We start from the raw sequence: 144,179 nt of genomic DNA, 5'->3' as shown, positions 1-144,179 counted from the left end.
AGGTAATTTCGAATCTTGTGTCATAAAAACCAATTTGTTGGTAACTTCTGTGTCCTGGTGTATTGACTCCGAGGCTTCAACTCATGCATGTAACTCATTGCAGGGGTTCAAGGTAAGCAAAAGGCTGAGTGAAGGAGATGTGACATTTTACTTGGGGACTTCTGCAAGTGTTGCAGCTGCGGCCATAGAGACCGTAGAATTAAATTTTAGAGAATGATTTATTGTACTTAAAGATTGTCTTTTTGTATAGAATTTAAGAAAAATTTGATTTCTGTCTCAAAACTGTGTGCGGATGGATATTGTCTTATTTAGTAATACGATTACTATTAAAAGAAACAACAAATTCATCGCATACGGGAAACTGGAGAACGGTTTCTATGTTCTATATCTTTTTTTAGAAACTAACATAGTCGAAACTACGCCGGTTGATATCCCCAAGAAAAGAATCTGTGATACAATTAATCCCACGTGCATGTGGCATTACCGACTTGACCATATCAGTATTGATCGTATCACAAGGTTGGTAAAGGATGGTCCTTTGGATTTTCTAACTGTAGAAGATCTTCCCACTTGTGATCCTTGCCTTCAGGGTAAGATGACAAAACGACCATTTAACGGTAAGCCTGAAAGATGTACAAGCACGCTTGACCTAATACATACTGATGTATATGGTCCCCTAAGTGTTAGGACTTGTAACTAGCACGTGTATTTCATTACATTTACTGATGATTATTCTCGGCATGGTTATGTGTATTTAACGAGACATAAGTCCAAATCCTTTGAAAAGTTTAAGGAGTTCAAACAAGAGGTCGAGAAACAGTTAGGGAGAGAAATTAAGACCATTCGATCAGATCGAGGTGGCGAGTATTTCTCTGACGAATTTAGGGACTACTTGAAGGTTAACGGGATAGTATCACAGTTGGCTCCTCCTGCTACACTACAACTTAACGGTGTTTCAGAGAGGAAGAATAAGACATTATTGGATATGGTCCGGTCACTTCTCATACCCTTAGAGTTACCCACATCCTTTTGGGGATACGCATTAGAGACTGCGATATACGTGCTGAATCGGGTTCTAACCAAATCGGTTCTGAATACTCCATACAAACTTTGGATCAGAAAGAAACCAAGTGTTAGACACTTGAAGATTTGGGGTTGTCCAATGCATGTTAAAAGAACGAGTGCGGACAAGTTGGAATATAAAACAAGTCGATGCTTATTCATAGGCTACCCAAAAGGCTTTGTAGGTTACCTATTCTATGACCCAAGTGAGAAGAAGGTGTTCTACAGTCGAAATGCACAGTTCTTGGAAAATGATTATATCCTAGACACCCATCGTTAGGAAATAGTTCTTGATGATGAGAGCACAGGAGTAATGGGAGATGTCCCACAAGTTCCAAGTAGTGACCAACCTAGAAGATCTACCCGGGTTTCCAAGCCACCAGTCTGTTTTGGCTATGATTAGGATAGTTACATGTTGGAAACCTTGACTAGTGAGGAGGATCCCGTGACTTATGCGGAATCTATGTTGGTCATAGATTCGTTGAAGTGGGTAGATGCCATGAGAGCTGAGATGGACTCAATGGAGACTAATAGAGTTTGGACTCTAGTAGATCTGCTCCCCGGGGTAAAAGCAATTGGTTGCAAATGGATCTGTAAGAGGAAGAAGGGCCCCGATGGTAAGGTTCAGACCTACAAGGCTCGTTTGGTGGCAAAAGGGCATATTCAAAAAGAGGGCATCGATTATGAGGAAACCTTTTCGCCCGTGGCCATGCTTAAATCCATTCAGATCCTATTAGCTGTAGCAACATACCATGACTACAAGATTTGACAAATGGATGTCAAAACTGTGTTCCTGAATAGAGATCTTACTGAAGATATATATATGCAACAACCACAAGGTTTCATAGTTGCGTGTCAGGAACACATGGTATGTAAATTAAATAGATCCATATATGGACTTAAGCAAGTTTCTAGGAGTTGGAACATACAGTTTGATTCTATTGTCAAAAAGTTTGACTTTGAGCAGAATTCGGATGAGCCATGTGTTTACAGGAAGTCCAGTGGGGACAAAATTACGTTTCTGGTTCTATATGTAGACGACATTCTACTCATTGGGAATGATGTAGGAATGTTGACTACGGTGAAAGTATGGCTTTCACATCTATTCTCCATGAAAGATCTTGGAGAAGCCTCCTATATATTGGGTCTTCGGCTTTATATAGATAGATCGAAGCGGATAATAGGATTATCCCAATCTGCTTACATTGACAAAATTGTCAAGAGGTACAACATGGAGAACTCCAAGAAGGGAAATGTTCCTTTCAGGCACGGAGTCAATCTCTCCAAGAGGATGTCTCCCAAGACTCTCGAGGAGATTGAGGGCATGAAGGACATTCCCTATGCCTTAGCCGTAGGGAGCATCATGTATGCCATGCTGTGCACTCGTCCTGACATTGCTTAGGCAGTGAGTGTGGTAAGCAGATTCCAAGCCAACCTAGGGTAGGAGCACTGAACAACTGTGAAAAATATACTTAAGTACCTTCGAAGGAAAAAAGAGTTTTGTCTGGTATTCGATGGTAGCTCACTACAGATCCAGGGGTATACTGATGCCGATTTCCAGTCGGATCCAGTTGATAGAAAGTCTACATCTGGGCATGTTTTCACGATAGGATCGTGTGTTGTTTCCTGAAAGTCACTAAACAGGGGTCCTAAGTAGCAAAAATAACAGTCCACAACCTAAGCCGATCACATTGCCGTAAGTGAGGCTGCCTTATGAACGAAGGTGTTCATTTTGGAATTTGGAATTCCGCACATCACCCATTCCACTATTGTGTGACAACACTAGATCTATGGGAGATTGATGTTAAAAGGTAGCATCAACGGAAAATGCGACAAACCCTTTGACTAAGCCACTGACACAGAAAGTGTTTGAGAAACACGTGAAAAATCTGGGACTCCGGCTTGTACCAGATTTGACCTAAGTGCAAGTGGGAGCTATTAGACAGTGTATGCCCTTAGCTCCAATCAGAATGATGTATCTTATGACATTTAATTAATAAAGTACATATTTTATTCATGTTATTGTGATGTGTTTCTGTGTAATACCCTTAAATTGGACATTTATGAGACTCGTGTTAGTTTAGAATGTTTACAACTGTTGGATAAGTCTGGGGTGATTTATCCTGCTAAGGCTGACATTGATGTGTCGCTAAGTTGGTTGGGGTGGCCTGTCTTAACCGCTAGGGTGAGACTCAAGGTACATGTAGTGTAGGTTTAACTTGAAACCTTGAACCGAACCAGAATTCCAGTGTTGCCCTGGACCTTAGTGATAAGTGGGCAAAACTGGAATGTTACACCTGACACCTAGACTTGATTATGATACTACACTAGGTGTCAGATTGGGTTGTCTTTGATGTGCCAATCAGTGAGATCCTTAGAGGGGGTCAAAACCTAGGTATGTTGGGATAGTCTGACAATTAATCTGAGTGGGTGATCATAGTGATAGGATCAACCCCTTTGTCGGACAAAGTTAATGATCGGGGATACACTCTCTGATGGAAACCAAAACTACTGGTAGTTGATTTCAATTGTTGAAATTTGTTTTTGCAAAATATATTTATATATATATATATATATATTATAGTTTCAAAATGTTTGTAAAAGGTTTTAATTCCCTGGATCCATGTGAGTAGAGATTGCAACACTGTTCCTTGCAGTCGAGGGAGAGGTCATCTCTTGTAAGGCAGTGTATGATCATTATGGGTTGAGAGGTTAAGTGTAAGACCATTGAGGGTTATACCTGATGGGCTAATCTTGCATCTGCCCATAGTCCTTGGGTTTTTTTTAAGGTGGCTTGGCCCAAAGACCACTTAGTCTAAGTGTTGGGCCCATTAGGAGTCCATGTGATGGGCTTCAGGGGGTTTACTGTCTTTTTAGCGAATTCGGCTAGGCCTTGTAACAGAGGCTGGGTTGAACCCGTGTGGCTGATGTGTAGATCAATGTTTGGGTTCCACGTCATACAAAGAAGCCCAATTGGGCAACAGTTTGGAAGCATTCTGAGCACTTAGACTTATTGGGCCTAAAGCCCATTTCGAACTGGCCTAATTTGATTAGTTAAATAAGGGGACGGATATGGGATTAAATCAGTAGATATGATAGGGTCTTATCCCTATCCACTCAGAGAGTCTAGATTCAAATAAGGATTTGGATCTAGAAACTTCTAAATGAGATTATGAGAGAGCTAATCTAATCTACAGATAAGATAAGGTCTTATCCTTATCACTTAAAGAGAACTCATTATCCAAATACAAATTTGGATTAGGAAACTCCTAATGAGATTAGGAGTTCTCTTTAAGCCTATAAAAGGAGGAGGGGCGAACCATTTAGCCCATCCCAGAATTAAGAGATCATATCTCAAATAACACAGAGAGAAGACAACAACAGTGTGACTGCGCCATCTTCTCTTTGCGTCCTCTTCCAGTTTCCGCCATATTGCCAGTTCGATCTCCATTGTAGAAGCGATCAAGAAGAGTCTTGATATCAATCTTTGGAGAAAGGCTGATCAGAAGTCGTGCTCACTGTCTCCATCGAATTCTTGCTGAAGAATTTGGTTCGTTGGACGGACCCTGCTGATTCTGCTCCACCATTCGCGGTGCCATCTTTAGTGGGAGCAGTCTTTGGAGTTTTTTCTTTGGGCGTGAACTCCTTCGTTGGGAGATACTGCAGATTTGGTTCGATTCTTGGTTCAAGATTGATCCTTGAAAAGCAGTTTTCTAAAACAGGGAATGTGATTCTCAGATGGGAGAGAGAAAATTTTTGAAATTTCTCCCTACCTTTCTATAGGGTTCGGCCATCCATATGATGGATCTCTCATCCCTTCACTTTTAAGATTGAAGGAGTAGTTGTCAAAGTTGTAAGTCTCTTTTCAACAAAAGAAAGTGAATAAAGTTAAGAATAGATGATGCCTAGCCTTGTTCAGGCATGTTTTCTTCTCAATTCTCCAGAACTTAACCAGTAAGCACTAAGCAGTGGTGTCTGTCAAACCCTCTTCTCATGTAAGTGAATACTAGAAAGAAATGTGGAGAAGTGGATTTTTCTTGCCTTAGGAAAAGTGTTTTTTAAAAGATGAAAATAGATTTGACTTTGCACTCTACATATATATATATATATATATATATATATATATATATATATATATATATATATTTGTACTCTTAAACTGAGCCTTGGAAGGAGTACAAATACATATATGTGCAGTTAAAATACATACAAAATACAAGGCTTTGCATTCTATCTTTATCTGTAAGTTTTGAAAGAGCTGGTTGGAAGTGCAAGCATCTTTCCTTGGTACCAAAGCTACTGTTATAAAGAATGTATTGGCAATAATGCCCACCATTACCTATCTCTGCTTAAAGTTCTAGTCTCCATGGATGATATGACTAGAAAAGATTCAATTCTGTAATGTCAAATAAAAGAGAAGGTAAGATTCGATAGTGTTTAGAAGAATTAGGGTTGAGTAAAGCTATTTTGCGAAAGTGGCATTGGAAGTTTGGGTCGAAATGGGAAGCTTTATGTATAAAGGTATTGATCCGCAAGTATAGGTTGGCCTGATTTGAATGGGATTCTTGGACTCTTGCATGTAGTTGTGTGTTTCATGTTTTGAAAGTTGTAATAAGCTTTTATTTTCCATTAGTTGAATGAACTATTTTATATTTGCAGATTTTCTATATTTAGATTTGTTCAAGACTTTATTGTCTTAATTCCAAGGATATTTCTGTTAGCAAACACTTCCATATTGGAAATGAGCAGGTATTTTTCTGATGCAACAGGCTTCATATAGTTCCTTTGTTTATTTATTGAAGCTATTTCTGATGCAACAGGCTTCATATAGTTCCTTTGTTTATTTATTGAAGCTATGTAGTTCTGATGCCGTCTATTGGACATTTTGGTTCAGGTTATAATTTATGCAGTGTTGTATTTAAAGCTGTGCAGAGTTTGGATGTCTGTTGGAATTAATCAGGAGAATAAAGCACAGAGATTATTAGATATCTTAAATTATGATAGAAGTGGAAAGAAAGGAAGATGCGTTATATTATTTGACAAATTGATTTTTTTTTGAAGTCCTTGTATTTTTTATGTCAATTGGATATTGTATTTGAATAATTCTTTTAGAAATAATAATAATTAGTTTTTTAATTTAATACATTAATTTTGTTTGAAATTACATTTTTTATTTAAGTTATTTTTAATTATCATGAGATTTTCACTAAGCAAGTATTAAAGTGGTGAATTAGTAAAAGTGCTAGTGCAAAAAAAAAAAACAAAATTGGAATAAATCTAATATAAAAATGTGAAAAAAAAACACCTAAGTCAACAGCCATCCAACCGTTGGCTTTTATCTAAATCGGCAGTCATATAAAATCTAACTCGGTGGTCTGAACCGCCACCTAAAGATGGCGGGGTTGTTTGAAAAGAGCTAAGGCGGCGGTCTTTTTGGACCTAAGCCGGCGGTCAAAACCGCCGCCTTATTAAGGCTAATCGGGCGGCTCCAGTAGACCATCGCTTTAGAGCAACTTGAACCACCTTTGCCCAGTCATCAAAGGTGGCGGTCATGTTAACCTAAGCTAGCGGTCCTGATCTAAGGCGGCAGCTTTTTAGAGGGTTGACACATGACCGCTGCCTTAGACCTAAGTCGGCAGTCTTGACCATTTTTCTTGTAGTGCGCGTACAAAGGAACTTGTGGAGTCCGTGCTCCACATATTTCTCTCCTTCCTCAGTGTTCTTGTAATCAAGTGTGGGTGAGTACGGATTCTAGTTGGTCGTTGGGTGAGACATCAATTCCTGTGTTTACTCAATGCAGGAAAATCAAAAAAGTGCAAAGAGAAATAGGGTAGTATGGATGTGGTAGAGGAAACAAGGATGTAGATTTGTTCTCTCGGCAATGGAGTTCAAGAGGAAGCTTGCAGTCATTGATGGCATTTATAATGGTGGAGAGGCAACATGTGAGCTTTCACTTGTTGGGCTTGGACAAGACGACAAGGAAGTGGTTGGGTTTTTCGGCTGGTCCAACGAGGAAGAAACATACGTAAGTCTTTGTTTGGGATGGCCAATGCATGAGAAGGAATAATGCAAAGGCCTGCCTTGATCTCGGCAGAAGAGATGGCGCCAATGTCGTTGCCGCACGGGCGGTTAGTGATGTTTTCCATTTGGATCAGTAACAAAAGGGTAAAATCAGTATTTAAAAAATAAATTATGCATCAGTTAACGTTTTCTGTCTAGGTCAATGACGGAAGAGAGGTTTTTTTGAGTTTCTTAAAAGTTCAAGGGAGGTATTTGTTACAATGAAACTATAGGGAGGTTTTTATGATTATAAAAAATTTCAAGGGAAGCTTTTGTATTTTACCCAAAAAATTTCAAATCATACCTTGGAAATCAAAAAAGATGTGGTCTCAATTTTTATTTTATACCGTTTCTAGCAATGATTTGCTAAATGTGGCATTGAAAAACATATAGATGGCACAAGGATGTAAGTCAAGCCGGGTTAGGTTGGGTTGAGGCCAACCCCAAGTTTTAAACCCTCTACCCTAATCCTTAACCCAAGTAGAGGTGTAAAACTGGTCGTGCCGTGTTGGGGGCGGCCTGCACAAAGTGTAGGCCATCCAGTGCCAGCCCACGGGCCGTGCCACCTTCCCTAGGGATAACTTGGGGGTCGACTCGACACAGCCCATGGCCCAAGCCCGTGCGGGCTCAGGTCGTGCCAAGCCTAGGCTGTACTGTTGGCCTAGGTCATGCCTTGTGCGTGGGTCGGGCCTCGGCCATGCCTTGGGCGTGGGTAGGCTTGGGTCGTGCCACAAGCCGGGCCTTGGGCATGGGCCGAACCGGGCCAGACTGGTTTTTTACCTTTTTTTTGTTTTTTCTTGATTTTTTTTATATTTTTATTTCTTTGCTAAGTAAAAGTGTAAAACTAAAATATTTAACTTTCCTTTGGGCTTTGGGAACTATTTGAAAAAATAAGAAATGAGAAATCTAAAAAATAATGAAAAAATTACTTAACCAAATAAGAATGGAATAACAAATTGGAAGAAAGATAGGAATTTTATTTCATTTAAATTTGAATGATACATCATACAAATTACAAAGCATACAATGGTTGAATAGTTGGATGAATGAAATATGAAAATTGGAAAATGGAATAAATTAATAAAATATAAAAAAATACAATATAATTACAAATTGAAAATACAAAATTACATTGTTAAAAAATAGCAAATAAATTAAAACAAAATTTACAATAATTTGAAAAAATACTATACAACTATTATTAATGAATCATGACTTTCATCATCTGCTTCAGGTGAAATATCGAGTGCAGTGTCATGCCTTCCTTTGTCTTGTAATCTGTCTTCAGCATCCAGCCAATCTTTAAAGCAAATGCGCATCTCTATACTTTCACCAATCGTACAGCTTTTCTTGTCGTCCAACACCCCTGTACCTACACTCAAACAAGACTCTGATGGAACAGTAGACACCAGAGGGGTTAGTAGATCACGTGCCATGGCGACGAGAACTGGATATCAAAATTTTTTGAATGTTCCCTCACCTAAAGAAGAAAAATTTGCTTGCAAATAAAAATTAAGTTCAGTAAATTAACTTGTTGTTGAGGTAGCAGATTTCTGCCTTCTACTTATTAAATAATTTTTTTTCTCTTCTACTACTGGGCTCAAGTTCAGATTCAGAAGTAGATGATCCAACCATACAACTTGTAGAATTATTTCCTATTACTTTAGATTCATATAAACTGTACATTTCAAATAATAATCTGTTAATTTCTTCCTATTTATTTCTAATTTCAATATTCATATTTTCACAATATGTTTTAAGTAAAATATCTGAACCATCTTTCCTAATCCTAGGATCTAATATTGTAGCTAAGCAATAAAGAAGAGAAATGTTCTCCCAATATTTTTTAAAATTTATTTTCCATTATTTCAACAATACTTTTAAATTGTGGATTATTTCTATATTTTGCGAAACAATCACTAATCACCATTAATTGATAAGATAAATTACAACTAGATGGATAATAAATACCCAATAATTCATTAGTTGCATCATAAAAATGTTTTAAAAAATCTCTTATACAAATTGTCATTTCCTAGTCTTCCTTAAATATAATATCATTAGGCATTTTTGCATTATAAAATTCACTAAGAATTTGTTTATAAGAAGTAAACTTTCTAACATAGCATAGGTAGAACTCCATCTATGTTTAACATCTAATATAAAACTTTTATATTTTAAACCATAATTTTGACATAAATATTTAAATTCTTGTTTTCTTGCTCCTGAACTTTTAATATATATATATATATATATATTTCAATTTCTAATTTTAGAAATATGAGTAGAAATAATATTTAAAGCATCATGAATACATAAATTTAAGATGTGACATGCACATCTGATATGAAATAATTTATCATTTAAATATGGTTTTAATTGAGATTTTAAAATATTTATTGTGGAATCATTATTACTAGCATTATCAAAACTAATAGAAAATAATTTATTCTCAATTCCATAAGCATGTAACGTATTTAAAATGCTTGCAGCAATAACTGGGCTAGTATGTGCCTATTCAAGTCTAGTAAAACTTAAAATTATTTTATTTAAAATCCATTTCTCATCAATAAAATGACTGGCAACACGGATATAACTTATGTTAAATTTAGAAGTCCAATCATCAAAAGTAATTGCAACTTTAGAGTTAAGATTTGATAACATATAAATTAAATTTTGTTTATATGAATAGAAAAATTTAAAGCATATGATCTAATAGTATTCCTATAAACTTTTTTATATTGTGGATTTATAGAATTATGTAACCATTTTTCAAGTTTAGTATCTTCAGCTAACAAAAATGGTTGTTCAGCATGTACAGTGTATTTTGCTAATTCTTGTCTCATTTTTTTCTTGAAAATATTTAAATATACCAACCCCCCTCCGGCCAATTTGTGTTTGTGTTGTTTCTCTCCCTTCTTCTTCTTCTTCTTCTTCTTTCTTATGGTTGAGCAAATGTCTTCTCAAATGGATAGTGCCACTCTTGCTACAATAGCTAAAGTCTTTCTTACATTTTTGGCAAACAACTCTTTTTCCCTTTCCCCTCAACATCTTATACTTTAAATGTTTTCTAAACTGGGCTAACCAACTTAGTGGCCTTCTTTTTCTTTCCCCTAGTATCAGTACTAGGGGTGGAAGTTCCATCAATATCAATAGCATTCATATCAATGCTAGTACTATCATGATACAACTGAATATCATCAACATTGAACATGTTAGGGAATCAGTTTTAGGAGGAGCCATCCATTTTTTTTAATTCTAAAAGAATAAACATTAATTTAATTAGAGTTACCTGAATTGCCAGTTTGAAATCCCAACTTGATTTCAATGGTTGAAGTCATTCAACTCGAAGAGTCCAAGCCTCCCAAATTGCTAATTAACTTGAGGTACGTAAGCTGGTTGAGCGGAGCAAGCCTTTTTCTTGTTGAAACTTTAATAAAGTTGAGAATTGGAAAATCAATCCATCAGAGTTTAGATCACTTCAGACTTCAAGGATTGTATGAGATAAGAGATTAAGAGAATTGTTGAATTGGTGTGATGAGAATGGTGGATGATAGTCCTATTTATAGGAATTGAAAATAATTCAATTGCCCAAAATACCCTAAAAACTAGTCATTTTTAGTTGTTGGGAGGGGTATTCTGGTTATTGTAAAGTTATTTATCATTTTACTCAAAATGCCCCCCTAAACTAGCTATTATATAGTTGTTGGGGGGTATTTGTGTCATTTTTCTCTGGGTGGCACAACACGCACAGTCGTGTCGTGCCGGCCCATGGACTCTGAACCCTAGGCCCAGCATGGCCCACACAGTCATGTCGGGCCTGGCACGGCCTACGTGCCATCGTGTCAGGTTGGTCCAAAGTCGGGCATGACCCAATTTACACCTCTAAACCCAACCCTAAACTCTAACTTGAACTAAATTCCTTCAACCCTAACCCAACCCAACCCAACCCGAGCTAGGCCCAAACCAACCTTCTTCCCATCCCTTAAAACCTTGTAGAACTTCTAAATTTCATATATTAACTCAACTCTCACTACATATATTAATTCTATGTTTCATTAGTATTTGTTTGTTGATAAAATTCAGAAAATTAAGTGTTTGAAATGATTATAGTTTATTATATGAGTAATGACTTATAATAGATCATTTATGTGCAACAATAAAATATTTAAAAAATATAAAATATGTTATTAAGATTTTAGTCTTTTTTATTATGATCAAGTGAAGTGGTTATCTTAAAAAAAATACATGATACAATGTGATGGGGGCTATACAACTATCATGCAGCTAAACAAATCAATCAATGTATGATATATAACATATATTTATATGTTATATTACATATAATATATATTTCCATATAACACATAAAATCCCAAATGGTTGTGCATTGGGCAAGCAGATTGCCAACGTGAACCTGTTATCTGATTTTGTCCCTCATAATAGGGTGTTCATTATATAGTCCAGAGTCCAGACTATCAATCTGAAATTGGCAATCTGGCCTGGTTTGGACTTAGAAAAGGTCTGGTTCAGGTTGGGATATTTCAATTTTCAATCTATGATTTCAGTTCAATTTTTTGAACTTTAAAAACCAAATTAAACTGTAAACTTATAGAATGGCCCAAACTGTATTAAAAACCGGATGAAGTTATAATAAAATAGTTTGAATTGATTTGGTTTCTATACTGAACCAAACCAGACCTTGAACACCCTACTCCCTGAGACAAAAATCCCCACCATTGTATAATATTACACAAACTATGCAATAAACTACTACAGTGCAAGCCTAAATTGTAGCTATATATAGCCCTTACAGCTTGGATCCTTGATTGTGAATCTCTGGACCTGGATTATCTTTAACCCTAAGATTTTAGAATAAATGACAAAGCAGCCAGCCTGCTCAAAAATCAAATGGTCAATTCCAGAAGTGCCTAAGCCCAGTGGAGAAGCTGTTGACAATGGCGTCGGGTGCCAAGTGGCAAGAGATAGGTAGTAAAATGGTACAAGTCATATGGTGATGAATAGTCTCACACCTCAATAGCATCTTCGTGATGCATGGTTGACGGTGACCGCCGGTAGTGCCGGATTGCCACTCCTTTGTATATGCGGCTCATATCTAACCTATGTTCGTTTTTTATATTAATGAAATAGCGAAACTGAAAGAAAATTGCACCTACTACCTCGCGTGGTTGATTAGTCTTGACACTGGCTTGTCTGAAAAAACCCAAAAACAAGTAATTTTGTATGTGCAGTTGTCGCTGCCGATAAGTCAATCCACTTCGCTCGCTTTCACATTTGCATTGTCCCCCTTGCCAAAATCTGAAAATAAAATATTTCTTCATCACATTTTTCCATTAGTGTGCCTGTGGCTGTGGATGTATGTGGTTGTTCATATTGTTGGGCCACACCTGACACCCCTTTTCAACTTGCTTTTTACTATAGAATGATCCGAGAGGAAGCTGTTCTTTGAAGAAAAAAGGGGATTTCCATCATTCAATTTGTTTTTTTCCAAATGGGAAATAAAATCTCGAGAATTGACTTCCATTTTTAAGCGCAAGTTTTGTTTTCCTGTGCCTATGAAGAGCATGAAATTCTTATTTTTCTGTTCCCAGAGAATTGAAAATAGTTACGCGTTGTGTTGTCTTCCATATATATGTGTGCGTTTGTTTGTGTTCTCTCTCATTTTGGTGATTTTGTGTGCATTTTGTCTTGTATAATTGTATTTTGCTTCAGTAAATTGGCTCTTCACCTGTCAATGTACATTGGAGTTCTGTCTCTATAATTCCGCACTTTTCGGTAGAAGAAAGGAAAATGAGGTCTATTTGATCAACTGGTCATCAGTCACATCGATTTCTTTTTCTCCTCCTGTGTATTTTATAGTTGACATAAGTTTCTGGCTAAAATTATCATAAAAAAAGTTGTGTTAGAATTTAATATCTACGAAAAAAAAGAGTGCAATCAATATCGTAATCAACAGAAGAAAACAGTAGGCCGTTGATGTGAGAAAATATTTGCTGCTATTTATTAGGGGTACCCCAACTGGAGAAAACATTTCCAGAAAAACTCAACGACCGGTTGTAGAAAACGAAAAAAAGAAGGAAACAGCATACCAGGAAGGAAATTTTTTCTTCCAGAAAATAGGCGTGTATAACATGGCTCGTTGGTGTGTTAGCTGGTTGTGAAATCGAATATTAATGGTGTATGGCATCAAATGTCCAAAAATAAAAGTTCAATATCACAAGCAAATCGACACACTTACCAGAGATGTACTTGTAATCGACATGTTCAGTTGTTTCAGATGTGTCTTACGTACCCACTATATATGGTCGGCATTCTTCCCTTGGATCAATCTTAAACCCTCGAGCTAACCACCCCTTCAGTGAGATCAGCTTCAGTTAGTACAAGGCCCATTCGAATACTGCTTGAATAGTCTTTATAGCCTTGCATAGGGAACATCTCCATACTTCTATGTTTTATTTCATGGGAAGATATTCCCAATGCAAGGCTATGATGACTGTTCGTTCGAACGGGATTTGCATTGACTGAATCCGGTTTCCCCTTCAGTACTCTTGCCACAATCCTAAACTGCAAGAAAAACCCAACCCCTAAACCTCATCCCCTTACCTTTTCTCTTATTCGTTTCCTATTTGCTTACCTGCTACTTGTATGTCCTACCTACTGATGAGCATATATGTAACTTAGGTTGGTACTCCCCAAGAGCCATATCTCAGCATGATATTCGTAAGAGAACTAAAACCAATCTAGATCAAACACTAATCACAAAAAAGGTGGTCAAATATAGCATGAAGAGCTTAACATCAAACAACATTAATCACAGTCATGAATATGCGGGAATGATAATCACAATCATAAATACAGCCATGTATACATAAGAATGATAGTCATAAACTGACAAGGAACAATGAATCGAGCTATAAATCTTATAAAATTTTGGCAGCCTAACCTCTAGAACAGTTAGAGTAAGGTTGGGAACAAAACTGAGCTTAAAGGGAAAGGGGTGGTCTCCCCTTTCGCCAAATGGCAGTACAGCCATAATCCTACTTTGTTGTAGGGGTGAGCAAAAAGAAGCAAAAAGTCGAACTGATCGAAACCGAACTAAAAAAATGGTTAACTGAATCAGTCTGTTCGGTTTCGGTTAACTTATTTAAAAAACCGGCAGTTAATCCAATCAAGTATATACTAATAAATAATAATATATTATATAATATATAGTATTTTTAAAATATAAAATCGAATCCGGAATCCCTAAACTCCGTCGCACCTTTCCCTTTCCCCTTTCTTTCCCTCTCGGCTCTCTATGCTCTGCTCTCTCTCTTGGACTCTCACTCTCTTAGACAGTTCTCTTCTTCTTCCCTGACGGTTGTCGGCGCTACTCCCTCCAACCGAATCACTAACGGCCGCCGACCAACTGTCTCACCTCACTCTCTTAGACAGTTCTCTTCTTCTTCCCTAACGATTGTCAGCGCTCTGCCCTCCAACCGAATCACCGACGGCCGCCAACCAACTGTCTCACCTCACTCTCTATTGATCTGTTCCAGTGTTCTGTGTTCTGTGTTCTACTGTTATCTCTCTAATATTCATCTTCTTCTTCCCCAACGTCTAGACCTACCGACTGGCGAGCCTCCGAAGTCCGACCGACGGTGTCTCTCTCTCAGTGAGTGACAGTGTCTCTCATCAATCAACAGATCTCTTTATCTCTCTCACTCTCAAACTCAGCCTTCACTCTCTTGCATCTCCTCTCAAATCTCAATCTCTCATCTCTCAATTATAGTCTCTCTCTCTCACTCGAATACTCAGTGTTCACTCAAATCTCAAGTGTTCAATGTACTCTCTCTTAGAAGTTAGACCATCGGCTAGACGACTACTCAATCTCTTCTCTCTCCACAACAAGCCAGCAACCACCAAGTCACCAACCGGAATCCGGCAAATCGACAACCAGCCCGACACTGTCAAATTAACACCTCTCATTACTCCTCTTTTAGTTTTTTTTTTTGTATTTTTAGAATGAATGTTGTTTGTATTCCTTCCACTTGCTATTTTTATTCCTTCCAAGAATGAATGAATGCAATGTTTCCAATAGAATGTTAATAGGTATTCTAAATGAATGTTGTCTTGTTTGTATTCCTTCCACATGCATCAGATTCTGATATTTTGATTCACATGTTAGTGACTCAGTGTCCATGCAACACTGCTTGCACATCTCATTAAACAATAGAAATATGGGTACTTCATGATTATGAATGTATGTGAGTATAGATAGATGAAGGGATGAGAGATCCATCGTATGGACACCCAAATCTTGCGGAATAAGGGGGCGAATTTCATAAATTTTTCTCTCCCTTCAATTGGGAATCGCATTCCCAATTTAGAAAATCATATTTTCAAGGATCAATATTGAACCATAAACTGAACTAGATCTGAACCAAAAGGAGTAGGAGAGGATTATACCTGATACGGAGAAATAGTATCCCCAACGAAGGTGTTCACGCCCAAGGAAGGATCCAAAGACTGCTCCCACTGAAGATGGCACAGTGCAGGATGGAGCAGAATCAACAGTGTTCTTCTCCAAGAACTCTGTCCTTCGCAACAATCAGCAGGATGGCAATGATGACACGTGAGCACAACTTCCTATCAATTCTTTCTCAAAAAACTAATGTCAAGATCGAATCTTGACTTCTCCCACAATTGGAGATCGAACTGGCAAACAGGGCAGCAAGAACAGGGAGGCGGCAAAAAAGAATTCTACAGGGTTGCTTAATTCTTTCTTCTCTGTAATTTCAGCTTTGAAGAGGATCTGATTGTGTGTTTTCTAAAAGCTGGCGCCCCTACCTTTTTTTAATCTAAAAGATCAGCTCCTAATCCAAATAGGAGCTGCTTATCCAAATCATATTTGGATCAGACCTCTCTTTAGGAGATAGGTATAAACCCTTATCTTATTTGTAGATTAGATTAGTTTTCTCCTAATTTCATTAGGATGTTTCTAGATCTGAATCACATTCAAATCTGGACTCTCTGAGTGGATAGGGTCAAATCCCTATCTTATCTGCTAATCCATCTCAGAATTCGCCCCATTATTAACTAATTAAATAGCCCAGTTCGAAATGGGCTTTAGGCCCATTAAGCTTATGTGCTCATTTAACCTTCCTAACTGCTGCCCAGTTGGATTTCCTTGTATGGCATGGGACCCAAGCATTGATCTACACATCAGCCACATGGGTTCGGCCCAGCCTTTGTTACAAGGTCTGGCCGAATACATTGTTATAGACAGTGCACCCCCTAAAACCCATCAAATGGGCTCTATGGGCCCAACACTTACCCTAAGTGGTCCCTGGGCCAAGCCACCTTGTAACACCCAGGGACTGTGGGCAGATGCAAGATTAACCCATAAGGTATTACCCTCAATGGTCTTACACATAACCTCTCAGCCCATAATGATCATACACTGCCCGACAAGAGAGGACCTCTCCCTCGGCTGCAAGGAATAGTGTTGCACTCTTTACTTATATGGATCCTGTGAATTAAAACCTTTTGGCAAACATTTTAGAAACCATAATGTATATACTTTTATATCTCATATAAAATATACTTTGCAAAATCAACGATTGATATCGGCTACCGGCAGTCTTGGTTTCCATCAGTGAGAGTGCATCCTCGATCATTACCTTGGTCCGACAAAGGGGCTGATCATGTCTTTATGATCACCCACTCAGATGAATTCTCAGGCTGTCCCAACATACCCAGGTTTTGACCCCCGCTAAGGATCTCACTGATTGGTACATCAAAGACAGCCCAATCCAACACCTAGTGCAGTATCATAATCGAGTCTAGGGGTTGGGTGTAAATTTCCAGTTTTGCCCATCAATCTCCAAAGTCCAGGGCAATACTGGAAATCTGGTCCAGTTCATAGATTCAATTAATCCTACACTGTATGTGCCTAGGGTCTCACCGACTTGGTGGCACCACAGTGTCAGCCTTATCTGGATAGGTCTCCCCAGACCAACCCATCGGCTGTGAACATTCTAAACTAACATGAGTCTCATTAAGTGTCTAGTTTAAGGGTATTACACAGAAATATACCAAGGGAACATGAATCAAATATGCACTTTTATTCATTTACAATAAACTCATAAAGTACATCATTCTGATTGAAGCTAAGGGCATACAAAATTGTCTAACAGCTCCCACTTGCACTTAGGTCCAATCAGGTACAAGCCGGAGCTCCATGCTCTCCACGAGTTTCTCTAACACTTTCTGTGATAGTGGCTTCGTCAATGGGTTTGCTACATTTTCCGTTGACTCTACCTTCTGAATCAGGACGTTCCCTCTACCAACAATCTCCCGCAGTACGTGGTACTTCCTCTCGATGTGCTTCGACTTCGAGTGGGCTCGTGGCTCCTTAGCCTGAGCAATGGCTCCATTGTTGTCACACAACAATGGGATGGGTGATGTGCTGGACGGAACTACTCCCAACTCGTGAACGAACGTCTTCATCCACACGACTTCTTTGGCAGCCTCACTTGCGGCAATGTACTCGGCCTCAATCGTGGAGTCTGCAGTGGACCCCTGTTTGCTGCACTATCCTATTGTGAAAACATATCCAGATGTAGACTTTCTATCATCTGGATCCGACTGGAAATTAGCATATGTATACCCTTGGATCTGTAGTGAGTTACTGTCGAATACTAGACAAAATTCTTTTGTCCTTCGAAGGTACTTAAGTATGTTTTTCACAGCAGTCCAGTGCTCCTACCTTGGGTTGGCCTGAAATCTGCTTACTACACTCATTACCTGAGCAATGTTAGGACGAGTGCACAACATGGCATACATGATGCTCCCTACGGCAAAGGCATAGGGAACGTCTTTCATGCCATCAATCTCATCAGAAGTCTTGGGAGACATCTTCTTGGAGAGAGTGACTCCGTGCCTAAAAGTAACATTTCCTTTCTTGGAGTTTTTCATGCTGTATCTTTTAACTATTTTGTCAATGTAAGCAGATTGGGATAATCCTATTATCCGCTTTGATCTATCTCTATAGAGTCGAAGACTTAGTAGATAGGAGGCTTCTCCAAGATCTTTCATGGAGAATTGCTGTGAAAACCAGACTTTCACTGTAGTTAACATTCCTACATCATTCCCAATGAGTAGAATGTCATCTATATACAAAACCAAGAAGGTAACCTTATCTCCACTGTACTTCCTGTAGACACAGGGTTCATCTGGATTCTGCTTGAAGTCAAACGATTTAACAACAGAGTCAAAACGGATGTTCCAACTTCTAGAAACTTGCTTAAGTCCATAAATGGATCTATTAAGTTTACATACCATGTTTTCCTGACCTGCTGCAATGAAGCCTTGCGGCTGCTGCATATAGATATCTTTAGTAAGATCTCCATTTAGGAATGCAATTTTAACATCCATCTGTCAAATCTCATAATCATGGTATGCTGCTACAGCTAGCAGGATCCTAATGGATTTAAGAATGGCCACAAGCGAAAAGGTTTCCTCATAATCGATGCCCTCTTTCTGAGTGTACCCTTTCGCCACCAGACGATCTTTGAAGGTCTCAACCCTACCATCGGGGCCCTTCTTCCTCTTGTAAATCCATTTGCAACCGATTGCTTTTACCCCGGAGGGCGGATCTACTAGAGTCCAAACTCCATTGGTTTCCATTGAGTCCATCTCTGCTCTCATGGCCTCCACCCACTTCTGGGAATCTATGTACAACATAGCTTCCGCGTAAGTCACGGGATCTTCCTCACTAGTCAAGGTTTCCACCAGGTAACTATCCTGGTCATAACCATAACGGACTGGTGGCCTGGATACCCGAGTGGATCTTCTCGGTTGGTCACTACCTGGAACTTGTGGGACATCTCCCACTTCTCCTGAGCTCTTCTCATCAAGAACAACTTCCTGATGATGGGTGTCCAGAATGTAATCGGTTTCCAAGAATTGCGCATTTCGACTGTAGAACACTTTCTGCTCACTTGGGTCATAGAATAGGTAACCTACAAAGCCTTTTGGGTAGCCTATAAATAGGCAACGGCTGATCTTGGAATCCAATTTGTCTGCACTCGTTCTTTTAACGTGTGCTGGACAACCCGAAATCTTCAAGTGTCTGACACTTGATTTCTTTCCGGTCCAAAGTTCATATTGAGTATTCGGAACCGATTTGGTTGGAACTCGATTCAGCACGTAAATCGCAGTCTCTAATGCATAACCCCAAAAGGCAACTCTGAGTGTATGAGAAGCGACCAGACCATATCCAATAAGGTCCTATTCCTACTCTCTGAAACACCGTTAAGTTCTGGTGTAGCAGGGGGAGGTAATTGTGATACTATCCCATTGTCCTTTAAGTAGTCCCTGAATTCGTCAGAGAGATACTTGCCACCTCGATCTGATCGAAGGGCTTTAATTTCTCTCCCTAATTGTTTCTCAACCTCTTGTCTAAACTCTTTGAACTTTTCAAAGGATTCAGACTTGCGTCTCATTAGGTACACGTAATCAGATCATGAAAAATCATCTGTGAAGGTGATGAAATACACGGGTTGATTCCGTGTCCTAACACTCAGGGGACCACATACATCAGTATGTATTAGGTCAAGTGTGAATGTACATCTTTCAGGCTTACTGTTAAATGGTTGTTTCGTCATCTTGCCTTGTAGGCAAGGCTCACAGGTGGGAAGATCTTCTACAGTTAGAAAATCCAAAGGACCATCCTTTACCAACCTTGTGATTCGATCAACACTGATGTGGCCAAGTCCGTAATGCCATAGTCACGTGGGATTAACAGTATCACGGGCTCTCTTCTTGGGCATTTCAGCCGACGTAGTTTCGGTTATGTTAGTTTGTAGAGATGGATGTAGAACATAGAGACCGTTCTCTAGTTCCCCGTATGGGATGAATCTGTTATTTCTTTTGATAGTGATCGTGCTACTAAAGAAGACAGAATAACCATCTACACACAGTTTTGAGACAGAAATCAAATTTCTCCTTAAATTTTGTACATAAAGACAATCTTTCAGTACAATTGTTCCTTCTCTAAAAAGTAACTCCATGGTTCCTATGGCCACGACTGCAACAGTTGCAGTAGTCCCCAAGTAGAGTGTGACTTCTCCTTCACTCAGCCTTCTGCTTACCTTGAACCCCTGTAGTGAGTTACACGCATGAGTTGAAGCCCCGGAGTCAATACACCAGGATGCAGAAGCTACCAATAAATTGGTTTCTATAACACAAGTTTCGAAATTACCTTTCTTGGATTCCAGGTAGGCAGGACAGTTCATTTTCCAGTGGTCGGTCTTCTTGCAGAAGTGGCAGGCATCCAATGCTTTGTCTTTCTCCTGCTTCTTGCCCTTAGTGGCTTTCTTCTGAGGCTTCTTTGCCTTCCTCTTTCTCTTGCATGTCTTGCTAGCTTCAACAAGCATAGCTACAGGCTCATCCTTTCTAATCAGTTCTTCAGCTCTTTGCAACATATTGCTGAGCTCTTGCAAGTTGGCATTCAGCTTGTTCATATTATAGTTCATAATGAACGAATTAAAGGAATGAGGCAAAGAATTAAGGATAGCATCTATCTGGGTTGCAAGGTCCAGCCCGGATCCAAGAGCCTCCAGTTCGTTGATATATCCCATCTTCCGAAGACAATGGTCGTGAACTTGTTGGCCCTTGGACATTTGTGCGGTCATGAAATGTTTCAAGACCTTTTGTCGAGTAGAACGATTCTGCTGTTCATACATCGTCCTGAGACTGTCCAATATGTCCTTGGCAAGTTCGATCTGATCGAATTGCCTCTGTATTGGGTTGTCCAAGGAGGCAATGATGTAACACCGGGCAAGGGAGTTTTTCTCCTCCCACTCCTGATAGTCTCTCCTTCGGACCTCAGAAGCCCTATCACCCGGACGCTCCGGGGCAGGATTCTTTGCCACTTTGTCTAGCTTTTCAGAAGCTAGGACCAGCATAAGGTTCCTGTACCAGTCAGCATAGTTTGGGCCCTTCAGCTTGTTGTCATCAAGCAATTTTGCAAATGATTCGTTTGCCATTTTCTAATAAAAGAGCAAACATCAGTCCACTACCTTATTTGATTCATGTTCATTACATAGAAATGGATTTTAATCTACGTTCCATTTCCATTTATTCATCTCTGAGATTTCCCTCCTTTCTCAATGACGGAGACTACGGGTTGTCTCTGGAAATGTGGGAAATCACATAGGGTGCATGGAGCCAAGTGTTTCAGCTGCATAACCCCACCATCTTTCAGTGAAGGATTATATCCACTCATCATATGAGTATTCCCTTTGGCCTCTGTCAGACAAGGTTCATAGCCATTTTCAGGTAAACCTTTCTGTCCAGTGAGTGCTTACCCATCATATTCGTGAACGCCAAGGTATCGTGAGAGAGTTCCCATTTTCTGGTGAAGCCCCCTCCCACATCGGTCTATGACGCCCCTATCATCTTATGAAACACTTAGACAAGCCCAACAGCAAATGGATAACCCATTTTCTAGTGTGTTTCCTCATTACTGAATGACCCATCCTCATGCTAATGATGGAAGGCCTTTAGAGAGTTCATCATATGAATCTCCCTATCACATGCACTCATATTAGCTAGAGGGAATAGTTAATTATGCCCTAGTTTGATCTAGGTCAAACCAAAGTGGCTCCCATTGACTTTCATAATGTCAGATTTTGGTGGGCCTAAATCGGCTAGGGTTCCGCACGTAACCTCTTGATGAGGTGTGGGGCCCACCACTGAGGGGGGTCTTCCAATGACCTAAAGGGACACCATGGCAATGATGTGCATTTAACCATGGTGTACGCAAGAGCCACTGTCGATTAAGCATGGGCCAAGCACTTATGGCCCATGTACGTAGCACATCACACATCCATACATCTCATGTAGGGATAAATTGATCCAATCAATTAATTATCTGTAAAGCCCATTTGAAGCCCATTTTGAATCCATAATATTAACCATTAATATTATCTAGGTATATGGGACGAATTAGGTTGATTGGTTCGGCCCATATAGTTTTATGAGTTAAGTGGGCTTTTAGCAATTTTAACTATTTAAAACTGGGCCTTTACAGGTTGGGCCGAATTAACCATTTAATTAAACATCAATCCTCAGGCCCATTAGTGGGAAAATTAGGGTTGACTTTCAGCCTTGATTAAACCCTAGATTCGGTCCAAACAATTTGAACCAATCTTGGTTCGAATGGGTCTAGGGTTTGATCTTTAATTAAATCTTTAATTCAAGAAAATAATCTAAAATTAAATATTGATAAAAGAAAATCAAGAATCAGTCAAACAGGGCTGTTCGCACAATCCATCCTGCAAAACAGAGGTTAGATCACAGTTTGTAGTTTCATAAACTACAAATCGCAGATTGTAATTCTCCCATCTGCGAAATCTCCTTTTCTGCGCCACCATCTTCGATCCAAAAATAAAATAAATAGAAATCATATTTCTATTAATAACTACATCAGATCGAATACCTATACATTCAGTCTAAAAATAAAAATAAAAAAATTATTTTACAGACCAAATGTAATAAAGCAATCCAAAAACTGCAAAATCGCAGGTTCCCTGCGCAAATCAAGATTTCGATCTCCTCTCGTACGAACAACCCATAAATCAAGAAAATCATAAAGAACAGTTCTAAATAATAATCAGATTTATATAAAATTAATTTCAGATTATTCGTCCATTAATTTTGGGAACAAATTTCCCAAAACCCATATCTGCGCAAATCAGGTAGAACGCCTTCTGCCCATTTGCGCAGGTTCAGATCTGAAACAAATTGGTTCAAGATTTGAACCATGGCTCTGATACCACTGAAGGAATGAGAGATCCATCGTATGGACACCCAAATCTTGCGGAATAAGGGGGCGAATTTCAAAAATTTTTCTCTCCCTTCAATTGGGAATCGTATTCCGTATTTAGAAAATCATATTTTCAAGGATCAATCTTGAACCATAAACTGAACCAGATCTGAACCAAAGACTGCTCCCACTGAAGATGGCGCAGTGCAGGATGGAGCAGAATCAGTAGTGTTCTTCTCCAAGAACTCTGTCATTCGCAAGAATCAGCAGGATGGCACGTGAGCACAACTTCCTATCAATTCTTTCTCAAAGAACTGATGTCAAGATCGAATCTTGACTTCTCCCACAATTGAAGATCGAACTGGCAAACAGGGCGGCAAGAAAGAATTCTGTAGGGTTGCTTAATTCTTTCTTCTCTGTGATTTCAGCTCTGAAGAGGATCTGATTGTGTGTTTTCTAAAGGTTGCCGCCCCCTCCTTTTTTTAACCTAAAAGATCAGCTCCTAATCCAATTAGGAGCTGCTTATCCAAATCATATTTGGATCAGACCTCTCTATTAAGTGATAGGGATAAACCCTTATCTTATCTGTAGACTAGATTAGCTTTCTCCTAATCTCATTAGGAGGTTTCTAGATCTGAATCACATTCAGATCTGGACTCTCTGAGTGGATAGGGTCAAGTCTCTATCCTATCTGCTAATCCATCTCAGAATTCGCCTCATTATTAACTAATTAAATAGCCCAGTTCGAAATGGGCTTTAGGCCCATTAAGCTTATGTGCTCACTTGACCTTCCTAACTGCTGCCCAGTTAGGTTTCCTTGTATGGCGTGGGACCAAAGCATTGATCTACACATCAGCCACATGGTTTGGCCCAGCCTTTGTTACAAGGCCTGGCCGAATACACTGTTATAGACAGTGCACCCCCTAAAACCCATCAAATGGACTCTATAGGCCCAACACTTACCCTAAGTGGTCCCTGGGCTAAGCCACCTTGTAACACCCAGGGACTGTGGGCAAATGCAAGATTAGCCCATCAGGTTTTACTCTCAATGGTCTTATATATAACCTCTCAGCCCATAATGATCATACACTGCCCGACAAGAGAGGACCTCTCCCTCAGCTGCAAGGAACAGTGTTGCACTCTCTACTTATATGGATCCCGGGAATTAAAACCTTTTTGCAAACATTTTAGAAACCATAACGTATATACTTTTATATCTCTTATAAAATATACTTTGCAAAACAAATCTCAACGATTGAAATCGGTTGCTGGCAGTCTTGGTTTCCATCAGTGAGAGTGCATCCCCGATCATTACCTTTGTCCAACAAAGGGGCTGATCCTGTCACTATGATCACCCACTCAGATGAATTCTCAGAGTGTCCCAACATACCCAGGTTTTGACCCCCGCTAAGGATCTCACTGATTGGTACATCAAAGACAGCCCAATCCGACACCTAGTGCAGTATCATAATCGAGTCTAGGGGTCGGGTGTAACTTTCCAGTTTTTCCCATCAATCTCCAAGGTCCAGGGCAATACTGGAAATCTGGTCCAGTTCATAGATTCAATTAATCCTACACTGTATGTGCCTAGGGTCTCACCCTGGCAGCTGAGACAGGCCACCCCAACCGATTTGGTGGCACCACAGTGTCAGCCTTATCAGGATAGTTCTCCCCAGACCGACCCACCGGCTGTGAACATTCTAAACTAACACGAGTCTCATTAAGTGTCCAGTTTAAGGGTATTACATAGAAACATACAAAGGGAACATGAATCAAATATGCACTTTTATTCATTTACAATAAACTCATAAAGTACATCATTCTGATTGAAGCTAAGGGCATACAAAACTATCTAACAATAGATATATGCATGCATGAATATCAGTGTAAATTGATGTCATGTCTACAATCTTTCCCTTTGTAAACTGCCTGAGGGCCTTTTGTGAGAGTTACTGGCAAGAAAATTAGTCTTGTTGTTGCCCGTAAACTGATGAGAGTTACTAGTGACGAAGATTAGCCATATGCAAACAAAATCAGCAAGTAGAAGGAATAAATCATTGTATGGAGAATCCAGATTTTATGGAGAATTTGGATTAAATCATTGTATATTTTTTTATTTTATGGAGAATTCAGATTAAATCTTGAATGAATGAATGAATTTAGAAATTTTGTATATCTTTCTCACTCCACCTCTTTTAGTTTTTTTTTTTTTGTATTTTTAGAATGAATGAATGTTGGCTTAAATCATTGTCTTTTTTTTTATTTTGTGGAGAATGCAGATTTTTGGGTTAAATCATATGTTTATTTTTTTCTAGTTACATGTATTTTTTATTTATAAAATATATGGCAAGTACGGGTGATAACAATACAATGCAGAGAGTCAAACTCAAAGTGTTTGCAATCATCTACTTAGAACCACAAGCATAAACCCATCTCCCTCTCCTGCACATTCAAGTAATGTTGGTGATTCATCTCACCCAACTAGTTCAGAGATTGATTCAAAAGTTTGTACCACTTCTTCTAGAAAAAATCTTGGGTGTGGGATCATTTTACTAAACTTGACTGTAAGGACAAAAGTGAACAAAAGGCAGAGTGTAATTATTGTGGTAAAGACCTACCTTGTCCATCTTCAAGTGGTACTAATTTCTTAAGTAATCACTTGTCTAGATGTAAACATCATCCCCTAAATAATATAGACAAGCATCAAAAGACTTTGAAGCTTCATTTCAAAATTCTAAAGAGGAGAGCACCACACCATCACTTGTGCCTTACAAGTTTGATGAAGATGAATGTAGAAAGAAACTTGCTAGGATGATTATTATAGATGAATTACCTTTTAAGCATGTGGAATGAGAGGGGTTTCGTGGCTTTTATGGTAAGGTGCAACTAAGATTTGTAATTCCTTCATGTCACACAGTAGCTAGAGATTGTTATAGTCTTTATGTGGAGGAGAAGAAAATGTTGAAACAATTTTTTAAAAAACTATCATCAAGGTTTTGCCTCACTACAGACACATGGACATCATCTCAAAACCTTAGTTACTTGTGTTTCACTACTCATTAATTGATGATGAGTGGAAATTGCACACAAAAAACTAAATTTTTGTCCAATTTTTGGTCATTCAGGAGAGATAATTGGCAAGGCCATTGAGAGGTGTTTACTTGATTGGGGCATTGAGAGAGTGTTCACTGTAACGGTGGACAATGCAAGTTCAAATGATGTAGGGATTCAATATCTAAAGAAAAGACTTAATTGTCAAAGGTAGATGATTCTATTTTTAGGATTCATTCTGTAGTGAAATATGTAAGATCTTCACCAACAAGGTTGCAAAGATTTAAGGATTGTTTGGAAAAAAGAAAAGGTAGTGAGTAGGGGTCTTGTTTGCCTAGATGTTGAAACTAGGTGGAATTCTACTTACTTAATGCTGAAATCTACTTTGAAATTTTAAAAGGCATTTGATTTGTTGGAGAGTGTTGATAGTAGGTATGTAGATGATCTTACTCATGGTAAAAATAAGGGTTTGCTTACTTATGGAGATTGAGAATATGCTTGTGATTTGCTACCTTTCTTAAAATTTTTTATGAAGCTACATTGAAATTGTCTGGCTCACTTTATGTAACTGGAAATGAATACATGAAAGAAATTTATGGTATTGGAATTGTTCATTCTCGAAGGTGTAACAGTGATGATTCTTTTATTAGTTTTATGGCTTACAAGATGAAGAGGAAGTATGAAAGTATTGGGAAAATGTCAATAATATCAACACCATGTTATTCATTGTAGTTATTCTTGGCCCCTGATGTAAAGTGGAGTATGTGGATTGGGTTATTAGTGAGTCATATGATGTTGATACTGCTAAAGTGCTAAAAGAAAAGGTGAGACAAGTTTTGACTTCTATGTATAGGTTTTATGGTTCAAGCCAGTCATCTCCTAATATTCCCTCAAATAATCAATCTCAGGATCCAAATGATATAGAAGTTAAGAATGTGGAGGATGTTGCTGATTTCACGAATTCATTATTTAACAAGCAAAAAGCAGGCCAACAAACTATAGAGAATAAAACGGAATTGGATAAATATTTAGGGGGGGGATGTGAAGATCCTAAAAGTAAATCATTTGACATATTGGCTTGGTGGAAAACTAATTCCTCAAAATATCGAGTGCTTTCTTTGATGGCTCGGGATTTATTAGTTATGCATGTGTATACAGTTGCATCTGAATCGGCTTTTAGCACCAGAGGTCATGTGCTTGATTCATTTCGTAGTTATATAACTTTGAGAATGGTAGAAGCTATCATTTGTGGACAAGATTGATTGCGAATGTCACACTGTTATCTTTATATAGAGGAGAGCTTAAATGAACTTGAAAATATGGAATCAATTTAAGTTTATGTTTTTCAATTTTGTTTTTATTGATCATGTTTATTTTGTTATATTAATTCTAATTTGCATTTGTCTTTTTATTGCAGAAACGGTATCCTTGAGGAGCATCCTCTTGTCAACATTGATGATTAAGTGGTTGTGGAACTTATATTTGTGGTTGTGAACCTTGTTTTTTTTTTAATTTTTTTATGGTTATGAACTTGTATTTGTAGTTTTTATGGATTATGATTATAGACTTTTATGGCTATGGATTTCAAGACTTGTAGTTGTGGTTTTTATGGTTATGTACTTATTGTATTGATTATCTATGCTGCTCCATGGAATAATTAAGTTGCTTTTTGCTTTTAATTAGTGAGAACATGACAGATTGACAAATGAAGAAATTAGTATCACTTAAGCTTTGGTTTTTAGAACAGCTTTGGTTGGAACAGGTGAAGAAATTAGTATTCAATTTCATTACTTGGGTATCCTGCCTTTTGTAACAGCTTTGGTTTTTGGAACAGGTGAGAAAGGAGATACTGTTGGAACCCTCAGATCTCATGTTTTTCCAGAACCACTCATCCCAGATGGCGGCGTTGGATTATCTGGTATCGCTTGAGAGTGACATCTTTATTCCTACATATGATGAAACATGGCTAAAGTTGTTGAAGGCCGTACTGTATTGCTGGTATTTTGGTCCAGAAGCCTATTTCAATAGACTTTGGATAGGTTAATAAACCAGCAAATGGTTTGGCTGATTCCCTAGCCAAACAAGGGGTATCAAAAGAGCAACTATTTTGGATTCTTTGCTTGTTTAATGGGGTTAGGGGTTTAACTCAGTGGGAGCTGAAAATTGTATATTTCTTTGTATAGGTTTTGATTTAATAAAAGTTATTTCTGTTATTAATAAAAAAACACTCAAAATCACTTGGACATGGATCATTTTCATTATTGGTAATTTTGAATGTGGAGATCTATGTCTCCTTTGTTTCGATTTGCTTGCAACCTACAATAGATTATTTAACCCAAATTCTTACATTCCAATGAATTGTAGAAATTTGAGAGGCTTCATGTTATCATATTGTTATCTCCTTTTTTCCTTAATCATCGACTCCATCGATTTTACAAGTTTAAAATAATGCTTTATTTTTATTCTTTTTGTTTCAGCTGTCATTGGATAAAGCGCATAGGAAAACCAGCTCCAAGGGAGATTGCTCCAATTGTTGTATCTAATCATGTAACATACATTGAACCAATTTTCTTTTTCTATGAACTTTTTCCAACCATTGTTGCTTCTGAGTCCCATGATGCCATACCCTTTGTTGGAACAATTATCAGAGAAATGCAGTTATGCAGGTAATGTAATAATGCCTCTATTTCCTTTGTGGTTGATTAGAGTATTCTTCTAATGGTTGCAATTTTTATTTTATTATCAAAAAAAAAATCTTTTGATGGTTGTTGGTGATGCGACGCAATCCGGCTGTTCCTAGCTGGAGATGATTTGGCTTTCAGTAGACGATGGAATTGGCTAATCTGCACAGAGAGAATCAGATAATTCGAGAGTGTTTACCCACAGGCGCACCCTAGCGACCTCGCAACTTGCAAGACATGCTCGCCAACGAATTCGGCATGCATATCCACACTCCCACGATCCTTGAAAGTTGGCCCACGTGCCGAACGATTTGGAAGGTGGTCAACGTGCATGACGGTTACCTCCAAGAATATCGGACCAATTAGACACGACCTCCTAGAGATCTCGGAAGTGGTACATGAGCAAGGCCTATATAAAGGCACCAACCCCAATGACAAGAGGCAAGTGAGCAAGCAAGCAAGTAAGCAAGTTGTAGCTCTCACACTGTGATTTTTAGCTCACAGTCTACTATGAGAGTATTGACTTAAGCATCGGAGCGACCTCACCGTGTTAATCACCCTGGGTCCTCTGACATTTAGTTCTTTGCAGGTCTCTAAAGAGCAACGAAGCTCATCGATCCAACTCGGCCCTACACCTGGTCAGCTCGACACCTAATAGGCAGCTTGGAACTCTGGTCAGCTTGGCATCTAAGTCCCCATCCCACAAAAGTTCACATCGGCCACTTGGAAGCAGACCAAATAACGAGGTACTTAGCACAAAAAATTGGCCATAACCATAAAATCGATTCATCAGCTGGTATTTAAAAATGCATGTAATCTGTAGTTGTTTGTTCTATGACATGGTTAAGGACTGATTTATGTTTTCCCTCTGTTGCATTTTCTTAGGTTATTTATGTTAATAGGTTCTCAGCGCCTTCAAGGAAGCATGCCATTAACGAAATAAAGGTAGAAAAGGCTCTACTTCTCAAATGAACTATTAACATTAAGCTTTCATCTTTTCTTTTCTTTCTCTGATCAAGTAATAAGTTCAGGAAAGATACACTAAATTCATTATATGACATAATCCCCTAACTGCAATTAACTATAATTCTTTGATCTGTTTGGAAATGTCAAGGAAAGTGGCTAAATGGGATTGGATATTGGTGCTTTCACCAATGCTGAATTTTATAAACCTGGAACCCCATTGCTGCACTTTCAGAACCATATATTGGAAAAAACCAAATGCTACTTTTATTTTCTTATTTGTATGTTTAACAGGATGGACAGCATTGTTTTGTTGACTGAGGCTTAAATCCCAGCCAAAAATTGCTTTGGTCATTGGATTTAATGGTCCAAAATGTAACCTTGACATTTATCCATTAAAAAAGTTGACTTGGTTTGTCATGAATCTTAGGTGACTTTCTGAAATGAGAGGATTCTCAGTTATAGGTGGAAGTTAACTGATTAGTTTACCGGCTTTTTCCTCCTGTTACCAATATTGTTATCACTTCATAATTATCGTTGGTTTTTAGAATTCAGATTTATTTTTTTTATTAAGGTTAAAAGTCTGACCTTTTCCTAATTCTTTTCAGATTCCTAGGGTTCAAGAAGACAATTCTATTAGACAAAAAGCTTCTGGTTGATCTGATTGACCAATATGAAGATGGATTACTGGACTAGAATGAGTTCTCATCTTCAGTGAAGGAAGCACACCAAAATCGAATATTGGGAAGCCCAAGTAGAAGAGTGGTGATTCCCGACCGACCCAAAGAGTGTTTGCAATTGCCAGATGAACCATTAAGTAGCACATAAGCTTTATCAATTATCACTTGTTGTGCCTTGCGGATTTTTTTAACATATATTAGGTTTTTTGTTTAAAAAGAATAAACTAATATGAATTTCCATAAGTTCAAATGTGATTGACAACATAACTCACAAATTGTGATGTTTTTCCCTTTTTTTTAATTTTGAGGGCATAAAAAAAACCGAAAAACTGAATTGCAGTTAACCGATTGCATCGGTTTGATTAAATGCAAAAAATCGAACAAATTGGTTCAGTCCAGAAAAACACCCCAACGGAACCGTGAGCACCCCGACTTCGTTGCAGTGTATTGTGATTTGAATTTTCGTTTTGCCATTTTCACCCTTCGTGCTTTTACTATTTTACCCTTTTCATATAACAACTAATAGTTGTTTTTTTCGGTTAAAACTTTTATTAATTTATTTTCCGCATAATAGTTGTTTTCATATAACAGCTCTATCTTAGAATTAACCACTCATCCATATCTAACGCTTGAAACTTAAAAGCTCATTTTGTGGGACATCTTAGTGTGAACGGTTGAATTACAACTCAACGTATCTTTTATATATATATATATATATATATATATATTAATAGGATAGGGTGCTCTCTCCGTGCAGGAAATGGAACTGGAATAGATTCCCACGTGAGAGTAACCCAATAATTACTGCCATATAAATAACAGTAATTAATGATTATTACAGTAATTTAATAAATATATAATTAGTGATTATAATTAATAATTACTGTTATTATAAATATCGTTAATAACTAGATATTTACTTTAAAATTATAAATACTGTTAATAAATTACTGATTATTACATTAATTTAATAAATATATAATTAGTGATTATAATTAATAATTACTGTTATTATAAATATTGTTAATAAATAGATATTTACTTTAATTTTACTTTAAATTAAAATTATAAATAATATTATTAATAAATTTAGTAATTATTGTTATATTAAATGTAATTAAAAATGTTATTAAAACTATTGTTATTGATTATTTAATAAAATATTATAATTACTGACTATTACTAATAAATACTGTTAATTTAATTTAATTTTGGTAATTATTAATTTAATGAATATTGTTAATAAATCCTATTCATAAATTTAATATTTACTGTTATATTAAAAATAACTAAATGATATTATTAAAACTATCATTAATGATTATTTAATTAAATAGTATAATTACTTACTATTATTGATAAATGTTGTTAATAACGTTCTGACAACCGATGGTTCGAACGGATGGCATGTTCTAACAACAAAAATTACAAGCAAAAATTATGGAAGCATTATCGCCACCGGTTTTCGAGTCAACGGTTCGATCATCCGGTTCGAATGGACAGTCCATTTTGACAACAAAAATTATAGGCAAAAAATTGACTTTGTGAGGTCCATTAAATAGTATCACATGTGTTATGTCATTCGAGTGTGTGACTCATACAACCCAAAAATGAAACCATTCTGACCACCGGTTTTTGGGTCAATGGTTCGACCGTTCGATTCGAAAGGACGACCCGTTCTGACAACAAAAAATTACGAAACCATTCTGGCCACCGGTTTTCGGGTCGACAGTTCGATCATCCAGTTTAAATGGACGACCCATTCTGACAACAAAAATTACAAGAAAAGAATTGAGTGTGTGAGGTCCATTGAGCAGTATCATACGTGTTATGTCATTTGAGCGTGTGACTCATACAATTCGAAAATGGAACCATTCTTGCTACTGGTTTTTGGTTTGATGGTTCGACCATCCGGTTTGAACAAACGGCCCGTTCTGACAAAAAAAAATTAGAAATTAAAAAAATGGCCAAAAACCATTGGACGGGTCAATGGGTTAACAGTTTAACCACTCGAGTCAATGGGTCGTTAACCGATTCAATGATTTTTTGCCAGGGACTAAGATTGGGATAACACGGAACTAGTTGCCTGGATGGTTTCCAATTAAAAAAATAAAAAAAAATGGATGACCCATTCTGACAAAAAAAAGTACAGGCAAAAAATTGGGTTTGTGAGGTCCATTGAGCAGTACCATACGTGTTATGTCATTCGAGCGTGTGACTCATACGACCTGAAAACAAAACCGTTCTAGCCACCAGTTTTCGGGTCGACGGTTCGACTATTCAATTCAAACGGATGGCCTATTCTGACAACAAAAATTAAAAAATAAAAAAATGACCAAAAACAATTGAACGGGTCAATGGGTCGTTGACCGATTCAACAATTTTTGGCCAGGGACCAAGATTAGGATAAAACAAAACCAGTTGCCTAGATGGTTCCCAATTAAAAAAGTAAAAAAACGGCCAAAAACCATTGAACAGGTCAATGGGTCGACAATTCGACCACTCGGGTCAATGGGTCATTGACCAATTCAATGATTTTTGGCCAGGGATTGGGTCAATGGGTCAACGGGTCGATGGTTCCATCCCAGCCCCTACGAAGCAGGGCCCCTCCGCTAGTATATATTAAAGGGAAAGGGGTGGTCTCCCCTTTTGCCAAATGGCAATAGATTTTCCTTTAATATATATATATATATATATATATATATATATATAGAAGAAGAAAAAGAAATAAGAAAGAAATAGATACATACTTGTGCTCCAATCCCTTGCAAATCGAACCTGAAGAAAGCAAGGTTTTTAAAACCGAACCAGACAATGAACCAGTCAGGGGTTCGGTTCCTGGATCGAACAATCCGACCGTTTGAACCAAATAGACAGCTCGTTCTAGCAAAAAATAAAAAAAAATAAAAACCAGCCAAACCGTTGAATGGTTTGAATGGTTTGACTACTCGGACCAACAGTTTTAGGGGAAATAACGGTTCTGGGGTAAAACAGAACTAATCACCTAACTGATTCCTAATTTTTCCGTTTGAACCAAATAGACAGCTCGTTCTAGCAAAAAATAAAAAAATAAAAACCAGCCAAACCGTTGAATGGTTCGAATGGTTCGACTACTCGGACCAACGGTTTTAGGGGAAATAACGGTTCTGGGGTAAAACGGAACTAATCACCTAACTGATTCCTAATTTTTCCGGTCCAACCGTCCAATCTGGTCTGGTGTGAATGAGAATGGGTAAAGGTAAACTTGTCTGAACATGGTGCCCTTTAATCCTGAGTTTTGGTCTCAATAACGCATCGCATACCTGAAGCCTAACATGGATTAGAAGATTAAACACCTCCCTAAAAAAAGAAAAAATTTTATAGGTAAACGCAACATGCTACCAACACTTTAAAATAGTCAATGAAAGTTTACATTCCTTTTTTTTCTGTTTCTCATGGACCATCTACACAGGCATAAGTGCACGAATACATTTTGAATTCTTACCAGGTGATATTTGAAGCTAGAATTTGGGTTTCAAAACCATTAAAATATCAATTTCAGGTTATTAATCAAGAAAAATAGGAGGACCAATTCCAGAATATATAGTTTGTAGAAAGAGGAGTAACATTGTTTATTGCATTTATCCATTTATTGTATTTTCATGGCATGCATGGAATATAAATGGCATTAGTGGGTAATTTCTCTATTTCTTCTTTTTCTTCATTATTCACTCTCCCAATTACTCGGTATTAATCACCCGTGTTGAGCACGGGCACCCCTCGCTAGTAATCAATAGTATTCAACATGAGAGAGTTGATCTTCAAAAGTAAAACACAAAAAAGGTAAAGAAAAGGAGAAGAATAATAAAACCCAATCACTATCGATGCTACATTCAAATCTAACTACGCATGAGGACAGACATCGGATTTCAGGTCGTATTAGGTTGAGGATATTTACATGAATGAGTCCGATGGAACCTACTCCATCGATCTGTTCCCCAACCTCAAACCCTCACTACCAAAGCAAACAAAGAAAGAGTTCAGTTCATATTACCTAAGTGATATCCTGGTTGTGAACAGGAAATCCAGAAGAGTTTGATGTGCTCAACGTATATTAATCAGGATCTATGATGTGCAAGGGAAAAATGATCGAATCTGCTTCCACCTTCTGTGCGTAAACAAATAGATGATGGTTTCTGCAAATTGTTTGACTCAATGAAAAGTTCATGAAATGGGGGGATCTCAGTTAGCTGCTAGAATGATAAGAGCAAAAGGTACTGTGGAGAACTAGAGAAGAGAGGGGAAACGATGCTAAAGATGATGAAACTCTCACCAAATCTAATAGAAAATGGGAGTTCCACCACCAACTAGATGTTATGTTCTCATAAAGAGAGCAGCGACGAATAGAGCAAGAGGGAGTGAATAATGATAGGAAAAGGTAAAGAAGATGAAGCAAAAAGAAAAAGAAAGAGAGTGGGGGAGGCCAAGATGGAGAGATGTTGTTGGAAGACACGAAGAAACGTTGCTGCAGCTCAACGAAGAAGACGATGAACAGTGGCGGTGAAAGCTGTGAGTGCGGTTGGAAAGGGAACTATAGGTCGGCTCACTATGCATTCTTCTTCTAAATTTTCATTTCCTTTTTCTCCCCCCCCCCCCCCCTTATGGTCTTCTTGCTCATTTTCTTTTTCATTAATGTACCTGGTGGTTGATTTCTAGGATTCGCAACCGGTTGACTCGGTAATTGTCCTACTTCTCTCCTCGCATTGGCTTCAACTAACTGTCCTATTTGGCTCTCTAATTTAGCGATGGACAACTACTGAGCTAAGATCAGCTGTTGGAACTATATATCATCAAGCAAATCGGTTTGATAGGGCTGAGGGTAGGTTTGACATGGCTGAGCCGGTTGAGTCTCAAGGTAATCATTATACTCACGGTGAGTCTGGGCTTCAAACCATTGAGGGTGCACATCTGGCAGGGTGGTTTCTTGGGCTTGGGCCCAATAAGCAAAGTTGGGCTGATTTTCCCACACAGGGTCATATGGGCGAAAGAATGGGTTAGCATTGGTTCGAAAAATCCGTCAGCTGCATGTACTTGCTCTGGAATGGCTGGTTAACATGAGCCCGTCGTAGGGCACTGGCTAACATGATGGGTCGGGCTTGCACAGATGGAACATGTTGGGTAGGATGACAAGGTTGGGTATGGGCCAATTTGTTGACGAAATGCAAGGACTTTATCAATACTTTGGCCCATCCCATTAATCTTATCCAGTTTGAGACACATGATTCCAATCTATCCATGTCTTAGGTTGGAAGTAGTTTTTCATTCCACAAACTCCGACCATTGTATTCATTTTATTTTGTTTTAATTTTTTTTTATTAAGCACAAACAAGTAAAACACACGACCTAGGGGCTAAACTAAGGTTTCCTAAACTAGTGGTTCAACCAATGTGAATCCTCTTACATTCACTTGGAATTACACCACTTCTTTTGGTTAGCTAGGTAAGAGGTGGGGGATATGGGAGGCTCCCCCTGCTCTCGCAAGGACCTTATTAAGTAACCACAAAACCCACTTAGGCTTAGCCAGTTAACCTCTTTCCTTAAACACCAACCGCCGGTTAAAGAAAGTAATTACAAGTTTCCCTAAAATTCAACACACTTTTGAACCAAATGTGTGGGGCCTTCTAAAGGATCTTGCTATCCAAATTTTAAATTAAGGTTTAAGGTGAACCGTACATGAAAGGGTGGTGGTTTTTGGGCCAAGGAAGGGTGATGAAACCCCCGCCTTATCTTATTTAAATTGGATTACCCTTAAATGGATTAACGGAAAAACACAATAAACAAAATAAATGCAACTAATTACAATGTATGAACAATTATCTCTAATATGCAACTTCAGCAATAAAATAATAAAACAAATTAATTCAGCAAAGAGAGCAATTAAAAAATGAAGAACCCTAACACATTAACAACTAACAAAATGGTTTCAGCAATTAAATAATCCTATATAATGCATGCTCATGAACATATCAAACCCTAAATGTTGGAATGCAAATGCAAAAAAATTTAAAATATTAAATTTTTTTTTGAAATTCGAAATTTGAAATTTAAATTTTGAAATTTAAACTCAAATTCGAAATTTTGAATAATTTCCTAATTAACAATTAATTACTCAACTAAATAACTAATTAATTAAAGGGGTAATTAAGTAAAGCAACAATTAATTACAGTAAACAGAATGATGATTTTAATCCCATGAAATTTATACAAATAAAATATTAATAATAGAATAATTATCTTAGTACTTAAAACTTATAAATTTGTGCGTGATATCGGGTATCGGATACCCTAAACTCAAAACCCAAACCCGTCCCAAACCCTTTAGGGTTTTAATCTTAAATCCCAAACCCTATAGGGTTTTGATAAACATATCCTATTAAGGTTGAGACAGGTCAAATACCCAAAAATTCTCGTGATATTGCCATCCCTAAACACTTACCTGGGTAAGTGCATTTACCCATGTTCTTTTATTTCTCAAATAAATAAGGTAATGACCATTTTAGTCATAAAAATCCATTATTAAAAGGGTCACTTTTGTCCCATTCAAGTGTTAGCAACTTTCCTCCTAGGTGGGAAAGTTATTTACCCACCTAAGAGTTGATACACAGGAAAATAAACTTTCCCTAATCCTCACATTAATCTGAAAAATGAACATGAGATTCTTGGTCCATGAAAACTAAAATCCCATTGACCAACTTTCCCCCTCTCAAAATCCAAAAAACAAAGAATTCCCCCTAGATGGTTTCTCCCAAAGAGAAGGGAGATTAAAAATAATATCAATTGATATACTACATATTGAGTTCGCACCTATGCCTCACAAAATGTACCCCATATGCACATCTTAGCATACATTGGGAATATCTTCCAATTTACAAAGTTGTCATTGGAAGGTGTTCTTAATACACGTTGGGATGTATTGTGAGGCACAGATGTAAATTCCTATATATTATATTTTACATAATAAAATTGTATCGATTGATTAAAACTCTTGATAGATTTTGTATCAAATATATTGATACTTTGAATTGTCTTCAGGTCACGAAACTCATAACCAACCAATGTACCCAGCTCGTGGTATCAAAAAAGGCAAAAAGCAATGTCAAATAAAAAAAAATCTTATTATATGTGGATACGTATATACGCATCTCTTTTTCGGTAAAGGCGTTACATACACCTGTTGCTTACTAGTTACGAATCATGTCCCAGTTAAACAAAACATGCACAGTTGCACACTATCAGCTTATCAGCTCTAGCCGATCTTTAATTTATTAATTGGAAAAACAAGATAAATTACAAAGACCGTAGTACTATGGTATCCGTGACATTTATCTCTTGAACTTGCCATAAAAGTCCTCCTAAACTTTCACTTTGTCATAAATACTTTTTTCATTAGAGTTTCATTAGTTAATTTCGAAAAAGGTTTTTCATTCAGTTGTTTAAATTTTTTAAATCTCTAAATTATTCCTTTTAATTTATATGAACAATTTATGATTTGATTAATTTTCTGAATATAATATTAGAGTATTCTTGGTTATTCTAATAGATCCTTGTAGATCTGTGATTGGATTTAATGTTCAAATGAAATGGTGGAGGTTTTATTTGATAGAAATAATTTTAAGGTTTTGTTTGATTTTAAATCTTGTATCTATATCTATAGACATTCATATCATTGAAATGAAACAAAAATTTAAAGAAACTTGTATTTATGTCAATGAAATGATTTTTGTTTTTTTAATTGATTTCATTTTATGAAAATGAAGGTATCTTTATGAAAAGGAAAAGAAAATAAGAAGGTTTAAGTGGGTATTTTGGCATTTTAATGCCTTATCATCTACTTAGTAGACTAGAGGTATTTGCCCCAAGGTGAAATCTCAAGGGGTCATTATCGCAAATGAAAGTTCAAGGAAGTAATTGTCACTAACCTCATAATACAAGGACTTTTATAAATTACCCAAAAAAACATGTAAATGCATCTCTCTCTCTCCAACACTGAGAAAGTGGATTAGGATTTAAAAAGAGTTTCTTTTACCATCTTCCTCCAACAATCAACAACTATGTTGCTGCCAAATTTGGAGCCGAGGGCAGCGAGGTAATCTCTGAGGTCCAAGGATTGTGGGTCCCACCTACTGAGAGTAAAAAGACGTCAAGTCCCTAGGAGTGTTCCTAGGGGCTAGGACTTTGACAGTCAAGTTAGTCGAGGGTTCAGAGTAAGCTGAGGTCATCACAATAGAGTAAGTAATAACTCAAGTATGCCTCTCGTACTTTTAGCTATAGTGTCCCTTTTATAGTCAAAGTCGCCCAAGAGAGGAGTAATGAACAATGAGTAACCGCCCCATATATTGCGGTCACGTAGGGAGAGTTTGAAAGGCGTTAGCCGACATGACCCCTTTATCAGTGACCCAGGAGTAAATACGCCAAGATCATGTGTTTACATTAAATGCTCCACAACTGTTCAAGGCGGGAGTTACCCCCCGTTTCCCTTTAGGGAATTATTAACTGGCGAAAGCACCCCTGGCCAATGCCATGTGTGCGAGTCTGATAAGTCAACTAAATATACCTACATCACTTGCCCCACTCTTGAGACTAAGGCCGAGGCCATTGGGTGGTCTGTGTTGAGGGCTCAACCTCGGCTGCCAATGGAAGTAGTCATCATCTTTGGCAGTACTTTTTGCACTTGTTCACAAGTGAGTGTCCCACGAGCAACATTGTCATGCCTATACGTAGTTCGACGTTTGTGATCGGGATGGATTCGTGTTGCTGTGGCCAAGTTACCATGGCCTGCACGGGTTCTTGCTACCATTTCTTGGTAGTCGTGTCCGGGACGAGAACTGACTTCGGTTGCCAAGGAGCCGTATCTGAGACAAATGGTTGGATGGACACACTGGTTCAGCGTATCTTGAGTCGGAGACGATGGGCAAGCCAACTTTAGGCCTCAGCATCATTCCGTCTTTAGAGGTTGTTGCCACGTTGATGCCATCGACATGGATGGTTGACGCGGTCTGATTACAACCGTTGGATGAAATGAATCTTATCCTTCATTTTCCTTTAAAAAGGAGAGGCAACGGGAGAGAATCCACCATTTGCTTGCTATGCTTTTGCTTGGAGTTCCTCAAACCCAGATTCGATTGCCGAGAGGATCGTGACATATAGTAGTGATGAGGAGAATGCCATATTGAATTGGATTTGATTGGATGGGATGATTCATGTCGGACCCTTGGTGAAAGAGGAAGCCTTGGTGATGGCCGGCCTTAGTCTTGCCCCCCTTGGTATGGACATTCTTATTACTTGATGATTATGGCTTTAGTCAAGCCTTGTTTTTCTGATAAATTGTTGGTTCATTCTTGCAAAGATGGAGGGTGACATGAAGGCGATATTGCTGGTGGAGGCTTCTGCTTCCAAAAAGACAACAAAGAAACATGTGGCCAAGGGGATGCCTCGGAGGCAACCAAAGGAAGGCATGGCCAGGACGAGAGCCGAGGGCAAGGCTGCCAAGAAGAAAGCGGCTGCTCATAAGCACCCAGTTGAAGGCGTTCGGGACCCAAGGGCTGCCAAGAAGCAGATAGTGAGGGACTGCCAGGCCAAGGGGCCTTCTAGTGGATCTTGACAGATTGCCCCTTGCACTTATAATGCTTTGGACAATGAGCCTTTGGTCAATCGACGGGTGTAAAGGCCAACTTGGAATGTGAGAGATGGGGACAACTTGTCCATCGCTGGCATCGGTTGCCAGCTCGCTGTGGGGATGGTTCTTTTGGGAGACCATTAGTCCTAGACTCAACACTCCATCAATTTGGTCCAAGATTCTTTGCTTGATAACACGACCAAGGTATGTCCCATTGCTCCATGAAATCCCTAAATACTATGACTAAGTTAAGTCTAGACTTTTGAAAATCTGAATTTTATTTTCCCTGTAGATGGTTTATTACTTTGTTGGCCGCTACGACAAGGTGGAGGTCTTGATTTAGCAACTACGAAAAGCATAGGAGGAGGTTGACCGGACCAAGCGTTTGGCCACCGAGGCCCAAGTAGGGTGAGAAGCGGCCAAGACCAAGGCTCGAGAGGAGTACAAATGCCGCAAGAAAGCTGAGTCAAGGTCACAACCAAGAGGGAGATGGTGAAGGATTTGAAGTTTGCCCTCGAGTCATGGCACATAAACTCGAGGAGTCATCTACCAGTGTTGTGTCTAACTACAAGGCCTCGGAGGAGAATAAGAAAAAATTGGTCCGCTTCACCTCTCATGCATACCTGGAAGGGTATGAGAATTGTAAAGTCCATGTGTCGAAGTTTTTCTTGAACTTTGATGTCAACCAGTTGGACCCCTTCCCAAAGGGCCAGCAGTTGATCGAGGTTGTGGAGATGACTAAGGACCAAGGTGGCGATGTTGTTCAACATGTTGGCAGGCAAGAAGTGGCTGTCAAGGGGAACACTAGGGTTGATGGACAAGCTAAGGATGCCCAGTAAAACTTTGTCTTAATGATTTCTTAGGCTTGTGTGCCTTTTTCTTGAAAATCTTTTCTCTATTTTTTTGTAAGTAGAGGGGTGTCAATCTCCCTCCTTTGGAGCACTTTTTGTAAAAAAGAAACAAGTATCAATAATAGAACACTTCTTTTTTGAAAAAAAAATGCATTTGCTTTGCTTAAGTGTATGCTTATTCTTGTACTTAGTTAAGTGAATAATTAGCTTAGGCTCATATCCTTCAGCCAAGGTGTCTTAACCTCTGGCTGGAGTTTGACATCAAGGCCTTGATGGAGGGTGATTTGACCCCACCTATGAAACAGTGACACATGGACACTGAATCAGCACGAGTGACAGCTCAGCGTTGTAACCTGGTACGACCAAGTGACGGGCCTGCAAAGCAGCTCGCTACGTTGTAGCTCACGAAAGGATTCCTCCGCAACGCGAACCCCAGGCTCCTCGAGCTACCTTTGAAGAGATACTCCGAGGCAACTTTAGCTCGCAAGCTAAAGTTATTAGCTCATCTGAGTTCCCAAGCAGACAAGTCATTCCTAGGACCAATTCCACTAAGGGTAATCCTGGAGTGTTCCAAGCTCGTTACAAAATAGCTCACGAATGAGCCGCACGAGCGCTCTTCAGGAAGCTTCTGACTGAAAGACCGTACCGATCAGACTGCGCCATATCCCTTACTGACGGCGCAGTCTCAGTCCTTTCGGCAGTCTGCGTCCACGTTTCTCAGGAGGCAAAGGCATGCTAGCCACTTTGGAAACATGTCACTCACCCGGGCGAGACGTACGGCACAACAGCCACATGCGCAGCCCTGGCAGGTAACGGCTGTGGCAGGAGCCCAGTGGTGGTTATGCCCGACCTGATGTGAGTGTCCCTATAAAAGCCCTCAGGGCAGAAGAGAAACTTCTTCTTGAGACCTCTAATCTCTTAAGTATAGTGAGAACACGCTATCTGCACTCTTAGCCTTCGTCTTCTTCTTGCTTCTCCTTCATAGTACTAACTTAAGCGTCAGAGTATCCCCACCGGGTAAACTCCCTGGGGATTCTTCTTCTTCTTCTTCTTAGGTACCTTCCAGGAGCCACGTGAGTGCCATCTAGGAATGACTGGATCGTGCTACATCATTTGGCGCTGTCTGTGGGAAACGCTTCAAAAAGCCTTTCTCTAAACTTTCACATTTTCTTACCCTCCAAAAACTCAACACTCATGGCTTTCTCTAGCAACATTGGATGAAGCACGGAGATGAATAACTCCATGGAACAGCCCCAGCTCCCTACTATTTGTATTAGACAGTTCACCGTCCCCCTCTCAGCGGACGGGATCCCTATTTTGAACGTGCTTCTTGCAGGGGCACCTGTCATTGCTCCACTCCCTACCGCAGTCGGAACAACCTTCACTGAACCCTTGGTTGTGCCCCCAGCGACCAGCCCGAACCAGCTGGAAGATTTGGTGCAGTGCATGCGGGCCATGCAGGCTCAAATGCAGTAGTTTCAGCAGTTTCAAATCTATCAACAGCACGTGTTGCACCAAGACTCTCAGCACCAGTTTCCCCTGCTACCGCAACCGCAGCTTCAGCAATCGCAACTCCCTCCTCGGCACCCAGCCTCACAGCAGGCTAGGTCCCATTGTCAAGAGGAGCACCTTTCCCGCCAAGGAAAGGCTCCCCTGAACTCTCCAAGGAGTCGGGCCTCCTCTCGTAGCAGGCAGGAAAGGCCGGCCACTCCGGCCTCGCCACGGGAGGTCAGGTCGAAAGGACCCCAGCTCGCCAAGCTTGCATCGTCTCAGCCCTCCAAGCTCGATACCCCATTCTTACAGAACCGGTTCGAGATCCTGGCCGTAGGCTCCAAGCAGGAGCCCTCTGTCCATAGCCGTCACCAGTGGCTTGAGCTGCTTCCTGCACACACCATTCCTGACATTACAGAAGTGAGCAGCACGAATGCCGAGCCCGCCAAGAAGCAGAGACGTCGCCGCCGAGCTCGTTGGTCTGCCACCCACGACCTACCCGAGCTCGGAGGCAAAGAAGAGGTAAGATCGGGCGAAGTCAAGGCACCCCTCCTTTCCGTTCAATCCCCCTATCTCCCGAGCTCCTAGCAGTCCCAATGCCTAAAGATTTCAAGCTCCCCCCTCTTGACAAGTACAACGGGTCGTTCGACCCAAATGATCACGTAGATGCCTTCCAATTGCAGATGCACCTGGCGAGAGCCAGTGAGTTGTGCATGTGCGTGGCCTTCTCTACCACTTTTAGAGGGGCAACCCGCACGTGGTACCGAAACTTGGCACCTGGGTCGATAAGAAGTTGGGCGTAGTTCTTACAAGCCTTCGTGTCCCACTTCGTCACTAGTAAGCGGTGTCCGAGAACTGAAGAGAGTCTCCTCAACAAAGTACAAAGAGAAGGAGAGTCCATCCGGAGCTACATCAAGCGGTTCAACGATGCTTGTATGCAAATACCGCGCTTGGACCCCGTCGTGCGCCTAGCAGCAGCCAAGAAAGGCGTGATGCATAAGGAGTTCAAGTGGCACATGGTCATCAACCAACCAACGACCATAACCGAATTTCTTAAGCTCGCGGACAGGTTTATGGCCACCGAGGAAGATATCAACTAGAAGGGCGAGGGCGCGCCTGAAAAGAGGAAGAGGGAAGAAGAGCCTTCCAATCAAGGGGACAACCGAAAGAAAAATGATGCAGGTTGGGGGGCCAAGCTAGGACAGTCATTCCGAGCTCCCGCGGTGGACCGAACCGATTACACTCCACTGAACGCGAAGCAAGCCGAGATCCTGATGGCGAACAAGGATGCCCCTATGTGAAATGGGCACCTCGTTTGAAGGGGAATCCCAATGAAAGAAACAAGAATCTATACTACAGTTTTCATAGAGATCATGGTCATAGTACCGAAATTTGTAAAAACCTCCGCGACGAGATTGAGAAGCTCATCCGTCACGGGTATTTAAGAAATTTTGTACACAATAATAGTAATAGTAATAATAAAGTAGGTCAGCAAGGAGAGCACGGTAAGGATGCCCCCGAGTCCAGCAGTAGGCCGGCCGAACAGCCATAGAGGCAGCCTCCGGAAGAGAGGCCGGTTTGGGGGACCATCCACATGATAGTGGGAGGCTCGATTGTTGCGGGTTGTACTTCAGCAGCGGCTCAAACGTCAGTTCGTGAGGCCGCACGAGAAGAGCAGAACCCTCCAAAGCGGTCGAGGATAGAAGAGCCAATTTTCTTCACAAAAGATGACACACGAGGGGTTCACTACTCCCACGATGACGCACTTGTGATAAAGCTGAGGGTCAACGACTTCGAGGTCAGACGCGTACTTGTCGACTCAGGCAGTTCAGCCGACATCCTCTTTAAAGCTGCATTCGACCAACTTCAGCTACAGAGAGGCGACTTGAAGCCTACAAACACTCCTTTGGTGGGCTTCAGCGGAGAAGAAGTCTGGATCCTTGGGAAAATAACAGTACCTGTGGAAATCGGCGCATGGCCTTGCATAGTCAGATTCAAACATGACTTCCTAGTGGTCATGACCCCCTCCCCCTACAATGCCATAATAGGTCAGCCGATCACCCATGTCCTACGGATGGTGGTCTCCACTTACCATTTGGCTATGAAATACCCAACAGACTTCGTTGTGGGGGTAGTGCGGGGTGACTAGCTCGAGTCTCGCAAGTGCTACGTCGCCGCCCTGAAGGGAAAGACCAAGGTGGCTGACAACCTCGAACTGGAGCGGCCTACGGAGCAAGGCAAAGAACGAGCCGCTTCCACGGAAGAAACAGTCACAGTCCCGACTTCAGCGGCAGACCCAGCTCGGACGCTTCAGATCGGCGCTTCCGTCCAGGAGCCTCTACGATCCGAACTAGTAAGGTTCTTACATCAAAATCTAGAAATTTTTGCATGGTCCGCGGCAGAGATGCCCGGTATAGACCCCAAACTCATAACTCACAAGCGGAATATTGATCCTGTAGTTAGGCCCGTTAGACAGAAGAAACGCAACCTAGCCCCAGAGCGGTGGAAAGCGGTCGACGAGGAGGTCGAGAAGCTCCTCGCAGCTGACATCATAAGAGAAGTCCACTACCCTATCTGGGTGCCCAACCCCATCCTAGTAAAGAAGGCCAACGGCAAGTGGCGCATGTGCGTCGACTACACCGACCTAAACCGGGCTTGCCCAAAAGACTGCTTCCCACTCCCCAGAATTGACCGCTTGGTGGACGCGACCTCAGGGCACGAGTTGCTAAGTTTCTTGGATGCCTATTCGGGCTATAACCAAATCAAGATGGACCCGGCAGATGAAGAAAAGACTGCCTTCATCACGAAGTTCGATCTATACTGTTACAAGGTTATGCCCTTTGGGTTGAAAAACACAGGGGCAACCTTTCAAAGGCTTGTAAATAAGTTGTTTGCGCCACTAATTGGCAGAAAAGTAGAATGCTATGTAGACGACATGGTCGTCAAAACCCAATTCTCGCATGAATTAATACAAGACATGCATTCTATTTTTGAAATTTTGCGTAAGTTTAATATGAGGTTGAACCCAAATAAGTGTGCATTCGGTGTGACCTCGGGCAAGTTCTTGGGGTACATCGCTAACCGGCATGGCAGTGAGGCCAACCCAGACAAAATTAAGGCCATCTTAGATATGAGACCACCCCAGAAGTTGAAGGAGGTTTAGAGGTTGAATGGCCGCATAGCCGCCCTGAGCCGCTTCATGTCCAAATCGGCAGACTGCTGCCTATCGTTCTTTAAGGCAATCAAGAGTAAAGGTTTCGAATGGACCCAAGACTATCAGCTCGCATTTGACGAGCTCAAGAAATACCTTGCTAGTGTGCCAATCTTAACCTGGCCCAAGGAGGGTGATATTCTAGAACTATACCTCTCAGCAAGCGACGAAGTGGTCAGTTCGGTACTAATAAAAGAAGTAGATCGGGTTCAGCGACCCATCTATTATGTTAGTAAAGTATTGCAAGGAGCAGAGACGAGATACCCCGAGATAGAAAAGCTGGCTTACGCACTGGTAATTGCAGCCCAGAAGCTTCGCCCGTACTTCCAGGCTCATACTGTTATCGTTCTCACTGACAAGCCTTTAAGGCAAGTCTTACTTAAGCCCGAGGTCTCTGGTCGGTTGATAAAGTGGGCCGTTGAGCTCAGCGAGTATGACCTCCAGTACAAGCCGCGAACTGCCATTAAGGCCCAAGCCTTAGCAGATTTCATAGCCGAATGAACATTCAGCTCCGAAGTCCCCAAGCCGGTTGAGCACGAGGCTCCCAGCTCGGGTGAGCCCGAAGCTCCCAGGCCGGTCGAGTCCGAACCTCGTGAGGTAGCAGCCAGTGTGGCATCTCTCCTAGTTCGGCCAGACACGAGCTGGGATGAGGAGCCATGGATCCTTCACGTAGATGGCTCCTCGAACTAACAGGGCAATGGAACCGGAATAGTTCTGCACAGCCCAAGTGGCACGAAACTGGAGTACGTGTTATGCTTCGAGTTCACGACATCTAACAATGAAGCAGAGTACAAGGCATTGATAGTTAGACTAGCCTTAGCCAGAGAAGTAAAAGCCAAGAACATCGTTATCTGCACCGACTCCCAGCTCGTGGTCAACCAGGTCACTGGCGAGTACGAAGCTCGCGAGCCGACCATGGTCACCTACTTAGCCAAAGTCAGAGAGGCCCTGCTCAACTTCCAGTCACACTTCATCAGACAAATCCCTAGGTCGGAGAACGCTGAGGCCGACGCCCTGTCCAGGTTAGCCAGCACTAGTGATATCACCATGAGAACTGTGTACATAGAGGACCTACCTCGGCCTAGCATTCTTGGGGGGTAGAGGAGGTCGCTCTCATCGTTCAAGCGGAGCCGAGTTGGATTGACCCGCTCACGAGCTTCTTGCTACACGGCACCCTCCCTGCAGATCGCAATGCAGCCAAAAGGGTGCAGCGCCAGGCAACCAAATACGTCATGATAGACGAACGGCTATACCGGAGATCCTACACGCTCCCCTACTTGCGTTGCTTGCGACCTACCGAAGCCGAAATCGTACTCCGCGACACTCATGAGGGTCTGTGCAGCGGACACTTGGGAGCAGGGCCCTCGCCCAAATGGCACTTCGACAAGGGTATTATTGGCCAACAATGAAGGCAGATGCTATTGAGCTCGTCAAAAAATGTGACAAATGCCAATATTCACCACCAACCCGCTACCTACCTCAAGTATCTCACCAGCCTGTGGCCCTTTGCACAGTGGGGCATCGATCTACTCGGGCCATTCCCGCTAGCAACGGGTGGAAGGAAGTTTTTAGTAGTAGCAGTGGACTACTTTACCAAGTGGGTAGAAGCCGAACCCCTCGTAATGATCACAGCCCGAAATGTTCAAAACTTCTTTTGGAAGAACATCGTGTGCCGCTTTGGATTACCTCGGGTATTGATTTCTGACAACGGCAAGCAGTTCGAGGACATTAAATTTCAAGACTGGTGCCAAGACATGGAATCCGATAGAATTTTACTTCAGTCGTGCATCCTCAAGCAAACGGTCAGGCAAAAGTCACGAACAGAGCCATCCTTCGCGGGCTGAAAGCATGGCTGGACCAGGCTAAAGGGTTGTGGGCAGATGAGTTACCCAGCGTCTTATGGGCTTACCGGACCATGGAGAAGACCGCCATGGGAGAAACACCCTTCAATCTCACCTACGGCACCGAAGTAGTGATCCCTGCAGAGATCGAGGTGTCTACGCTGCGACTAGAAGCATACAGTGATCAGACAAATGAAGACGAGCTCCGTACCAACCTCGATCTACTCGATGAAGTAAAGAACCTCGCGTATATCAGGACTGTAGCCTACCAGCAGAGAGTAGCTCGGTACTATAACGCCAGGGTCAAGAAGCGGAACCTCCGCGTCGGTGACCTGGATCTTCGAAAGGTTATGGTACTTGAGCCCGGCACTGGCAAGCTTGGGTCTAACTGGGAAGGACGTGAAACGAGTACTCGGGGAAGGAACATATGAGCTTGAGACCCTCGAAGGGAAACAAGTACCTCGGGCATGGAATATTGTCAACTTAAGACAATACTATCTATGACAATCGAGCAGGCCACGAGCCACTCCCAAAGCCTAAGGGCCGAAATGCCGAGCTAACACGATCTCGACGCAATCAGACCCAGTTATCTTCATGACATGGGCGAATTTCAAGTGAGGAGTGTAAGCAGCTCGGGCTTAAACCCCGCCAAGCATAGCTTGTTCTAGTATGATGATCGAACTAGAGAATAACCAACTAGCATATAGTTCGGGCACACGTGGTAATCACTTTGTTGTGCACCATAAAGATGCCTTTAACGGTTTAAGGAACAGTTCGAGGTAACAATTATCGAGGAGTTTTACTTCGGGTACGTAGCTCTAATAGCTCGGGTGTTGAGATCGCCTTAGCAAAGATAAAGAGCACATCATACTTGGAAGAAAAAAGGGAGAACTTTCATTGTCACTAAAAAAAGAGAGAAGAAAAATAACAATGCGGTAATTGAGCTAAACAGCTTGGGAAAGTCTGACTATCACAGGGCACAACCGCCCAACCAAAGACTTGTGAAAGACCGGGTTTACGGCAACCGGAAGCCACCAGAAGTCCAGAGAAACACCGCCTCAGGGATCCGCCTCCTCATCCTCTGGGGAGTCAGGCTCCTCTTCCTCCGCTTGGTCCGCCGTCTCATGAGGCAGACCCTTCATAGTAATTCCGTCGAGGTTGAGTCCGGAGAACTTCTTCCGAACCAGCCACCGGCAAAGCTTAAACCCAGAGTGGTACGAATCCGAACCATACTCTGCCTGGAGGTCATGGAATTCCTGGGAGTCTTTAAAATCCCAGACCGCATTCTCTCGTTCAGCCTCCACCATCTGATCAAAGTTTCGAGTCCGATTTAGAAGAGGGGACTCCAAGTCCCACACCTGATGCCTGAAGAACTCCCTCTCTGCCGCCATCCTCGACGATTCCTCCTTGTAACGCACACTCTCTTCAGAAAGTCGGGCGATTTGAGCCTCCTGGTCGTGGATGAGCAACTCCTGAGACTCGCTCCCCTTGCGGGTGTGATGGAGCTCGCCTCGGATCCTGTCGAGCTCGCCCTGGAGCTTCTTGTTAGCAGACCGTTGGTCGAGGGTATCGACGCGATGGACGTGCGTCTAGAGAGCCATGGCATGGATGGCGGAATTCACCTGCCAACGGAAGAGAAGATCAGAGGACAGCGGAGAGGAGAAAAACAAGAGAGGAAAAGGGTCACTTACCACCATGCAGTGGGCATAGGCGAACGCGGCAAGGTCCCCGGGCTCCATATTCCTTCACTGAGCAACCTCATCGTTAGCAATCGCCTTCCGGCTCCTTCGGCGAGCCACAAGGTAATCGTTCACCCCTTCCCATTTCCTCACTGGGAACTGGGGGTAAGGGTGTGGCTGGAGGGGGTTACAGTGAGCCTCTCCTATTGAGGGAGCTCATCCCCCCCAAAGCCGACCCCACTAGTTCCCTCGGGAGGGGTGCCAGAATCTCAGGCGGAGGGGAGGATAAAACCGGCTCGACAGACCCGAACTCAGTACCTCTTGAGGGGGGAGTCCGGTCGGGGTGCGACCTTTTCGCATAGCGCCTTTGGCTGCTCGAGAGATGGCGGCGTGAATCGGCACTAGACATGATGGCTGCCAAGAAGAGCATCAGTGTTAGTCCAACAAGAATATAATATATGCATGCGAATGTGAGTACAACATCCTTACAGAGACCACGCGACCTAAAGAGACAACCTACCCGGGCTCAAGCCGGCCTACACGAGCCTCTCCTCGGCCAAGTAGTCCAAGAAAAGGAAGCCTACCGATGCCCAGGACAACATCATTTTTCGAGTTTCGGGGTCTTGGATGGCGCCCCTCCAAGCAATTGGGAAGGGCCACCCCTCAGGGTTGCGAACCACAAAGTAATCCCGCTTCCAGGCGGGAATCTTATTCGATAGCTCGTGCAAGAGCTTATAGCCGCGACGGGGAGAGAGGTAGTAAAAGCGCCTCTCCAGAGGAACCCCAGGAGCAGCTTTTTTATACAAAGGATAGAGGCAAAAAATATCAAGGGCCAAAGGAAGACAATACTCGTAACACAAAGATATAGTCCCAACCATGTTTCGAATGGCGTTGGGATGAAGCTGGTCAATGGTGACATTAAAGTGATTTAGCACCTCCACTATCAAGGGGTGCAGGGGGAGACGCAAGCCAGCCATGAGCTGTTCCTTGAAGATTACTATGTCATTGGGACCATGCTCCCAGGGGAAGTTGCCGGTAGGGAGGTTGTAGACCAGGTCCCCAGGGAGGCGAAAGTAGCGGATTAGAGATCTAAGTCTCTCCACTGTCATGGAGGAAGGGCCGAAAGTGTCAGGCTCCCTCCCCCCTAGAAGTAGATGCTACATCGCCGGAGACCTCCCGAGCCTCCTGGATCTGCTCCCAGGCTCCCCCCGAGCTCAAGGGAGCATCGTCGTCCTGGCTATCGCCCCGGTGGTAGGTGTGGTATGGGTACCCAGACATGGCTGACAGCGATTGGGACTCACTAGAGGAGACGGAACGAAGCAAATTGAGGAATTCGAGTAGAAAAGATGAAGTGTGCAACACCAGAATCCGAAGACAGCAAGATGGCGTGGGAGAAAATGAGGCCCGGGAGGCCCCCCTATTTATAGTCTGCACCCTTTTAAATTGACAGCCCAAATCAACGCAGATCCAATGGCCCGTTGGTGCCCTGACCGCACGCCTTCTGAAAACCGAAGGTGATTGGAGGCACGTCTTCCATAATTAAGGTAATCATGGCCGCATGACGTTCGGAGGTAAAAGCCACTTCAACACGTTTTCGAAATTCGAAAAGTTAGGAAAGTCGAAAAATCTCTTGATTCCCGCAAATGCATTAATGTGGGCAGTCAATCAAGTTTGAATTTCGGTCAAATCAGTCCATCGCGCTTCACAAACTCCCTGCGCTAAGGCAGTGCTTTTAGCCCAAGGAGTGGGGGGCAATGGATGGAGGGTGATTTGACCCCACCTATGAAACAGTGACACATGGACACTAAATCAGCACGAGCGATAGCTCAGCGTTGTAACCTGGTACGACCAAGTGACGGGCCTGCAAAGCAGCTCGCTACATTGTAGCTCACGAAAGGATTCCGCTGCGATGCGAACCCCAGGCTCCCCGAGCTACCATTGAAGAGATACTCCGAGGCAACTTTAGCTCGCAAGCTAAAGTTATTAGCTCATCTGAGCTCCCAAGCAGACAAGTCATTTCGAGGACCAATTCCACTAAAGGTAATCCTGGAGTGTTCCAAGCTCGTTACAAAATAGCTCGCGAATGAGCCGCACGAGCGCTCTTCAGGAAGCTTCTGATTGACAGACCGTACCGATCAGACTGCGCCATATCCCTTACTGACGGCACAGTCCCAGTAAGGTGACTAGAGGGAATGTAATCCCTGCGGTCATCTAGAGCACCACGGACGTGGCAGTAGGGTGACTCACACCTCGGCTAGGGGGAAGCCAAGAGGTATTGGAATAGTGTTTTCTTGCCCAACGACTATTGTTGTTGCCTGTCGAGGCAGCTGCCTATTGTTCCTAGCCCTTGATGGGGCAGCTGCCTTGCGGGAGGCCTCTTGCCAGTGCCACAACTCATCCAATTGTTGGGCGAAATTGTCCATTGCTCATGTGCGACCAAGTTTTGAGCATTTGGGACATTGTCTTGGTTATCATCCAACGTTGGAAAATAAAGTTTGTTAAGGGGAAGATGTTAAGTATTTCCCACAGATGGTGCCAATTGTTTTTGCCAAATTTTGAGTCGAGGGCAGTGAGGAAATCTCCAAGGTATGAGGGCTACGGGTCCCACCTGTTGAGAGTAAAAAGATGTTAGAGGCCCTAGGAATGTTCTCATGGGCGAGGACTTTGATGATCAATTTAGCCGAGGGCTTAGAGTAAGCTAAGGTCACCACAAGAGAGTAAGTATTAACTTAAGTATGCCTGTTATACTTTTAGATGTAGTGTCCCTTTTATAGTGGGAGTCGCCCAAGAGAGGAGTAATGAACGGCAAGTAACCATCTCGTAGATTGCAATCACATAGGGGGAGTTAGAGAGAGTCAAACGACACGACCCCTTTATCAGTGACGTAGGAGTAAATGTGCCAGGATCATGTGTTTGCATTAAATGCTCCACAACCGTTCAGGGCAGGAGTTATCTCAATGCCCTTTTGGGAATTGTCAACTGGCGAAAGTACCGCTGGCTGATGCCAAGTGGTCTAATAATTCAACTACATATACCTACACCAAACTAAAATATTGTACTAATTTATTTATTTATTTTATCTTGGTGGTGTAGTAAGTAAAGCACCTTCCAAGTAGGGTTGTCAACAAAGTCAAATATAGTACCATCTTGCCTGATTTTTTCTTTTTTTGTCCCTGAAATCCGATATGATATGAATACATGCATGTAATTATGTATACATGGTCAACATTTATAATTATATAAAATATATGATTAATAAATTTAATTTTTTATATTTATACACATCTATTTTATATATAAATTAAAAAATACTTATTATTTAGTTTTTTTATTTCCTTCAATTTAAAGTTTAAAACAATGAAATGTATTAAGGTTAAATCCAATTTCGTTACAAAAAATGATCAAATTGATTTGAGTTTTTTAAATAATTGGATTGGATTCAGATCTGGTTGGATCTCTTTAGACTCCAACCCAGAGTTTATGCCATAGGAGAAATCTGAGCTTGCAATTTCATAGGACCCAATGTTATAAAATGACACATGCCAATATAAGAAGTGATTATAGTGGTTCCACACAGATGCTCACAACATATTCTAACTAGGGGTGCAACTCAGATTAGTCTTAAGACACTTAGTTAACATTTTACACAATTTAGTCTTTTGCTTTGAGTTAGATTCATTCGAATTCTAATAAAGTCCCAACTAGACCTGTCCATGGGCCAGGTAGCCTGATGGGTTGCCCCGGCCTAACCCGATCTAAGTTAGGCTTGGACAAGATTTCATGCTTGCGGGTTCAAGCTCGGGTCGGGCTCAGGCTTAGGCCTGAATATATTCTGTGAATGTAGAGGCAAAGCCCGACCTGTGAATAGGTCTAGTCCCAACCCTAATCCACCCAAGGTGCAATTCTAATTTTGACTATGTGTGGGGAACATCTCTCCATAATACAGGTTCTCCCAATGCATCGTAGGGATTGTTGTGGGGCATGTGTGGAGTGCGCTCTGTTGGGAGCAAATTCGAACTCAAAGTCTCAAATAAAAGGGGTTGTGTGGTCAGTAAAGATTTTTGAGTCTGTGTTCTGCCCAGTGCACCCACTAATGAGAGGTGAACATGTCATCTGATTAGTGGTTCGGCTGGTTGAATTGGCCACAAAACACAATTTGGCCTTTCCTCTCATGTTAGCACTTGACTCAAACCCCCTCTGTCTTCCGAACCTAGCCCTATTACTAGATCATCAACAACCAACACCAACCAATGCTGACGGCAAAGGATCAACCGGTGATCAATGGTAAGTTGTTGCGCTTCCTCCTCTTCCTTCCCTACAAATTCAGTGGTGAAGAGTGACTTATGATGCAACATATGAACTCTCGGTTGCAAACGAGTAGCTCCGATGGCATCCCCACAATTGGTTCCTCCACCATGAAGTCCACGTGATTTAAACCACTCTCTCCCATTGCAATGGTGATTCCCTGTGTCTGGCAAAGGGCCAATGGCTATGGGTGCAAGAGTAAGCCGTTGTCAAACCCACACTATGCCTAGGAGTAGAGATAGGAAAGTTGCCAACGGCTTCAGCGTTGGCGACCACCGGAGCCACAACAACAGAGACAACTAATAACTCTGTATTTTGATGCCTTGAGGGCATCATTTCAAGGGTATTTTCGGCCTTAGAATACTCAAAGTATGCCATTTTCCCTAGTTAAATTCAATGTTGTGACCTCTGAGAGTTTCTATGCAAATTCTGGGGAAAACTAGGAAGTTTTCATGGCTGAAATGTAGATTTTGGGAAGCTGGTGTGAAGCCCAGCTGAGAGAGGGGTGTTTTTCTAAAAAAATGAAAACAGGAGGGCGCCTCCTACATGCTAAACCCAGTTTGGCGCCCCTCCTACTGTATTAGCATGCTCCCCACGCCTTAGCAAACCCTATGGCGCCTTTTAACCCATTCTTTTCACTCTTAACAAACCCTAGCCGCCCCTAACTGCTAAATCCTCACCTTCCATCCCTTCTAATCTCCACCATTCATTCTAGGGCACTCTCCTTTTAGCATTCTAACCCTAGGAGCCACCTAACTTCTAATCTTCACCATTCAGCCTTTAGTCGTTAAATCTCAGCCTTACATAATATTGGGTGCCTTCTCATTTTCTTCTCAGCCCTAGGATCACCCTAGAACCATCCTAACCCTTCATTCTAAACCCTAGGGCACCCATATTTTTGCTAAAACCCAGTTGCCGCCCCCCTCTTTCTCTCTAATTCTAGTTATATCCACCATTCTCTATAAAAAGGACCCTAGGGGCCCTGGAGAAGGGGTTGATCAATTCATCCAGTTACAAGGCTAAGGTTTCTTGAGGAGTTCAAGGGTTGTAGAAGGGGTTCCTGCAAGCTATTTAACAATTCTACAACTATTGCCACTGGATCTGATCAACCATTCTTTTCTTTTCCGTTATTTTTATTTCTGCAATCTTTTAGATTTAATTCTTGTTCGTTTCTCTGTTTTGCAGATCTGAATTCGTTCAGTTCAAGGCTAAGGTGTCTCGAGGGGTTCGAGGGTTGTAGAAAGGACGGACGCCTGTTTCTTGTTAGGAGGGGTTTTTGCAAGCTGTCTAGCCGATCTGTAGCTACCGCCACCGGATCCAGATTCTTGATCGTTTTTTTTTTTTATTTATTTTTTTTATTTCCTTTGTTGATTCTCATACTTTATTAAATTTTGATTTTTTTATTTATTGTCTTGTTTAAATTCAAAACATTTAATTTCAACAATAATAGATTTTATTTTCGTATTTTCTGCCATTCCCGATTGCATTCTCTTGTCTGGATCTAAGTATATATTAATTTTTCACTTGCTTCCCTATGGATATGACCCGTACTCACCCAATTACTACGTTAGTAGTTATTTGAGAATCGGAAAAAATTTATAAATATTAAATTGGTGTTCCGAAGTGGTTAACGACACGCTTCCGCCATCATCAACAACAAGACGACGAAAACGTCTTCTTGGGTTCACAGGTGGATTTCTTTGTTGCCACAACAACAAGATTCTTGTGTTTAGGGGGGGATTTTCTGGTGGGAAACGTCTCATTCTTCTTATTCGTCTCTGGTCATGTAGTCGGATTTGTGATTGCTTCGCTGGATATGTGAAGAATGCAACAATGGGAGTTGTCTTTGTTGTTCGACACCTTGAACGTGTTACAAGTGGTGAGATTGTTAAGGACCAGGGGTCACTACATGATTGACTTGGCCACTGGGGTCGATGCAGGCTTGTTGTTTGATTCTTTAGTCGACAAGTATGAAGAGGACAGAAAGAGGAGAAGAGCAGCAACAACTCATTAGATCTTACTTTAATTTATTTAACCGATTCTTTTGTAGTAGAAAACTGTAAAGTGAAGAAGGAGGGGGTTCATATGCAACCTATGTTGTATCAGGTCTGGGCATGCAGAGCATATGAAAAGGAGGGAGAGGAAGAAGACGTTTAGATGATTTGTCCTTCACAGCCGATGGCTTCGTCATTCACGATGGTGCTGGTTGGAGTGAAGGCGTCGATGAGCTTGGAGGTCCTAGGGTTTCGAAATGAAAAGAGGGAGGGGGAGTTCGAACTCGTGAAGACAGGTGAATGAGTTTTGCCTCTTTGCATTCGGTTGAACCGAAGGGAATTGATTAACAGACTTCCAAACTCGACCGTTACACATTTAATGCCGAACATGATTGGTAGGTGCAGTGACAAGTGCATAGAATGCGGACTCAAAATTTCTCTTAAATGCGATTGGATGAAAATGTTTCTTTAAATGGATTTAAATTAAATATAATAAAATAAAAATTATAACATTTATTAGGAAACAAGGGTTCCACTATGATATAGAAAAAATATGATATGGGAAAAACAATTGACCAATAAATTGGAATCATAAACATGGTTACAAATAAGGTATTATTTTATCAAAATTCATGAGTGGTTTTTGATTGCTCAAAACTCTTTCCATATCATATCTTTTCTGTTTCATAGATTTCCTTAGGAAACAAACAAAATAATATGTATAAGTAAATATTAATTATATATGAAATATGATATTTGAAATCAATCAATTGAGAAGTGGATCGTTGGTGTATTAATGGGTTTGTTTCAGTATTGATGCCGAATCAAATCCCGTAACCACCGCTTTGGGGAGAAAATGGGTAAGGGGTGATTATTAGTGGTGCATGGTACCGAATTTAAAATAATGGTATTGAAAATTAAATCTGCACGGAATTATTATCTGCTTTATACTAAATAGTATCAATAATAAATAATTATAAATTTAAATATTTAAATTATATTACAACCATAGATATTATCTCTGTTTTAGCTTTTAAAAATAAAAGGGAAATTGTCTAGAACTTACCATGAGTTTTCAACATTTCTCTTAAATTCACCACAACTTTTCAAAATGTTTAAAACTCACCATGTCACTAACTTGAAGTTAAACAGGCTAACGGGTGTTAATATATTACTATTTTAACCTTCATAGAAAAATATAAAATATATACAAAATAAATTAACGGGTGTTAATATATTACCATTTTAATATTTAGACATGAAATAAGGAAAAAGTTCAAAATAATACTTTCAAATATAAAATACATAAAAACATAGAAATTACAAAAAATATAAAAATATAGAAATGGAAAACATAATAAAAAATTATTTTCAAATTATAAAAACTATAGAAATTGAAAAAAAAATCAGAAAATAAAAATTGTAGAAAAAACATAAAAAATTATAGAAAAACACATAAATTGCAAATAAATAACAAAAAATACAGGAAAGTTTATAAATTGTAGAAAATAGAAAAATGTAAAAAAACGGAAATTATAAAAAGCATTAGAAATTATAAAAAAACATTAAAATGCAAAAAAAAAAGAAGATTGAAAACTAAAAAAGACATTTTTTCCTCTAACTCTCACCATTCAAGGGTAATTTGGTCATGAAAATTGTTATTTATGCTGACATGAACACTTTTATTAAAAAGCATTAACAGTTCACTAACGAAAAACGGAAAGTGAGTTTTGGAAAATAAGATTATTGATATAGTGAGTTTTAGATATTTCGAAAAATTGAATTTAAAAGAAATATTGAAAAGTGACGGTGAGTTTTAGACAATTTCTCAAAATAAAAAAATATAAAAAATGTAAATTAATTCCCACTAATTTCTATATACTCATATGCGAGTTTTCCTAAATACTCTCCGCCTCTCTGGAATTCTCCTCTCCGCGTCGATCTCCTTCAAAGGGAAGGAAGCATTTCCGTAGCAAACAACCCGACAAAAAAAGAAATAAATAATAAGCAACTCGCTTTCTTGAGCTGCTTTTCTCTTCGAAACATCGTTGAAGAAGGGAATTTCTAACATATCAACTTTCTGGTCAATTCCGCCTTTACGGATTCAATTTACCAGCATTGTTTTGCAGCTTCCTTGTCAGTGTGGATCCAGTCAGAGAAGCACAGCTGATATGTCGGAACGAGTGACGGCATAATCCCTGCTTGCCTTCATATTTCTGATTTTTCCCCATTATTTTGATCGGAAGAAGGCCAAGGTTGATTTCAGGCGTCGGATTATAGTCCATCTCAGCTCAGTTTGATTGTTTTTGACGGAGAAAACTGCCGTCTTTCATTTGAATCAGCCTCATTCTTTCCAAGTGTACCCTTAATTTTATTCATAGGGCGGCAGAGAAGTTAGAACCGCATCCAACATCTTGAGATTTTGCTGGAATAGCAACTTCGTTGAATCTGTTGTAAATGATCGAAGTTTGATTCGCTTCCAGAGACTTTAGGTAACGAAAGCGTTGAGGGGGCATATGGGTATATTCTTTTTCCCTTGTCAGTGACTGAGAATCAATATTCTTTAGCCATCGATGAAATGAAAAAGGCAATAGGCGTTTGTAACGCTGATTTTTTTGATGAATGAGAACGGATGGATGCGAGAAGTGCAAGTTCTGTTATTACTTTTGTCATTCTGTTTTTTGCATTGGCCACGGGAAGTTCAGAAGGAACCAGGAGGGCAGGGAAATTCTACTGGGCCAATGGGATTGCTGTGGCGTCTTCTCCAGAGATAGAAATAGACGAAGATATGGTAGGAGTCTTTTTGTCGTTCATTTGTTGCTGTTACTTTGTGCATCTTTTTTTCCCCTTTCTCGATGAAACGATAGTTGCTATTATCTATTTTGACTCCCGATTTCCCGTTAGTATGAACTTTTAAGCGGGCCTTTATTGTTTGGTGGCAGCTTAAATATATCAACTTATTTTTTCTATTTCAAGGTTTGAATGTTAATCAGAGATTTAAACTAGAATATCTGGTTGTATTGCCAGTGATTTTGCAGTTGAAGCTCTGCAACCATTTCCTATCATTAGACAAAGAATATAAGTTCCATATGATCCTGCTTTTGAGGAAAGGGTATCCACTGTTATATCTTTCCGGGGATGAAGTCTACATAAAGAAGCGTACTTCGGATGAGACCTTTGGTAACCAAATGAGTCCTCATGGAATCTCAATACTCTCATTACTCATTAGGGATTGATTGAAATGCTTTACCAACATGCCAGTAGAGGCCATCTTCAAATCCTTAAGCCTCTACTTTATTGGGAAAGTTTTTGCTTTCAATTATAAAAGGATGAAACAAGAGCCGATTAGCCTTCCAGTCATGCATGTCCCACCTGAATAATGGTGTTCACACCCTATTTCATTGCATCTTTTTTTGGTCAACCATTTCATTGCATCTACCCCTGTTAGGCTGTTACATACCTGACCAATAAGCCAAATGCCTTAGCCCTAGGGCTGTTAGAGTGCATCAATCCAAGCAATTTAATCTTCAGGGTCATAACATATCTACACATTCTATAGCCGACATCTCAGATGCTCTCTCTGGGCAGCTCTCTCTGACAGTATGTAGTCCTATCCATGATGGCTCTTACTTTAGTGGCAGATGGTCCTTTCATTTAGTGGCTCTCATTCTACTATAGGTATCCCTTTTTGTGATTCAAATACAAGAGTGGGGGCAGGCTCTGATACCAATTGTTACATACCTAATTGATACACCAAAAGCCCTAGGGCTGTTCAAACATGTCAAGTCAAGCTCTTTAATCATTAGGACTGTAGAAATCTCCAACTCATGACAACCACTTACAGCACCATTCTCAATAACCAGCCTCTAAGAAATAGGGAAATTCTCATGCAAAGGATACTTAACAAATTACTTGTCCTCCGGAAGAGTTATCCATCATTCTTTTTTACCCCTACCCCCATTCTCCTTTTTTCAAATTTTTATTGTTAAATTTGGCAAAAAATAGCTAAGTTCTATAAGATGGCATTCAGACATTAAAAAAGTTCTGAGAAGAGGGTGGTGTGAGTAGTTATTGAATGGGCTGGCAATCAATAAGATACAGCAGAAAGTCAAATGCTTGTTTGTAGAACAACTGTGAGTTTGTGAGACTTGTTCTTGCCCATACCTGTCCTTTAAATGATGTGGAGGATAGGAGGGCACGAAAGGCTGAAATATTCCACCAGCTTTACAATCTTTTTTGTTTTTGATAAATTTCCAACTTTACAATCTTACCCACCATATTGTAATGCTAAGAGAGGATTGTTCCATTAGAAGGATGATGTTGATCACCTTCGGCCTGTACTGAGGTTCAGTTTTCTGCAAGAAAACACAGAAAGAAAGGGATAAAACAGAAGAGAGAAGAGAGGAAGAGAAGAAGAGAAAAGGAGAGAAGAAGAATGAAAAGAAGGGAGCAGTTCTCACTATTCTGCTGCCCGGATTTTGTATTTATAGGTCTCTATCGTAAAGTAACTTAACAAAGACACCCCTGTTGACTAAGACACTACTTAACAGAATATAACAATAACTAATGTAGGCCCAACTAGTAAGCCTATGACAAGGCCTGAACTGATAAAACAAAGAAATAATTACTATACTGTTTCTCTACACTCCCCCTCAAGTTGGAATTGATATTTGTCATTCCCAACTTGCGTAAATCTGTCTCTAACTTGACCCTTATAACTGCTTTGGTGAAGACATCAACAAGTTGCATATTAGAGGCAACATACAGAAGGAAAACTTCTTGGGAGGCAACTCTTTCTCTAATAAAATGTCGATCCACCTCAATATGTTTGGTTCTACCATGCTGCATGGGATTATGAGCAATATTAATGGCGGCCTGGATATCACAATACAACATCAGTGGGCTTTCATATTCAACCTCTAACTCCTCAAGTAGTGATCTGTTGAGACCCAAACACCCCCTCCAGAACCCACTAGGGGAGTGGAGCAGGCCGCCACCTATCAGCCATTCACAAGAAGACAGAGGAGCCAGGTGGCAGAGCCCCAGAATTAGTTACACTCAGAGTTGGTTACTCTGCCACCTGAAGATTTTCCACCCATGTTATCTGCCAGAGTTAGTTATTCAGAAATCAGAGGATATTCCCTATGATATTACACCTGTAGGCCATCTATATAAGGCCATCATCACATAATGAAAGCAATGAATGATTCTCCCTTAGTTTTCCTCTCCTTGATTCCAGTTTCTTCCTTCCCTCCCTTCTCTCTTTTCTCTACATTTTCTGTTTCAGGAGGTCAAGCCTCCCTCGAAGAGGTTTCCGAGGTGAGCGGAAACTCACCAAGTTGGTATCAGAGCAAGGTTGCAGACCAGCTATGCCGCAGACAAGATCCTCTACCATGGAAGATAGAGTCGACCAACTTGAGATTGGGTTCTATCAGGTACTGAACAAACTCAGGGATCTCAAGGTGGTCATCTCTAACCTCGCCTCCCAACAACAATCCGGCGAGACCAGTCATCCAACAGGGGCCGATGCCTCTGTTTCCGGTAGCCAGGGAACTAGGGGTTACCCCACCAGAAAGGTTACTAAAATCAATTTTCCCAACTATTTCGGTGGAGATCCCATTCCTTGGATTTTCAGAGCAGAGAGATTCTTCGATTATCATGAAACCCCTGCACACCAGCGCGTCGCCATCGCTTCCATTCACCTAGAAGGCGATGCTATTCTCTGGCTTCAGTGGTATCGACAAACCCATCCTCAGGTAACTTGGGCGGAGTTCACAGAAGCCCTGTGCATCCGTTTTGGGCCGACGACGTTCGTGGATTACGACGAACTCCTCACTTGACTAAAATAGACCGGGACAGTAGCAGACTACCAGCTCGAGTTCGAAAGAATGGCGACCAGGGTACATGGATGGCCGGAGAAGGCTTTGGTAGGGTGTTTCGTGGGAGGTCTCAGAGAAGACATCCACCTGGAAGTGGGAGCTCTTCGACCAGCGACAGTCATGGCGGCGGTGGGTATGGCTCGCCTGTAAGAAGAGAAGATGGATAGCAGGCGCAGAACCAGCAAGCCTTCCTACCCGAATGTGAGGGCTCCCCAGCGGACCGAACAACAACCCATGAAACAAATTGGGGATTCTCAGAAGCCCATTCTGTCCAGGCCCACTGTGCCCTTCAAGCGCCTCTCATGGGCTGAGATGCAGGCCCGACGCGAGAAGGGCCTCTGCTACAATTGTGATGACAAGTTTGGACCAGGCCATAAGTGCCGAGTCCAGCGAGTGTTTCTCCTTCAGACAGAGGAAGAACCGGAAGAAAACATAGAAGACTGTGAACTGATCTCAGTTGAACCAGAACCGGGGGGAGCCGAGATCTCCTTACACGACCTCATGGACCTCAACCCTCTTCAGTCCATGCGAGTAGAAGGAAGGTTGGTGGGCCGATCTGTGATGATCTTGATTGACAGTGGCTCAACCCTGAATTTCATCACTTGTCGATTAGCAAGGCAACTAGGTATGTCTATACAACCCACTCCACTCTTTTCAATCTATGTGGCTAATGGAAGTCAGTTGACATGTGATGGTGTGTGCAAGAAGGAAAGGATCCTTATACAAGGCCACTATTTTGTGGTGGATCTCCACCAATTGGATTTCTTAGGGGCTGATATTATTCTAGGAATTCATTGGTTACGTGGCCTAGGGCCGGCACTGTGTGATTGGGCCAAAATGACAATGGACTTTTATCAAGATGGTCAAACTTTCCATCTCCAAGGGGTGCGACCTCCGAGTCCCCAAGGTGATATTGTAACTTCCATATTACGGGCCTCCAAGGATACTGGACAGCCCTTATTTATGCACTTAGGCATGCAGCCACAGTTCCAACTTTAAACAATCAAGGCTGTGACCAGCCCATGGATGCCCAACACGAGGCACTATGATCGATACTCGATCAGTTTGTTGATGTGTTCAAGGAACCAAGCCAATTACCTCCACCCCAGGCCCATGACCATCAGATACCCCTCTTACCAAATTCTAAACCGGCCAATGTGAGGCCATATAGATACCCCTATTTCCAGAAGCTAGAAATTGAGAAGGCGGTAAGAGAGCTAATGAACAAAGGGCATATACAAACCAGCACCAGCCCATTTTCATCCCCTATACTCCTAGTAAAAAAGAAGGATGGTAGTTGGCGGTTTTGTGTAAATTACCGAGCCCTTAATCAGATTACAGTGAAGGACAAGTTCCCGATACCCCTCATTGATGAACTGTTGGATGAGTTAGGAGAAGCACAGGTGTTCTCCAAACTAGATCTGCGATCCGGGTACCATCAGATCCGGGTTCGCTAGGCCGACATCCACAAGACCGCTTTCCGAACCCATGATGGCCATTATGAGTTCCTGGTTATGCTGTTTGGGCTCACCAACGCCCCCTCCACCTTCCAGGCCCTTATGAATGACATTTTCAGGCCTTTCTTAAGGCAATTTGTTTTAGTATTCTTCGATGACATTCTGGTTTACAGCAGGGACTGGGGCACCCATATGGAACATCTGAGACTTACCCTCACCACTCTAAAGGAGCATCAATTACATGCCAAAATGACCAAGTGTTCTTTTGGACAAAAACAAATACAATACTTAGGCCATGTGGTTGCAGCAGGGCGGGTCATGGCAGACTACTGTTAAGTCTCTCAGGGTTTCCTTGGGCTTACAAGGTATTATAGGCGTTTCATTAAGGGGTATGGGCTCATGGACGCTCCTCTAACGCACCTGTTGAAGAAGGATTCTTTCAGATGGGCTGATGAAGCCCCACGGGCCTTTGAAGACTTGAAGACAGTAGTTTCGAGCCCTCCAGTCCTTACTCTTCCAGATTTCACTCAGCCCTTTGAGATTGAGTGTGATGCCTCAGGTGCAAGGGTGGGGGTTGTCCTGATGCGGAAGGGACAGCCCATTGCTTACTTCAGCAAGGCCTTATCAGCCGCCCACCAGAACCAGTCCACTTATGTCAAGGAGATGATGGCAGTGGTAATGGCAGTCCATAAATGGCGTACCTATCTATTGGGGCGCCAATTTATCATAAGGTTAGACCAACGAAGTCTGAAATTTATAGCATAACAAAGAGTGCACACTCCAGGGCAGCAAAAGTGGCTTAGTAAACTGATGGGCTTCAACTACCGAATAGAGTATAAACCTGGGCCTGCTAACAGGGTAGCTGATGCCTTATCACGGGTAGAAGAGCTGGCCCAACTAACCTACTCTCAACCCAGTTTTCCCTTGTTTGAAACCATAAGGCAAGAAGCAAGGACTGATCCGCAGCTGCAGGACATTAGGGAAAAATTAAGGCAGAACCCTTCCCAGGTTGCAGGGTACCAAATTGTGGGACCAGACCTCTTCTTCGAGGGACGGTTCGTGATTGCTCCAAATTCCAGCCACAAAACTGAACTATTGAAGTTGTTTCATGATTCCTCCTTGGGAGGACATTCAGGAGTGCTAAGGACTCTAAAGAGGCTCAACAGCCACTACCATTGGGTAGGTATGCGCAAGGATGTTTACACTATGTATCTGAATGCCAGACCTGTCAACGGCAGAAATACTCCTCACAGTCTCCCGCAGGCCTCCTACAGCCCCTCAAGATTCCAGAGCAAGTATGGGAAGACCTCTCCATGGACTTCATCACCGGACTTCCCCGTTCTTTAGGGAAGGAAGTTATCATGGTAGTAGTTGACCGTCTCACCAAGTATAGCCATTTCTCTGCCCTGCCTCACCCTTACATTGCAGCAACGGTGGTTGACATCTTCATACGGGACGTCGCCAAATTGCATGGGACACCAAGATCCATTGTGTCGGACCGTGACCCTGCCTTCTTGAGTTCATTCTGGAAGGAATACTTCCGATTGCAAGGAACCCAACTGCACCCGTCCACAAGTTACCACCCCCAGACGGATGGACAGATTGAAGTTCTTAATCGGTGCTTAGAAGCCTACCTGAGGTGCTTCATAGGGGAGAAGCCCAAACAGTGGGCTCACTGGCTTCCGTGGGCAGAATACTGGTACAACACAACTTATCAGCCAGCAGCAGGAATGACACCCTTCAAGGCTCTATATGGTAGAGAACCTCCTCCCATATTACCTTATGAATTTGGGTCGGCTAAAATGGCAGAAGTAGAGACTCGCCTACTAGCTAGAGATGAGATCCTTAGACTGCTCAAGGCCAACTTGACTAAAGCCCAGCAAAAGATGAAGGCCTACTATGACTCTCATCACCGCCCACTAGAGTTTCAGGTAGGTGATTTTGTCTACCTTAAGCTCCAACCTTACCGCCAGGTCTCAGTGATGAGACGGGCTTGGCACAAGCTAGCTCCCAGATATTATGGGCCCTATAAGGTGCTGGAGAGAGTGGGCCTTGTTGCTTACAGATTGGATCTCCCTGCTACCTCGAAGCTACACCCGGTGTTTCACATTTCACTTCTCAGGAAAGCTGTGGGGAATCATACCCCTATCTCACCGAACTTACCCCAATTTACAGATGAAGGGGACATTTACACGGAGCCTGTCAAGATTGTGGATTTCCGATGGGTTCGGCGAGGAGGGCAGGTGGTGCCAAAAGCCAAGGTTGAATGGGCCGGTCTGCTTCCAGAAGAGGCCACATGGGAACCTTATCTAAGGCTGAATGAGAGGTTTCCCAACCTAGACCTTGAGGGCAAGGTCAGTGCTAAGGGGGGAGGAACTGTTGAGACCCAAACACCCCCTCCAGAACCCACTAGGGGAGTGGAGCAGGCCGCCACCTATCAGCCATTCACAAGAAGATAGAGGAGCCAGGCGGCAGAGCCCCAGAATTAGTTACACTCAGAGTTGGTTACTCTGCCACCTGAAGATTTTCCACCCATGTTATCTGCCAGAGTTAGTTATTCAGAAATCAGAGGATATTCCCTATGATATTACACCTGTAGGCCATCTATATAAGGCCATCATCACATAATGAAAGCAATGAATGATTCTCCCTTAGTTTTCCTCTCCTTGATTCCAGTTTCTTCTTTCCCTCCCTTCTCTCTTTTCTCTCCATTTTCTGTTTCAGGAGGTCAAGCCTCCCTCGAAGAGGTTTCCGAGGTGAGCGGAAACTCACCATGATCTCAGCCATAACACTTCAGCCACCCCATTAGCCATAGATTTGTACTCTGCTTTAGCATTAGAGTGGGCAAAACATTTTGCTTTTTACTTTTCCAAGAAACCAGATTGCCTCCAACAAGAGCACAGAACCCTAAGGTAGATCTCCTATCATCCACACAACCAGCCCAATCTGCATTAATGTACACTTCTATCTTCATGTGACCATTATTCTTGAAGAGTATACCTCTGCCTGGACACCTCTTCAAGTAGGCATGTATCCTTTCATCTGCAAGAAGATGGGATGTTTTGGGAGACTGCATATATTGACTAACTACACTAACAACATCAGAAATATCTAGTCGTGTTAGGCAAAGGAAGAGAAGCTTTCCAGTCAGTCTTTGATACATGGCTTTATCTTCAAGTGGCTCACCTCTTTCTGCATTTATCTTGTGATTCGGCTCAACTGGTGTGTCTACTGATTTAACTCTCAAATTTTCAACTTTTAGGGGATCAAGGGCATATTTCCTCTGAGAGATGAAGATGCCATGCTTAGATATAGCCACTTTAATTCCCAGGAAATATCGCAAATCACTCAGATCTTTCACTTCAAACTCCTTACTAAGCAACTTCTTGAGGGAATCAATCTCATCACTATCATTGCCTGTTACCACAATATCATCAATATATATAGCCAGGAACCTGTTTTGTTAAAAAATAGGGTGTCATTTGATTGAGACTGTACATAGCCAAAATTTTCCAAGGCACGTATAAACTTGTCAAACCATTTCCTTGGGGACTATTTCAAACCATACAAAGCTGTTTTAAGTCAGTAGACTTTCTTTCCATTATCTTTATCATAGAAACCAGGGGGCAACTACATATATACTTCTTCCTGGAGGTCACCATTCAAAAAAGCATTCTTAACATCCATCTGGAACAATGACCATGAGAAGTTTGCAACAAGTGACAACAACACTCTAATCGTGTTCATTTTGGCAACTAGTGCAAAGGTTTCTACATAATCAATACCATAAGCCTGTGTGTATCCCTTAGCAATTAGTCGGGCTCTATATCTTTTAAATGGAGCCATCTGCATTGTACTTCATAGTAAATATCCATCTACGCTCAACCGGTTTCTTCCCTTTTAGTTGATCTACTAGCTCACACGTATCATTTTTGATAAGTGCATCCATCTCTATCTTCATTGTTTCTTTCCACTCAGGTACTACTAGGGTTTCATGCACTATTTTGGGAATGGGTACAACAACAATGGGCACCAAAAAGGACTTGTATGAAGGTGAGAGGTGGTCATAAGAAGGAAACTGAGAGATGCAATGGGTAGTCGATGAGGTGCAACAACGTTTCCCTTTGCGTATTGCAATAGGAAGGTCAAGATCATCTATGGGTGGTTGAGGTTCAATGGTGGTGGTAGGCATATCTTCTATAGCAATTGTGTGTATAGATGGTGTAATACTTGAATATGGAGCTTCAAAAGTGATTGGAAGTGGCCTGGACTGCTCAATCATTGGAACTAACTTGATTCCACCATCGTCTATGAAACATCCTCAACTCCTTGCACTTCTGACAGGCCCTCACTACTCTCCCCCTTAGTGATAGGAATAGGCAAAGGGACTTCTTGAGCAAAAACACCCTACTCACCACTTTTCCTCTGAGAAGAAATCCTAGAATAATAAGGGATATCTTCAAAGAAAGTAATATTCATAGACACAAAACAAGTCCTAGTGACAAGATCATAATAGCAATACCCTTTTTGATTTTGTGCATACCTAAGAAAAATACACTTGGCTGCCTTAGGATCAAATTTGGAACGGTGAGGTCCAAGGATTTGAACAAAACAAGTTCATCCAAAGGTCTTAAGGGGAATGGTGAATTGGTCCTTATCGGAGTACAACAGGTTAAAAGGAACTTTTGTGTCTAAAACCTGTGAATGAACTCTATTAATAAGATAAACAACAGTGTGGATGGCATCCCCCCCAAAAAAACAAATAGGGACATTAGAATTCAACATGATGCTCCTAGCAACTTCCAAATGTGTCTATTCTTTCTCTCAGCTACTCCATTTTGATGGGGTGTATGAGTACAAGTACTCTGATGAATAACCCCATACTCATGGAGATATGAGGCCAAGGGCTTTGCAAAATACTCTTTGGCATTATCAGATCTAAGATTTTTTATTCTGATTCCAAATTGGGTCAAAACCATCTAGTGGAATGCATGGGTTAAGGTGGGTACCTCATCTCGAGAACGCATAAGATAAACCCAAGAAAAATGGGAGTAATCATCCACAAATAGAAGGAAATATCTGTACCCATCCATTGTAATAATGTGATATGGTCCCCAAACATCGGTATGCACAATTTCAAAAGTAACAATGCATCTTTTATTTTATTTTTTGATAATTAACAATGCTTCTTTTGTTACTCAAGGAATAAGTTGATCTACAATGCTTTGCAAGTTCACAACTCTCACACATCAAACTAGACACTTGGATTGACTTAAACAAAGTAGGAAAAAGACTCTTTAAAGACTCTTTAAAGACTCAAAAGACAAATGACCCAACCGATTATGCTAGAGCATAATTTGACTCACAGACTGAGACATAAAAGACTTTGCAACCTCTTTCATCTACCTAGGTGGATACTCAAGTAAGTAGATTCCATTTGCCTCATGTCTAGTCCCAATCACCTCGTCACCAGATCTTGAAAGACATAATGATCAAGGAAGAAGATTATTAAGCAATTTTGGTTTTTAGTAATGCTACTCACTAAAATCAGGTTATTGTTGAATTTGGGGACATGGAGGACAGAAGACAAGGAGATGGAATCAAACACTCTGATATCTCCCTTGCCAGAAATAGGTATAAGGGAGCCACCAGCAATAGAAACCTTGTCTTTGCCCGAAGATAATGAGTAGAAAGTAAATACAGAAGATAAACTAGTCATGTGGTCAGAAGCTCCTGAATCAATAATCCACAGGGGGCTAAAGTTACTTGGGGCTAAAGCATTATAGACAGTAGCTCTTGTACTTGAGTGAGCAAAAGCTAGGGTGGGAGTAGTAGCAGTAGCTGATCCTAATGACTAGGCTGATTCTGAGGCTCTAACTTCACACTCTAATTGAGTTAAGGCAGGTCTGACTACAGCTAAGGAATCTAGGGATGTGGATTTTGTAGTAGAGGAAGATGCACCATTAGAAGTTGTTAGCGTAGGGGTATTTCTGTCTTTATACCTAGATTAATGTTGCTGATCTGTAATGTTGTGTTGTAACCAGTGCTCCTAACTTAAGTAAGGGTACATAGGTCTTTTCAATTATTTTTAATAATATAAATACTGCCTGGCCGACTGGGAGATGTCATATTGAGTCTTCTAGTTCGAACCAGAATTTCTCTCTTCTCTCTTTCTCTCTTTCTCTCTTTCTTCCACCTTTCTCCTTCTACATAACTGATCTCAGACAGACAGAACACTAAGGCAGAACTGAATTATAACATGGTATCAGAGCCAGGTTGAATATGCCTAGATTTCTGCTTGCCTAGGTTTCTATTCTCTGCGCACCCTATCTAGGGTTTTCCCTCTTTTTTCTGCATTCGATTGGAGATAAGGGAAAGGGCTGAAAAGGAGTGATCGCCCTCTTCCCTTGGAGGTTTCTATGCCTCCAGTCAGGTTGTATGTGGTCGGTGGCTGTGTGTGCAGTGACTGTCGTGTGTGGACTGATTTCCTGCCCGTATGGTTGTTACTTCAGTGATAAGGTAAGAGATCTCAGTGCATAATATCTGTTATGGATTAAATAGGAAGTGTGTTTCAGACCATGTGCTAGGGTTTCGGACAGTAATGTGCTAGGGTTTATGCTGGTTTCTTTATGCATTTCGAAGGAAGAGATATGATCATATAGTGGTGAGATTTCAGGTAGTTGTAGGAGTAGGGTTTGTGGTGTAAAGAGCACACTTTTCAGCAACAACAAGTGCTGAAATCAGTGTGACAGGTGTGATTTAGGGTTTGTGGTGTAAAGAGCACACATTCCAGCAACAATAAGTGCTGCAATCAGTGTGACAGGTGTGACCTAGTGGTGTGTAGTGTGCAGATCTCAGTGATAATAGAATTCAGCAAGTGTGCAGAATTGGTGATAACATAATGGGAGATAATAGTGAGTATAAACCTAGTGTGATGGTGCCTACAGACTACCTGAATGTTCAGATGACCTCCATTAAATTAAATGGAGAGAATTATGTGCCTTGGGCTAAATCCGTCGAAGTCTTTCTGAAGGCAAAGAAGAAGGTAAAACACATCAGAGAGGAGAAACCCTCCTCTGACTCTCACGAGTATGAAGACTGGGAGCAAGAGGATGCTCAGATCATCACATGGTTGTGGAACAGTATGGAACTCAAGATTAGTGTGAACTTCATGTTTCTTGATACTGCCAAAGATGTGTGGGGCCATGCGAAGAAATTGTATTCGGGGTAGGACAATACAACCAGAGTTTATCAGCTGTATCAAGAGTACTTTAACCTGCAACAGGGCAATCAGAGTCTTGAGGAGTACTATGCCAACATGAGAAACATACGTAATGAGTTGAATGTTTATCATCCTCTCACTTCTGATGTCAAGATTCAACAACAACAGAGAGAGCAGCTTGATGTGACCAGATTTTTGGTGGGACTAAAGTCTGAATATGAACCAGTACGGGCTTAGATATTAGGAGGATAAGCTCTTCCCTCCTTAAAAGAGGTATTTGCTCGACTCCGGAGGATTTCTATCGGATCTACTGAGAACTCTAATATCTCAGATAGATTTGCCTTTGCTGTATCGAGAGGCCGTGGTGTTAGAGGTGGAGCTAGGGGAGCTCAGTCTGGTCGTGGTGGTGGTAGTGGTTCTGCGTATGGCCAAAGTGGCAATGGTGGGTCTACTCATAATCGTGGTGGTGGTCGTACTGGGGGCAGAGATTCAGGGGGAGCCTGTGGTAGAGGACGTGGCTCAGGCCCGAGGAATTGCACTCATTGTGGTATGGATGGACATACCATCAACTATTGTTATGATCTACATGGTCCTCCCTCAACCTGGGCCAATCATGCCGCGACCGGTGACTCAAGTTCCAGCTTTAGACAGGAGAATCATTCATCTGATCAGATGCCTCCTACATCCACAGATGGTCCCGTGAAGGAGATGGTGAGTGTTCCCCGTGATGAATATGAGAGGTTTATCCAATCACAGCAGAACACGGCGACTTTCGCTCACTCAGGTATGGCTTGTCTGGCATCCATACCCAATCCCTGGATCATTGACTCTGGAGCCTCCGATCACATGACTAGAACTCCAGGTGTTTTTTTCCTCCTTATCTCATTGCTCAACATCACAATCTGTCACCCTTGCTAATGGTTCCACATCCTCAATTTGTGGTGTGGGTAATGTTGACCTAGATCCTGTATCCCTCTCCTCAGTTCTGTATGTTCCTAAATTGCCTTTTAACTTTATGTCTGTTAGTAAGTTGACCAAATCACTTAACTGCTCCATTATCTTTTATCCTTCTATGTGTGTTTTTCAGGATCTCAAGACGGGGATGAAGATTGGTGGAGGGCATGAAGCAGGTGGACTGTATTATCTTGACGGTGGTGGCGGTAGAACTTCAACAGCTCTCCAATCATCTCTTTCTCCTCTCCAGTGGCACTGCCAATTTGGTCATCCGTCGCTAAAAGTCTTGAAGTCCTTGGTTCCGTCCTTGAGTCAGCTTTCTGTTTTGGATTGTGAGTCGTGTCAGTTTGGGAAACACCATTGTGTTCGCTTTAGTTCTAGGGTTGATAACTGTGTGTCGAGTCATTTTTCTTTAGTTCATTCAGATGTTTGGGGTCCTTATAAAGTGATGTCATATAATGGATACAGATATTTTGTCATTTTTGTGGATGATTTTTCAAGGATGACGTGGCTCTATTTAATGAAAGAAAGAAGTGAATTGTTTACCATTTTTTAGAAATTTTATGCTGAGATTCGTAACCAATTTGGTACCCACATCAAAGTTTTCCGTTCTGATAATGGCCACGAATATTTATCCTCATCATTTCAGGAATACCTGGACCAACACGACATTATACATCAGACCTCGTGTACCTACACCCTACAACAAAACGGGGTGGCTGAGAGAAAGAATCGCCATCTCCTTGAAACAGCAAGATCCCTCATGCATCACATGCATGTTCCCAAACCTTTTTGGAGTGATGCAGTGCTTACTTCTTGCTTTCTGATTAATCGGATGCCCACGTTCATCCTTGATGGTCATTCTCCGTTTCAGGTCTTGTTTCCCACTTTGTCTCCGTTTCCTCTTACGCCGAGAGTTTTTGGGTGTGTCTGCTTCGTCCATAATCTGGGTCCCGGGAATGACAAGTTCGATGCCCGTTCTCTCAAGTGCATCTTCCTTGGCTATTCTCGGACCTAGAAAGGGTATAGGTGTTACCATCCTGGTTCTCGACGGTCATTTGTGTGTGCTGATGTCACCTTCTTTGAGTCTACTCTGTTCTTTTTGGGGTCCGGTGATTCTTCTTCCTCCTTATCACCTCCTTCTCTTCCACTTCCCGTTGTCGACCCTCCTTCCTTTGTTCCAGCCATGACCAAACCCTTGCCTCTGGTGCCACCACTTGTTGAACGCCCACCTATCCGTCATGTGTATACACATTGCCCACGCGCACCAGCTACTACTCCTCCGGCTACATCTCCGTCGACGGATCCAGCACCAGGCCCGCACTTAGCATCTGAGCTTGATCTACCCATTGCTTTGCGGAAAGGTAAACGTACTTGCACGCTTCATCCCATTTCTAATTATGTTTTCTTACTCACCTTTCCGCTTCCCATCGCCAGTTTGTCACCCTGTTATCATCAGTTGTTGTCCCTAAAGATGTCCAGGAAGCCTTTGCCTCTTCAGGGTGGTGCCGAGCCATGGAAGAACTCTCAGCCTTTCATCATAATCATACTTGGGACCTCACTGCTCTTCCTCCTAGGAAGCAAGCTGTTGGTTGTAAATGGGTTTATACGGTTAAGTATTTGCCTGATGGTAGTGTTGAACGCCTGAAAGCGCGATTGGTTGCAAAAGGGTACTCCCAAACCTATGGTATTGACTACACAGAGACCTTCTCACCGGTTGCTAAGATAGGGTCAGTTCGTGTTGTGATCTCTCTTGCAGCCATGTATGAGTGGCCACTATATCAGCTTGATATCAAGAATGCTTTTTTGCATGGTGACTTACTCGAGGAGGTCTATATGGAGCAACCTCTAGGGTTTGTTGCTCAGGGGGAGGATGGTAAGGTGTGCAGACTAAGGAAGGCTATATATGGGCTTAAACAGTCTCCTCGAGCATGGTTTGGTAGGTTCAGGGAGGTGGTAAAGAAGTTTGGTATGAAACAGTGCAAAGTTGACCATTCTGTATTTAGTCATGACTCTCCGGGAGGAAAAATACTATTGGTGGTGTATGTAGATGATATTGTTATTACTGGGAATGATAACATTGGTATTGACAGGCTGAAGACTTATCTGCAGGATCACTTTCAGACAAAGGATCTAGGTAAGCTGAAATACTTCTTGGGGATAGAGGTAGCAAGATCCAAGTATGGTATTAACCTGTGCCAGAGAAAATATGTGCTTGATTTGCTGGAAGAAACAGGCTTGTTGGGTGCCAAACCAGCTGAAACACCCATAGACACAAATACCAAGCTAAGCAGTGATATGAGTGAAGTGTTTGAAGACCCTGGCAAATACCGACGACTTGTGGGCAAACTGAACTACCTAACCATTTTTAGACCAGACATCTCATTTGCGGTTAGTGTGGTAAGCCAGTTCATGCAAAAACCTCTGATTCCTCATTGGAATGCAGTTTTGAGAATTGTGAAGTATCTAAAAGGGGCTCCGGGTCGTGGTCTGATATACAAGAGTGGCGGAAAACTTGAAATAGAAGGGTATTTTGATGCTAACTGGGCCGGTTCTATGTCTGATAGGCGGTCTACTACAGGCTATTGTACGTTTCTGGGAGGTAACCTGGTGACATGGAAAAGTAAGAAGCAGACGGTTGTGGCAAGAAGCAGTGCAGAAGCAGAATATAGGGCTATGGCGCACACCGCTTGTGAATTAGTGTGGCTAAGGAACCTTCTACAGGAAGTAGGATACAACATTAACACTCCAATGAAGCTCTATTGTGATAATCAGGCTGCAGTTCATATCTCCTCTAATCTAGTGTTTCATGAAAGAACCAAGCACATTGAGGTTGACTGTCACTTTGTGAGGGAGAAGGTGCTGAATGGAGAGCTAGACACTACACATGTTAATACAGGAAATCAGTGGGCTGACTTATTTACAAAAGGCTTGAGTCGGGGAAGAGTGGACTACATATGTAACAAGCTGGTGAGTATATACACCAGCTTGAGGGGGAGTGTTAGCGTAGGGGTATTTCTGTCTTTATACCTAGATTAATGTTGCTGATCTGTAATGTTGTGTTGGAACCAGTGCTCCTAACTTAAGTAAGGGCACATAGGTCTTTTCAGTTATTTTTAATAATATAAATACTGCCTGGACGACTGGAGATGTCATATTGAGTCTTCCAGTTCGAACCAGAATTTCTCTCTTCTCTCTTTCTCTCTTTCTTCCACCTTTCTCCTTCTACATAACTGATCTCAGACAGATAGAACTCTAAGGCAGAACCGAATTATAACAGAAGTAACAACTGCATTGGCACTACCTCTTATTTTTGAGTTTTGCTGGGATAAGATAGGGGTACAACTTCCAACAGGAGTCCCTAGTGTGCTTTGGCTTCGTACAATAATCACAAACCATCTCCCTCTTGTCTTCCTTCTTTATTTCTTTCTCCTTATTACCAATAGGCTTAGGTTTCATTGCTGCCAAGGCTGATTCTATGGGTGAGATCTGTAACATAACATTCCTTCTACTCTCTTTACTAAGTACTAGTGAATAGGCCTGAGAAAAGTGACACTGTCCCTAGTAAGTAACTGCTGCCTCACAATGTCATATTCTGACTTTAGTCCAACAAGGAATTCAAACACTCTATTTGTTTCAACAAGCTTCCTATATGTTGCTGCTTCTTTTTGGCTTTTCCATTGAATGGTCTCCAAGTGATTAATCTCATGCCATAGAGATTTCAGAGTGGAGAAATATATAGATACAGGTTTCCTTAGGCCTTGGCAACATTCAGGGGCTGTGAGTAGGTTTCATTCATATTCTCTCAAGCTTCCTTAGCAGTTTTCACACATAAGTAATTTCTACTGATGTGAGACTGCATAGAGTTGTACAACCAAGTCATCACTAGATAGTTTTCCTGAACCCACTTAGGATAAGTTGGATCTTCCTTTGCTGTTTGCTTTGCATCTCCAGTTACATATCCTAGTTTCCCCTTCCTCCTATGATCATCATGGTTGATTGGGCCCATTCTACGTAATTTGTCCCATCAAACTTAACAGTAGTGATCTGAAAAGTGTTGTCTGACATACTTCCAGACCCCATAGATACTTCCCCAAATGATTTTGGTTCCTTCCCAACTGCCTCCATGCTAACCACACCACCAAGATTCACAGTTATTCAAAAAGAGGCTGAAAAAGAGTTTGTATAGCAGTTCAGCCCAACAAAAAGGAACAGTTCTGGAATGCCTAGAACCCTAGAGCTGATATGTTCTCAGTAGGTTATATCAATTCAGCACAAAGAAACGGTTCTGAAATACTCGGAACCCTAAATTAGATATGATTTCAGTGAAGTCTGGCCCTATCCCTAGAGGTTGTCAAGGGAAAAAATTCTGCTGCACTCAAAAAACTGATATTTTTCATACCAAGATCCTAGAGATAATCAAGAAAGTTCAGCCGCACCTTTTTCAGTAAAAACTGGAACCAGCCCTAGAAATAACCAAAGAAATAATCAACCACACCTTCCAGGAGAGCCCAGTTTCCTTCTAGCTGTTGATCTCAAAAAAGATTGATTTCTGCTCTGAAAACCCAAGCCGCATCTTCCAGGAGAGCCCAGTCTCCTTCTAGCTGCTGATCTAAAAAAAGCTATTTTTTCTCAAAAAATCCTATGTGCCAGCACCTACTGAAGGTTTAACTCCTAAACCCTAGTCTGATCCAAGACAACCCTGATCCTTCCTGGTTTGTTGATGATCTTGGGCAGCACAAACTCCTCCAACAAACCTCCAAGAATCAGGTAAATCTGACTGAAAAATCCAGCCCTAGTCTTTCTTCTTGTAGCCGGCTGGAACAGGACTACATGAGAACCCTAGTAGGCCTTACACTTTGCTCTGATACCAAGAAGGCTGATGTTGATCACCTTCGGCCTGTACTGAGGTTCAGTTTTCTGCAAGGAAACACAGAAAGAAAGGGAAAAAACAGAAGAGAGAAGAGAGGAAGAGAAAAGAAGAGGAGAGAAGAAGAATGAAAAGAAGGGAGCAGTTCTCACTATTCTGCCGCCCAGATTTTGTATTTATAGGTTTCTATCATAAAGTAACTTACAAAGACTACCATACCCCTGCTGACTAAGACACTACTTAACAGAATATAACAGTAACTAATGTAGGCGCAACTAACAGGCCCATGACAAGGCCTAAACTGATAAAATAAAGAAATAACTTAAAGAAATAACTACTATATTGTTTCTCTACAATGGACTGAGGTGTTATTGTATTACTTGGGTAACCTAGGGTCCTTGGAGATTGGAGGTTTTGTGGAAGATAGAGGTGGGAAACATCAATTTGGCCTTTAGTGGGCCAATTGAGGATGTTGACTCAACTAAGAATAATGTGATAAATCTTCTCTTTGAACTAAGGCATGATGTCATAGAAGGTTCAATTGCAAGTGTGTTGGAAGAAGAGAAGAGAAGAGAAGAGGAAGAAGAAGAGGGAAGAAGAAAGTTACGGGAGAAGAGGGTTTTTTTACTGTTCACACCCCAAAAATTCCTTTTGTATCAAGAAAGAAAAAATACATTTATGCCCATATATGGCAGTCCAAATAGAAATAGGATGGAAAGACAATAATGCCCTCTTTTTTGAGAAAAGTTAAATGATTTCATTAAGAAAAGATAAGAGTAAAGGTCCTTCCCTCCTGAGTAAAAGTAACAGTCCTGATCCTCTGCAACTTGGACCTAGACTCTGTTCTGGTTGCAGAGTCCAAGTTCCTTCCCTCCTGAGTAAAGGGCCCCTGTGGATGGGGGGAGGGGGGAGGGGGAGGAGAAAAGGAAAAAACCAACATCCCTGTTTAGGTCATTTATAGAGATTCCTTTGAACTTATCTGAGCTGGAAGCCCACTGATTACAGAGATATGTAATGTGAGAGATCGGATCAGTCTTTGATTTGGCCTTATTCTCAAACAGGTGGTTGTTCTTTTCTTCCCAAATTCCCCAAAGTACAGCATGCAATACTATTTGCCAATACACCTTGCCTCTTTTACTCGATCTTTTGCCTTCCCATTGATGGAGAAAGTCCTGGAGGTGCATTGGAGCAATCCATCTATACCCAGATAGCTGTAGAAAATGGTTCCAAAGGTCCCTAGTTTCCTGACAGTGGATGAAAAGGTGATCAGTTGACTCCCCTTCTCGCAGGCAAAGGATGCAGACATGAGGGGAGATGAAAAGTCTGCCAAAATTATTCTTTTGCTACAGTTCACAGGTGTTTATCCTATGCTGGCAGGCCTCCCAAACAAAGAAACACACTCTAGAGGGGATGTAGTTGCACCAGACCTTGAAAAGGAAGTAACAGTCCTGATCCTCTGCAACCAGAACCTTGAAAGATTTGGAAGAGAACTCGCCTACAGGGTGGGGTTTCCAGACACGAGAGTCTAGGGAGTTGGGGGAGATGTAGACTTCTCTAATGGAGAGGAGGAGTTCAGTTAACTCACTGATCTCCGAATTCCTTAAAGGTCTTCTGAGGCTCAAGTTTATGTTGTTCTCAGTGGGAGAAGAGGGGAGGCATTGGGAGATGGTTGCTTCTTTGTTTAGGGTAAGGTTAAAGAGTCTAAGGTAGGAAACTGCTAAGGTAGAGCTACCCCACCAGAGATCAGTCTAGAATTTTATTCTAGTACCATTGCCCACTTTAAACCTTATGAGATGAGAGAAGTTGTTATAAGTTGAGATGATACCTTTCCAAGGGCTTGATGAAGTAACATGGTTTGAATGAAGGTTGCAGTCCCAACCAGTGGTGTCCAACCCATACTTGCTGGTCATGGCTGCAGCCCAAAGAGGGTTTATCTCTGTAGGGAATCTCCATAGACATTTTCCAAGTAGTGAAGTGTTCTTTTCTTTCAGGTGACTGATCTCCAGTTCTCCAGCCTCTTTAGATTTACAGATCTGAGCCCAACTCACTAGATGGCTTCTTTTCTCCCCTCCACCTTCCCAAAGGAAGTCTCTTTGAAGCTTCTCAATCTGTGTTCTGATTTTGGCAGGAATCTGGAACACCGAGAAGAAATAGATGGGCAGGTCTGCAAGGGATGCCTTAATGAGTGTTAGTCTCCCTCCTTTTGATAGATAACAACGTTTCCAAGTGGCTAGCTTCTTTTCACATTTTTCCAACACCAGCTCCTAGAAACTTGGACTTTTTGGGTTCCCACCCAAAGGCAAGCCTAGATAGGTTAGGGGAAGGTTTTCCACTCTGCAGTTGAGAATTTCCTTGAAACTTTCCAAGAGAGCTTCTTCACTGAATTGATTGTCACTATACTACTCTTTGTGTAGTTAGCCCTCAACCTGGTGACTAGTTCAAAACAGTTCAGAACCCTTTTCACATTAGTTATGTTCTCCAGGTTAGCTTCCAGGAATAGTATAATATCATTTGCAAATTGGAGGTGGGAAATGTTGAGGGCACCTCTTCCTACTTCAAAACCTTCTATTAAATTTAGATTTTTTGCCTTATCTACAAGCTGGCTAAAAACATCCATCACGAAAGTAAAGAGAAAAGGGGAGAGAGGGCATCCCTTTCGAAGACCTCTGCTTGCCTTGAAGTAGCCTTTGGATTCTCCGTTCAAGAGGATTGAAAACCAGGTTGAGCTAATGCATCTTTTCATCCACTATAACCATTTAGCACCATAGCCCCTTAGGTTCAGAACTTGAAGGAGGCAGTCCCAATCAACTTTGTCATATGCCTTTTCAAGGTCTAGTTTGACAAGAATGCCTGACTTGCCACTCTTCCTTCTCTCTTCTACACTTTAGTTTACTATTAGGATGCTGTCCACAATTTGTCTACCTTTCAGAAAGGCAAACTGATTAGGGGAGACCAAATCTCCTAGGACTTCTGATCCTTTTTGTCAACACCTTTGCCAAGATTTTGTACACACTCCCTACTAAGCTTATTAGCCTGAAATCCTTTACTTCCAAGACACCTCCTTTCTTCGGGATGAGACAAATAAAGGTCGAGTTATTACCATTGTTTACAACATCTGATGAGTGAAACTCCTTAAAAACCTCCAAGAGATCGTCTTTTACTATGTCCCAACATATCTGAAAGAAGATAGGAAAACCATCTGGCCCGGGGGCTCTATCTCCATCCATGTCAAATATTGCTTCCCTTATTTCTTGCTCCTGAAATTCTCTTTCAAGCCAGTTCCTCTTTTCTTTTGTTAAGGTTGGCCCATCCCAGCTTCTTAGTGCCAGTTTTCTGAAACTTTCCTTAGAATAGAGCTCTTTAAAATGGGTGAGAAAAGTGTTTGTTATCTCATCTGCATCTTCCACCTCCCTTTGGTCCATTTTAATTTTTGAGATATGGTTTTTCCTGCACCTTCCTGAAGCACAGTTGTGGAAGAATTTTGAATTATTGTCACCTTCCTTTAACCATTTGATCCTAGACCTTTGTCTCCAAAAAATTTCTTCCCTCCTAACAATGTTCTCCTAGGAATTTCTCAAGACTTCTCTCTTCTTCTTTCCTTCTCCATCCAAGATACCTGCCTGTTCCTTTTGATCTAGATCCTCAAGCTTTGAGAAGATAACACCTTTTTCCTCTACAAAGGATTTGAACTCTTCTTTCCCCTAGGATCTCAGTTTTCTTTTTAGGTATTTCAGCTTCTGTAGAAATCTGTGACCAGCCCATCCTTCTACTGTATATTCCTCCCACCAAGAGGTCACTTTCTTGTGGAAGTCCTTGTGCAAGGTCCACATTTTTTCCAACCTGAATGGCGATTTTATTTTCAGAGCCTTATCTGTCCGCAATACTAGTGGCCAGTTGTCTGAGGTACAACGAGGTTTGATTTCTTGAATGAGTTCTGGGAACTGTTCTGCCCAATCTGGAGACACCAGAAATCTGTCAAGTCTGCACCTTATCAGATTTTCTTGCATGTTTTACCATGTGAATTGGCCGTTGTTGAGGGGGAGGTCACAAAGGTTGTGTCTGGATATGAATCTGGAGAATTCCCTCATGCTTCTAGTCATTGTTCTTCTGTTGGAGTTTTCTTATGAGAATCTTGTGGCATTGAAGTCACCCCCTAAAACCCAAGGAATATTGTCTTACTCATGCAGAGAATCCAGCTCTTCCCAAAAGTTTTGCCTATCTGAAGGGTTGTTTGGTCTTATACTCCTGTCAGAATCCAACTGAAACCATCAGATTTATTAGTGAATAAAACTGAGACTATAAACTCTCTTTCATCTATCTCGATGCCTATAACATCCTCTTCGTTCCAAGCCAGGATGATTCCCTCTAAAGAGCCAACAGATGAGAGAATTGCCCATTTCTTTCCTTGGATTCCCCAAATTGCTCTTAGCAATTTTCTGTCAACCACTTTTTCTTGGTTTCTTGCAAAATTGTGAGCAGAACTGAGAGCAAAAGAGAGCAGATTTAGGGGTGTTCAGAAAAAATAGCCAACCCCACCCTAAAGAGCCCCTTTTATATTAAAAGATATGTACAGTTACAAGAATGCCCTTATAGGGCTGAAATATAAAAAGAACAAATAAAACAATAAGAGTACTGTACAACAAGGACTATACTAATAATATACATCAAGATATATCTCCACACTCCCCCTCAAATTGATGCATAGACATCAGCATCAGTTTGCCCATAAGAATGAGGTGTCGACTCTTAGTCATGGCCTTGGTGAAGATGTTGGCAATCTGCATGTCAAAGGCTACATGAGGAAGGGATATAGAGCCAACAATGAAAATATCTCTAATAAAGTGACAGTCTACCTCGATATGTTTAGTCCTCTCATGGAAGACAAGATTAGATGCAATCTTGGTAGCACTTGTATTGTTTGCATATAGAGGGATCGGAGTAGGAAGTTGAGTACCAAGATCCATGAAGAGAGATTTCAACCAAACAATCTCACTATAGGTAGATTTGGAAATGGTTGGCTATTTCTTACACTTCTAGGAGATGAGAGAATCACCCATGAAGACGCACCACCCAGTAGTGGATTGGCGAGTGTCAGGACAATCGGCCCAATCTGCACAACATAAACTCTCAATTGTATGGGTGATGAGGAGGAGAAAAACAGTCCCTAAGTAGTTGTGTTTCTAGCATAACGAATGATGCGAAAAACAACAGTCATATGTGGTTGATGAGGGGCAGAAACAAACTGACTAACGACCTGAACAACGTGAAATATCAAGCGAGTCATAGTGAGATAGCTTAGAGATCCAACATGTTGACAATACAAAGTAGCTTCAGGAAGAACTAGGCCTTCAGATTTAGACAACTTGATGCTCAGCTCTGGAGGGGTATCAATGTGTTTCTCATTAGTAATTCCAACTAATTTGATGAGATCAGAGGCATATTTCTGTTGACAAATGAAATACCCCCGACTGCTACGATGGACTTCCAAACCCAAGAAATAAGTAAGGTGGCCCAAGTCCTTCATATGAAAGGAGTTATGTAGTAAGGACTTCAACTCACAAATGCCAGCATAATCATTAGGGGTGAGCAAAAAAAATTGAAAAACCAAACCAATTGAAACCAAACTTGTCGGTTAAGTGTTTCTAAAAAATCGAAGGTTCCGGTTCGGTTTCGGTTAACCAATATAAAAAATCGGCGGTTAACCGAACCGACCGGTATACATATATTTCTATATATTATATATATATTTATGTATATATATATATTTTATATATTATAAATTAATAAATATGTATTATATATAAATATATATTTATAATATATTATATATTATTCATTATTTAAAAATAATATTTGATATATATTTATAAATTTTATTATATATATATTTTTATAATAAATATTGTAAAAATTAAAAAACTGAAAAACCAACGAACTGAACCGACGGTTAACCGACTGGCTTCGATTTGGTTTTGGTTACCGGTTTTCCGAAAACCGGTAGTACCGGTTCGGTTTAAAAAAACACCCCAACCGAACCGTAAGCACCCCTAATAATCATCCCCAGTTAAAAGCATGTCATCAACATACAATAGTAGAATAGTAATACCCTGGGGCCTTATCCTAACAAAGAGAAAGTAATAAGAGGAACTCTAGCTATTCCCAACCACAACAACATCTCAAAAACGTTCAAACCAAGCCTAGGGTGCCTGCTTTAGACTACATAGGGATTTCTTTTGGTGACAGACACGTGATGAATCACTACAATATCCAGGATGAGGCTTCATGTAGATTGTCTCCTTCAGTTGACCATGAAGAAAAGCATTCTTCACGTCTAATTGGTAGATAGTCCTGGAATGGACGGTAGATAAGGCTAGAAGAACATGAACTGTGGTGATCTTAGCAATTGGAGCAAATGTTTCTTCATAATCAATCCCATATTCTTGATTGTATCCTTGGGGAACTAAGCGAGCCTCATATCAAGGGAACCACCTGATTTTAGTTTGATCGTGTAGACCCAACGACTCCTAACAATGGAAGCATCTAGAGGAGCAGACACAAGATCCCAAGTACCATTCTCATGGAGGTCTTGAATTTTGGCATCCATGGCTTCTTTCCAATGAGGACTCCTAATGGCTTGCTGATAAGAACGAGGATTATCTGTTGAAGAAAGTACAATAGAAAAAGAGCTATGGCTTGAAGGAAAACCATAGTGGTCAGGAGGCCGAAAAATACAAGTAGAATGATGAAGCAGAATATGAGAACTACCATCTGACACAGAAGGGTCTTGGGGCAAAATGTCACTTACAGGAGGTGCATGAGGATGCTCTGGACCTAGTGGAAGGGGGGTTGTAGGTGCAGGATCTAGGACACGTGGCCTCTTGCGATTGAAGATGAGAAGATCTTTCTCAGTAAAGGAAGTAGGAATGTAATTTGCATCAAAGTCCTGCAAAATAGAGATAGGAGCAAATAATCTAGCAATTCCAGCAAAGAAGGAAATATGTTCAAGAAACACAACATTACGTGAAATCCATACGACGAATAGCAGGGTCATAACACAAGAATCCTTTGTGGTCAGGACTATATCCCACAAAGGCACACATAGCAGACTGAGCAGTTAATTTAGAACGTTCATGAACAGGAAGATGTACAAAACAAAGACAACCAAAAACATGAAGATTGGAGAAGTTTGGGGAACGACCAAAATGTTTTTGAAAGGGAGAAGTGTTACCAAGAACAGAAGAAGGAAGATAGTTGATCAAATACACAACTGTACTGGCTGCTTCTACCCAAAACGAAGTCGGAGTGTGAGATTCTTGTAGTAATGTCTGCACAACACTAAGGATATGTTCCATTCTTACGTTCAGCTACACCATTCTGTTGAGGAGTGTTTGGACAACTGCATTGAGGCTGAATTCCATAACCCCTCAGGTAGGCCTGGAAGTCTTCGTCTCTATATTCTCCCCCTGAATTTGAATGGAGGATGCTCACATTACACTTGAAGCGAGTTCGCACCATAGCATGGAATAACTTAAATCTTGCAAAGACATCTGATTTGTGCCATAGAAAATAAGTCCAAGTGTATCTGGTACAATCATCTATAAACAATACAAAGTATTTGTATCCCAATCGTGAAGTAATAGAAGCAGACCAAACATCACTATGTATTATCTCAAAAGATGTAGTGGCATGCTTAGATGTGTGAAGAAAAGGTAAAATGTGACTTTTACTCAAGCAATAGGCAGTGCAAGAAACATCAAAAGTATGAACAAGAGGAATTTTATTCTTAATTAAACCAAAATCAAACAACTTCAATTGGAAGGATTATTCAACTCTCATCTTGTTAGTTGCTCTAAAAGAGGCAGGGTTTTGGGGAGATGCGCCAGAGCAGTAGTGATATGGACAATTTGGGAAGAAAGGAACTTAAGAATCTTTGAAGAGAAAGAAAGGAGTAAGGAAGCTGTGTTAGAGATCATAAACTAAGGGTGGCACATTGGGTGAAAACTTCTTCAAATTTGAAGATTTTTTCAGTTCATGGGGATCAATAGTCACTCATCCTCTAGAAGACAAAAATAATTGAGGCCTGGTTACCTCCATGTGCTAGATGGAAGAAATCAAATTTTAATGTCAGTTGCATGGGCAATCCTGGACTTTCGGGTATTGGTTGGGTAATTAGGGAGGAAAATGGAAATATTCTGGCCATGTTTTCAGGTTCTATTCAGCATGGAGATGTGGTGAGATCAGAATTGATGGCAGTTGTGTATGGAGTGGAGAAAGCTAAAGAATTGGGGATTGATAGATTGATTGTTGAAGGTGATTCAAAAATTGTTCTGGGCTGGCTGAAAAAGGGGGAAGGAGTAATTTGGCAATTAAAGAATGAATTCAAGCGCTTCAAGCAGGTTTCTAAAGAAATGATAATCTAAATAATGTGGATTAGGAGATCTGCAAATAGCATGGCGGATGGGTTAGCTAAACAAGGAATTCAGAGACAATCCATGTTTTGGGCTGTTTTGTAAATATTGGAAGTTATTTTGGGCTTGTTTTTTGCCCATAACTCCTTGTGGTACTCCTTTTCATAATTAATAAATCCTTTTTTGTGTTGCTGATATAGACATTTCTAGAAGATCTCCATTGAGGAAGGAATTCTTCATATCCATCTAGTATAGAAGCCATGAATAATGAGCAACAAGAGGCATAATGACTCAAATAAAGTTCATTTTGGCTACAGAAGCAAAGTTCTCCTAATAGTCAAATCCCATATGCTTGGGTGTACCCTTTTGCCACCAACCTAGCTTTGTGTTTTTCAATTGATCTATCAAGCCAATGTTTAACAGTATACACCCACTAGAAGCCCACTGGAACTTTACCCTCAGGAAGAGGAATGATCTCTTAGGTGTGGTTCTTTATAAGGGCCTCCATCTCTTAGTTCATAGCATCCTTCCACTTAGGGGACTGCACTGCATTTGACGCATTACTAGGAATAGAAACAAAAGAGGTAATAGAAATATATGCATAATAGGAAGGCGAAAGAGCATCATAAGAGACATAGTGATGGGATAGGTAATGCATTTTCTTTTTCCCTTTTGAACTACAATGGGAAGAGCAAGGTTAAATTGTAAAATATCAGGCTCAAAAATAGTAGGAAGGGAAAGTTCAAGGTTGCTTTCAGAATTACCTGGAGGTGGGTGCTTTAGATTATTGTGGACATTCAACTTCAGGAGTAATCTTCCTTTTGCGCCTTATTGAACCACTGTTGCTAGGACCGTTGCCGAGGAAAAGGAGGAGGACAACGAGGAGCAGGAATATTGTTACTACAAGTGGGAAGGGAGGAAAATGGACCAGGAATGTCCACAGAGGTAGGAACAAGAAAACAAAAGGTGGTCTGATCTTCAGTTGGAAATACAGAGTGGACTCAAGAATGTAACATCCTTAGATACATACCATCGGCTAGAGTGGAGATCAAAGCACTTGTTTATGGACTGAAGAGTAGCCCAAAAAAATGCACTTGATAGATTTAGGGTCAAGTTTGAGAGGATTCATGTCATGAACAAAGCAGCTACAACCAAAGACTCTAAGAGGTAGATAGAAAATAGGATCTTTAAGGAAAAGAAGTTAACGAGGAGATTGAAGGCAAAGGGCTTGCAAAGGAAGTCTATTAATGAGATACAAAACTACTTCAATTACATCTCCGCAAAAGCAAGTTGGCACATGCATCTGGAAGAGTAGCCCTTTCGCTACTTCAACATGTCTATTTTTTTCTCTCTATTGCACCATTCTACTACAGAGTATAGGAACATGAACTCTGATGAATTTCAAAGATGTTTTGCAAAATACTCCTTAGCACTGCCCAACCTTATTACTTGATGTTGTCAAATTGTGTTTCCACCATTTTAAAGAATTTTTAAGCAATGGTAGGAACTTCATCTTTGCTCTTCATTAGGTATAGCTAAGTATATCTAGAGTAATCGTCAATGAATAATATAAATAGCCACCCATACAAGGAATAGCGTATGGGCCCAAACATTGCAGGATATGTCGTTCTACATTGTTTTAAGAGATGATAAACTTCACTTTGCATACTCAAATTGGACATAGACTGACAGAAGTTTGGAAACAAAAACTTAATGGACTTAAAAGACACATGACAAAGGTGACAATGCCACTCCTTAAAAAGACTTAGATTTTTCTTTTTGACATGACTTGATCTGGCACAATAATCCTTGCTTCGAGACTTGATCAAAAAGGTAAACTCCATTTGCTTCATGTCCAGTTCCAATTGTCCTCCATGTTTTTAGATCCTAAAAAACACAATGAGAAGGGGAAACGGTCATTAAACAATAATGAGGTTTGGTAGAGAGCTAATAGATAAAAGGTTTTTGTACAATTGGGGAACATGAATAGCAAAGCTCATGGAAAGATCATGGATAAGCTTGACTTCACCCAAACCAAAAATTGGAGAGTTTGAGATCCATCAACTACAATGATTTTTCCTTCCCTTAGCGCCAATTTATAAGAGGTGATCACAATCCAAGAGCTAGTAGAAGAAGATTGACAAGCAAGTGTAGTATCTATTTTCACAAAAGCACTGGAAGGATTACTATAAATGGTAGAGGTAGAGAACCTAGAGTTCTCAAGTTGAGTCAGTAAGATCTTGAACTTCTCCATCATATCAAAGGGATCATGTGTAGAAGTCTGTACACTACGAGGACAATTAACTCCAACAATAACTAGATGAACATTTCCCTTCTTTGTTTAAAATTTTTTTAGGCTTCAAATGTGGATTTCAGTTTTCAACACCTGCCCTTGATGTTTTTCGGCTTTTTACAGTATTCACATACTACTTCATTAGGCTTTTTATTAACACCCTATCTCTTTACACTCTGCTTGGGTTTGGAGGACATATAAGCAGCATGGTCCACTACTAAAGTCAGCATCATGGCAACCCTTCTACTCTTCTCTCCTTGAACCAAGGAATATGTAGTAACAAGAAAAACAATATCTGCACTCAAGATATGTTGTCGAGTAAAATCATACTCAACATTCCATTTATAAAAAAAAAAAGAAATCATACTCAACATTCAATCCTATCAAGAAATCAAACACTCGATTCTTCTCAACATACTTCCGGTATTGTTCACCATCCTCAAGGTTCTTCCATTCCAAGGCCTTTAGATGGTCCATTTATTCCCATGGAGACTGAAAGGAAGAGAAGTACATGGCTATAGTCCTCTTCCTGTGACACATATTACAAGCATGGTTTAAAGTATTGATACACGCCAGTGTCATGGGGGTAGATCTGCAGCGGAAGAAACCCGTGTGGCGTCCAGGCCAAGGCAGGCTAGGACAAGTCTTATGTGTGCTTGGGGCTAGGAGTTGCCCGATGAGATGGCTCCACCAAGGTTAGTAGCATTGGATCATGACCTCAAGGCTCATGGCCGGGGCACTCTGTTGGCTCTTGCCGGTCCATGGGAGGCGCCTCTTACGTGCTAAAGGGGGACGGCCATGATCAGAGGCGACTGGGTGCCGATGAGAGGGACTCCTGTATGCCAATGATGTAGGCACCTGATGTGCCGATTATGATAGGCAACCGCTGGGCCGGAACACACCCGTGCGCTATGGGCAACGGGATAGCTCATTCAGCTTAGGCAAGGGGCTGGCATGGTGAAGGGTCATGCTTAGGCCAGGCCCGCATGCCAAGCCTCCCTTGAGTGTCGGTGGCGCAGTGCCGGTCCATGCACTGTCCCCATGAGCATGTGTGCGCCCATGAGGAACCTTGGTAGCCATGCTAACCATTAACCAGGGCCACCCTGCAAGGGATGTTGGTCTAGGAGTGCCAAGGTTAGGCACCCAAGGAGGTTGACCACCCCTCCTCAAAGAGTACGTTAAGCTTTTGGTAGTCTGCCTGAAGATAACATCAATTCTCCCAAAAATCTTACAGGCGAAAATGATGGTGATGTCCCTTAACGTAAGCCCGCCAAGCGTAGGCAAGGCTAAACCTGTGTCAGATTGTGACACCAGTGTATCAACAGAGGTGTATCGGTACTAAAAACCATGCGTGGTTATATGTTTTTTTTTTCAAAACTTGGTTTTTGGGGGTGTTTTTAAGTGTATTTTTTATTAAAAAAAGGGGGTTCCCGAAACACCTATAAACAGGTGTATCAAGATCCATTGATATGATACCATACGCCCGATACGGGGTGTACCATATCGAAATTTTGATCCTTGATTATAGGATTCTCTCCGAAGTTGATAGACTCAAGCTGTATTTTTTACCTGGGAGTATGTGGTTGTATCACGATCCCAAATATCATTGGCAATGAAGAGGAACATGTAGTTATGAGCAATACGAAGCTGCATCAAACACACCAGCCATGACATAACCAAAGAATTATCCTATTCCCACTTGGAAAACTTGGGGTCATTAGGTGTCGGCTTCCCCTCCTTACCAGTAATGAATCCCAACTTACTCTTTTTTTGATAAATGAATCCCAGCTTACCCTTACCTCCTTTGATAGTTATCTTGGCTGATTGATGCCACTCTAGGAAGTTGGTTCCATCAAGTTTCGCTGTAGTTATCACTTGAGACATCAACATTACTCGGTAGGGATTGCAATAGGACAGGTTCGAGGAGGGTTTTTGTAAATTCTAGATCCTACCTGCCTCCCTAAACCTCGCAACTTGTACACACCCCAAAACCTGTAGCGGGATGGATTTTGAGAATCTAAACCCTCCCTGCACATGAAAATGCAAAACCCTCCTTGACCCTAGCCTCCTCTCATTCAAGGGTAGGGTGGGCTGGGTTTAGAACCTGCATCTAATTTCCTATTATTTCTTATTATATATAAGCAATAAATAAGTAAAATAACACAAACAAGCAGCAAAAATTTCAATTATTTGATTAAAACATGTAAAAAACACAAACTATCAATTATCCTTCACATAAAATTCAAAATATTATTAAATTCAACACTCAATACATAAAATTTATATGTTTTCCAACAAGTGTGGGTCGGGCTTAGCCTAACACCGTACCTTGCTCGTACCCATACGGGTTGTAGAATCCCAAAACCTGTCCTTCAAGGAAAAAAACCCGCCTTGAGGCAGGTACCCATCGGGTAGGGTAGAAATTGCCATCCCTACCCGGGAGCACTCCAAAAACAATATGTACTTCCTAGGCAATTCCATTTGGCTTGGATAGGTTTCTTGACAGCTCTACAGCACTCCAGCAACCAACCAACACAAATTAGACCCACCAAAACAGGGCAACAGACACTCAATTGGACTTTGGAGTCCCAAAAATACCTAGGGCTTATAAAAATGTGAAACCACTTCCCATAGCTCCAGAAGAGTCAAACAACTCAAGAATAACAGGTTTTAAACAAGAACCAACTTCAGATGGAAGTGAAAAAATCCAAACATTGAAACAGTATTTCTGTAATTTCTGATTGTAAGATCCAAAAAATATCATAGTGAATCATATGAAGGTGAGAATCATACCAAAAAAATCCCTAAAATCAGGGTATACCAAACTGAACCAGCTTCAAGAGTTGCCACCTGCATCTATACTGACTGCTGACATCATCTGGCGGCAGTCTGACATCAGCAGGTCTTCCTGAGTCCGGGAGTTGACAAAGAAGTCTCTTCCAAGATCCTTCCTGCTCTGATACCAAGTTGCAAGAGTGTGGGAAGAAGGGAAGGAAGAAGAGAAGAGGAAGGAGAGTTACAGGAGAAGAGGTTCTGTTACTATTCACACCCCAAAAATACATTTATGCCCCTACATTGACACCCAAATACAAATAGGATAGAAAGACAATAATGCCCCTATTCCAAATACATATTCTCAACAGGTTCATATAGCTATTGATGAAAAACAGGTTCATAGAGCTGTATTGCTTGCACAGATTTGAATGACTGACAGGGTCTTGTAGGGGTGTCATTTACTGCTAAATTTATTTGAAGCCCCAATATCCCTATGAAATTTCCATTTTTACAAGGACAACATACTCGGATAATGCAGTGATGGTTGACTACTTGATTATGTGAGGAGAGTTCTAAGTCAGCCTCATGCTTCTTTTTCTATCACTCACTTGGTTGGTATGCACTTTTCGGAGTTTTGGTATGAACTAGGCCATGCCAAGGTGAAAGGGTTCAATTAGCACCCTTGAAGATTTATTCTAGAAAGAAGGTCTTACAACAGGTCCTAATATGGGATCATGATAGTACTTGAGGTTTGGGCTGAATTTGACACCAGTGTTCATGTCATAAATTATGTGATCTTTGATTTTATTAGGATTTATATTATTCTATAGTATATAATTTTGCATTGAATATTTTAAATATCAATGGATTTGATGCAGGACCTACCCAAACAGTAGCAAATTAGGTGGTTAGGGTGGGTCTATGCAAGCTGGAACTAGGCTGCAAAGCCCTAGTAGGGATGGAAATGGGGTGGGTTCGGGGAGGGTTTTATAAATTATAGACCCTACCCGCCTCCTTAGACCTCCCAACCCGTACCAGCCCCAAAACCCGTAGCGGGTTGGATTTTGAGAATCCAAACCCTCCTCGCATTCAAGGATAGAAGTGGCTTGGGTTTAGAATCCGCATCTAATTTCCTATTGTTTCTTGTTATATATAAGCAATAAATAAGTAAAGTAACACAAACAAACAACAAAATATACAATTATTTGATAAAAACATGTAAAATACATATAAACTATCAATTATCTTTCACATAAAATTCAACACATGATACTAAAGTTTATATGCTGTCCAACAATATGTGGGTCGGGGGACGAGGAGGGTTGGGTTTAGCCTAATACCGTACTTTTCCCATATCCGTACGGGTTGTAGAATTCCAAAATCCATCCCCACCCTAAAACCTGTCCTTCAAGCAAAAACACCCACCCCATTAGGGTGGGTAGGGATAGGTATGTTTGATAGTGTATGCCCTTAGCTCCAATCATATTGATGTACTTTTGATATTTATTGTAAATGAATAATAATACATAATTGATTCATATTATTATGATGTGTTTCTGTGTAATACCCTTAAACTGGACACTTATGAGACTCGTGTTAGTTTAGAATCTTCACAACCGTTGGATAGACCTGGGGAGGTTTATCCTGCCAAGGCTGACACTAATGTGCTGCCAAATCGGTTGGGGTGGCTTGTCTCAGCTGCTAGGGTGAGACCTAAAGCACATGTAGTGTGGGTTTGTTTGAAACTCTGAATCGGACCATTTTTCAGTTATGCCTTGGACCTTGGAGACAGATGGGCAAAACTGGAAAGTTACACCTAACCCCTAGACTCGATTATGGTACTGCACTAGGTGTTGGATTATGTTGTCTTTGATATGCCAATCGATGAGATCCTTAGCGGGGGTCAAAACCTGGGTATGTTGGGGTAGTCTGAGAATTTACCTGAGTGGGTGATCATAGTGACAAAATCAACCCTTTTGTCTGAGAATTTACAAGGTGTCAATGCAGGTTATTGAGCAGTAGATCTGCAGATGAAGTCATCTTATTTCTTATTTTTAACTTTTGTTTTTTCCCTTTTTGATTAAAACATAAATGATATAAGAGTAAACAAAAAATAATGAACTTTATCAGCCTACATTTAAGGGGCCAGGTTTATTTTGAACCTAACAAACCAATGAACTAGGGAATTATGAGAAAAATTTAGTTGTCATTCCATTTTATTTGCCCTCCCTTTCTTTACCAAGTCTGTAGTTCTGCTATAGTGCTATTTCAGTTGACAATTTTCTGCCCCATATTTTTGTGAATTTCATTTCTTGCATCACCGAAAAGATTTCTAACACCAATGTGATGGTTTTTTCTGCATGTCATGGAATAACTACTTTAAGGTGGTTGATAATGATTATCTGCCTTAGATGTGATTCATCATGGTAGCTATTCATGATTGGCTCTGTTGATATTCACCGTATGGCTCAATTTTGTTGAGGTTGTGTGCTGCTTTGATGCAAATTTAAATGACCCTCCATGTTAAATATTCATTTCTTGTCAAACTTTTTCCTTTTAAGCTAGTATTATTTACTGATTTATTTATATAATTAGAAATTACTTATATAGATAAAAATTATATAATTTATTTATGTAGCTGGGGCCAACATTGGGCAATGACCTTTAATTAATAATTTCACAATAACTTTTAACTGCAGGCAGAGGAGTTGTGGATCAAGTGCAGACTAGATTTGGTGCAAATGAAAGAATCTGATAAAAATATTGACTTAAATTTTCCAGAGCAAATAGCCATTGGCTCCAATGGTATTAATTCTGAAGTGCAGTCATTGGAGAACGGAAACCTACAGAAAGCTATTAGTGCCCTGCCTTCCCAAACAATAGAGATTCTTTTGGATTGTTTAAGAAAGAAAGATCATTTTTACATTTCTGGAGAAGAGGGTGGTTCTAAGAATTGGTACACCAAGTATATGGAGTTCCTTTTTGGTTGGCCTGAATACTCCAGACGATTTTTGGGTGGAGTGTTGCTTCAAAATGTAGTAAGCCCTGCACAAGCCCCTGCAGTTGAACCACCTACTTATGGTCCAAGACCATCTTCCGCCCCAGCACCTGCCACCTCTTATATCCACCCACCTGTGGAGGCTCCGAAACTGCCATTTTTCCCCCGAGATTTTTCTGATTCCAGTCCACAACCTTCAACTTCACATTCTTCTGTTGATCCAATTGTTGCACCAGGTACACCGTCAAGAAAGCACAATAATAGGAAACCAGTTGTTATTGCTGTTGTTGTAACTGCTGTTGGGACACTTGTATTTGCTTCAATGCTCTTCTTTTTCTACCTTAAGTGTTATAGAAGTAGAACCAATACTGGCTCTGGAGATGGGCAAAAGGATGACAGGCCCCTGCTTAGCCTGGGCTTAAGCGATTATTCTGTTGGTATGTATATGCTATAAGTCTTGCTTTATCATTTGTTAAGCATGGTGCTAAGTTATTTTTATAGACCATTTGATAAATTCTTTTTTCTATAGACTATCAACTTTCAGGTTCTTCACAGAGGTATTCCACCCATGGAAGTTCAATTAACAAGGACAAGTATGGAACTCAGTTATTTAATACTAATATAAATCAAAATGGAAGAGCATCATCTTTGAACAGCAATTTGTCTGTAAAGCCTGATGTACACAACTCCTCCCCATCTGAAGCTCCATTATCAGGACGAATTACTGGTGCTGCCAAAACCCCAGTAGAGCCATCTACATCATCCAGCAATATTCATGCAACAGTTCCATCTCTTCCTCTAAAGTTGCCTCCTGGCAGGGCTAGACCTGCCCCACATCTACCACCTATACCTTCTGAGCTACAGCCATCGCCACCACCAATTGTACCTTCTAACCCACCACCTCCACCTTCTGGCCCACCACGACCTCCACCATCCATACCTTCTGGGCTACGACCACCACCACCTGTACCTTCTGGGCCACCACCTCCACCACCTATACCTTCTGGACCACGACCTCAACCACCTGTACGTTCTGGTCTACGACCTCCATCACCCATATCTTCTGGACCACCACCACCTCCACCACCTATACCTTCTGCCAGGCCTCGACCTCCCCTTCCTCCAGGTCCTCCCCCACCAAAGAATGTTTTTTTCCCTACACCAGGGAATGCTGTCAATGAAGGAACTAGTTTAAAGGCTCATGCTGAAGCTCCAAAAGCCAAGCTGAAGCCATTCTTCTGGGATAAGGTTCTTGCGAACCCTGATCATTCAATGGTTTGGCATCAGATTAGTTCAGGGTCATTTCAGTAAGTCTCTAAGGTTATCCCAAATTTTGTGCCTATGAAGTATTGATTTTTAGTTGCTGCATGGGCTAAAGCTGGTTATACTACATGTAACAGGTTCAATGAGGAGATGATAGAGACTCTCTTTGGGTATGCTGCTGCTGATAAAAATAAAAATGAGCGTAAGAAAGAGTCATTATCTCAAGATCCTTCTTCCCAGTACGTTCAACTCATTGATTCTAAGAAGTCACAAAATTTATCCATTCTTTTACGGGCATTGAATGTGACAACGGAAGAAGTCTGTGATGCACTGCAGGAAGGTAAATTCTACTCTTGCTTATGTTAAAAGAAGTAATATGCAGCAAAAAGTACTGTTATTAGTTTCTGGAGGACAAACCTTCTTCCCGGTGGCCAGTGAATGATCAACTACTTTGGGAGTATTGAAATATTAAGAATTGATAAATTTGATATCCTTGAGTAGTAGAAACATGAAAGTTTCACTATATCTGGCATTCCTAGACCAAGCCTCATGAAAAAGAAGAAATGCACAATCATGTTTTTTTTTTTTCTTTTTTTTTAAATTTGTTCTTATACTCAGAAGTTGAAGAGTGTTTTTTTTTTTTTTTTGATTGGTGAAGTTGAAGACTTGGGGGCCATTTGATAACAGTTGAAGTGGCTGAACTGAATGACTTCTTGCTTTGTCTTTTAGAAAAAGAAGTTACAAGCTCCTTAATGGCTGAAGATGAAGTTGGGTTGATTACTAGTCTGATGCAGGAGCTGAAGAGTCAAAATTGAAAATTTCTGAATTTTTTATGCATTTCTGTATTTTTGGACAGTAGGGTATTTTTGTCATTTTATAAATTTTCTATGGGGTCCAATGATAAGGTCTGGTTTTTCTAGTTATGGTTGGTTTAAGTTTAAAGTTTGAAAGTCATTAAATAAGTAGTTTAGGAGTTATTAAGTCTTCTTTTAATTGAAATAGAATGGTAGCATTTTAGTATGGGAGGGGTGGACTGGATACAGCCCTAACCTTTGGCATTTTTTCACAGAGTGGTCACTTTCAGATTTGAACCTGCATTCTCATATTTGATAGCCCAAGATTTTACCATTACACCAAGTAATGGACCCTATTTATTTTAGTCATCTGCAGCCTATAAATATTAAGGGAAAATCTATGATGTGGAAAAGATATGGTATGGGAAGAGTTTTGACCAATCAAAACCCACCCATGAATTTTTATAAATAACACCTGATTGGCTACCATGTTTATGATTCCAATTGACTGGTGAGAAGTTTTTCAGATATCATATCTTTTCCATATCATAGTCGAATGGACATTTTACAGTCTATAAATGAATCCAAGATTCTTTTAGTCATCCTACAGTCTATAAATGTGAATGGATGTTTTGCACTAGGACCAATTAAGTTCATTTGAGTTCATACAATTTATGATACTTATGGTGAGTGATTTCCATGGCCTAGAGTAATTTTAGGTACCTCGTGAGTGATATCAGGTTTCTGTTTTTTTTTTTTTTTGAGAAAAATTAACAATTTTATTAAGAAAAGATCAATGGGTACATGAGGAGATGTACCGCTGCAGAAAAGACTTCGCCAAAGAAATTAGAAAGGTAACATACGGTCACTAAACAAAGAGTTCCTATGGATCCCTGATTTAGCTAGACTGTCAACCATTGAGTTTAGGTCCCTAAGGATCCATCTTAGTTTTACAATTAACCGAGCCATAATATCTCTTGCTTCATTCAGGTACTGCATTAGATGCCAAGGGCCACTATCCTTATCCCCTAACTATTTTAAGGTATTTGCTGAGTCTCCTATAATGTTATGGGGGGAAGTTCCATACTCTTTGCAATTCGAAGAGGAAGACCTATGAAGGCAGCCACAATCTCGACTTTTGTAGAGTCCACAATCCCTAAGGGTCCACTGAAAGCCCATCGAATATTCCCATATTCCTCCCTGAACATACCACTAATCCCAGCTTCCCATGGATTGCCTACTTTACTTCCATCGAAGTTCAATCTTAAGCCCACCTCCTCCCTCGTTTGGGGATTCAAACAGCAGTAGGAGTCAAGGGAGAGGAGAACAAAAATTCCACCAAGGTCCTTTGTAGGTCTGATAGGGTAACTCTGTTAAAAGTCTTGGAACCTGCCATCCAACTGTTGCATAAAAAGGTTATGTAGGATATGAGATCTTCTGTGGTTCTTTTCTTGTTATGTGGGAAGAAAGATACCAGTTTTATCTCTCTTCTATCTCTCTATTCTCTTCCTTTGTCCTTCAAGAGGCCATTACAGTCCACTAAAAGATGAGGTAATAAGTCATAGGGTTCAGTCATTGAAGCTGTTATCAAACAACACCTTAAAGTGTAACCTGTGGAGCATGCGAAGTAAATGAGTACTCTGAGATTTGTAACGTTTTTTGATATGTATAATTTGTGTATGTAACGGTGAATGTTATGCTCCGGCTATTGTGATAAAAGGGGGCAGGTGGCACCTCACTTTTGAAAATAACGTTCTTGCCTTAATGACCCAAAAAATAATTTATCAGGGTTCTTGTGGGCCAATAGGCTTGGGGTATTTTTAAGTTTTTTTATAGGTAGGGTATTTTTAAATCTATGCAAGGGTTGTTGATTTATCAAAATAAGGGGTGCTAAGATCACTCATGATATGTATGTATTTTACCTACATGAAGATATATGTAGAAGTTTTAGTTATTTATTCATTTATTCAATAACAAGCTAATAACTGGTAAGAAAAGTCAAGAAGATTAAGAAGCTACTAGTCCCCAATTGTCAACCAAAAATCACAAATAAAAACAAAAGAAAGTAAGAGGATGCATCTGATCCATTAGAGGTTCCCATAGGGATTGTCAAGGTAGTTTGAGAGGTTTGGCAATTGGAAGCCTAAAGCAAATTTCTAGGGTGTGGCAGCGCAGGGAGGGGGTTCTTTCAAAGGAACTCATAAAAGAGTCAAGATTGTTGGGGTAGTCATACAAGGAGAATGTTCTCCTTAATCAACCTCTTTGTCAATGTTTTATTTTATGTTTGTTGTTCTTTCTTCTGGTCTCTAAGTGGGAGTGTCATTCATTCCAGATTGTTTTATTTTAATAAATGCTTGATCTCATTACTCAACAAGCTCAGCAACTCAGCCTTAATCTGAACTAGGGGCCATTGTTTGGTTTAATGGTAAAATCCTGGGTTGACAAGTGTGAGAAAAAATGAGAATGACCACTTTGTGTATTAAAAGAAAAAGCCAGATGTTTGGTCTATATCGAGTCCACCCCTCCAAGACCCCAGATATCTGGGACCAACTGATCAACATTGGGTAATAGACTTGTATCCTTTATTTATTTATGGGTTTCCTTCCCTTTATCTTTTTATGGTTAAGGTGCAGACATGGTTCACAATATTAACAAGATTTGGCAAAATCTCCTCATTTCTCTAGGAGGCAATACAAAATATTTCAAGAATCTTTTTCCCTAATATCTCCAACATATTGCTGATATATGAATGATATTTCAAATTTCATTGATCGGCTATACATTCAAGGTTTAAAATTTTAGAATATCAGTGATATCAATGATATTTCAAGTTTTTAAGTTACTGCTAGTAGCTGGTTTACATATATGTTGTACATACAAATTCTTTCTCCTAAGTAACAAAAGCTTTTGTTGCCTATTAGAAAAAAAAATAAAATTCCAGTGTTTTGTTAAAATCATCATTTTTTTTTTGAGAATCATTTCCTAAAAGAATAAAAATGGTGATTCAATGATTGTATGACTTGTACACTATTCTGATATGATTTACTTCTTAAGCCACTATAATTCAAAATAAAAAGAAAAAAGAGACACAAATACAAAAAAGGATTCTTGATTAACCGAACATCTAGTAACAAAGAAACACAAGTCATGATGGAAAGTAAATGACATACGTAAAGAAGAGAAGATGGCTTAAAGACTAGAAGGGAAGGACAAAGATTGAACAAAAGATGGCAAACAAAATTCCAGTTGTTTGCTATGGTTTTTTAATCAGCAATAAAGATTGATTTATTAATAAAAATATGTGAGATTAGTACAAAAGGATGACCAAATTGCCATCCCCAAAGAAATATAACCAGTATTACAAAGAGGCCCAGTACAGATGCTGCCTTGCAGCCCCTTGTTTGGCTAAAGTATCTGCTAGCACATTAACACTCCTTCTAATCCACCTGAATTCAACATTTATATCCTTTGCTAATCTTTCAACTTCCCTATAAATATGTTTAAGTCCATGGAATATGTCTGTTACACTTTGCCGAAGAAATCACTAATTTCCACTTCCACATGTTGAAAATCCAATTGGTTTGCCAAGTGGAGACCCTGCAGTAAAGCCGATAACTTGTGCCTTCACTGAGTTTGTGATGCCAATTGACCCTGAATATAGAGCCACAATCTTACATTCCGAGTTCCTGATTGCTCCACCTATTCTTGTCAAACCCAGGTTTCCCAAAGAGATGCAAGTAAAGTTCAATTTTACTTTATTAACCTCTAGTGGCTTCCACTCTACTCTTAGTTTTTCCTTTTCTCTAGATGATTGAGCTATTTCCTTCCATGCCATTAGAATGTCAGTAATTGAGAAAAGCTGAAAACTATCTAATGTTTTTTTCCACATGGCAACCCTCATTTTTATATTGTCAATTACCTCCTCCAAGGTTCCACTTTTTCTAGCGAAAATTCTTTTGTTCATTTCCTTCCACACCACCCAAGCGACAACTGCCTTAGTAGCTCTCCAAATTATGCTCCCTCTCTTCTTTTGTTGCCTTCAGAAGTTTGGATTGATGTCACCTCTTGGGGAGGGTCCCACCTTCAACCAAAGAGAACAGAAAAAGTGAAAAGCTCCTGAATGAGAAGTACAAAGGGACGAGAATAATAAATGGGATAGGGTTTTTCCACTATCCCTAAATAAAAAGCACATATGAGGAGAGAGGCAAGAAAAAGGCCTCCTTTTCTACAACAAATCACAAGTATTTACCTTGCCAAGGAAAAGTGCCCAACAGAAAGCTTGAATTTTTGGTGGGACAGGCTTACTCCAAATTTCTTTCATCATGAGGACCATCTCTTAGGAGCTAACAGGGGCAAGATATCTGAAAAAAAAAGTAGGAGAAGGGTCCATCTGGGGAAATTACCCAGAATCTAGAATTTTCCAGGTTTGGGTCTGTGAATAAACCCTAGTTGATTCTAGGTCAAAGTAGAGAAGAAGGAAGAAGAAAGAAAAGAGAAAGAAGAAGAAGAGTGTTCGGCCAAACTAGAAGAGAGAATGTGAAAAATCACTCTCCTAGCCGACCCACTTGAATTTTATTCATAAAACTTAGAGTTACAAGAAAGACAGTTTGGTCCCTCATATAAGATGGGACACATAACTTAAACTCAGATACAATAGACCTTTCACTTTCAAGAAGATAAACCAGAATGACCAAAATACCCCTGACTCGAGCATTCTAACATTCCCCCTCAAGTTGGAGAGTATATATCATATAGTCCCAGCTTGTTACAAATGTAATCTATTCTTCCCCGAGACAATCCCTTTGTGAAGAGATCTGCCCACTGATTTCCTGAGCTCACATGAGATGTAGTTATTACCCCACTTATCACTTTCTCTCTCACAAAGTGACAATCCACCTCAATATGTTTAGTTCTTTCATGGAAGACGGGATTGGATGAGATATGAACAACACCTTGGTTATCACAATATAGTTTCATGGGTTTGTCAATTGAGAACCCCATCTCCTGTAGTAAGTTCTTCAGCCATACTAGTTCACATGTGGTATGGGCCATAGCCCTGTACTCTGCTTCTGCACTACTTCTTGCCACCACTGTTTGCTTCTTGCTCTTCCAAGTTACAAGATTGCCACCCAGGAAGGTACAATACCCTATGGTTGACCTCCTGTTTGATATAGAGCCAGCCCAGTCAGCATCTGTGTACCCTACTATCTCAAGAGTTCCCTCCTTTTGGTATAACAAATCACGACCTGGAGCACCCTTTAGGTACCTAACAATTCTCAGAACAACTTTCCAGTGAGGAACCCGGGGATGTTGCATAAACTGACTCACCACACTCACAGCAAATGATATATCTGGTCGGGTAATGGTCAGATAGTTCAACTTTCCCACCAACCTTCTGTATCTTCCAGGATCATCAAACTCTTCACCTGCATCCACACTTAACTTGGCATTGAGTTCCATAAGAGTCTTTGCTGGTTTAGCACCTAACAACCCGATTTCTTCAAATAGATCAAGAACATATTTTCTCTGACATAGGTTGATCCCCTGTTTTGACCTCGCAACCTCAATTCCTAGGAAATACTTGAGCTTCCCCAGATCTTTCGTATTGAAGTGGTCCTATAAGAATTTTTTCAGCCTGTCAATGCCATTGCTATCACTTCCAGTTATGACAATATCATCCACATACACGACTAGCAAGATTGTCCCATCCTTTGAGTTATAGCTGAAAACAGAATGATCAACCTGACACTGTTTCATCCCAAAGGCCTTTACCACTTCACTGAACCTGCCAAACCATGCACGTGGAGATTGTTTCAGTCCATAGATTGCCTTTTTGAGCCTGCACACCTTACTAGCCTCCCCCTGAGCAACAAACCCTGGTGGTTGCTCCATATACACCTCCTCAACAAGATCACCATGTAGGAAGGCATTTTTGATGTCAAGTTGCACGAGAGGCCAATCATACATAGCAGCTAATGAGATCAACACCCGAACTGAACCAATTTTAGCCACAGGAGAGAATGTCTCCATATAGTCCACACCATATAACTGAGAATAGCCCTTGGCCACTAACCGTGCCTTCAATTGTTCCACACTTCCATCAGGAAGATGCTTCACTGTATAGACCCATTTACACCCAACAGTGTGCTTACCAGGAGGAAGGGTGGTGAGTTCCCACGTGTGATTATGCTGTAGAGTAGAGAGTTCTTCTTCCATGGCTTGCCGCCACCCTGGGGAGGTAAGGGCTTCCTGAACAGTCTTGGGAATGGGAACCGATGAGAGTAATGATATAAACTTGCAATGAGAAGTAGAAAGGTGAGCAGTGGAAACATAGTCTGAAATGGGATGAGAAGTACAAGTACGTTTACCTTTCCGCATAGCAATAGGAAGATCAAGATCTGAGGGAGAAGGAGCAGTAGCAGGATCTGTCGATAGGTACTGAAGTGGAGGAGGGGCCGAAGCACTTCTGCGGGTATACACTTGAGTAATTGGCGGCCTCTCTGTAGTAACAGGCATATGATGTGCATCTGCAGTAGGAATGAGAGCTACGGGGAGAGGGTCCATAACCGGTACAAGAAGAGGAACCACAGAGGGATAAGAAGAGACCCCGATCTGAGAAAAAATGAATTGATTCAAAGAAGGTGACATCAGAGCACACAAACGATTTATGAAATTTTGGGTTATAACACTTATACCCTTTCTGAGTCATCGAGTAGCCAAGAAAAATACATTTCGTAGCTCGAGCGTCTAGCTTGTCTACTCCAGGCCCCAAGTGTTGAACAAAACAAACACAACCAAAGACTCTTGGGGTGAGAGGAAATGGAGACAAAGTGGGAAACAACACGGAGAAAGGGGATTGGCTTACAAGGATTGACATGGGCATCCGATTTATCAAAAAACAGGATGTAAGAACAGCATCACTCCAAAAATGCTTTGGGACATGCATATTGATCATCAAGGACCGAGCAGTTTCAAGATGTCTATTTTTCCGTTCCGCTACACCGTTTTGTTGCGAGGTGTAGGCACAAGAAGTTTGATGAATTATTCCATGATGTTCTAGGTATTGCTGAAATGGTGAAGAGATGTATTCTTTGGCATTATCGGAGCGAAGTATTTTCATATGAACACCAAATTGAGTGCGTATTTCAGCATGAAATTTCTGAAAAATAGAGAACAATTCACTACGGTTTTTCATAAGATAGATCCATGTCATCCTTGAAAAGTCATCAACAAAGATTACAAAGTACTTAAACCCATTGTATGACACAACTTTAACTGGACCCCATACATCAGAATGAACTAAAGCAAAAGGACTTGAGACACGACTATCAATTCTTGGACTAAATGAGACTCGATGATGTTTTCCCAACTGACATGACTCACAATCTAATGATGAAAGATGACTCAAAGAAGGAACTAGCAGCTTCAAAGCCTTGAGTGAGGGATGACCGAGTCTGCAGTGCCATTGGAGAGGAGTAAGAGACGACTGAAAAGCCACTGGGGGGCCACCACCATCAAGGTAATACAAACCACCTGCTTCATGCCCTCCACCAATCTTCTTCCCCATCTTGAGATCCTGAAACACACAAGAAGAAGGATAGAAGGTTATAGAACAATTAAGAGATTTGGTTAATCTGCTAATAGACATAAGGTTAAACGGGAACTCAGGAGCATATAAAACAGATGCTAAAGACAAGGAGGAGAAATCAACATCACCAACACCACAAATAGGAGATGTAGAGTCATTAGCAAGAGTAACTGACTGAGATGTGGAGGAGCGAGAAAGGGAAGAAAATACATCAAGAGTCCCAGACATATGGTCCGAGGCTCCGGAATCAATGATCCAGGGTGAGGCTTTGGAAGCTAAGCAAGTCATACCTGAATGGGCAAGTGTAGTTGTGTTCTACTGAGATGTTTGAAGGAACTGCTCATATACTGCCAGTGGTACACTCACCATTTCCTGCCCGGAAGCACAAGCGGGTGTGGAGGGGGTTGAGGCAGTTTGCTGGCTTTCAGTAATTGTGCTACTACTCTTAGATGTAGCATGGTTAGCCCAAGTGTTGGGTGGACCACGCAAATCATAGCAGAAATTAACTATGTGCCCCTCTAAGCCACAATGTGTACATTTTCTCTGAGCATTACTCCTTCCTCTTCCACGGCCTCCCCCTGACTCTCGGCCTCCACTCCGGCCACTAGCCCAGTTAAATATGTGTCCACCACGGTTGCTTGGAGGGCCACTGCTGCCACCACCACTTCTACTTCCACGACCACTCCCTTTAGTCACTACCAAACCAGATCTATCAGAGAAGGAAGAATGTTCCATCGGCTCAATGGATGTCCTTTTAAGACGGGCAAAAACTTCTTCAATTGAAGGGAGAGCTGATCCCCCCAATATCTGTGCTCTGACAGGCTCATACTTAGCCTTCAAGCCCACAAGAAACCTAGTCACATCAAGCTGTTCATGTTGCTTTTGTTGGATCTGGACATTTGATGTTAGAGGGTGATACACATTTAGCTCATTGCGGATGTTCCTCAAACTTGCATAATATTCCTCTAAGCTTTGACTTCCTTGCTTCAAATTGAAGTACTCTTGGTATAGCTGATATACCCTAGTTGTGTTGTCTTGTCCAGAGTACAACTTTTTAGCATGATCCCAGATCTCTTTGGCTGTTTCTAGGAACATGAAGTTCACACTAATCTTTGGTTCCATGCTGTTCCAAAGCCATGTCATTATCTGTGCATCATCTTGTTCCCAATCACTGAACCTAGGGGAATTAGAGGAAGGTTTCTCCTCCCTCACATGTTTTACTTTCCTCTTGGCCTTCAAGAACACCTCCACAGATTTCGCCCATGGTACATAGTTCTCACCATTCAACTTGATGGATGTCATTTGAACACTTATATAATCTGAAGAAAGCATGATGCTGGTTTTGTTGTCATTCCCATCTACAGAAGAAGCCATGTCAATTATTTCACCTTCAAATATACAACACAACCTCACACTCTTTCACAAGGCTTATCTCACTTATAACACCACCAACCCCAGCTTCTTTAAATACACATTACACACCACACACTAAGGCTGAAATCACTCAGTCTTCACATCAAACACCTGGGCTGCACACTGCAGAACCATTCACCATCAACACACTAAGACTGAAATCACTCAGTCTTCACATCAAACACTTGGGCTGCACACTGCAGAACTGATTACACACAAGGTCTAGGACACAACCACCACCACCACCAATCACCACGACACAACCTCCACCTATCTACTGCTGTTGTGAACTTCAGCAGTCGACAACTCTTCTTTCAGCATACATATGAAGAGAAATGCAGAGAAACACGACTGAAATGCATATCAGTCACACCAAGCATCACCACAACCAACTTTTGAAGCAAAAAGAAAACATTCAGTCCCTTATTTGGACAAACAACAATAGTGTTCATACCTGTCCACATTCAGTCCTCTTCGATACTGAATAGAGGGTTTAGTATACCACTTCAACGACCACCACAGCAATGACCGGAGGCATTCTCACCTCCAGGCCCACAAAAAGAAGAAGATGACTGTGAAAGTTGGCGGCGAACCCAGAAAGAGAACAGCAACAAGAAAGAAATAAGGATACGACCTTACAGCTCTGATACCATGTGAATAAACCCTAGTTGATTCTAGGTCAAAGTAGAGAAGAAGGAAGAAGAAAGAAAAGAGAAAGAAGAAGAAGAGTGTTCGGCCAGCCTAGAAGAGAGAATGTGAAAAATCACTCTCCTAGCCGACCCACTTGAATTTTATTCATAAAACTTAGAGTTACAAGAAAGACAGTTTTGTCCCTCATATAAGATGGGACACATAACTTAAACTCAGATACAATAGACCTTTCACTTTCAAGAAGATAAACCAGAATGACCAAAATACCCCTGACTCGAGCATTCTAACAGGGTCCAAGAAAATTGTTTGCAAGGTTCCAAGAAGGTCAACCAAAAAATTACATTCTTTTTCCCTAAGACCTCTTCTGAAGCCAAGGTTCCAGTTGATGCCTGATTGGGATGGCAAAAACCCAAGCTATATATTGTTTCATTCTAAAAATCAGAAAGCACATAGAGATCAGGAAATTGATCTTTTAATGGTGACTCCCCTACCCATAAGTCTTCCCATAAACGGATTCTTTCCCCTCTTCCCACATCATACCATATGGAACTAACGAAAGTAAGGTAAATCTCATGAATAGCTTTCCAAGGAGAGGCTAAAGTTAAGTGAGGAGCCAATTTAGCGTCTCAACCATTACAATGCACACTGTGAATGCTTGTAATTACCTTGTGCCATAATTTGTCTCTTTCAAAAATCTCCACAACCATTTACCCAATAAGGCAGTGTTCCTATGAGAAATGTTTCCTATCACTAGACACCTTTGCCCTTTTGTCTTACTAACCTGTCCCACTTGACCAAGTGACCCTTTCTTATTCCCCTGGTTCCCATAAGAAATCCCTCATGTACTTCTCCTATTGTCTTGCTATCCTTTTTTTTTATCAGTAAAACTATTGTCTTGCTATCCTGATGGGATGGAATGTGAAAAGTGGAAAGGAAGTAAATGGGTAGATTTGGTAGCATTGCCCTAATCAAGGTAATTCTTCCCCTTAAGGAGATATAATTCCTCTTCCAACAGGCTAGTTTCTTTGCAAACCTCTCCACCACCGATTTCCAAAATAGTTTTTGCTATGGTTTTTGAGCCTTTAATGTGCAATTATACTTTTACTAACAATTTCATGAAGTTTTAGCAAATATGTTAGAGAAATTAGCAAGATATCCCCAAAATTTCCCCATCTCTACATGGTGAAATGTCTACTAATATTGAAGTTGCAAGCCATAGGTTTAGCTCACTTTGAACTGAGTCACGGTATTGAAGATATTGTGTCAAAATTCCTCTATACAGCAGATACTTCTCAATGTGGTTTAGCATTTACAGGTCAAATACAAGCATATTGAACACATTGAAATTATCAAAATGTTTGAAGAGTCTGAAAAATGTATTTTCTACCAAATTCTACATTAAAATGGCCAGTTTTTAATACTAAAAAGGCTATAAGAACTGAACCAAATATAACTATATATGGATTTCTATCAAGAAAGAATAAGTAGATTTATGTAACACCTTTGGACATTATTCCATTATCCCTTGCTATAGACACAGGAAACTCATGATCAAAATTTTAAACCACTGTTGTAGTTTATATGAGATATTGTTTCTATCAAGTTTCAAAGCATCAAATAACCTCTTCCAATTACTCTAATCAGGAAATGAGCTTCCCATAGAACTTCTTGAAGCTTTGTTAAAGATGGCACCTACAGCAGAAGAAGAACTGAAGCTTAGGCTCTTCAATGGTGAACTTTCCCAACTTGGGCCTGCAGAAAGGTTCTTAAAAGTCCTGGTTGATATCCCTTTTTCTTTTAAGCGCTTTGATTGTTTGCTTTTCATGGGTTCTCTTCAAGAAGAAGCCTCAGTTATTAAGGAATCCCTTGCAACTTTAGAGGTAAGACCTTCAATGTTTGAATTGAAAATTTTCTTGCATTTCATTTTTCACTAATTACAAGTTTTAAATTGAAATATTGCACTTTGTGAAAATAGTGATGTAACAATAAACTGAATGAAATCCTGTTAAGTATTTGCTGTATGTGACTGAATAAATTTTAGTACATATATCACTAGGCCAATGCTTTGCATACTTCAGAATTTACATATGGCAACCTAAGTTGCAAATGAAGTTCAGATTTCTGTAGAAGATAGTGTTCTAATTCCAGAATAGTGCATATTTTTTTTCATATGTTTTTGACAAGCTCTTGAGCAAATTGCTTGATTGACCATCCTGAAGTAGAAAGCAGAAAAAGTAGATTCTTCTGGTCGATTTAATAGTAACATTGTTGAAAACAATGTCTAAAATGCCATCTTTGTTTGTGGACCAGTAAATGCTTGTTTTATAAAATAATTGCACACATTGTGAGCAAGCAACGGTGCCTTTTATTTGGTAGCTTAATCTAGGGAAGCCCTTTTGAAGAGCCATAACCATCTAATAGCTGTTAATTTGTGTTTGTATATAACACTCTTCTTTTCATAAGAGTTAGCTAAGATGGTCTTGACCTCCTGGATATGAGTATGACTGTCAAGTGATGGGTCCAGTGTTGGAAGGGTTAGAAATCAGATTAGACATGGCCGGATTTTTAAAATTTTTCTAACCCAACTTGGGAACTGATTTCCTGGTAATTTTAAAATTTGAAATTTCAGGATTGATCTTGCACTGAACCTGACCAGATTTGAAACTCAAATTAATTTCTGATTGTACCTAATACGGAGTCCACAAGCGCAGCTCCCAAAGTAGTAGTTGATGCCCAATGTGATTAAAACTGATGTTTTTCTCCAAAAACTCAGTTAGGAACTGAAGGAAATTAGTCCCTACTAGGGCTGAAACGAACTAGGGTTTTATAGGAGAGAGAGAGAGAGCTGGAGATAGTAGTTAATTGCTTGGTTCACCCTTCTCTTCTCTTCCCATATATAGAGCACTCTCCTAGTCCTACTAGGAGCTGAATCCAAATCAGATTTGGATCAGGGTTTATCCTTATTAGATAAACTCTATCTTATTAGAAGAATAGGTGTTCCAAACCCTTAGCCACATGTCACATGACAACTTAAGTTGCCATGTGTCTACTTAACTAATTGTATTAGGCCATGTTTGGGAGTGCTTAAAAATAAGTGCTTATTTGGGTAGAGACCACACCATTAAGCACTTATTGGTGTTCGGGAAATAAGCCCAAAATAAGTGCTTATTTTAAAAATAAGGGTTTATTTTTTAAGCCCAAATTTCCATCTTTTTCTTAAGTCCTTAAACAATAAGCTTGAACGAATCGAAACTCTCCATCAAACATTGTGCCTGCTCCAAGCTCAACTCCAGAGGGACAACGGTTCCCTAGAACCCACTTCCGGCAACATGACCAGACTCGTCATTGGAGCTAAGGTCATTATTGAGAGGGAGGGGGTCGGAGCGTGACTGTTCAACCCACATCGGAGCTAAGGTTAGTGCCTCTGTGTACAATCTCCGGAGCGTGAATGTCAAGCCCGGGGTCCAAGCCCAAAAATCTGGCGGACTAGCGCTATATGAATTTTCCAATTGCCCCACATCAAACTCCATCACACTAGCCTAAATGAACGACAATTCAAGAGTTAAAGGGAAAACGAAGATGTAATAAATTTACATTGTTTTGGCAGAATATTCAAGAGGTTTACAGAGAGAGAGAGAGAGAGAGAGAGAGAGAGAGAGAGAGAGCAGTGCTCCCATCGACCAATTGCCATGTTTAGAGTGATGCTCCCATCAACTGTGTTTTGGCATAGAATCCAAGAGGTTTATAGAGAGAGAGGGAGAGCCCACTACCCATAGGGTATATTTTGAAAAGTTGAAAGAAAAAATAGTCACAAGTGCTTATTGTAGAAAAAGACTACCAAACACCCAATATGAAATAAGTGCTTATTTTTTAAAGTTGGGTGCCAAATGCAAATAACTGCATATTTGAATAAGCACTTATTTTTAACATAAGCACTCCCAAACATGGCCTTAGTAATGGGACTTGGGCCTATTTTCTTCAATGGCTCACTTTCCTATGCGTTGCATGGCTATATAGGCCTGAACATTGTATGGTGTAGGACCTACAAAGGTCTCACATAAGGCCACAAGGGTTCAATCTTACCCTTGAAAGAGGTTAGGCCAAATTGACTGTCTAGGGGTAGTTAATCCCTGACCCAATCAGCTTGGGCTCAATTGGGCCCAACATTTACATATAAATGATCCTTGGGTTCAGCCACCCTATGAAGACCCAAAGACAATGGACTTATGAAAGATGAAGTTGATCAGGTAATCAGCCTTATAATGGTCTCTTACACCTAACCTCTGTTGGAATTGACTCAAAATAAAATCAGTTACAGAAAAGTGGCTATTAGTGCTATTAGTGCATGGTAACCATAAAGTAGTTACAGAAAGTGGCTATTAGTGCATGGTAACCATAAAGTTGTTACAGAAAGTGGCTATTAGTGCATGGTAACCACAAAGTTAGATATAAAAGGAGTGGCTATCTTGTATCTACATCTCCTTCTTCTTCTTCTACAATTTTAATGAAAAATCTCTTACTGGATTGTGTGCTCTTCCCATGGACGTAGGAGGATTTTCTCCGAACCACGTAAATTCTTGTGTCTTCATCTCTATTTGCTTGAATTTTTGTTTACTTTGTCATTTTGTGTATTCTCCATTTTTCTTCACGGGTTGATTTAGGATACGTGATCCAACGCTTCTACACCAACAAATGGTATCAGAGCAAGGTTATTAAATCTATGAAGTACTTATGACGGCGAAGATGTTGACTATAAAGCTCGAGGTGGAGAAATTTGACAGCAAGGTGAATTTTGGGTTGTGGCAAAGGAGGGTGAAGGCAGTTCTGGTACAACAAGGTCTTCACAAAGCTCTCCTTGGAAAGGAGAAGGCAGAGAAGATGACAAGTGATGAGTGGGCTGAGTTAGATCTAAAGGCATTGAGCATGATTCAGTTATACTTGGTAGATGAAGTGATGTACAACGTACTCGATGAGGAAACCACCATTGGCTTGTAGACAAAGTTGGAGAAATTGTATATGACAATCTATCACTAATAAGTTGTACCTGAAGAGGCAATTATATAGTTTGCGTATGGCAGATGGAACCAATTGATTAGATCATTTGAATACATTCAATCGGTTGATTGCACAACTACTCAATGTAGATGTGAAGATTGATGAAGAAGATACGGTGATTCTTCTCCTCTCATCTCTCCCAGAATCGTATGATCATTTGGTGATGACCATCTTGTATGGGAAGGATACATTGGTGATGGATAAGGTTGAAGGGATGAGAGATCCATCCTATGGACGCCCAAAAGATTGCGGAATAAGGGGCGAATTTCAAAAATTTTTCTCTCCCTTCAACTGGGAATCGTATTCCCCATTTAGAAAATCATATTTTCAAGGATCAATTCTGAACCATAAACTGAACCAGATCTGAACCAAAAAGGAGTGGGAAGGATTATACCTGATACGGAGAAGTAATATCTCCCAACGAAGGTGTTCATGCCCAAGGAAGGATCCAAAGACTACTCCCACTAAAGATGGCGCAGTGTAGGTGGAGAAGAATCAGCAGTGTTCTTCTCCAAGAACTCTGTCCTTCGCTAGAATCAGCAAGATGGTACGTGAGCACAGCTTCCTTTCAATCCTTTCTCAAAGGACTGATGTCAAAATCCAATCTTGACTTCTCCCACAAGTGGAGATCGAACTGGTAAACAGGGCGGCAAGAACAGGGAGGCGGCAAGAGAGTATTTGCAGGGAGCAGAATTCTCTCTTCTTGATTTCAGCACTAAAGAAAACCTGATGATCTGTGTGTATCACTTTAGGCTGCCGCCCCCTTCTTTTATAATCTTAAAGGGATCAGCTCCTAATCTGATTAGGAGTTGCTAATCCAAATCATATTTGGGTTAGAAGTCCCTTTTAAGTGATAAGGGATAATCCTTATCTTATCTGGAGATCAGATCAGCCATCTTCTAATCTGATTAGGAGGTTTCCAGATCTAAATCTTATTTAGATCTTGGACTCTCTAAGTGGATAGGGTCTAAGCCCAATCCTATTAGCTGATCCACTTCAGATTTCGCCCCTTTATTAAATAAATAAACAGCCCAGTTTGAAATGGGCTTTAGGCCCATTAAGCTTATGTGCTCACTTAACCCTCTTAACTGCTGCCCAGTTGGGCTTCCTTGTATGGCGTGGGACCCAAGCATTGATCTACACATCAGCCACATGGGTTCGGCCCAGCCTTTGTTACAAGGCCTGGCTGAATACACTGTTAAAAGACAGTGCACCCCCTGAAACCCATCAAATGGGCTCTACGGGCCCAACACTTACCCTAAGAGGTCCTTGGGCCAAGCCACCTTATAACACCCAGGGACTGTGGGCAGATGCAAGATTAGCCCATCAGGTATTATCCTCAATAGTCTTACACTTAACCTCTCAACCCATAATGATCATACACTGCCCGACAAGAGAGGACCTCTCCCTCGGCTGCAAGGAACAGTGTTGCACTCTCCACTCATATGGATCCCGGGAATTAAAACCTTCTTGCAAACATTTTAGAAACCATATATATACTTTTATATCTTATATAAAATATATTTTGCAAAACAAATCTCAACGGTTGAAATCGACTGCCGGTAGTCTTGGTTTCCATCAGTGAGAGTGCATCCCTGATCATTACCTTTGTCCGACAAAGGGGCTGATCCTGTCACTATGATCACCCACTCAGATGAATTCTCGGACTGTCCCAACATACCCAGGTTTTGACCCCCGCTAAGGATCTCACTGATTGGTACATCAAAGATAGCCCAATCCGACACCTAGTGCAGTATCATAATCGAGTCTAGGGGTCGGGTGTAACTTTCCAGTTTTTCCCATCAATCTCCAAGGTCCAGGGCAATACTGGAAATCTGGTCCAGTTCAAAGATTCAATTAATCCTACACTGTATGTGCCTAGGGTCTCACCCTGGCAGCTGAGACAGGCCACCCCAACTGACTTGGTGGCACCACAGTGTCAGCCTTGTCAGGATAGGTCTCCCCAGACCGACCCACTGGCTGTGAACATTCTAAACTAACACGAGTCTCATTAAGTGTCCAGTTTAAGGGTATTACACAGAAACATACCAAGGGAACATGAATCAAATATGTATCTTTATTCATTTACAATAAACTCATAAAGTACATCATTCTAATTGAAGCTAAGGGCATACAAAACTGTCTAACAGCTCCCACTTGCACTTAGGTCCAATCAGGTACTAGCCGGAGTCCCATGCTTTCTACGTGTTTCTCAAACACTTTCTGTGATAGTGGCTTTGTCAATGGGTCTGCTACATTTTCCGCTGACGCTACCTTCTGAATCAGGACATCCCCTCTACCAACAATCTCCCGCAGTACGTGGTACTTCCTCTCGATGTGCTTCGACTTCGAGTGGGCTCGTGGCTCCTTAGCCTGAGCAATGGCTCCATTGTTGTCACACAACAATGGGATGGGTGATCTGCTGGACGAAACAACTCCCAACTCGTGAACGAACTTCTTCATCCACACAGCTTCTTTGGCAGCCTCACTTGCGGCAATGTATTCGGCCTCGGTCGTGGAGTCTGCAGTGGACCCCTGTTTGCTGCTTTTCCAGCAAACAGCACACGATCCTATCGTGAAAACATATCCAGATGTAGACTTTCTATCATCTGGGTCTGACTGGAAATCGGCATCTGTAAACCCCTGGATCTGTAGTGAGCTACCGTCGAACACCAGACAAAACTCTTTTGTCCTTCGAAGGTACTTAAGTATGTTTTTCACAGCAGTCCAATGCTCCTGCCCTGGGTTGGCCTGAAATCTGCTTACTACACTCACTGCCTGAGCAATGTCAGGACGAGTGCACAGCATGGCATACATGATGCTCCCTACGGCAGAGGCATAGGGAACGTCTTTCATGCCATCAATCTCCTCAGAAGTCTTGGGAGACATCTTCTTGGAGAGAGCGACTCCGTGCCTGAAAGGAACATTTCCTTTCTTGGAGTTTTCCATGCTGTATCTTTTGACTATTTTGTCAATATAAGCAGATTGGGATAATCCAATTATCCGCTTCGATCTATCTCTATAGAGTCGAAGACCCAGTATATAGGAGGCTTCTCCAAGATCTTTCATGGAGAATTGCTGTGAAAGCCATACTTTCACCGTAGTTAACATTCCTACATCATTCCCAATGAGTAGAATGTCATCTACATACAGAACCAAGAAGGTAACCTTATCTCCACTGAACTTCCTGTAGACACAGGGTTCATCCGGATTCTGCTCGAAGTCAAACGATTTGACAGCAGAGTCAAAACGGATGTTCCAACTTCTAGAAGCTTGCTTAAGTCCATAAATGGATCTATTAAGTTTACATACCATGTTTTCCTGACCTGCAGCAATGAAGCCTTGCGGCTGCTGCATATAGATATCTTCAGTAAGATCTCCATTCAGGAATGCAGTTTTGACATCCATCTGGCAAATCTCATAATCATGGTATGCTGCTACAGCTAGCAAGATCCTAATGGATTTAAGCATGGCCACAGGCGAAAATGTTTCCTCATAATCGATGCCTTCTTTCTTAGTGTACCCTTTCGCCACAAGACGAGCTTTGAAGGTCTCAATCCTGCCATTGGGGCCCTTCTTCCTCTTGTAAATCCATTTGCAACCGATTGCTTTTACCCCGGAGGGTGGATCTACTAGAGTCCAGACTCCATTGGCCTCCATTGAGTCCATCTCTGTTCTCATGGCCTCCACTCACTTCTGGGAATCTATGTCCAACATAGCTTCCGCGTAAGTCACGGGATCCTCCTCACTAGTCAAGGTTTCCACCAGGTAACTATCCTGATCATAACCATAACGGACTGGTGGTCTGGATGCCCGAGTGGATCTTCTAAGTTGGTCACTACCTGGAACTTGTGGGACATCTCCCACTGCTCCTGAGTTCTCCTCATCAAGAACAACTTCCTGACGATGGGTGTCCAGGATATAGTCGGTTTCCAAGAATTGTGCATTCCGACTGCAGAACACTTTCTGCTCACTTGGGTCATAGAAAAGGTAACCTACAGAGTCTTTTGGGTAGCCTACAAATAGGCAACGGCTGGTCTTAGATTCCAACTTGTCTGCACTCGTTCTTTTAACGTGTGCTGGACAACCCCAAATCTTTAAGTGTCTGACACTTGGTTTCTTTCCGGTCCAAAGTTCATATGGAGTATTCGGAACCGATTTGGTTGGAACCCGATTCAGCACGTAAATTGCAGTCTCTAATGCGTAACCCCAAAAGGATGTGGGTAACTCTGAGTGTATGAGAAGCGACCGGACCATATCTAATAAGGTCCTATTCCTCCTCTCTGAAACACCGTTAAGTTGTGGTGTAGCAGGAGGAGCTAATTGTGATACTATCCCATTGTCCTTTAAGTAGTCCCTGAATTCGTCAGAGAGATATTCGCCACCTCGATCTGATCGAAGGGCTTTAATTTCTCTCCCTAACTGTTTCTCGACCTCTTGTCTAAACTCTTTGAACTTTTCAAAGGATTCAGACTTGTGTCTCATTAGGTACACGTAACCATATCGTGAAAAATCATCTGTGAAGGTGATGAAATACACGTGTTGATTTCGTGTCCTAACACTCAGGGGACCACATACATCAGTATGTATTAGGTCAAGTGTGCCTGTACATCTTTCAGGCTTACCGTTAAATGGCTGTTTCGTCATCTTGCCTTGTAAGTAAGGCTCACAGGTGGGAAGATCTTCTACAGCTAGAAAATCCAAAGGACCATCCTTTACCAACCTTGTGATTCGGTCAACACCGATGTGGCCAAGTCGGTAATGCCACAGACACGTGGGATTAACTGTATCATGGGCTCTCTTCTTGGGGATTTCAGCCGTCGTAGTTTCAGTTATGTTAGTTTCTAGAGAAGGATGTAGAACATAGAGACCGTTCTCCAGTTCCCCGTATGCGATGAATCTACTGTTTCTTTTAATAGTAATCGTATTACTAAAGAAGACAGAATAACCATCTGCACACAGTTTTGAGACAGAAATCAAATTTCTTCTTAAATTTTGTACATAAAGACAATCTTTCAGTACAATTATTCCTTCTCTAAAATATAATTCCACGGTTCCTATGGCTGCGGCTGCAACAGTTGCAGTAGTCCCCAAGTAGAGTGTGACTTCTCCTTCACTCAGCCTTCTGCTTACCTTGAACCCCTGCAGTGAGTTACACGCATGAGTTGAAGCCCCAGAGTCAATACACCAGGACGCAGAAGCTACCAACAAATTGGTTTCTATAACACAAGTTTCGAAATTACCTTTTTTGGATTCCAGGTAGGCAGGACAATTCCTTTTCCAGTGGCCGGTCTTCTTGCAAAAATGACAGGCATCTGATGCCTTGTCCTTCCTCTGTTTCTTGGGTTTGGCAGCCTTTTTCTGGGGCTTTCTCTTCGCCTTCCTTTTCTTGCCTGATTTGCCAGTTTCAACAAGCATGGCAATGGGCTCATCCTTTTTAATCAATTCTTCGGCCCTCTGCAACATATTGCTGAGTTCCTGCAAGCTGACGTTCAGTTTGTTCATGTTGTAGTTCATGATGAATGGATTAAAGGATGGAGGCAGAGAGTTGAGAATAGCATCGATCTGAGTTACCAGATATAGCCCGGATCCAAGAGCCTCTAGTTCGTTGATATAGCCCATCATCCGAAGACAATGGTCGTGAACTTGCTGGCCCTTGGACATCTGCGCGGTCATGAACTGTTTTAAGACCTTCTGCCGAGTAGAACGATTCTGCTCTTCGTACATTGTCCTAAGACTGTCCAATACGTTTTTAGCAAGTTCGATCTGATCGAACTGCCTCTGAATTGGATTGTCCAAGGAGGCAATGATATAGCAGCGGGCAAGGGAGTTTTTCTCCTCCCATTCTTGGTATTCTCTTCTTCGGGCCTCAGAAGCCCTATCTCCCGGACGATCCGGGGCAAGATTCTTTGCTACCTTGTCCAATTTCTCAGAGGTTAAGACCAACATAAGGTTCCTATACCAGTCAGCATAGTTTGGGCCCTTCAACTTGTTGTCATCAAGTAGCTTTGCAAATGATCCGTTTGCCATTTTCTGATAAAAGAGCAAACATCAGTCCACGACCTAATTCGATTCATGTTCATTTCATAGATATGGATTTTAATCTACGATCAATTTCCATTTATTCATCTCTGAGATTTCCCTCCTTTCTCAGTGACGGAGACTACGGGTTGTCTCTGGAAATGTGGGAAATCACATAGGGTGCATGAAGCCAACTGTTTCAGCTGCATAACCCCACCACCTTTCTGTGAAGGATCATATCCACTCATCATATGAGTTTTCCCTTTGGCCTCTGTCAGATAAGGTTCAGAGCCGTTTTCAGGTAAACCTTTCTGTCCAGTGAGTGCTTACCCATCATATTCGTGAACGCCAAGGTACCGTGAGAGAGTTCCCATTTTCTGGTGAAGCCTCTCCCACATCGGTCTATGACGCCCCTATCATCTTATGAAACACTTAAACAAGCCCAACAGCAAATGGATAGCCCATTTTCTGGTGCGTTTCCTCATTACTGAAGGACCCATCCTCGTGCTAATGATGGAAGGCCTTTAGAGAGTTCATCATATGAATCTCCCTATCACATGCACTCATATTATCTGGAGGGAACAAATAATTATGCCCTAGTTCTATCTTTAGGTCAAACCAAAATGGCTCCCACTGATTTTCATAAAGCCAGATTTTGGTGGGCCTAAATCGGCTAGGGTTCTGCACGAGACCTCATGATGAGGTGTGGGGCCCACCACTGAGGGAGGTCATCCAATGACCAAAAGGGACACCATGGCAATGATGTGCATTTAGCTATGGTGTGCGAAAGAGCCACTGTCGATTGAGCATGGGCCAAGTACTTATGGCCCATGTACGTAGCACATCACACATCCATACATCACATGCAGGGATAAATTGATCCAATCAATTAATTATCTGTAAAGCCCATTTGAAGCCCATTTTAAATCCATAATATTAACCATTAACATTATCTAGGTATATGGGCTGAACGGTTCAACCCATATAGCTTTTAAGGGTTAGGTGGGCTTTTAGCAGTTTTAACTGTTTAAAACTGGGCCTTTACAGGTTGGGCCGAATTAACCATTCAATTAAATATCAATCCTTTGGCCCATTAGTGGGAAATTAGGGCTGACTTTCAGCCTTGATTAAACCCTAGATTCGGTCCAAACAGTTTGAACCAATCTTGGTTCGAATGGGTCTAGGGTTTGATCTTTAATTCAAGAAAATAATCTGAAATTAATTACTGATAAAAGAAAAACAACAATCAGTAAATCAGGGCTGTTCGCACAATCCATCCTGCAAAACAGAGGTTAGATCATAGAATGCAGTTTCACAAACTGCAAATCGCAGATGGCGATTCTCCCATCTGCGGAATCTTCTTCTCTGCGAAATCTCCCTTTCTGCGCTGCCATCTTCGATCCATAATTAAAATAAATAGAAATCCTATTTCTATTAATAATTACATTAGATCGAATACCTATACATTGAGTCTAGAAAAAAAAAATTATTTACAGACCAAATGTAATAAATAAATCAAGAAACTGCAAATCTTGCAGGTTCCCTGCGCAAACCAAGATTTCGATCTCCTCTTGTACGAACAGCCCATAAATCAAGAAAATCATAAAGAACAATTCTAAATAATAATTAATTTCAGATTATTTGCCCATTAATTTTGGGAACAAATTTCCCAAAACCCATATCTGCGCAAATTGGGTAGAACACCTTCTGCCCAATTGCGCAGGTTCAGATCTGAAACAAACTGGTTCAAGATTTGAACCATGGCTCTGATACCATTGAAGGGATGAGAGATCCATCCTATGGACGCCCAAAAGATTGCGGAATAAGGGGCGAATTTCAAAAATTTTTCTCTCCCTTCAACTGGGAATCGTATTCCCCATTTAGAAAATCATATTTTCAAGGATCAATTCTGAACCATAAACTGAACCAGATCTGAACCAAAAAGGAGTGGGAAGGATTATACCTGATACGGAGAAGTAATATCTCCCAACGAAGGTGTTCACGCCCAAGGAAGGATCCAAAGACTACTCCCACTGAAGATGGCGCAGTGCAGGTGGAGTAGAATCAGCAGTGTTCTTCTCCAAGAACTCTGTCCTTCGCAAGAATCAGCAAGATGGTACGTGAGCACAGCTTCCTTTCAATCCTTTCTCAAAGGACTGATGTCAAGATCCAATATTGACTTCTCCCACAAGTGAAGATCGAACTGGTAAACAGGGCGGCAAGAACAGGGAGGCGGCAAGAGAGTATTTGCAGGGAGCAGAATTCTCTCTTCTTGATTTCAGCACTAAAGAAAACCTGATGATCTGTGTGTATCACTTTAGGCTGCCGCCCCCTTCTTCTTTTATAATCTTAAAGGGATCAGCTCCTAATCTGATTAGGAGTTGCTAATCCAAATCATATTTGGGTTAGAAGTCCCTTTAAGTGATAAGGGATAATCCTTATCTTATCTGGAGATCAGATCAGCCATCTCCTAATCTGATTAGGAGGTTTCCAGATCTAAATCTTATTTAGATCTTGGACTCTCTAAGTGGATAGGGTCTAAGCCCAATCCTATTAGCTGATCCACTTCAGATTTCGCCCCTTTATTAACTAAATAAACAACCCAGTTCGAAATGGGCTTTAGGCCCATTAAGCTTATGTGCTCACTTAACCCTCTTAACTGCTGCCCAGTTGGGCTTCCTTGTATGGCGTGGGACCCAAGCATTTGATCTACACATCAGCCACATGGGTTCGGCCTAGCCTTTGTTACAAGGCCTGGCCGAATACACTGTTAAAAGACAGTGCACCCCCTGAAACCCATCAAATGGGCTCTACGGGCCCAACACTTACCCTAAGAGGTCCCTGGGCCAAGCCACCTTGTAACACCCAGGGACTGTGGGTAGATGCAAGATTAGCCCATCAGGTATTATCCTCAATGGTCTTACACTTAACCTCTCAGCCCATAATGATCATACACTGCCCGACAAGAGAGGACCTCTCCCTCGGCTGCAAGGAACAGTGTTGCACTCTCCACTCATATGGATCCCGGGAATTAAAACCTTCTTGCAAACATTTTAGAAACCATATATATACTTTTATATCTTATATAAAATATATTTTGCAAAAAAAATCTCAACGGTTGAAATCGGCTGCCGGCAGTCTTGGTTTCCATCAGTGAGAGTGCATCCCCAATCATTACCTTTGTCCGACAAAGGGGCTGATCCTGTCACTATGATCACCCACTCAGATGAATTCTCGGACTGTCCCAACATACCCAGGTTTTGACCCCCGCTAAGGATCTCACTGATTGGTACATCAAAGATAGCCCAATCCGACACCTAGTGCAGTATCATAATCGAGTCTAGGGGTCGGGTGTAACTTTCCAGTTTTTCCCATCAATCTCCAAGGTCCAGGGCAATACTGGAAATCTGGTCCAGTTCAAAGATTCAATTAATCCTACACTGTATGTGCCTAGGGTCTCACCCTGGCAGCTGAGACAGGCCACCCCAACCGACTTGGTGGCACCACAGTGTCAGCCTTGTCAGGATAGGTCTCCCCAGACCGACCCACTGGCTGTGAACATTCTAAACTAACACGAGTCTCATTAAGTGTCCAGTTTAAGGGTATTACACAAAAACATACCAAGGGAACATGAATCAAATATGTATCTTTATTCATTTACAATAAACTCATAAAGTACATCATTCTGATTGAAGCTAAGGGCATACAAAACTGTCTAACAAAGGTCACAAGTACTTTGTTGTCAAACGAGATGCGGCGAAAGCCTACCTTTAGTGATAGTGAAAGTTTGACCACAAAGGATTCGGGTTATGAATGGGGCAGATCTAAAGAGAGGGGAGATAAGAAGAATAGAGGCAGATCAAAGTCCAAATTGAAGAAAACACAATGCAAGTGGTGCAAGAAAGATGGTCACTGGCTAAAGGATTGCAAGAAATTTGCCGAGGCTCAAAAGAAGGCAAAGCTGTAGACGAGGTAAGTGTTGCTTCCGATATAGAGAATGACGGAGATCTTCTTACAGTCTCCTCAGGTATGGATCCCTTGGAATTTTGGATACTTGATTCCGGATGTTCTTATCATATGTGTCCTTATAAAGATTGGTTTTCTACATATGAGTCACATGTTGGAGGCATAGTTATTATGGGAAATAATGCCGAGTGTAGAACTGTTGGGATTGGGACAATTAAAATCAAGATGTTTGATGGGATTGTTGGAACATTAACAAATGTTAGACATGTCCCAGATCTTAAGAAAAGTTTAGTCTCACTTGGTGCTTTAGATGATCATGGGTGTACATATAGTGGGGTTGATGGAGTCATAAAAATTAAAAGAGGTGCCATGGTTGTCATAAAAGGAGAGAAAAAAGGATCATTATATAGGTTAATTGGAAAAACTATCATTGGGGATGCAACTGTCACATCCACTTTAGATAATGATTATAGTCAGTTATGGCACTTTAGATTGGCACACATTAGCGAGAGAGGCATGATAGAACTGCACAAAAGGAAATTACTTGATGGTGTTAAATCTTGCAAATTAGATTTCTACAAATATTGTATTTTTGGAAAGCAATGCAGGGTCAGTTTTATAACATCTACTAAAAGAAGCAAGTAGATTCTTGAGTATGTGCATGCATATACATGGGGTTCATCGCTAGTAACTTCTAGTGGTAGAGAATGATATTTTGTTAGCTTTGTTGATGACTATTCCAGAAAGGTTTGGGTATACTTCATGAAGCATAAATCTGAAGCTTTTGAGAAGTTCAAGATTTGGAAGGAAAAAGTGGAGAAACGAACTGGAAAGCAGATAAAATACCTACGAACAGATAATGGAGAATTGACCTCTACAGAGTTTCAGAAATTTTGTGCAGCAGAAGGGATTATTCGACATCTTACTACTCCAGGCACACCTCAGCAGAACGGGGTAGCAGGAAGAATGAATAAGACATTACTAGAGAAGGCAAGGTGCATGAGAATCTTTGCAGATTTACCAAAGCAGTTTTGGGCCGAGGCAGTTAATATGGCCTGTTATGGACTGGTAATTCTGTTGATTACTCAAATTTGAGAATTTTTGGATGCCCTTGTTATGTTTTGTTGTAGGATAGAGAGAGGACAAAGCTTGATGCTAAGTCAAAACCTTGCATTTTTCTAGGATACAATGAAGGGGTGAAAAGATTCAGACTTTGGAATCCTAACACCAAGAAGGTTGAGATAAGCAGAGATGTATTTGATGAAGCTTTTATGTTGAAGGAAAATCAGTAGCAAATCCCAGATGGTGAGAAGAGCAATACCTCAATTTAGGTGGAGCTAAGTGAGGAAGAGAAAATGGGTAGTGAACCAATCGCTACAGATTCTTCTCATCAAAGCCAAGAAGTTGCACAATCCCAAGAGGAACCACCATATTCCATTGCTGCAGGTAGGGCTAAAAGGAACATCAAGAGACCAGTAAGATTTGATGATACAGTTGCATATGCATTAACAGCTAATTGTGATGATCCAATGACCTACAAGGAGGCAATGAAAGATAAAGACAACTCACTATGGATGGGTGCTATGAAAGAGGAGATGGCTTCTCTTGGAAGAATGAAACTTGGAAGTTAGTAGAATTGCCTAAGGGTAAGAAGGCTATTGGGTGCAAGTGGGTGTACAGAAAAAAAAGAGGCTTCATCTGCAAGCGAACCGGTTAGGTACAAGGCAAGGTTAGTAGCGAAAGGATATGCACAAAAGGAAGGAGTGGATTTCAATGAGATCTTTTCTCCTGTAGTGAAGCATTGTTCCATTAGAATCATGTTGGCAATGGTAGCTATGTGGGATATGGAGTTGGAGCAGCTTGATGTGAAGACAACTTTCCTCCATGGGAACTTAGAAGAGGAAATTTACATGGTGCAGCTCGATGGGTTTGTCAAGAATGGCAAAGAACAACTAGTATGCAAGTTGAATAGGTCACTCTGTGGCCTTAAGCAAGCACCGAGGAAATGGTACAAGCGCTGACACTTTTATGACTAAACATGGCTACATCAGAAGTAAGTACGATATTGTGTTTATTTTCGTTTCCTTCATGATGAATCCATTATACTATTGATGCTTTATGTCGATGACATGCTTATTGCTTGTAAGAGTTTGCATGGGATTGCTAAGTTAAAGCAGGAATTGAGCATGGAATTTGAAATGAAAGATTTAGGTGGAGCAAAGAAAATCTTGGGTATGGAAATTCAAAGAGACAGGCGCAATGGGAAGTTGTGATTGACCCAAAAAGGGTATATTGAGAAGGTATTGACCAAATTCAATATGAAGGAGGCTAAGTCAGTGAGCACACCACTAGTTTAGCACTTCAAACTATCTCTTCAACATTGTCCAAAGACAGAGGAAGAACATGAGGAGATGCTACATATACCATATGCCAGTGCAGTTGGATGCCTTATGTATGCTATGGTATGCACCAAATTGGACTTATCTCAAGCAGTTAGTGTTGTGGGCAGGTTTATGGCTAATCTGGGGAAGGAGCATTGGAATGCTATAAAGTGGATTCTACGCTACTTGAACGGTACCCAAGATCTAGGTTTACTATTTCAGAATGGTTTGAAAGGAAACAAAGTGGTTGGGTATGTAGATTCAGATTTTGCAGGTGACCTTGACAAGAGAAAGTCTACTACGGGATATATTTTCACTCTTGGTCAAGGTCCTATTAGTTGGAGATCTACATTACAAGATACAATGGCTCTGTCTACTGAAGAAGGAAAGTACATGGCAGCAGTAAAGGCAGCCAAGGAAGTTGTATGGTTGAGAGGATTGATTTAAGAGCTTGGAATTGATCACAAGAACATTTGTGTTCACTGTGACAGTCAAAATGCTCTCTGTCTTGCAAATGATCCAGTATACCATGCAAGGACTGAGCACATAGATGTGCGGTATCACAGGCTCAGAGATTTTGTAGCAGATGGTGACATTTAGTTGGAGAAGATTTCTTCCCAAATGAACATAGCAGACATGATGACCAAGCCATTGCCAAGGGAGAGGTTTAGGCATTGCCTAAATCTTTCAAACATACAACAGTGCTAAGTTGTGAAGGCCCCAGGAAGAGGGGGTAATCTAGATAGAGAAATGGAGTAGGGTGAAGAAGAGAGTTGAAGAATTTTTTTTATTTTTTTTTGAGTCAAGGTGGAGAATGTTGGAATTGACTCAAAATAAAATCAGTTACAGAAAAGTGGCTATTAGTGCTATTAGTGCATGGTAATCATAAAGTAGTTACAGAAAGTGGCTATTAGTGCATGGTAACCATAAAGTAGTTACAAAAAGTGGCTATTAGTGCATGGTAACCACAAAGTCAGATATAAAAGGAGTGGCTATCTTGTATCTACATCTCCTTCTTCTTCTTCTACAATTTTAATGAAAAATCTCTCTCTGGAGTGTGTGCCCTTCCCGTGGACGTAGGAGGATTTTCTCTGAACCACGTAAATTCTTGTGTTTTCATCTCTATTTGCTTGAATTTTTGTTTACTTTGCCATTTTGTGTATTCTCCATTTTTCTTCACGGGTTGATTTAGGATACGTGATCCAACGCTTATACACCAACAACCTCTTGGCCCATAATCATCAAAACACTGCTTACAAGGAAGGACCTTATCCCTGATTGCAAAATGTAGTGTTACACTCCCTATTTAGATGGATCTCAGGATTAAAACCTTTTGCAGACCTTTTTCATAAAATAATAATATAACATATAAATACATTTTGCAAATTAGATTTCAAATACAGTTAAAATCCATTGCCAACAATTTAGTTTTCCATCAGAGAGTGTAAACCCTGGGATTCTCTTTGTCTAAAAAAGGAGTTGATCCTATCACTGTGATCACCCACTCAAGTAATTTCCCAAATTGCCCCAACATGCCTAGATATGTGACCCTTGATGGATTTCACTGGTTGGTATATCAAAGACAATTTAGTCCAAAACTTTGTGCAATATCACAATCAAGTTTTGGGTTAAGTGCAACTTTCTAGTTTTGCCTATCTATCTCCAAGGTTCAGGGCATAACTAGAAATTGCCCCAGGTTCATTGTTTCTTCCAAACACCCACTAGCTGTGCTTGGGGTCTAACCCTAGTAGTTGAAACAAGCTGCTCCACTAATTCAGCAACATACCAGTGTCAGCAACATACTAGTGTCAGCCTTGTCAAATTAAACTCCCCAAGTCTATCCAATGGCTGAGATCATTCTAAACTAACACGAGTCTCACAAGTGTCGAGTTTAAGGAATAATTCACATAAACAAACCAATTTGAACACAAAGCAATAATGTACTTTATTTATCTATAAATGTTTATGTACATCAATCTGATTGGAGCTGGGCATACACTATCTAACATCCAAAGAAATAACTAAACAGTGATAGAATTATGACTAAAAAATGGACATAAATGCCCTTGTTGGCATGCCTCTCAAGTGGTGACATCAGGTCAAGTTCAAGAAGGGTGGGATTACACCAATCTTGACATTAGTCTTCCTATTGAAGGACCACAGTGAAACAAACGACTGAGTGGTGCAGGTTGAGAGGCAGCACTACAAGAACAGGGTTAAAGCCTGTTTCACATCAGATGAGGGTCTCTTAACATGAAGTGTAGCCCCTAAGTGAATTTCAAACAATAGATATAGAGGCCGAAGGGGTGGTGTCTTGTTTAATTTGCCTCATTGCTGTCCCTAATTTGGTTTTTTGGATTAATCTTCTATTTCAACATTAATGCTTATACGATCCTGGGAATGAATGCTCATCATTAGACAACAAAAGGAGAGAATGGAGGGCAGATGTTGTCATATATGGGCCTGGCAGATGCCACTCATAACCTTTTGTTTTCTGAGAGGATATGATTCTTTGGACATGATCAAGATTTTTATAGTTTTATGTCATTGAATTTACTGTTGTTTGACATTTACTTGTGTATTCTTTCCAATTTACATATGGCAGGTAGCTTGCAAGGAACTTAGAAATAGCCGGCTATTCCTGAAACTTTTGGAAGCTGTACTCAAAACAGGCAACCGTATGAATGATGGTACCTTCAGGGGTGGTGCACAGGCATTCAAGCTTGACACACTTTTGAAACTGTCTGATGTCAAAGGAACTGATGGGAAGACAACTCTCTTGCACTTTGTTGTCCAGGAGATAATCCGGTCTGAAGGTGTTCGGGCCGCCCGTATGGCTCGAGAAAGCAAAAGCATCTCTAGTGTGAAATCAGATGACTTCATTGAAGATTCTCCCAAAGAAACAGAAGAACATTATCGTAGCATCGGTCTTCAAGTTGTTTCAGGTCTGGGTGGTGAGCTTGAGAATGTCAGGAAGGCAGCAGCATTGGATGCTGATAACCTAATAGGAACATTGTCCAAGCTTGGTCGTACACTAATCAGGACGAAGGAGTTTCTGAACTCAGAGATGAAGAGTTCAGAGGACAGTGGGTTTCACCGCACACTTAAGAGTTTTGTAGAGCATGCAGAGATTGACATAACGTGGCTGCTGGAGGAAGAAAAAAGGATAATGGCACTGGTGAAAAATACTGCCGATTACTTTCATGGTAAAGCAGGGAAAGATGAGGGCTTACGCTTGTTTGTGATTGTTCGGGATTTTCTCATCATGTTGGATAAGGTATGCAAGGAGGTGAGGGAATCAACAATGAAACCAGCAAAGATGCCAGGAAATAGGGAAGTCTCAAATGCCCAATCTTCTCCAGACTCCCGTCAACCACCTCCAGACCTACGTCAGCGGCTTTTTCCAGCAATCACAGACAGACGGATAGACAATTCCAGTTCAGATGAGGAGTGAGGAGGGTGCTTCTCCTTAGTTTTCATTTGCAGAAGGTTTGTCCAGTTCTTTTTCTGGGAATCATGTTGATGACCCTTTCCAGAAACTATATTTCGTAAAACTTATGAGCCTTAACCAGATCTAGTGCCTCAAGTGGTTATTATCTTTAGGAAGCATTACAGGGCTAGGGTGTCATGGGTCATATGGGTCATGGGTCCAGTAGTTGGATGAGGCCTCCATAATGTGCGTCTGTCATGTTTTTCAAGAATTGGAACATTATTCATCGGATGAGTCTCAATTAAGAGATTCTCCGATCAACAATCAATACAATGAGATGATCTTTAACCATCTGATTTCTGCTTTTCAAAGTTCATTTTTATTGCAAGGGAGAATTTTAACTAGCATCAGGAAAAAAAAAAGTTTCATTACCCATTGTAGGTTCCAGCTATATGGGGTCTTGCAAAGGGTGGACTGGATGAAGACTTTTGGCATGTTTTTTGCCAGAAGTGTTTGCTCATAGAAATGCAGTAAATTTGACGGTTATGACCTTTTGACTTATGAATATGCTTACATCCAAAATAGGTGCAAGTTAACAGTTCCTGTGCCCGCAGACCCAAAATTTAGGCATTTTCTTTGTTATGTACTGTTCTTTTTATTAAAAAATCCGTTTTATATTTTGTTTTTCCTTGTCACAGGCATTTGGAAAGGTGGCTTTGTAACTTGGCAAATGTTATTCCAGATAACCTTGGAATCACAGATGGAGATCTAGCTTGCAGAAACTTGTCAAATTCCAAATTCGGTCCTTGAATCTTCTTGCAGCAGATGATGAAGGTCGACTCTGGACTTCTGGAGAACTGGTTTGAGAAAGAGTTGGTGATACGACTGAAGTATATGACACCCAACTTTAACTACTAAGAAGTGGCCATGATTTAATTTGTAGTGGTCCTAGTGAACGGAGGGTGTAGAGTAGGCGTTCGGTCCATAATTTAATTTGTAATGGCTTCTTATAGGGGGGCCAGATGTGCATGATAAGTTAGAGGTGACGATTTGTTTTTGTTTTATATTTTTTTTTTCATTTTTTCATTTTTTGACTTTTGAAAAAGGTGAACCAAGTGCGGTTCCTTTGAAGCGTAGAAGTTGTTCCATTTCTAGTTCTCTTAATTGAGAAAAATTCTTTTATTGATCCTAGTAAAAAGCCCGTGCAATGCACGTGTCAGAAAGAATAATTCATAATAAATAATTACAATGGGGTAAAAAGAATAACTAATAATAAATAATTATAATTCATTTTTAATTACTTTTAAAACCAAGTATTTGACACAAGGTTGAAAGTATTGAAAATATAAGGTGTATCGGAAAGACAATTTTAAGAGACGTATCATGATACGTATGGATACGAACGATAAATCAAGATACACATAAATACGATAAAAAATTCAAATAAATCTTAAAAAATATATTATTAACTATATTTACAAATTTTATATGATTGTAAATAAGCCATTTAAATGTAAAAAACCATAATTTAATGGTTTATATAAAGTGTGACATATCGTGACATAATTAGTCAATTTTCAAAAACTAATATAATTAATCTTAATATTTATTAATATATAAATTTTAATAATTAATTCTAGCATTTATTAATAAAAACTTGTCATTTGAAAAGTGAAAATTTACTTCAAAATTAAAATATATATATATATATATATATATATATATATATATATATATAATCATAGCAGAAAAATATGTTTGACTTATTGACAAACTTGTGGTTGTTAAAATTTAGACTCAAGTGACCAAGGTTTAAATCTTTGCTATAGCTAAAATTTGAATTTTTTACACTAACAAAACGAAATTAATGATAGGGGATCATTAATTAAAGGAATTAATGAGAGAATTTGAATTTGGCACTAAAATTCAAATTTAAATTTAAACTTGCCTTGGAGTGATTGACTAATTAATGTGAGAGAAATTAGACTTAAATAAACGATATTAATGAGAGATTCAGTATAAAATATGGATTAATGAATAACGATACAGATCCGAACTGTATTGGACTGTTTTGACCCGTATCGGCTGATACAGATCCGAAATAGCTCGATACAGGCTCGTATTGGCCGATACGTACGAAAAGAAATAGAACGAATGATTTATACATGTTTCGCGCATTGGATTCTTATTGGAACAATATGTATCGGCTGATAAATATTTTAAACCTTGATTTGACAATTACTCCATTGTTTTAATTAGTAGAGTATGTAGACTTTACATGCAAAATAATTTGGTTTGGTTATTATTGAACTCCACATCGTGTGTGAGAGAGAGAGAGTAAATAAACACACATACCTTTAGTCTATACAAATAATCTCCAAAATATTACTATTCTACCAAAAAAAGAAAAAAAAGAACAAAGAACCACCCCTTATAATGTTTCAATTGCCATAGCTCAAGAAGTGGTTTAAACACAAAAAAAATTGTAATTTTAAAGTTTGAGACAAGCAATGAAATTAAAAGTATGGGGCTTAAGAATTCCAAATGACCTAGCTTTTTGATATCCAAGACCCTCTGAACATATTTTGCTTCAAGTGATTTCCAAACCCAGCATATATATCACAATAACGGCGAAAACCCTTTGCCTAGAAGAAGACCACTTAGCTGCAACTAGTTCATGAGGCAACCTTCATCTTTCCCCATCGTCAAGCCCATCTCAGCCCCCACAATCCTCATTGCAAAATCTCTGAAAATCACTCAAAGAAAATTATAAATTAGAAATTGAAACGATAACTTTACAAATACAAAAATGCAATTTTTAAAATTAAAAAAAGTACTTACATCATAGGATCATGAACTTATCCTCAACCTTACATTAGGTGGCTACAATGAAAATTATTTAAATAAGATTATAACACAAAGGGAATTGATTTATAAAACAGACTTACCTCTTTTACTAATTGGTTAAATTTAATTCCAGCATCTTCTACCCCCTTCATATTTTTTTTCTTGAATCAGAAAGATTATCTCGATCAATCCACTAAGAAAACCAAAGATTACTAAAAACAGAAAGAACCAAAGAACAAAATATGAACCTCCAATTAGTAAATCAAACAAAGTTGATCATTAACTTGAGAATGAGCTTTGCTATTAAGAAATTAACGATGTTGAAAATGTTTTGGGCATTAGGGCATATATCCCATGTCAAATTGTCTTAGTTTTGTTGATAAGCCTCTGACTTTTGTCAAAAAAAATTGAAGAACAATTAACATTTGGTCTATCACAAATGTTCAAAACGTGTAGTAGTTTGCGACGAATATCCAAATCATGCATTATTTTTTTTTCATATGCACTCTTTCTTACTGTATGTATATTCCATATAACTTCGCACTTGAAGGATAAAATTGGTAACAGGGTATTTGATTTTCATTAACGGTCATAGATAGTCATTTCACAATTATTGAAGTGCCTTTACCTTTTCGAATGTGTAAGGTAATTTATTTATTTTTTTTCTGCCACTTCATTTCAAGTGGCTTTAAAGTTTAAAGTAATTAATTTCTTGGGAAAATTGTACCCGTCAAAATTCAAAAACATGGGCTGTTAAGTCATTACTCATTAGGGGTGAGTATGGGGAGTTAGGGTTACCTGCCAACAAAATACATTCCAACTGACTATCAATATAAGAAACCACACATCTCATACACGGTGGGTCCTCAGTCTCATGGTGAGATATACAACTAAGTAGGGATTCAAACGTGTTTTGTTCACAGGAGATTCTAACTCGATTATGGGCTGTTTTTGGGTTGGATTATTCAATAACAAATTGGGTAGGGTTTGTTCAATTTGGTTTAATGTCAATTTCATTTGATTCTAGTTATTATCTATTTGTTCATCCAAGATTCAAAATATCGATATATTCCAATGTACCATAAGGGGTGTATCGGAACTTTGCACCATGCACCTACTTTTTTTTAGGAAATATAGGTCATGGGGCAGGTCTTAGGCTTGTCTATCTCCTGAAATATATCCAATGCCCAAAACACCTATACTTTGTGTATCGGTGACCTATTGATACAATGGCCTGATACATGACAAAATTTTGACCCTTGTATTCATCCTTAATTATCATCAAGGTTTCACACAGGATTTTTGTATATAAGTGCCCGATGCTTTGCTGAATTAACTAACGCTACAAGTTGGATTGGCCTGAGTTAACAGATGTTCTGGTTCAAATTTTGAATTGGGCCCATTGAAATTTTCACAAAATCTTAATCCTAACCTGCAAAAGTTGCACCCATACTATTGACACCAGACTGTTAGTGTGGACAGCCAAAGTTTTTTTTCTTTTGGCAGGGTTCACGTGAGGTCCACCCAAGTTACCATCTCGGCTATGCAGGGGATCAAGGCTGCTTTTGATATGTATAATTTCATGTTTACAGGGGGATCAAGGAGGGTGGGAACAGAGTAGGGTTCATGTGAGGTATTTCGCCCAGTGAGACCGGATTCGGTCTTCATAGAATTTGAAATCACACCACACTCACAACACTTACAGCGGTGCATTTGTAACATCTCTGAATTTACATTTTTTCATACACGGAGAGATGTTACGAATGCAGGACTGCAAGTGTTAGAGAGTGCAAATTTTGCGATGACTGAATCGGGATTTCCACCCACCTTACCATGAAGATCCTGATGCCATGCAGGTTTGATTTTGCACCTCTAGCAATGCCAAGTGACCATCACAATTCACAAGCCATTTGTCATGAAAATAAAATTACAATAACAATGCTAATAAATAAGTTTTATACAATATATAAAAACTTAACCAATGATTAAAATGTTGATACAATATGTTCGTTCGGTATTGGTGTGTCTGAATATGTTTAGATAGATTGACACAAAAAGATACAAAAACAAAATTTAAAACTTTGGAAAGGCTGCATCCATCCCTTTAAAACTTATAAATGATGTACACCGTTACAAATTTTTTGGTATCAACTGTGTCAATATCTAACCCTTTGACCTGAAACTGCTACACTGACCCCACAGCCCCATCCTATGTATATTGGATTGTGAGGTTGGTGTGAATCCAGACTAAACAAAATTAGGTTTATGTAACTGAAGTCTTTATATATTGTTATTTAAGGCTGTTAGGCTGTTATATATCGAGAGGAACATAAACCTTTTATTTATTATTTATTTTTTATGAAACACATAATGAAAAAAATGACAAAAAACAATAAGAAAAAAAGTGTCAGAAGTGGGATTTGAACCCACGCCCTCTCTCGAGGACCAGAACTTGAGTCTGGCGCCTTAGACCACTCGGCCATCCTGACTCTACATCAAAACGTCTTACCGGAAGATATCTATAATATAATATTCTCCAACCACCGAGAGTAAGTTTCTTCCTTTTTATCCCCCAATACTGGTGAAGGTGGAATTTCATCCAAAGTCACTACCAACAGAGACCTTGCCAAATAAGCTAGGAGCAAATTATAATCAGATTCTATTTCTCTGCAAGATCTAATCGGATTATCTTTAGACATAAACACGAGGGTCAATGGGTTCCTACAAGTTCGGTCCATCCACTTTGTCACGTGATTGTTGGCCAAAAAATGGGCTTACCATTCTATCCAACCACCACTTTCAAGGTGAATGTTTGATTACGTGGGTTGCGTTAAAAGTTGTAAGTTATAAATCCAGGTTTTATTCTATATATAATGTTTGCCTTGGATAATATTTTCTTTGAAAGAAAGCATGACATAATCATGGATCATTAAAGCATGGAAGAACTATTAAAGTGATCAGTTTAGGAGATAATTTAGTTTATCGTTGGTTCTTTTAGAGTCAGTATATGTATTCTAGTTTTTTCATGCAATGACATGCATTCGATAGTTGAGAAAATGCACCTCTTTTGGATTGTCAAGGCATTATAGGTTACCATCTTTCAACGGGCAAGCATACAGGAGTTCCATTTCTCCTTCATATCTAGTCACTATCGTTAACTACTTCAAGATGATTCTCTTATTAGCTAATTTTATATTTGTTGTTGTTTCCTGTTTTACGTTGGTTATATGACCGATACCCTTTTTTCATACATCATATAAGGAGAAGCTTAGGCCATTTGCATTGAAGAATAGGACAACACAACACTGATGTTATATACATGTTCCTCAAATTTAAATGTTAAGAATTACTTCTTTTAATCACTTTTGTTGATTGAAACTTCCGATGCTTTGATATGAAACATAGAAGTGGTTATCCCAGGTGGTATACTAAACGTTACAAGTGGGTGAAAGGGAACGAACACACTAATCTCAGGATTTTAGAAAACAATTTCAATTCCATTTGTTACTTGACAAATAGAAAAAAAAAAAAAAATCATTTTATTATTTTAGATTATGATGTTTTGGGGTCTTGCTACCATGAAAAACTTTATGAAATGGTTCTTACAAAACAAGATCCAGACACCCCATAAGCAAATATGTTGACAAACTAAGCAGTAGTAAGGGTAACGCTATGCCGAAGAAACCATGGAGAGAGCCAATTAGGAGTGTATTGCTCATGGTATTTGTATTACTTCGAGGATCAACATAAAGCTCAACCTGCATTTTATTTTTTATTGCAATATATATATATATATATATATATATGATTTTTATAATGATCTAGAAACAGGTGAAAAACAAGAGCAACCATGAAGCGAACACATCCATTAGTGGTGTTTGAAAAAACATATGCAGCGGTTGAAAAAAAATTGTCCAATTACTCTTAAAGTGAAAACTGACTTTTTTGAAACATGTACCCTATTCGATGATGTTTTGTATTCTATTTTTCTAGTTTTGTAGTAATTTTTCTTCTTTGTATTGTTCATAAGTTGAATAGCATTTTAGTTAGATGAAAAGTTTTGACAAATACCATTCTTTTTTCATGAGAATTTTCATATCAACAAACTAAGGACTGATCTTTTTTGTTTTCTATGAATCGGATAATAGCAAATTGGGGGACACTGGACCAAATGGATGGGGTTTTCTTTCTGCCTTGACTCATCTTTACCATTGTAGGTATTCTAGATCTTTTATACATTTTAGCATTTGATGCACCTCTTTTTTTTTTTTTTTTTTTTGTAGTTACTAGAAGGCCAATGAATTCATGTAAACAAAGCTTAGTGCTGTCAATAGGAAATTTGAAACTCCAGAAAAGATGTATTTTATATGCATTGCAATTTAGAACATTGTGGCTTTTATTCTGAAGATCAAAAAGAATTCCTTGAGATGTAGTTCTGTATAGTAGTGACAATTCAATTTTGCTTCTTCAGTTGTTCTTATTTGATCCTAAATTTCAATTGACCAAATAAAATCTTGTGTTAGCAACCACCAAAATCATTCTTCATTCTTGTTTTATATCATCAAATCTACACTAATGATGAATTGGTGCTTTTAACGATGGTAGGGAATTGCAACTTCAACAATCTAAAGGATATTGAAGTATGTGATATTGCCTGTGTAACTTAGAAAGAAAATAAATAAAGATGTTGGTTGTTTCTATTCTTGATAAAGAAAAAGAATTATTTCATCATCTATAAGCTTAGCTGCATGATATATTTACCCTATTTTAGTTGACATACAAGGTGCAGTCAGTATTTTAAATGAAGGTATGGTCAGTATTACGAGATGAAGGCATGTGAAGAACGATGTGTGAAGTGACATTCTTGATATAAGTCATCAAGCTTTATGACTCCATGGTTTTTAAGGAAAATATAGAAATTATGTGTTCATTAATCTGGCAGAAAAAAAAAAAGCATAAAATGCCTTAACTGAGATTTTTTATTCTATTCATCTAAGCAAGAAATGTTAATCGTTAATTTTTATCAAAATGCAATAGAAACCATAAACTTTGAGGCGAACAAAGAACATGTCGAAAAAGTAAAAAAGTTTGTTGTAGGCCTTGACCATATCCTCCACTTGTCCTACGTAGCAAGGCATCACACACTAGTTATTATTAAAACAATATTTTATTTAGCAAATTATATAACACCCGATGGGACTAATATTTGATTTGGTAGTAGTATTTAAAAAGTTGGTCCAATGCCCTCAATTTTTAAATATTTGATTTGACAACAATTTTTAAAGATTTGACTAATGCCCTCAGTTTTTGGCAACAATTAAATATTTGACTCAATGCCGTCCCTTCATTACACCATAGATCGTAGTGGCTACTAAATTCACAGACCCTCTCTTCACATGTGCGGTGCATAGAAATAGATAGAAATTGATACTGAAATAAAAAGAAACTATTTTTGAAAGTGAAAATAATGTCAATTCTAAGTTTTGAAACAAAAATATAAATCTACATTAAATCCAAATGTTAATTGATCTTTTCTAATCCAAAATTATAAAAAAATTAAAGTAAAAGAAAATCTAAATAAAATAACTTGTCTTTTCAAAAATGTTCAAAAAGAAAGTATTTTTTTTAAAAAAAGATAGAAATAAATAAAACTTTTTACAATCCAAAAATATTAAAAAATTAAAAAGTAAAATTAGAATAGCGGTGGTAGCATTTCTCTTGTTCTAAATAAAAACAAAATGAAAAAAATTAAGGTAGAAGGAAAAGAATGATTACATTTTTCCAAATAAAAACAAATTTTAAAATAGTAAAACAATACAAAGAGTGGTGATTATAGAGACACCTCTAGGATTTTTTTTTACTTGTCGATTTATCTGCTCCTAAACACATTAATCTTATATACCAATAGCTTTTAAATCTTTTCTGACATAATATTGGCTAAACAATGATTCAAATTTTAGTAAAAAATTAAGCAAGGGTTTGTTCGTGTAAGATATGTGGTTAAAGGTTTTTGCCTCCACACATTCCTCTTTTCTTATATAGATATAGATCACTCAAAATGCTAACTGTTTTCTCACACGAAAGCGTTTCCATTCTCAATATTTGTATGTGTGCAATCCCAAGTGTAATTGCTCTCATTTGTAGGCTTCTTGCATTACCAATTGCCACAACGTTTAACACACAAACCCTTGCATAATTTTTTAATTAAATTTGAGTCATTGTTTAGTCAATATTATCTTAGAAAAGATCTAATAACTATTGATGTGTAAGATTTATGTGTTTTGGAGCAAATAAATAAAAAAGTAAAAACCCAAGAAAAAAGATTAGAGATGCCTCTGTAATCATCACTCTTTGTATTGTTTTATTATTTTAAAATTTGTTTTTATTTGAAAAATGTAATCATAATTTTACTTCTAACTATTTTTTTTTTCATTTTGTTTTTATTTAGAACAAGAGAAATGCTATCATTGCTATTTTAATTTTGTTTAATATTTTTGGATCGTATAAAAAATTATTTAGTTTAAACTCTTTAAAGTATTATTTTTTTTTGAAAATTTTGGAAAAGACAAGTTATTTTATTTAGTTTTGCTTTTACTTTTAATTTTTTTATAATTTTGGATTAGAAAAGATAAATTAGCATTTGGATTTAATCTTGAATTATATTTTTAAATTTTAATATTTTTGTATTAAAACTTAGAACTAACATTATTTTCACTTTCAAAAATAATTTCCTTTTTATTTTCAGCATCAATTTGTCTCTATTCCCGTGCATTGCACGGGTTGATTTCTTATACAAGCAAAGGTAAGTCCGAATTTCCTGCACGCTAGGGTGCACTTCTAATCAAATAGCAACACATCATACTTCGTTCGCTTTAATGGGCCAATTTGTCTTGTTACTTTTTCAAATATCTTGTTCTTTTACATTTTAAAATAAAATAAAAATATAAATTAACTGTGTTTTCTCAGAAAATAGTGTTGCATAAGCGCATCCACTTTTATTCCTTAACCAAAGGATGCTTTTGTCCGAAATTTCTTTATGATTGGTCCACATCACTTCTAGTGCCAAGTAGATTAATGAAAATAGATACAACTGCTTCGTAAACAAACAAAAATGTACAAACGACGTTAGATTGCTTTTGCAAAATTTAAACAAAATTTTAAAATGGTAAAACAAAAAAACCACTTTCCAGTTTTCACTGCTTTGCAACCAAATTTCATCCTCTCCTCTGGAAATTGTCTAGTTCTCACTTCTTTGCAAACCAAATTTCATCATTTGGAATCCATGCTCATCATCCGCCATCTTCTTAGTCTCCGGTGAAAAGAATGATGGTAAGTGGCTTTTATCATTGTTATTGTTGTATTTTTCATTTATTTTTACTAGAAAATAGAAAATAGCTCCAAATCTTGAACTCAAAATCCCACTTCTAGTTTTCACTAGCAAAGATTTTTCTTTACAAATCAGATTTCATCCTATGGGATCCATATTCACCATCCATCATTTTCTTGGTCTCTAGTGAAAAACGATAACTGGCTTTTATCTTTGTCATTATTGTTTTTTTTTTCATATATTTTTACAAAAAAATAAAAAATAGAAAATAGCTCCAAGTCTTGAACTCTATTTGCATCCTTGCAACTCTATAAATGTTTTAGTTTTTCTTCACCTATGCTAGAGACTCCTAGGTTTAAAATTCAAATAGTAAATCATTTCTAAGATGAGGCAAACTAGCAGGACCAAACCTCGCAACCACAATGAATAATTATCAAATCATGTGAAACAATGGTGTTGAACCTAGATATAATTGGAGTATTGTGGGTTCTAAAAATGCAAAAGAAAAGGAAGTGAAGGCTAAATTTTGTTAGGATTTTTTTAAGGTTTTAAAAAATTGACCTAGAACCAGAACCATTTTGGCCACCGGTTTCTAGGTCATTGGTTCAATTGTCTAGTTCGAATGGATGGTCCATTTCAAGTCAAAAAAATAAAATAATTAAAATAAAAATGGCCAAAAAATGTTGTTTGAGTCGAATAGGTCGATGGCTCAACAACCCGGGTCAATGGGTCATTGGCCAAGTCAATGGTTTTTAGCCAAGGATCGAGTTAAGGGTGAAGCAGAACCGGTTGCATATAGATGGTTCTCAAGCCAAACGGTCTGACCGTCTGGGTTAACGATGGTTCAAAAACACAATTTTTTTCAAGGTTTTAAAAAATTAACCGGAATCAAAATCGTTTTGGTCACTAGTTTCCAGCAACGATTTGACCATCCGGTTCGAATGGATAGCCCATTTCAAGTTAAAAATAAAAATGATTAAAACAAAAATGGCCAAAAACCATTGTCCAAGTCGAATAGATTGATAGTTGGACCGCCCGAATCAACGGGTTGTTGACCAAGTCAATGGTTTTTGGCCAAGGACTCTGTTATGGGTGAAATGGAATTAGTTGCTTGAATGGTTCTTGGGCCAAACGATATGATTGTCTAGGTCAACAATGTTTCAAAAACACTAATTTTTTAAAGTTTTAAAAACTGATCTGGAATCGGAACCATTTTGGCCACCAATTCAACCATCTTATTCAAACGGATGGCCCATTCCAAGTTAAAAAGATTAAAATAAAAAACAGCTAAAAACCATTGTCCAGGTCGAATGGGTCAATGGTTCAACTACTCGAGTCAACGGGTTGCTGACCAAGTAAATGGTTTTTGGCCAAAGAACAGATTGAGGGTGAAACAGAACCAATTGCCTGAATGGTTCCCGAGCCAAACAGTCCAACCTCGAATCAATGACGATTCAAAAACACTATTTTTTTTAATCTCTATATGCCAATTAAGCTATTTTTTTCATACAACGGCTTGTATTTTCATTAAGTGTTGGTCATGGTTTTCAAAATCGAACTGGACTAGAAAAACCAGTAACCGTTCAGCCCCGGGCCCGGTTATACTATAAATTGCTATTTCTTAAATAACCGTTGAAAGTGTCAAAAAACTGTTGACCTGAGCAATGGTTCGTGGGTTGCAAAATTTAATTTCGTTCGATTTAAAAAAAAAAACAAAAAAAAATGGCATTCATGTTCCCCTATTCCAACCTTACGAGTTAGGATTAGAACGGAAGTTTATTTTCGATCTAACCCTTCCAGCCTTCCTCTCAGACCTCATACCCTTACGGCATGACTGATGCCCTGTTGTAGACACGATCGACGTCGACCGACGGTGAGTCCCGACGACTAGCAACTATGGAGGATTTCCTTCCTCATAAGGTTTTCATCTACGGCGACCGGTGATTACAACCTTCCTCACAAAAGGGCTTCAGCTGGTGACTGGTGATGCGACTGACGATTACAGCCTTCCTTCCTCACAAAAGGGCTTCATCTACGGCGACCGGCAACTATAGCCTTCCTTCCTCATAGAAGGGCTTCATCTACGGCGGATTCCTTCTTGTAATCAGCAGCAACAAGGAGCAATTGCGGTCGGCGATGAGCTTTGAATTTTTTGCTTAATTTTTATTGGAAATCTCAATATGATAAAAATCTGATGTATGCAAATTATCTTATTGGTTTTCATATGATAAACCAACACCATATTGGTTTTCATATGTAGATTATCATGTTTCATGAAAATTACTTAATTTTTCGCTTAAGTTTTATTGGAAAATTCAATATGATAAAACAACACCATCATGATTGATTTTCATATGCAGATTACCATGATTCATGAAAATTGCTTAATTTTTATTGGAAAATTCAATATGATAAAAATTTTTATATGAAGATTATCATATTGGTTTTCATACGATAAACCAACACCAAATTGGTTTTCATATGCAGATTATCATATTGGTTTTCATATGCAATTCGTAAGGATTGCACCCATAAACCAACACCATCATGATTTATTTTCATATGCAAATTATCATATGCACCCATAAAGCACCCATGAAAATTGATTCTTGATTTTCTACATTATTAATTTTTGGTTTTTGATTCATGCATGGATATATCGAAGCAAGATTACATTGGATATATTTTGTGTAAATGAATGTACTTGAGTTGGGTTTATTTTGTGTTTAGTCAATGAATGTGTTATTTTAAAATCTAAATTTTATATTTTGTGTTTGCATGAAGGGATTTGTTTTTGAGTTGGGTTTCTTTGGTTGAACTAAGATAATGGAATCCCAAAGTCCAAATACTAATACATCTTATCCAACTCCATTACAAGAATCCATCTCATCAAATGCTAGAGCAAAAACTAATTCTACTTGAGAGCATGTTTCCCTTAAAGTTGACATTCTTAATGGATCAAAGTCAATAACATGTCTTTATTGTTAAAAGACTTTTAAAGGGGGAGGGAATAATAAGGATGAAACAACATTTTGCCCAAAGAAAATGTGATATTGCAATTTGTCATAAAGTATCCTATGATGTAAAATACAAAATGGAGCAATCATTGAATGAAATCAATGAAAGAAAAAGAAGTGAAAAGCAACCAATGAATTTTGTTGATACTAGAATACAGTGTGGAAGGAATGATAATGATGATGATGTTGAGATTAGGGAAATAGATCCACCTAGTACACATGATACTTGTCAAGGGAAAAAACCAACTACATCATCGGGAAAGGGGAAAGCATCTTCAGGGCTAATAACTAGTCATTTTGTTCCACATATCACTCCAAGGGCACAACCTGATATTAAGAGTGTATTGGCATCTAAGGGAGCAATTAGTCATGTGGATCGTGCTGTTATGAAGTGGTTGTGTGATACTTATATTCCCTTGAATGCTTTGTGGTCAAGATATTTTTAGCCTATGTTGGATGCACTTGCTACTATTGGTTCAGGGTACAAAGCTCCTTCGTATCATAACTGAATGACCAAATTGTTGAAGGATTTAGTTCAGGAGGTTCAAATATTAGTTGATAAACTCCGTAAGGATTGGACTATACATGATTGCACTATAATGGCTGATGATTAGACAGGTACACGTAGTAGAACATTGATTAATTTTTTAGTGTACTGTCCTACAATAACTGCATTTGTGAAGTTTGTAGATGCTTCTGAAATAGTCAAGAATGCAGAGAATTTATTTCTTTTGTTTAAAAAAGTTATTGATTGAGTAAAATCAGAAAATGTTGTTCAAGTGGTCACTAACAATGTTGCAAATTATGTAGCTACATGAAGATTGTTGGAAGCAGAATTTCCATTGATATATTGGTCACCTTGTGGCACATTGTCTAAACTTGATGTTAAAGGAAATTGGGGAAATGCATTATGTTGCAAGTGTGGTTCAACGTGCATCTAAAATTATCAAATTTGTTTACAATCATATTTTTTGTACTCTCAATGCTAAGAGACCTGGTTGGATAGAGATAGTATGTCCTAGAGCCACTCGTTTTGTAACTAATTTTATTGCATTGGATAGCATTTTGAAGCACATGCATGATTTGCAAAATTTGGTGACATACCGGGGTTTTAATAACTCTAGGTATGCTAAAGATACAAAGGGGAAGGAAGTAATAAAAATAGTTTTTGATTCTGAATTTTGGGCACAATTGAAAAATGATTGTGGGTTTCACATCACCACTTATTAGGGCATTGAGACTTGTAGATTCTAAGTTTAGGCCTACAATGGGGTATATGTATCATGCTATGTTGAAAGCAAAGGAATCATTTAAAAAGTATTTTAATTAAAAGAAAGCTGAATATAACCCAATCATGGAGATGATTGATAGAAGATGGAATAGACAAATGGGTCAGAGGCTTCATCTTACAGGGTATGATATTATCCCGACCTTCCAATATGATCTGAAATCAAAAGTTAAATCCCCGACTGTTATTTATGCAATTTTATATGTCATTGAAAAGCTTGCAATCAAATCAGATGATGTGTAGATAAAGCTGAACAAAGAGTTACTATTTTTGAAAGTTGTTGTAATTTTGGAAGACCTTTCTCAGTGAAGACATTTAAGTCAGTGCCTCTGGGTAATAAATATTTTTTTCTTATAACATGTTTATTATTTCAATTTTACTTTATAAATTAAATCAATTTTATTTCATTGCATATAGGTGAATGGTGGTCGAGATTTGATTGTGACACTCCAAGTTCAAAAAGAATTGTTGTATGAATCCTTAGCCAAACGTGTAACTCATCTAGATGTGAATGCAATTGGAGTGTTTTTGAACATATACACACGAAAAGAAGTAATAGGTTGGAGCACCAGAGGTCCAAGGGCTCAATAACCTAATATATGTTCATTGCAAGTTGCATGTGATGGATGGGTAATTGTTTTATGTTTCATGATTGTCTATTTTTTTATGCTTTAATTGCATCTAATCATCTAATGTATCATTTATTGCTTTGTAGGAGAAAAATTGAAAGTTTTGACCCAATTGGGCATGAATATGTTGATGTTGTAGAAGATTGGATAGTACACGATGATGAGAATCCTCCATTACTTGAGGGTTATGAGAATGATGATATGTTTAAAGATTATGAGACAACATTTCCAAATAATGGAATCACCATCAAGAAAAAGAGTCTTGACTGATGGTAACTATTTTTGAAATTATCTCAAGTGACATTTCCATACTTGATTCTTTTGAATATTTTTTGAGTTCTAATTTTTTGTTTCCTTTCTTCAAATGGTGATGGTGAATTTTTCATTGAGCAATGGGGAATCATTGAGGAAAATGCAACCAACACCCAACTTGGAGATGTAGATGAAACACAACCTCCCGAAGATGAAGATGAAGATGATGGTGAAATACCACCTGGCTTTGGTTGGTAGTTGGTACCATTGAGAAATGAGGCCAACATATCTTGAGAATTTGGATGATTAGATTAGTGAACTCTATGTTGAACTTGAAGTTTTGATTTGTGTTTAATACTTGTTGAACTTGGTTTGTGATCTTTTTTATTTTTGAGTATCTAAGTATTATGTTTGATGAATTAAGAATGCATGATGTTATGGCAATATTTATGGAATCTTTTGCAAATTTTCTTTTCTTATCTTCTTAGTGTTTTTGAACAAGAAGTCTAGAGGAAATTCTGAGAGACTTGACCATTTAAAGGGGCTCCGTTCCATTTGTATAGGTAAGGGCATTTATAAAGCAAGTCATGCTTTTATTTAGTTTTACTTCTTGTTATGTACAAATTCATTGAGTTGCAATTTCTGATGTAATGGACATATGCGATGAATAAAAACGACTTGGTTAGAGCAGAGAAGTTTGATCTTCAAAAGGCTCAAAGGTACTTGAGTTTTCCTCCTTTTCTAAAATATGACAGATTATAATGGCATGAATGTTTAGGAAAACATTGTTTGAATTTTGAAGTTTAATGAACTCTATGTTTATATGAACTAGATAACCAAATTGTTTGAACTTTAGAAAAACATTATAGGTTTAATAAACTTTAAGTTTATATGAACTAAATTTTTTCAGTATTTTTTTTTTGTATTTATTTGCAATTTTCTGTTTTTTTCCGTATTTATTTGCACTTTTCTATTTTATTTTTCTGTTTTTATTTCTGTATTTATTTGCAATTTTCTATTTTACTTTTCCGTATTTATTTGCACTTTTCTATTTTATTTATGTATTTATTTGGACTTTTTTCTTTTATTTTTATATTTTTGTTTCTGTATTTTTTCTGTATTTACTTTCACTTATCTGTTTTATTTTTCAGTATTTTTCTGTATTTATTTGCAATTTTCTGTTTTATTTTTCTGTATTCTTTATGTATTTATTTTCACTTTTCTATTTTATTTTTCTTTTTCTGTTTTTGTATTTATTTGCAATTTTTTGTTTTATTCTTCTGTATTTATTTACACTTTTCTGTTTTATCTTTTTTATGTTTTTTCTGTATTTATTTTCAATTTAATGTTTTATTTTTTTTCTGTATTTATTTGCAATTTTCTGTGTTTTTTCTATTTTCTTACATTTTTTTGTGTTTTTATGTAGTCTTTTGGATTTTTTTGTATTTTCTGCACATGTATGAGTATGACTCTAAACACATCCTAATTTATATTTATTTTTTCTGTGTTTTTCTGTACTTTTTTGTGTTTTTTTTTGTATTTTTTAGAATATTTCTATACCTTTTTGTATTTTCTATTTGTTATGTACTTTGTTATTTTTGTATTTAGATAGTTTTATTTTTCTGTATTTTTTGAATTTTTTTGTGTTTTTTCTGTATTTTTTAGAATTTTTCTGTATTTTATTTTTATATAGTAACAGAAATGGGTGCTCTCTGCATGCATGAAATGGAATCTACTTGTGTGAATAGATTCCATGTGAGAGCAACCCAGATCCGTAGTAATCCGTAAAAGGCAGTATTTTCCTTTAATTACTGCCATTACCTATTATAAATAATTACTGTTATTTATAATAACAGTAACTACAGATTATTACAGTAATTAATTACTATAATTTAATAATTATTGATTATTAAAGTAATTTAATAAATATATAATTAGTGATTATAATTAATAATTATTGTTATTATGAATAAATTTAGTAACCCGGTTTTAATAATTACTGATTATTACAGTGATTTAATAAATATATAATTAGTGATTGTAATTAATAATTACTGTTATTATAAATATTGTTAATAAATATATATTTACTTTAATTTTACTTTAAATTAAAATAATAAATACTGTTAATAAATTTAGTAACTATTGTTATATTAAAAATGTTATTAAAAGTATTGTTATTGATTATTTAATAAAATATTATAATTATTAACTATTACTGATAAATATTGTTAATTTAATTTAATTTTGGTAATTATTAATTTAATGAACATTGTTAATATATCCTATTCATAATTTTAATAACTACTGCTATATTAAAAATAACTAAATAATATTATTAAAACTATCATTAATGATTATTTAATAAAATAGTATAATTATTTATCGTTATTGATAAATGTTGTTAATAATGTTCTGACAACCGACAGTTCAATTGTCCGGTTCGAACGGATGGCCTGTTCTAACAACAAAAATTAAAGGCAAAAATTTACAAAACCGTTCTGGCCACTGGTTTTCGAGTCGACGGTTCAATCATCTGGTTCGAACGGAAGGTCCATTCTAACAACAAAAATTATAAGAAAAAATTGAGTGTGTGAGGTCCATTAAGTAGTATTATACGTGTTATGTCATTCGGGTGTGTGACTCATATGACCTGAAAACGGAACCGTTCTGACCACCGGTTTTGGGTCGACGGTTTGACCATACAGTTCAAACGGATGGCCCATTCTGACAACAAAAAATTACAAGCAAAAAATTACGGAACCGTTTCTGGCCACCGGTTTTCGGGTTGACAATTCGACTGTTCTCGTTCAGTTCAAATGGACGACCCATTCTAGCAACAAAAACTACAAGCAAAAAAATTGAGTGTGTGACGTCCATTAAGCAGTATCATACGTGTTATGTCATTCGAGCGTGTGACTCATACAACCCAAAAATGTAACCGTTCTTGCCACCAGTTTTCGAGTCGACAGTTCAACCGTTTGATTCGAACAGATGGCCCGTTCTGACAATAAAAATTAAAATAATAAAAAAATGGCCAAAAACCATTGAACGGGTTAACGGGTTAATGGTTCGACCACTCGGGTTAATGGGTCATTAACCGATTCAACGGTTTTTGGCCAGGGATCGAGATTGGGGTAAAATGGAACCAATTGCCTGGATGGTTCTCAATTAAATAAAATGAAAAAATGGACAACTCATTTTGACAACAAAAATTATAGGCAAAAAATTGAGTGTGTGAAGTCCATTAAGCAGTACCATACGTGTTATGTCATTCGAGTGTGTGACTCATACGACATGAAAATGGAACCGCTCTAGCCATCGATTTTCGGGTCGACGGTTCAACAATTCGGTTTGAACGAATGGCTTGTTCTGACAACAAAAATTTTAAAAATGACCAAAAACCATTGAACGGGTCGATGATTCGGCCGCCCAGGTCAATGGGTCGTTGACCGATTCAACGATTTTTTTCTAGGGACTGAGATTAGGATAAAACGGAACCAGATGCCTGGATGGTTTCCAATTAAAAAAATATAAAAAAATGGCCAAAAACCATTGAACGGGTCAACGGGTCGACGGTTCGACCGCTCGGGTCAATGGGTCATTGACCGATTCAATGGTTTTTCACCAGGGACCGGGGTTGGGGTAAAATGGAACTGGTTTCTTAGACGGTTCCTGGGCCGAAATGTCCATCCATCCGGGTCAACGGCGGTTCAAAAACCATGGTTTTTATGCTTTTGGATTTTCACTATTCAAAGGTTTCTTCTACTATGGGCTTTATTCGAGTGTGTGCGGTATATTCCTTTTTTTTTCATTTTCTGGTTTTTTTATTTTGTATTTGGTCTTCTTCCTCAAGATCCTCCAAAACGGTCTAGGGTTTACCACCATTTTATTTCTTCCCTTTTGTTTTTTCTTTGGGTTTTCTTGTGCAATTTTTTTTTTCTTACAAGATGATCTGCTTTGTCTCTTTCTTTGATTTCATGTATGTTTAGCTCAATCTTAAAGCAGAACTTTGGACTCGATTTTCTGGTTTTTTTTCCTT

The 144,179-nt window shown here is 39.8% G+C and overlaps 1 protein-coding gene, 1 long non-coding RNA gene and 1 other non-coding gene across 5 annotated transcripts in view; 2 read left to right on the top strand and 1 right to left on the bottom strand.

Annotated features, from left to right (window-relative positions):
* LOC148803906 (uncharacterized) overlaps positions 1-6,197 on the top strand; it is a 20,108-nt gene extending 13,911 nt beyond the window's left edge. For both annotated transcript variants that reach the window (XR_016080276.1, XR_016080275.1), the window contains 2 exons: positions 5,722-5,811; positions 5,957-6,197. This is a non-coding gene — a long non-coding RNA (uncharacterized LOC148803906). The remainder of the gene's footprint in view (positions 1-5,721; positions 5,812-5,956) is intronic.
* Positions 6,198-57,266: 51,069 nt separating this feature from the next.
* Positions 57,267-125,975, top strand: LOC104590175 (uncharacterized). 2 transcript variants are annotated; one of them, XM_088894479.1, is made up of 8 exons: positions 58,011-58,150; positions 58,387-58,539; positions 91,917-92,652; positions 92,745-93,522; positions 93,616-93,818; positions 105,569-105,804; positions 123,953-124,836; positions 125,476-125,975. In XM_088894479.1, the coding sequence occupies exons 2-7, from the start codon at positions 58,528-58,530 to the stop codon at positions 124,799-124,801; spliced, it is 2,814 nt and encodes a 937-aa protein (XP_088750605.1). In that variant the 5' UTR covers positions 58,011-58,150; positions 58,387-58,527; the 3' UTR covers positions 124,802-124,836; positions 125,476-125,975. The 2 variants fall into 2 exon arrangements, with proteins under 2 accessions (XP_088750604.1, XP_088750605.1); XM_088894478.1 differs by lacking the exon at positions 58,387-58,539 and having other exon boundaries at positions 57,267-58,150.
* A 4,054-nt stretch (positions 125,976-130,029) lies between these two features.
* TRNAL-CAA (transfer RNA leucine (anticodon CAA)) lies at positions 130,030-130,113 on the bottom strand. Its single transcript has one exon. It is a non-coding gene; the product is annotated as a tRNA-Leu (tRNA).
* Between the last annotated feature and the right edge of the window lie 14,066 nt (positions 130,114-144,179).

This window comes from Nelumbo nucifera, chromosome 1 (assembly GCF_055504915.1).
Source record: "Nelumbo nucifera cultivar China Antique chromosome 1, China Antique-T2T, whole genome shotgun sequence".
Lineage (NCBI taxonomy): Eukaryota > Viridiplantae > Streptophyta > Magnoliopsida > Proteales > Nelumbonaceae > Nelumbo > Nelumbo nucifera.
Note: the sequence above shows the minus strand (reverse complement) of the source record. Positions and strands in the feature narration are given on the sequence as shown.

Bases quoted from the DNA above. Each gene is read 5' to 3' on its own strand.
- LOC104590175 (XM_088894478.1), top strand. From the start codon at position 57,992: ATGGATGCGAGAAGTGCAAGTTCTGTTATTACTTTTGTCATTCTGTTT. The intron at 92,653-92,744 runs GTATGTATATGC...TTTTTTCTATAG, and splicing joins CTTAAGCGATTATTCTGTTG to ACTATCAACTTTCAGGTTCT. The intron at 93,523-93,615 runs GTAAGTCTCTAA...TACATGTAACAG, and splicing joins ATTAGTTCAGGGTCATTTCA to GTTCAATGAGGAGATGATAG.